At 37.7% G+C, this 144,179-nt stretch overlaps 2 protein-coding genes across 4 annotated transcripts; both read right to left on the bottom strand.

The window, feature by feature from the left end:
* Positions 1–58,133: 58,133 nt before the first annotated feature.
* Positions 58,134–66,327, bottom strand: LOC100494194 (syntaxin-3-like). Its single transcript, XM_002940432.5, has 2 exons — positions 66,165–66,327; positions 58,134–60,405 (listed from the first exon to the last, which is right to left on the bottom strand). Exon 2 carries the CDS (start codon positions 60,228–60,230, stop codon positions 59,280–59,282), a length of 951 nt encoding a protein of 316 aa, XP_002940478.3. The 5' UTR covers positions 60,231–60,405; positions 66,165–66,327; the 3' UTR covers positions 58,134–59,279.
* Positions 66,328–83,789: 17,462 nt separating this feature from the next.
* Positions 83,790–140,640, bottom strand: brwd3 (bromodomain and WD repeat domain containing 3). 3 transcript variants are annotated; one of them, XM_018096621.2, is made up of 40 exons: positions 140,296–140,640; positions 140,120–140,178; positions 139,989–140,018; positions 139,790–139,849; positions 130,733–130,883; positions 130,181–130,279; positions 129,784–129,944; positions 125,690–125,911; positions 124,253–124,353; positions 123,642–123,712; positions 123,200–123,300; positions 121,507–121,547; positions 120,265–120,369; positions 119,074–119,227; positions 117,765–117,899; positions 117,463–117,591; positions 115,481–115,706; positions 115,011–115,181; positions 114,044–114,227; positions 112,117–112,210; positions 111,136–111,282; positions 110,393–110,469; positions 108,843–109,008; positions 108,079–108,195; positions 107,214–107,321; positions 106,841–106,965; positions 103,804–103,886; positions 102,397–102,508; positions 101,444–101,505; positions 101,217–101,372; positions 99,243–99,363; positions 97,753–97,878; positions 97,580–97,658; positions 97,435–97,488; positions 96,018–96,158; positions 94,559–94,711; positions 93,078–93,304; positions 92,758–92,855; positions 91,599–91,721; positions 83,790–90,626 (listed from the first exon to the last, which is right to left on the bottom strand). In XM_018096621.2, exons 1-40 carry the CDS (start codon positions 140,303–140,305, stop codon positions 89,887–89,889), a joined length of 5,319 nt encoding a protein of 1,772 aa, XP_017952110.2. In that variant the 5' UTR covers positions 140,306–140,640; the 3' UTR covers positions 83,790–89,886. The 3 variants fall into 3 exon arrangements, with proteins under 3 accessions (XP_017952110.2, XP_002940482.3, XP_004916951.2); XM_002940436.5 differs by having other exon boundaries at positions 91,599–91,739; positions 140,296–140,639; XM_004916894.4 differs by having other exon boundaries at positions 91,599–91,739; positions 101,217–101,369; positions 140,296–140,639.
* Between the last annotated feature and the right edge of the window lie 3,539 nt (positions 140,641–144,179).

The raw sequence follows: 144,179 nt of genomic DNA, 5'->3' as shown, positions 1-144,179 counted from the left end.
ATTTCGACTTGTAACCTTGATGATGTACAGTATGTGCTTCTCTGTTTTACATTAGAGGAGCATACCTCCCAACTGTTATTGTTTGCATGGGGAAAAGGGGTGAAATCTGTTATCAAGGTTACAAGTTATGGAGCTTCATTTGCAAAGGTATGGCTGAAAATAACAGGTTTTTGTGGTACAACTGTATTACTAAGGAACAGAAGAGGATCAAACAGTATCTTTAAACTGCAATGTGGTTTATTTTAGCAGTGTATGCACACAACATGCTCTGGGCCCAAACATGTATTGTGCTTATAGAATAGAAGAAAGTCCGATATTTATTCAAATGTGAATATCGTTGCTTGCAGTTCTCACCCAATTAGTCCACCTTGCAGAACCATCAAACAATCTTTAAGATCAAACTCTGTGGGAAAGCGCAAAATAATTTTCCTGGTGCAGAATTTCTGAAGTAATGAATCTTTCATTTCAGTGCAAGTGACCATATGCCTTGTGTCAGTGATAGCGCAGAAATGTTACTGCGGAAGTTCAAGACTGACTAGACAGACACAGAAGACCTTGGCTGGGGGGATTATTCCATTTTTGGCATCTACTTCATTTTTGCGTAGCCACCAAAAAGATGTTTTTTGCAGTTTTGGCTTTGGATCACATCCTTTGTAAAAGTATAAAATATAATAATAATAATTATAATAATAAAAAAAGAAGAAAAATATATACTAAAAATAAATCCAGTCTTTTATTTTCAAGTCAGAACTTGAACTAGATTGGCAACTAACTACACAATGAAAGACATCTTTGTGCCATTTTGTGCGTTTATTCAAAAGTTACTATATAATTCTATTAAAATAAAATGTTAAATCATCAAATAAAGTTTAAAGGGATACTGTCATGATTTTTATGGTATACTTTTTATTTCTAAATTACACTGTTTACATAGCAAATAATTCACTCTACCATTTAAAATGTTATTCTACAACCATCAAATGTATTTTTTTTAGTTGTAATATTGGTGTGTAGGCGCCATCTCAGTGCATTGTGCTGGAGTCTGAGCTTTCAGAAAGAGCCAGCGTTACACATTTGAACTGCTTTCAGGTAACCTATTGTTTCTCCTACTCCCATGTAACTGGAGGAGTCCCAAGCCGGACTTGGATTTCTTACTATTGAGTGCTATTCTGATATCTACTGGGAGCTGCTATCTTGCTACCTTCCCACTGTTCTGTTGAATGGCTGCTGGGGGGGTGATATCACTCCAACTTGCAGCTCAGCAGTAAAGTGTGACTGAAGTTTATCAGAGTACAAGTCACATGTTTGTAGCACTCTGGGGAATGAAGAATATGGCTAGCCCCATGTGAAATTTAAAAATTAAATATAACAAAAAAATCTGTTGATGTTTTTGAAAAATAGATTTCAATGCAGGATTCTGCAGCATTGAAGCTTTATTGACTGATGTATTTTCCATGACAGTATTCCTTTAAAAATGTTAATCTTTGCTCCAGAGCAATAGCTAAATAACCTTCTTATACATTAATGCCTTTGCTTGTGTCCAAATGTAAATGTCTCGGTGAACACAGTTTAATCAATTTTTGTTAAAAATTACAAGTGCATGGAAAAGGCCTAATTTGAAATTAACTTGTTACAGTCTAAAAATAATTACAAAAGCTTCAAACCAATTAACAGCAGATTTTATAGTTTGTCCACACAGTTTCTTTAAATTTAGATCATGTATACTGTGATATAATTAGCAAATGAATGTGATCATTTCCAAATATAATTATCCATGAATGAGCTCAACCTGCTAAATGACTCAAATTTATTTCTGCAAGATAAGATAAAGTTAACCATGTGTAATTAGAGAAAGTTGTAGACTTATAGTACAGTATGTAACGATAGGACGTTAATGGATCTGTAGTTCATGTATGGTACACAGTATATTTTTGTGCAAACAAAAAATGATAGTGGTATTGATTAGATTAGGATTTTATGCATGTTCCAATTTTCGTATTTAGTAGCTGCAGGAGGTTCCAGATTACACATTTATGAAGGCATATTTCTGTGGTGTAGCTATAAATGTAGCAGACCCTATGGTCGGAGGGGGCCTGGACCACAAGTTCTGCTTCCTCTATAGTTGTAAAGATATCTCTCATTTCCCAACCACTCTCCTACCTGCAGGCAGGGGGCAGGAGTGGAGAGTGGGCTGGCAGGGGGTTGGGTAGGAGTTTTTGTGCGTTGGCCCCATCAAAGATTTTTTGCAGTGGTTCCAGCACCTGCTAGTTATGCCACAGTTTTGAAATATGGAATACTGCTAATGTCATATTATGCCATGTAAATTGCATGTAAACTGTAAATACCTTTATTCATGATCAGTGATATGATTTTACATGATTATTTTCACATTTTCAAATATTTTGCACAGCTTTATGAATATTAACCTTGCTAATATTTATTCCCTAGGCAAGGACAAGTTTGTTATCTATATCTTTAAACAGGATATATTATCCAGAATGCTTGGGACTTGGGGTTTTCTGGATAAGGGATCTTTCCATAGTTTGGATCTCCATATCTTATCTGCTAAAAATTAATTTAAACATTAAATAAACCCAATAGGATTGTCATTCCACCAATATGGATTTGTTCAGCTTAGTTAAGATCAAGTACAAGCAACTGTTTTATTATTCAAGAGAAAAGTGAAATATTTTTTAAATATTAGAATTATTTACTTAACATGGGCTCTATGGGAGATCGTCTTTTTGTTAAATTGGCAGGTAAAGGTCAGTAGCAAAAAACAGTGTAAGATGAAGGAAGAAGCTGCACTGGATGTTGAAAGACCATTTACACCATTCATTAAAAATAATGTATTTATATGTAAATGTTATATCTGTGTAGCACTTACAAGAGCAAAGGAATTAAGATATTTATCCCTGATGGCAGCAGTAGTAAAAGCACCCAATACCACCACAAACCAAAATTTTACTTTTTTACCCACAATGCAGACTTTTTCTTAAAATACTTTCATTGTAGATGCCTGCTAGTTTGCAGTGATTGCAACTTGAGCCACTAGCTGCTAAGGGGTCATTTATAGTCATTTATGGGTGTAAGTGCAGTGTGCATGGCTGCAATTATGCTGGAATTATTTAGGTGCAAAACATAGCAAACTGCCTTCGAAATAGTACTTTGCAAATAGCATTTGCAGTCTTAAATTGCCCTTAATGACATTCTCAGTAAGAAGCCTTATTACATACAATATGCAAAGGTGAACACTATAAAATACACAATCTTTTTTTCCTCTGGTGGAAGGGTCAGTAAATGCTTTTATGTGCTTGCAAACTACATTGCATATTTGATATTCAAAAACTGTCTGCACAAATGAAAAAATTGTATTGCGGACCTTTTTCAATTAACATTATTATTGCATTGTCCCATAATTGTCTGCTTTTGTTTTCTTTCTTGTTTACATTGTAACCTCTTACCTGTCAATGAAAATGTCAATTCTGGCTCACTTTAATTTTCTGTTTTTCCCAAATGCTCAGTAAAATATTTTAAATGTTTTGATTTCACAAACATTAACAATCCTATCAACAGATTTCCTTACTTTCAATTGTCATTAAGGAAAGAAGTGATCCTAGTAAATCACCAGGATCCTATAATAATCCCTCTTCTCTGTAGTGGGATGAGTATGCTTATCCAAAGCCTATGCCTTATGTTGTGGGTCATATATAAGGAGGGTTATCATTAAACTGATGTCTTCTACCAGGCTTATATTGATTTTTCCACTACCTCCTGAATGTGAAATGTATGCAGCATAGTTACACAATTTTCAGTTAATGTAATCTAAAAGATGTCCATCTATCAAGCTATCCCAAATTTTAAAAGTTAGAGTGAACAAATCCATTACATTTTGTATGCTAAGCCATATGGCAGAAAAGATTCCTTCCAGACCCCATAACATGAGTCAGATATATTCAGTGGTTCAGTTATCCTGTATGTAGAATGTGGTGTCGTTATTTAAAAAGGGATCCTGTTCTCAACCAGAAAACTATAGGCCTGTTAGTCTGACATCAGTAGTAGGAAAGCTTTTGGAAGGGGTAATAAGGGATAGGGTACTTGAATACATTGCAGTTCACAATACTATTAGTGCCAGCATGGTTTTATGCGTAACAGATCTTGCCAGACTAATTTAGTCGCCTTTTATGAGGAGGTGAGCAGGAACCTCGACGCTGGAATGGAAGTTAATGTCATCTACTTGGACTTTGCTAAAGCATTTGATACAGTACCTCACAGAAGGTTAATGATCAAATTGAGGAATATTGGCCTAGAACATAATATTTGTAATTGGATAGAGAACTGGCTGAAGGATAGATTACAAAGAGTTGTGGTGAATGGAACATTTTCTAATTGGGCCAATGTTGTTAGTGGTGTACCGCAGGGGTCAGTCCTTGGTTCTATTTTTGCTGACAACACTAAATTGTGCAAAACTATAATTTCCATGCAGGATGCTGCCGCTTTGCAGAGCGATTTGACAAAATTGGAAAACTGGGCAGCAAACTGAAAAATGAGGTTCAATGTAGACAAGTGCAAAGTTATGCATTTTGGTAGAAATAATATAAACGCAAGCTATCTACTTAATGGTAGTTTGTTGGGGGTATCCTTAATGGAGAATGCAAGTCAAAATTAAATTTATTATTAAATTAATAAAAAGCATACTGCCCAATAGTCCTCCACACTTTTTGCTCACCTAATCAAATATTTACTCAGTCACACTTACTTCACATTTTCTAGAACAGGCAGCCATCTCTAAAAAGGTATTCTCCCTTCCTTTCCCTCCTTACTTCATACTGCACATGTGTTTCATTCCCTCCCCCCCCCCCTCCCCTCTGCCAGATCCGCTTCTGTTTGGCTGGTGGGCATGTGTAGCTCAGAACAGCAGACAGGATCAAGTTACACACATGCTCATAGAATAGGAAGGACAGAGAGATTTCAGTGATGTCACTGTAGTCTTCACACTGCTGTAGGCTGCCAGCACCATATCTCAGAGAAGCAAGCAGGGATCTGGGTATTTAGATATGCAGTATGTACTTAAAAAGAATGCCTTTAGACTTACTTTTAATTTATATTAACCTTTCATTGTCCTTTAATGGAGAAGGATCTGGGTTTTTCTGTAGATAACAAGTTGTCTAATTCCAGGCAGTGTCATTCGTTCGGTGGCTACTAAAGCAAATAAAGTGCTGTCTTGTGTGTGAGTGTGTGTCTGTGTGAGTGTGTGTGTGTGTGTGTGTATGTGTGTGAGTGTGTATGTGTGTGAGTGTGTGTGTATGTGTGTGTATGTGTGTGAGTGTGTGTGTGTGTGTGTGAGAGTGTGTGTGTGTGTGTGTGAGTGTGTGTATGTGTGTGTGTGTGTGAGAGTGTGTGTGTGTGTGTGTGAGAGTGTGTGTGTGTGTGTGAGTGTGTGTATGTGTGTGTGTGTGTGTGAGTGTGTGTGGGAGGGGGGTGGATGACATATATGTGCAAATGAATGCACAAAAGTTTTAATTCATTAACCAGCAGATTTTGTTGGGTGATTTAAGGGATATCCAAACTTTGTATAATGTTGGACAGACTTGCTCATGGGCCGCTTACCTTCAATACAATATAAATATAATTAGTTATAAATGACATAAAATATTTTTCTTGCATCTTTTTAGAAGATAATTACACAGCGAGATTCTGTGGTGCACAAACTGAATCACAATGGCGCAGGAAGCACAACGATTTTGCATAAATTAACGGAATTAATGATTAATGCCATATATACTTTTATGTCTGTGAAAATAAATAGATTTTTTCTCTGTGATGGTTATGTGTGCTATGGAAGTAATTATTCTCATTGTACTATAATTTCATGTCTTAGAAAAATGAGCTTTAAAGGTTGCATTAGTATTCATTATGGGGATGATCAATCATTTTTCCCTATCTGTAATTGCATTAATAAAACTACATTTCTTTCATTTCATCATTATAAGGTTAAAGGGCAACAATACTCTCTCAGTAAAAATATATTATATATAATTTACACACTTTTAGTTGGTCCAAAGACATATATCTATAACTGAAGGGAAACATTTCATTTTTATAGTGCAATTCACCTTTAAATGCAGCTTTAAATGATGTAGATTCGGCTCTGCTGGTATTAAAAGATGTATTTCTTCCCTGCTTAGATTTTATTTGTAATAAGTATCTTGTGCAACAAGGTTATTCAGATCAATGAGCAGAATGAGACAGGTACCACATCCCCTTGAGAGTGACAGCAAACTAGGCAGTATTGTACACACAGCTCACATAGTACCTTAGGATACTGTACAGATACACTATGGGGGCAATATGATAAAAGGGGGAAAAAAATCACATAAATTAGAATACCAATTAGCATTTTCCACTATAACATTGTTCACTTGACGTTTATTATTATATTGACATTCCCCTATTTACCTTCATTCTTTTCCCTTTGTATTTGTATACTGAGGTATTAAAAGGAAAAAATTCTTATTATAATTTTGAAAGTATTCAAAAGGTTTTAGTCTTACTTGTCCTGCCATTGCCTAAAAGGGGTGGTTCACCTGTAAGTTAATTTTTAGTATGTTATAGAATGGCCTTCAATTTTTACAGTTTCCAAATCAATGTCACTGCCTCGGGCAGACAAACAACTTTTTGCTTTGTGGGGCTACAATTAATTAATGCTTATTACTTACCTTTCTTTTCAGGCCCTCTCCTATTCATCTTCCAGCCTTTTGATGAAACCACTGCCTGGTTGCTAGGGTGAACTGGATCCTAGAAAGCAGATAGCTGCTGAAATTCCAAGCTGGAGAGCTGCTGAACAACAAGTTTGAGCCAAATGTCATGTGCCAGAAGGAGATGGCCACTGGAGAACGCGCACTGCCCTGAAGTACTAACTAATTGTCGTGCTGACTACTTGCTATTGCTACTGACACACATCTAAACCAAATGTGTTGGATGGCTCAAAGCAACCTACAATACATCAGCCACTGTCTTTAATGTGCTGTATATAAATGCAAAATGTATATATGGTATCTTCAGTACACACAAGCATAGGCTGCATTGAAACCTTTACATGCTAAAGGACACATTTTATATATGTCCATTTTATATAAGAAAGCTCTTAAGCATATTTAGAACTATATTAGGTAATAGCAGAGTATAGAATGATAATTTCTATATTCTAAAATAAACCCTTGTGATCTCCACAAAAGCTATGGAAAACCATTTGTTCCTCTCAAAACAGAAACTACAAATTTGAGTCAATTGGTGAAAATTTCAGTTACATTGTGTTTTATAAATGACGTTACAATATATGGTTGCTTATGTTGTCTGGCCAAGATGTCACATACCTGGACATGATGCTGTTGTTTCCCGGGTTCTCGGTCTATACAGGTATCGGACCCCTTATCCTGAAACCCATTATCCAGAATAGTTCCAAATTACAGAAAGGCCATCTCCCATAGATTTTAATCAAATAATTCCCTTTTTTAAAAATGATTTCCTTTTTCTCTGTGATTATAAAACAGCACCTTGTACTTGATCCCAACTAAGATATAAACAATCCTATTGGGTTTAATTACTGTTTCAATAATGTTTTTAGCAGACTTTAGGTAGGAGATCCAAATTACAGAAATATCCCTTATTCTGTAAACCCCAGGTCCCAAGCATTCTGGATAATGGGTCCTATACCTGTACTGTCTTTTTAGTGTTCAGGTATGGGATCCTTTATGCAGAAACCTGTTATTACCCCATAGACTACATTATAAGCAAATAATTCTAATTTTTAAAAATGATTTTCTTTTTTCTCTGTAATAATAAAACGGTACCTTGTACTTGATCCCAACTAAGGCAAAGGCAAAACACGTTTATTGGGTTTATTCAACATTTAAATGATTTTTAACAAACTTAAGTTATGGAGATCCAAATTACATAAAGATCCCATATCCAGAATACCCCAGGTCCCGAGCATTCCGGATAACAGGTCCCATACCTGTATTAACAAATTCCAGCAAAACCACCATGTACAGATATTCCTTACAATAATTCTCTGTGGGGCAGAATCTATTAATGAATATCAACACTACTTTATATGTAATAGGGGTCATTGATTCATCCGTGTCCAATGATGTGTCTATGTATAGCTGCTAGCTGTCCCAAAATATCAGATCTATTTGCACAAATAGTGTGCAACAAAGTCATTCTCAAGGACATATATCTTAGACTTAATCCTGTATGTCTTTATAAAAATTAATATATAACTAATTCTAACATAACACTTAAATTAAAAATATATATATTAAGGTATTTAAATAAATAAAATGTCTTATAAAACTCTGCTTTTGAAGTTCACTGTCATTATTTCCCTTGTCTGCTGTATTTTTCTTTCATCCATGCACCTTGAATTCTTATGTAACCCCTAATATATAAGTGGTCAGTCAACATCTATTAACCTCTGGCAGAACATTTTCCCAATAGTGCCGCAATAATTTGCCTTTGTTTACCTTATCTGCTGAAAATGTATTGTGTGTGCTAATGAGACCATCACTACTTTCCAATAGTACTTAATAGTAAATTACTGCTCTGCTGAGGCATTACCATGTGATCAGGGATCTGTGCAGGTAACATAGTAACATAGTAAGTTGGGTTGAAAAAAGACGTACGTCCATCACGTTCAACCATAATGCCTATATATAACCTGCCTAACTACAAGTTGATCCAGAGGAAGGCAAAAAACCCCATCTGAAGCCTCTCTAATTTGCTACAGAGGGGAAAAAATTTCTTCCTGACTCCAAGATGGCAATCGGACTAGTCCCTGGATCAACTTGTACTAAGAGCTATCTCCCATAACCCTGTATTCCCTCATTTGCTAAGAAGCCATCCAGCCCCTTCTTAAAGCTATATAATGTATCAGCCAGTACGACTGGTTCAGGGAGGGAATTCCAGAACTTCACAGCTCTCACTGTAAAAAATCCTTTCCGAATATTTAAATGGAACCTCCCTTCTTCTAAACGGAGTGGGTGCCCTCGTGTCCGTTGGAAGGACCTACTGGTAAATAAAACATTAGAAAGGTTATTATATGATCCCCTTATATATTTATACATAGTTATCATGTCACCTCTTAAGCGCCTCTTCTCCAGTGTAAACAGACCCAACTTGGCCAGTCTTTCTTCATAACTGAGACTTTCCATACCCTTTACCAGCTTAGTTGCCCTTCTCTGGACCCTCTCTAACTCAATAATGTCCTGTTTGAGCACTGGAGACCAAAACTGAACAGCATATTCTAGATGGGGCCTTACCAGTGCTCTGTAAAGGGGAAGAATAACCCCCTCCTCCCGTGAATCTATACCCCTTTTAATACAGCTCAAAACCTTGTTTGCCCTTGCAGCTGCTGCCTGGCATTGCTTGCTACAGCCAAGTTTATTATCTACAAGGACTCCAAGGTCCTTCTCCATTATGGATTTGCCTAGTGCAGTCCCATTAAGGGTATACGGGGCTTGCATATTTTTACATCCCAGGTGCATGACCTTACATTTATCCACATTAAATCTCATCTGCCACTTAGCTGCCCAGATTGCCAGTTGGTCAAGATCCTGCTGCAGGGATGTCACATCCTGGATAGAATTGACTGGTCTGCAGAGTTTTGTGTCATCTGCAAACACTGATACATTACTTATAATACCCTCCCCTAAGTCATTTATGAACAAGTTAAACAAAAGTGGACCCAGTACAGAACCCTGAGGGACCCCACTGAGAACCTTATTCCAAGTAGAGAATGTACCATTAACAACCACCCTCTGTACCCGATCCTGTAGCCAGTTTTCTATCCATGTGGAAACGACTTCACTAAGACCAATAGACCTTAGTTTAGAAAGCAGTCGTTTGTGAGGAACGGTATCAAATGCTTTGGCAAAATCTAAATAGATTATATCTACTGCATCCCCACTGTCCAGCTTCTTACTTACCACATCATAAAAAGCAATTAAATTGGTCTGACATGACCTGTCCTTCATAAAGCCATGCTGATTACTGCTCATAATGCCATTCTCCACTACATAATTTTGTATGTGATCCCTTAACAAGCTTTCAAATAACTTGCCCACCACGGATGTCAAACTTACAGGCCTATAATTGCCAGGCTGAGATCTTACTCCCTTTTTAAATATGGGAATGACATTCGCCTTCTTCCAATCCCTAGGTACCATACCTGATGAAAGCGAGTCTGAGAATACCAGAAACAAGGGCCACTGCAATTCTGCCCCTAGCTCTCTCAGTACCCGAGGGTGTATTCCATCTGGCCCAGGTGCCTTGTTTACATTTATCGTGTGTAACCCTTTAAGCACCATATCCTGTGCCAACCACTGTGTAGTTGGAGCTGAGGCAACAGTGCAGCTATTGGGTGGGACTTGGCCCACTGGCTCCTCTACTGTATACACAGAAGAAAAGAACTGGTTAAGCACATCTGCCTTTTCTGTATCCGCTGTAACCATATTGTTATTATAACTCAATGGGGCCACACCCTCAACCTGCATCTTTTTACTATTAATATACTTAAAAGGCACCAAATTGGCACCAGGTCTAGTAACCCATAGCAACCAATATAATATTTACTTTCAAACTGGTGACCTGTGGATACTACCTGGTTGAAGATTGAGATAGTAGTCAGGGATGGCCAAAGGTCAAATAAGCCCATAGTACCATAGTTACATAGGGTTGAAAAAAGAGTCCATCAAGTTTAACCCTTCCAAGTAAGCCCGCCATGGAAATTAGCAATAGGTCTTGGTCAAAAGTTGTGGCCTTTTAAATGAGTATTGGTGCCAAATGTTGGGTGTCACAATAGAATGATTATATTGTGTACTTGAAAGCAGCAAGATAGTCAGTGCCATCAAGCCATGAACATTGTGTTGTGGTCTGATGACCTGACCATACAGGCACCATGGAAGAATTCCACCTAACTCAACCAAGAATAATTAATCTCCTTGCAAATCGTTAGCACCCAGGGTCATTTTAATAAATGGACAAAAGTGGCATTTGCCCAGGGCCCACCAGTATGAGGGGGTCACTCACACACTTTTCATCTGGGATAATTTTTGGCAGCAGCATCCTGCAGAGATGGCAGACCCCTCGTTTTAATCAACTTGAAGTGCTCCTCTCATTTATTTATGTTGTAATTTTTTTTCTTGTGATACCACCATTTTGTCATTTGTTTGCTCCGAGGGTGTTGGCCTGGGCAGCATACCCAGTGATCATGTCTACTTCTGCCTGCATAACTATATTGAACTTCACGTGCTTGAGGGTTATTCTATCACAAATTTCTCGGTGCAGTGGGGGCCCACTAATGAAATTTTGCCCAGGGCCAACTGGTACCTACATCTGATTTATTGATTGATCTTTAATGGCACTGATTACAAGTACAGGAACCAATAACTGCAATCAGCTTCATAATACTTTAGCTAATAGGGATATTGTATAAACACTATTTGTAATGGCAGGCAGTTTAGAAGTTAGAAAATCCTGCCTTTAAAAATGTCAAAAGCCACAAAGACACATCTCTACTGAATATAATTAATATACTTAAAACCTAACATAAATGTCACATTGTTAATGTTACTTATGATGCCGCAGTACATCTTTATATATGTGTTAGGAATTCTGAGGTACATGTATGGGATCTCTTATACAGAAACTCGTTATACTGAAATCTCCAAATCCATCTCCAGTAGGCTCCAATTTAATATTGTAATATTAAAACAGTGCCTTGTACTTGATCCCAATTAAGCTGCATGAATCCATATTGGTGGCAAAACAATTGGCTTATGTAATGTTTAAATAATTTTTAGCAGACTTAAGGTATCATGATCCAAATTATTGAAAGACCCCTTATCCAGAAAACTCCAGGCAGGCCTTGACTGGCAATCTGTGGGTTCTTTCAAATGCCAAAGGGATTGCTGTAAAATGCGACGGACAGTTAATATTTATTGGGCTAATGGGGGGCTGTTTGGGCCTTGTATTTGAAATGCCAGTCCTTGTTTTGAATCCCAGTCCTGACTCCAGGTCCATTCTGTATAGTAGATCCTATACCAGTAAAACTTTTGTGAAATGTTTAGAGCATAATTTGACATCGATTGACAAAGTCAGTGTAGATCTGAGTGCCCTGTGACTATGTATCTGACTATTCTGTGATGACTGATCTCACTATTCTGTGACTGAAGGGTCCAACGTTTCGAGCACCAACTGTGCTCTTCCTCAGGTTTGTCCCTGAGGAAGAGCACAGTTGGTGCTCAAAACGTTGGACCCTTTTTTTTTTCCACAATAAACGTGTGATTTTTGTGCAAAGTCCCTGTGTGTGCGGCTCACTGTCTGTATACTAATTTTTTGCCAGCACCCTGGGCGTTTGAACATTTATAGGGTGTGCTCTATCTGTTCTTATATATATATATATAACATATTAGGACAGATTCAATATAACGAGGACATAATTTCTATGTGATTTTGCATACAGCTCAGAAAATTGGAATTGTATATTTGATTTGTCCAGTTATACTCTGGAGTAACTGGATTGATCAGCCAAAAGCCATGGCATCCAACTTGCTGTGTTACTGATCATCTAGAACTGCACAATGATATTAGCTGAACTACTTCAGTATGACTATCCACGTGGCCAAACTGTACATACTGTATATTCACCTGAACATCTTGTAAGCTGATTGGTCAGATATTCAGAAAGTCAGTCAATGTATGGGCATCTATAGATACGATTGAGGCTATTACATTAAAAAAAAACAAGTTTACAGCATTTCATTTTATAGTTTATGTGGATGAAGGGGACATAAGAAACATAATTTTGATACCCGTAGAAATCTGTGTAATCTGTGTAACCTCCATGGAGTCTTTGCATCAAGCTAACTTTAAGCGACATATGACTCATTGTTGAGCTTCACCATCTGCCACATTTCATGTCCTTCATATTCTTTATTCATGCGTGACAAAATTTAAAAAAAACATGTGTATTGATGTGGTAAATACCAAGGTTTTCTACACACACCTCACCCACCTGGAGACACTCTGTTCTGTAAGGATTGCTCCCTGCTGCGTTCCAAATGACCATTTTATACTGTGAATGAAGCAAATGATATATATACCGTAGGCTGATGCACTTAGATGCAACATCTTCAATAAGCATTGAATTTTCCAAATTTCATTGATTTCTATGTAATGCTTATATTTATCTTTTCTGCATGAATTTGTGTAAATCATAGATCTGTTTACTACTATTTATGACATTTCTTTTTCTTTCCCAATATCATATATTCCTTTCATAGAGCAAGGAAGGGGAGATCAAAACAACATGAAAGGTTATTCCTAACAGGTATTTTGTGTGCAGCAAAAGATTATAAATTAATATTAACTCATTTAAAACAAGAAATGTATATATCGCATTTAAAGCAATTTCTCCCCAATAAAAAGAAATGTTGTAGAACTGCAGCAACTGGTTGTATTGAGAGGCCCATTGTACACCATTTAAAAGTTAATTAGTCACCTGTAATACCACCTCTACCCTAAGGTTCCAAACAGCCACTGGCTACAATTTGTGCTGTTGATAAAGTCCTTTTATCATCTCCCAAAAGGATTTCTTTTTGTAATTTAGTGGAATTGTTGCATGTACAGGTATGCCACCCCTAAATAAATATATTGCTACGTACTCAGCAATCCCTTTCCTACAGCTTCTTATATCCCACCATAAAGGATTTTTCTGTCATTTGGATCAAATTACTATACCTTAAATCTGCTAAATCATTAAAATATTAAAATAACCCACAATAGGATTGTTTTGCCACCAATATGAATTCATGCAGGTTATCCACCATCAAGTACAGCTACTGTTTTATTATTACAGAGAAAAAGGAAATCATTTTAAAACTTATAATTATTTAATTAAAATTGAGACTATGGGCTCAACTATTTGTTGCTTTCTGGATAACAGGTTTCCAAAAAAGGGATTTCATACCTGTACAGCCCTCCAGACAAGGTTAGGAGCTGTATAGCAGGAGATTTGGTGACTTTTCTTATTTTTAAAAATCTACTTTACATTTTCAAAGTAATGCTGCAGTAAATTTACAGGACCCAGGCAAACAGGCAAAGCTTGCTGGCAAGGTTTATTTCCTCAATAAATTAGAAAAGATTTAAGAAATAAGGAGTCATATGACCTGAGCTAATGGCCAAAGAACACCACTGCACCTTCTTCCAATATAAGAAACTGTAACACAAAACAATAAAATTGTTTTAAAGTAATTAAAATATAATGTGCTGTTGCCCTGCATTGGTGAAACTAGTGTGTTTGCTTCTAAAAGATTACTGTAGTTTATATAAATAAGTTGCTGTGTAGCCCTATTTCAGTTTAAATACCTACCCCCATGGCTACAGAGCAGCTTTGTCTATATAATCTATAGTCATGTAACAGTACACTAATACATAGAGTTTCCTGAAGTGAAAGGTGCAGACTTTCCCTGTGTTCATTATAATCTGTAGTTTGCTTATCAGAATGTTTGACATTTGAATGCCATGTGCTGTGATATAACTGCATGCTTCTGCTATACGGTGTCCATGCTGCTATGACAACAGTGTTCACAGTAAGTAAAGGATCTATGCAATTTCTCCTGTTCAATACAAATCAAGACGATAGCCTAGCCATGTAGCTTTCCCAATGTCTCAAGAGACGTAATAATGGTTCATTGATGACGCATTTTCTGATGTCGACACAAATGAATCTGCTGAAGGCATATTATGTCAATTTTATTAATGTTCTATGCATTCTAGAGTTTTGTGTTGCCATTAGAGCCTGGTGATGGATGGCAGAAAATAAAGTTCACACTAAATTAAATAAATGTTAACAGCTTAGGCAAGGATGTGCCTTAGCATAATAACCATGCAGTTAATGATCCTCAACAATAGTGACGAGAAGTAGCAATAACCACAAGCAAAATATACATTAGAGATGCATGTAGAAGATAAATCCATATAACTAATAGGTCATGTCAGAACTGACACAGTATTGCAGATCCTGCATCATTAGAATTATTGAAGAATATTTGTCAAAAGCTTAACACTATGCTAATGATACAATCGTAGTAAAACCTTAAAAGCAGATGACAAAATACTACATGCTGGCTAGTCTATTAAGTTTCTCTGAAATCCAAGGGTGGTTATATCAAATATGCAGCTATTTAAGGGGGAAATGAATAAATACGTTAAGGTTTCCCAACATTTTTAAACATTTAACTGCATGCAGAAAGTAAACATCAGTATCTCTACCCCCTAACTTTCAAAATGAAACATTTGTGACAATATGAAAGGATTGTTTTGAGCTGCTTTCTGTGTATTCCCTAAAGTCAAATAGTCTATGAGGGTTTATTTACGTAATTGTCTATATGAACATGAACTCTATTTAGGCTTGCCTTCTTCTTTGATATGTTCATGCTTTTGTCAGCCTGGCCTCCCTAGCGCAAAGGCATGATCATCATTTTTATACATAGATTTCAAATAATCAATAATCAGTATGAAAACTAGTGTGTTTAGTGTGTGTCTATAATAGAGATGCACCAAACCCATTTTTTGGGGTTCAGCTGAACCCCCAAACCCACCCAGAAGGATTTGGCTGAATCCTGAACCGAATCGGAATCCTAATTAGCATATGCTGTTTAGTATCGGAAGGGGTTAAAAATGGCTGTGTGTGTGTAGCGCACAGCAAAAAAAATTTCACTGCCCATTTAACCCTTTCTGCATTCTAATTAGCATATGCTAATTTATGCTAATTATGATTCCGATTCGGTTCGGCGGGGACCGTAGATTCAGTCGTAACCAAATCCTTAAAAAAAAGCCGGGATTCGGTGCATACCTAGTCTGTAATTATAAGTATCAGTTTATTGATTTACAAGATCAGTTTATTTAAGAGACAGTTAGCTGCCTCAGTTATTAGTTAGTATAATTTATTTTCTTCTTGGCCAAAGTTCCAATGGAAGACTCTTTGTAAAATATAATCATGGTTATCTTCCTAGGCATCATTGGGAATACATTATTTTCTGTGATAAATTGTACCCCAATAGGGCCAGTGATGGATATACTGGAGCTAGCCTTTATAATCTATTATTAAGAGGCAAAATATAACTTTATACCTGTAAGTGGTTAATAGAAAACTTTTCAGCAAGTACTACTTTGATTCTTCATTTCAACCTCTTGGCCCAGTTGTAAGCATCCATAGCTGGATGTTTATGAATTTAGGTGCCCAGTTTAAACACCAAAAGCCATCAGAAATGAGGAAGGACAAGGAAGGACCATGAAGGAGCTTTGGATTCAATCATTACACAGTAAGTATTTATAAGTATTAAAAGAAAGTAAAACCACTTAGTGAATACATTGGAACACAGAGACAGCTCAGTTTCACTGCTACCAGCTGTTCAGATGCACAGAACCAATGCTGCCATCTAACAAGGCTCTTAGGTTGTTTTAATACAAACAAGTCACTAAGGATTTTGTAATGGCGGGTTCATTTAGTTCCTTCTAGTCTAATTTCCACACCTGTTTTCTTACCAAAATGGATTTGAGAGCAAGAAGAATAGCACTCATTAAGATTTCCAGAAGGACAGAGATACTTACGATGTATATAACACCCTTTGAGCCTACAGTTTTATTTGCTTGACTTTTCACCAATATCATCTCATCCGACTTTATAGCTCTGTTGTCTGGTATGCAGAAAAAAAACCTAATCAGCCAAAGTTGAGATTACAGTTATATCTGTTTCAGAAGCATATTTACCATATAGGCACTCGAGGGCTTGTGCCTAATCAGCGCATTTAGGGGGGCAGCCCCCGGTTGCCTATATAGTAAATACAACTTTAAAAAAAAGACCCACTGTACGCAAGCATTAGGGAAAGGCCTGTCTTGGAGTGGCATAACAATAGATGAAGTAGACCCCGCGGGGATGGGGACAGGGGGGCCCCTCCATTTCTGCTTCCTCCATTTTACATGTAAATTACATGTAAATCCTCACTCCACATCATTTACGAGGTTTGCTACTCTGCGTTGGGCACCTTTGAAGATTTTTTGTTGCAGGGGAACCCAGAGCAGAGTAGTACTGCTATCTTGCTTTTAGGTGCAACTGATCAGTGCATGGGGCTCTATTAGCCACAATGTTGTGACCCTTAGACCTTTTTCACCTTGGACTTCGTAAATGGCCCCTTAAGGGTGTAATCTAAGCTCATTGCCATTCATATGTAAAAACCGGTAATATAATAAATGTATGTGTAAGAGAGAAACAGGTATGTACTAATATGTGGATTTGTAAAAAAAAAAACAACTTTAAATTACTTTTTTATCATAACTTGACTGTATGTATAAACAAACGAGTTTGACACCATTAATCTACACCAATGACAACAGCTTTAGCTAAAAACGTGACTCAGTCACAAACTGATCTTTTACAGCCTGACTGATGTACACCTGGGAATGTATACTGTAAACCAATTATGTATGGATGAAGTAATGCAACATGATTCAGATACACTGATTTAGATGGCTGCCCGCGTATGATTCAGGCAAGGTTTCTTTTTCTCAGACTGCTTCCATCTCTAATTGCAGTCCATAATCCTGTCTGGATTAAGATTTGATCACAGCACGTTGACTGTGTGCCTTTATGTCTATGCAACTGGCAGTGCAGAGTTTGAGCAAGGATTTCCTGCTATGTATTCATTTGTTTATTTATTAAAAAACAGAATTGCATTGCTTATGTCATACGCATTAAATTGGTTGTCTCCGAATCCCAAACAGAATACAATATTCCCAGTGCCTATATTGAATTGCCATTAGAAGCATAGAGTTTAGTTACCACATGGGCAAGATTTGCCTTGCTCCAGTAACCCATAGCAACAGTCAGACATTTGCTTTCATCATTCTAACTGAATTCATCTTGTCAAAGATTACTGCTGATTGGTAATTATTTTGCACCTTTAGGCAAGGCGAACAAAAGGCTAGTTTATTTGACTAATGCTGCTATATGTAAATACGGTACCATAGAACCTAAAGGTATATGGAATTCATAGTTCATTCTTTTATATAAACTTCTTTAATTCTGGGTATTCATATCTGACGTAAAACAATAAGAAGAAACACAGAGAATGTGATATCACATTATAAAAACACACACTAATCTGCCTGGCATTATCAAGGGCGGAGGGAATTTATAGTCCAACAGCCACAATTTCTTAAATAGCCTATGAAATTCTCAGGTGTTTGTATGCTGTCAAATAGTTTGCAAAACAACCTTACAATTTAATGTTGAAATGCCATCATTTCAGCCCCTGGCAATAAGTGTTGGTTTGTGACTCATAATTTCCTAACAGATGCTCGATTGTTACCAGTGGGACGGTAGGGCCGATTATAGCCAGCACTACTCGCAATTTAACCGAATACATTCAAGAGTTGTTTGATGACAAATGTCGTTGTGTTAATAAAACTATATATGTTTATATTCTTTTTATATCCATTTTGCATATATTTTTAGAGAACTGCATAAGAAAAAAAAGTATTTTAATGAGATTCATTGTTTTAAGTAAACAAGTTTATTCCTTGTAATTCTCCTTGTCATATTCAGAATGTATGGGCTGCCTAAAACAGTATAAAAATGAGGTCATAAGGCCTGTGAAACACTACCTTTATATTCATAACAAGAAACAACGTTCAGCAAGTATTCACCCTACTGCTTTAGGAGATTTCTCTCCTTGAGGAGCTTTAACTTTCAATAGACTGTTATTTCCATCTGCATTTTACATTTGGAGCTAGAAAGAACCTTAAAGGTCACCTATCACTTTTTTCCCCCACTGGGGAAACCTTTGGCTACCCCGCAAATGTGACACACAGTAGGTCAATAACCACAACAGACTTTCACCAAAAGAATCACATGATAATGGTATATTAATACTACACGCTGGAAGAGGCACAATCCCCTCTCTGGCATGGTTAGCTGCAACTGGCACCTAATTTGCAACAATGTCACACACACACATCTGTTCTTATTATTTGGGCATAATTGCAGCTGAGGCAACTCGGTACTCACCACCATGAAGAAAAGTTTGAGAAGAAATGCATTGTGGTAAAACAATAATATCCAAATTTACACTATGCCCACTGCACTGTGGTTGTGGGTATATGTCTAGGTAATCACAATGTTACTTATTGTTATCCTTAATGTTTATGTTTACATATATGTAGCACTTGCTTTTGGTGCCAATTCTCACTTCCATGGGTTACTTACTTGGCTTTGTATATCTTCAGACCAAAATACTGACATAAAATACACTTAAAATTATATTAACACTATATATATATATATATATATATATATAGAGAGAGAGAGAGAGAGAGAGAGATAGAGAGAGAGAGAGAGAGAGAGAGAGAGAGAAAGAGAAAGAGAAAGAGAGAGAGAGAGAAAGAGAAAGAGAAAGAGAAAGAGAAAGAGAGAGAGAGAGAGAGAGAGAGAGAGAGAGAGAGAGAAAGGAACAATGGGTTCTCTGCAGTCACTTATTATCAAAAAATATAGTCATCCCCTGTCTAGCCAGTCCTACATTTACTTTTTTTTATCTGATTCAATAAGAATACTACTGATTCATTATACATTTTATACAGACACTGAGTTTTACCTGCACCTTGTTTGCTATCAATGCTAAAAATGCAAATGGTTGCTCTTTTATTGGCCTACACCAAAACTGTGCTTACCACTAAATTTTAAACCATTAAGCAAAGGGACGATAGGGCCGTGACCACAGAATTCATCTGATTCATTATATATTTTTCACAGGGATTAAGTTTTCCAGCAACTTATTTGCTTTACCTTTTTTTCTATAGTTTATAGAGGAGCAGTGGACAGCTCCATGTTGTAGCTCCAATTATTGCCAACTACAGCCAGGTGATCCTAATAGTGGCCAATAAAAGGGAACCGTTTGAAAATCTTAAAGTAGTGTAGAAGGAAAGCTGAAAACTAATTAAGCTTTATCAGTAAGGTCTATGTAAATAGAGCCATAAGCACTCACAAAAATGCTGCACTGTTATCAAAAGAAACACAGAATTTCTATGCTTCTTTTGTGCACACATGTTCTTCTGTGTCAGACTTCCTACTCCCAGAAAAATTCTTCACGGCATGAGTATGCACAGCTTGCACCAATCTCCCCTTCCCAACTGTGCTGTAATCTGAGCTTCCAGCAGCCAAAGCTGCAGCATGAAAGCTACTGAGACGAAGCTAAAATGGCAGCTGTTATCTTAAACAAACAGAGGGATCTTCAAGGGCTATTTACTCAGGTATTACTCAGGTATCCTTGAAAGCAAGGAAGTTGCAGGTAAAATGCAGTCCCTGTATAAAATGTATAATGAAGCAGTAGAATTCTTAATGAATCAGATAAAAATGAGTGTAGGACTGACCAGACTGGGGATGACTTTGACGTAGTAGGTCAGTTTAAATACATTGCAGTACATGGACAAATAATCCTTGTTTTGTTTAAAGGGGAGGGCATTTTTTGGTGTGTGTATATATATATATATATTGAAAAAAAAGACCAGCAACACCGGATCTATTGCAAACAATTAATTATATATTGAAAAATACATGAACAGGCTGTTCATGTATTTTTCAATATATATTTAATTGCTTGCAATAGATCTGGTGTTGCTGGTCTTTTTTTCAATATTTAAACTCTTTTACCGTGCACCCGGGACAAGGATTGAAGCGGTGTGCCACCCCTGGCTCGATATATATATATATGTCGAGTTTCTTTAGAATAGGTCATGCCATATAGAGAGAAAAGCAGGTATGGTCTTTCTCCCCCCAAAGAAAATATATTCTCTTTTTTCGCTAGGTTAGGACTGATGCGTAACTAAACGTGTCTCTTTTTACTAAAATGCAGACATTTTTCCTTCAGTGTGTGCAAAATTGGTTTTTAATTTTCTCTTGAAGCTTTATAATGGAGTGCTGGGGTAATGTGTATAGTATATATATATATGTATATAGATATACATACATACTCTCACACACACACACACACACACACACACACATATAGCAAATCAGCTGCTAAGAAATCTATATAAACCTTTTAGATAGTGGGTTGACTGCATCAGTTATTATATAATTGGTTTGTTTTTGTTACATGACATCTAGAATTAGCTGCCTATTGTTTTACTCACTTAATTGCCAACAGCCTAAGATGCAGTATTTAATTAGCAGATTTTGCTAACTATAAACTCTACTTTTTCATTACCACATGTTTCTAACATAAAACAGAGAAAGCCAAAGTATATAGTAGATACGTTGTATTTGCTAACAATGTGTGGGAATATTCAGCAATTGAAAAACCACATTTGTATGGACCATATGCCACTGATATTTGCTTCTGGCACCTAGGGTACAAATCTTTGCACAAAGTGATGCACTAGACTAGTTCATGAGTGCAGAGCTGGCAAACACCTGCTGCTAAAGCAGGATAAATGAATGGTATGTTTGGATGTGGGCGTCCTTTTAACAGATACCTACCTTGTTTTTTATACAATACACACAAGACAAGAGTGGAAGACTCTAGGTGCAAAGCATCTCCAAAGTTTCCACCTTCCAAAAGCAGTCATTAGGTACAGGGCTCCATTGCTCCTGTGTGAGCTGCTCTATGCACCTTGCACCTATCATTTGTACAGGTGCAAGAGTTCCATGTATGAGGCCTAAGGAACACAATTTTGCCCCCCTTAGCTCTCCAGCCCTTGTGCTTACCCAGTGGTAAATGTGAGAAGGAATAAGGTAATTAGTGAGATTAACAATTCTCTTTCTATGTAACTACCTGGCTATTAAGAAGTACACAAAAGATCTCCCACCCAGCCACTAATAATAGCAGCACAGAAATGATTTTCAAAAGCATCATAAAGGGCATTTTACCCAATCATTTTAAACATAATGGCCACAACAACATTGCAGGAAAAATCTCTGAAGCAGTCAGTCAATGAAGGTTTAAAATGGCAAATGAAATGTGTTGTCATATTTCCCTGTGAATACAAATGTGAATGTTCTCTATAGGGGCTCTGGGGAATATTTAAAATATGAAAAGATACAATTTTGAGCCTTATTACATAATATTAAAAAAAAGTTACCGGCATACAGCAGGTACAAATGTGCCAGTCATAATGCATGAGAAATCGAGCGGAACAAGTTAAAGGTAAATGAAACGGTAAATGTGCAGTGTAGAGCTGTTTGCAATGGCTGTCATAACAAAAAAAGGAAAATAAAGCAAGTACAATGCTTCTCTAGCAGCTAGCTTCAGCAACTTTTATATTGAGAGCATTTGCATTCTCTGACTATAGGCTGGTCTATCCATTTGGATGTGCTAATGGTTTTATTAGCTACAAGATGTAATAGCCATGATTATTTGAATTTTTTTTAAACCATCCATACTGTAAATCATTCCCAGACCCCCAGAACTCTAAAGTAATTGGTCAGAACTTTAATCACAGATGCAAGATAATTCAGCAGTGCATCTAAAATAAATATGCCTATGTACTTTGTGGAACTGGAGAGGGACCAGACTAAGCAAGAAATAGAATCTGTGCTTGTGTGTTTAGACTGAAGCTTTTAAGAAAAGTCCCATTCCTACTCCTGTACCAAGACAGGATGACACTGGTGATACTGTGGGTGATTTTACAGCTATGGGGACCCATTATCCAGAATGCTCAGGGCCTGGAGCTTTCCATAATTTGGATCTCCATTCCATAAATCTAATAAAATAGACTGATAGACTTACTTCCAAGACCTTTGATTCAGGTGGGGAGTCTTATTATTGCCACTCAGCAAGACTCAGGGGAGTTGTATATTCCTGGGGAGCAGGTACTGGACCAATATCTAAAGCATACTACTAGAGACAGTTGGTGGTCAGATCTGAGGATTTTGAACTATGGGTATTGTGACATAACAAGTTGAAATCAGGGGAGGGTATCCTGCCACAGCGAGGTTACACCCCAGACAAAAGGCTCCTTGGAACTCTTGGCAGCCACCTTTGTAGCCAGAAAGGGAGCAGCCCCTGTCGTAAATGCAGAACAGGGTTTGATTCCTTCTGCCAACCCAAAGGCAGCTTCCAGAGGGGCCAATCATAACTAATCCCACTGGGCCTATGGGAAGCCACCTAGTGAGCATGCCCAGTTCAGTCTATTGTATTTACCAGACAGAGCACTGCTCTCACAAGGGGTAACTATGTGTATTGTGTCACTGTGGGGTGTGGCTCTGTGTGCCCTCACAGTAGGGGGCAATTACATTGGAAGGGCCAGACAGAGTCGGCTGGCTACACACAATACACACCTTGATCAAAGATTACCTACACAATGCATTTGCTACAACAGGCAAGAGGGGGCAGGGGGTACATTTAAGCATAACCAAAATATTTAATGTTTTCCCTCCAACTTATACAACTTGTTATGTCACAGGTATATGTAAGGGACTGCTAACATCTCAGTCTAGGAGTATGTTAAGTGAAAGCATGATGTCAAATTGGCAAAAATGTTATTGTGTACTAATTGTTCTTAACTATGTTCTTAAAAAATATGTATTATATTGTGTTGTTGTTATCTTTATTTGTATTGCCAAATATCTGTTACTGTAGCATTATTTAGGTATTGTGGTGACTAGACTGCTCACACTGCTCCTAGTTTCAGGTCATGAAGGTGGACTAAGAGAGGAAGGCCATGTGTGGGGGACATTTTGTTTGGCAAGGATTTAACCACAGAGAGGTAATTCTGAGCTTGGGGTGGGGGTTTGTAGGCCCAGCTAACTCATTTAAAGATGCTGCAATGATGCTAAAATCCCACCACTTCCTTGGCTGCTCATGAGCCTTCTCATCTGTGTGTGTGCAGGATGGCCGAAAAACTGAGATTTTTTTTAAAAGATGATTCTGGCCACAAGCATATATTGCTGATATATATATATAAGGTCAGGTATAGAACTTGCATGATAGCTAGCAAATGAATGGAATCTTTTCAATACCTTGGGAAAGACGAAAGTGGATGTATACTATATGTGCCAGCAAAGCTTGTTGCATATATTGTGATGCTGAGACAATTTAACCCAAAGCCCTTCATCCTTTGGGAGACTGTTGTAGTTTTATGTCTATAAGCTGTAGTTACAATGATGCCAGCCATGCATATGCTGTATAAGCGTACTATAGCATTAATATAGGACTCCTGTTATTCTTAATTCTTTCTTGTAACACTATGATTGTGCTGCAATACAAAATGCAAATGTGAGCTTAGTATTTCTTCTTTAGCACACTGATAAATTAGGGATTCAGTAACATATTTAGAAAGAATGTCTGATTTTGCTGGAATACTAAGTCTGGAATATATAAAGCTTCAGTCTTCCGTTTTACACTCAGCAAGTAATTAGAACTTTAATCAAAATGTTTTCTCCTATGGCATTGTTCCCAGAACTTTAGCGCATGAATCATTGCTTTGAACATCATATTGCTTAGTGGCTAATCACAGGGAATGGATGGAGAGATGGACACGGTATTGTCAATGGCAAGATTATTAACTGCTATTTCTAAAGGTAAAAACAATCCATATCATTGTGTTTCTTCTTCCAAAATATACATTACTTACAGTATATGAATTGTACAGACCTGCAAAGAGCAATAACATCAAAATTATGATTTCCAGTCCAGTGAACCCACCTGCATGAAACACACACTCAAATTATAAAAAGGGGACTGTAAAAGTGTGCAGCCCACTGCCCTGTGTAAAGTTATTAAGGATTTAAAATGTATAAAATGTGAATATATGTGTTATAAAGTGTTTCTCCATGCATCAGTGGCTGCACAAAGGCCAGGGATTTTGTAAGCCAAATTAAATTAATCAGCCATTCAGTTGCCTGGCTAAGCAACCTGTGCTAAAAACTGTGAACTCTCAGGGTGACTAGTGTACGAAGTACAGGTATAAAATCCATTATCCGGGAAACCCATTATGCAGAAAGCTCTGAATTACAGGAAGGACATCTCCCATAGACTCCATTATTAGCAAATAATTTAAATTTATAAAGCATATTTCCTTTTTCCCTGTTATAATAAAACAGTACCTTGTACCTAATCCCAAAAACATATAATTAATTCTTATTGGAAGCAAAACAGTTAATTTGTGTTTATTTTATGTTTAAATTATTTTTTAGCATACTTAAGGTATGATGATCCCAATTACAGAGATATCCCTTATCTGGAAAACCCCAGTTCCCAGGCATTCTGGATAATGGATCCCATACTTGCATATTACCTGATTGCCTCTAAGGCCTCTTTGGATTGCAGCTAGAAGAGCATACCACAGCTTATACAGTATATCCCACAGAAACCATTTGTTGTGATTCCCTTAGCCTTGGTTAATTTTCCCAATGCAACAACAATTTCACCCAATCCAGAGGCAACCCAACAACATTTTAGCAATCTGACTGTTAAAAGAAGACACAAAATACTACATGCAACCAGCAGATGGCGGATGTTCCATAGGCTATACCCAATAGGCCAGCTCTTCATAGATAATTGCAAGACAGAAGTGGTTCATATATTTTTGTGAATTAGTGTTTAAGTGTGTATGACCACTTAAATATCTAAATATTATCTTCTGACTGAACTTAAATGAACAGTTTAGAGATAACCCATTCACTCAGATTATGTTAGTACATGTAATATTGTGATCTGAATTGGTTGGTGTGTAATAGATTCAGGCTAATGCTGACCAGTCATCTCACCATCTCTTTATTTTTCTATAATGTTATTTAATAAATACAATTGAAATTGATATTAATGTTGGTAATAATAGACTATGTTGGACTGGGGTACCTGGGGCCCACCAGAGAACCTCACTTTATATATATAAGCACATCTGTTGCTGTGACCACCTCCACCATATCCACTATGTGCACAGATGAGCAGTGCTGTCTCAAGACAATATGGATGCTAAGGGGATATTTACACATGGGTCTCTAAAAAATTCACTGCACTTAGCTAGGGCCCTCATCTTTAGGCCCTTTGCCACACCTTTTATCCCTGGATATGTCAGAAAGATCACTGCAGTACATGAATTATGAGCACATTAACCCCAGACATGCCAGTAAGGTCATTGCAGAAAAAGACTGTGACTCAAAATAAATAATTTGTTCTGGCCAAAGATAATAGCTGCAGCGAAGTCTTTCTGACACTCAATTATGTGTAACCTCTTTAGTGACAAAAGCACTAACCTCAGACTTACATCTTGAATAATTCCCTGTATTCTTTACCAAGGTTTGGTTTGCAATTTTGATTGGGAAGGAGGTGAGAAAAATTAAAGATGGGCATGCATTCCACAGTAGAACACACTGCAATCTTTAATCTGGCTGTAGGGCCAGCAGAGGGGGTGATAGATAAGGTAGCCAGCAGCAGAACAATGGGCAGGTGTTGGGCCCAACACAGAGGCGCTTGATCAGTGGATGGTTGGGAGGCCAGATGGTATGGAGGCAGACAGAGGGGCCAGAAGGGCAATGACTGTGGCTTATCAGAATTGGAGCCCCCTGGGATATTTCCAGTATTCCTATAGGCCAATCCAACCCTGCATGCCATGTTCTATCACAGATTCAAAAGTTTTCCTCCTCGGTTTACACTTTAAGGGCCGTGGTAGACAGGGAGATTAGTTGTCCGCGACAGATCCTTCTTTTTATACCATACAGATCCTTCACAATGTGATACAAAGACAATAAATAATGCTATCCAGTGGTGATCCAGCTGGGCCATTAATAGACCATGTATAGAAATACAGTTAAACAGTGATTCTCTTTACTACTGCATCTCAAGTAAAATATAGAGCAGCTGACAGAGACACAAATACTTCTTGATTATTTACAGTTCAGACAAATGATAAACAACAAAACTTAACACTTAAAATGGGAAGGTTGGAGCATAAAAGCTGAAGGATGCTATAACAAGCATTCGCCCCCTCACTGGTGACCTCCAGGTAATAGGAGAAGCAGAACAGACTGAAGGTTTGTAGGCTATTAAATTCGGAACCTTGGTGCACGCCACATGATTTCATCATGAGGAACCTTCAGTAAGCTGACTGCCTGACGCATTTCATTGCATCAAAGTCTTTTCTCAAAGACATATGAACTGTGCAATAAAAACCCACGTTGTATTAACAGAAGTTAGTCAGCATATCAGATAAGCCTGAAGGTTTGTGCCTTTATATAAACTAACTAGCTCAATTAGATTGCTATGCAGTGCACAAAGTGCATAATAAAACAAAACTACTGGAAAGAAAATAAAAAGACCCAATGTCATTTGGTAGTGTATTTCAAAATGGAAATGAAAATAATATACTAATAGGCAAACATAACCAGAAAACCATTACATGAAGTTAAATGTATTTAAAATGCTGATGTTCCTAAAATGTTTTTTTAGAAAAAAGCACTTCTCTGGCCTCTAAGCTCACAAGAGAAGTGACAGTTTATCATAACTGTATGTGTACTTATTCCCTGGTGGAAACTGCACTTTTAGTAAGCTGCTCAAAGTAGCTACCTTGGTAAACTCAATTATGTGCAGTTTTACAATGATTACCTTGCTTTCTCTAGGCAGGCGTTTAGACTGCTGGGAGGGTCATTTGTATTCCGTTCATTTTGCTTGTTGCTGCATTCCTATTGTTTGTTAAATAATTTAAACTGAAATTAAGAATTAAAAAAAAAAAACATAAAAATACAAGATGCTAGTCAGCTAAAGAGATTTTCCTTTACCACCCCTTATTTAAGGGAAGGCAAGTATGGAAGGCATATCAGACATACTCAGTAGAAGTAATTGACCCTGTTCCCATTCTGATGAAATACTCTGTGTCCCATGAGAAGAGATAGAACTAATGTATAGACTAGCACTGCTGTGGGGGTAACTGATTGTTCAGCTACAATGTGTTGTTTGGTCTCCAAGGCTGGTGGGCTGATTTTCCAGGGTACTAGTGATCTGCGGGTTTGATCAAAACTAATGGGCTAGGTGGGTTAATTTTATATTTTGGGTGAACATTGCACGGTTTGGTACAAGTCTGTGTTCAAGACTGGGTAAGTACACTGCTCCTCTGCTACTGATGATTCTCTATATTTGAACCAGAGGTGCATGCAAAAGTAGCATATGGAGGGTGAAGTAGTGGGTATGGGCTGGGTGTGGGTCCTACAATAGCACCATTTTGTGACTTAGGGAAAGGTGTTGCTTCAGGTTTTACAGGTTAGGGTCGCGCGTGAGTTGGGTTTTTCCTTAACCATACATTGCTACTAGGGACTTGTTATTAGCAACTATCTTATTTTGGCCAACTGTGCCCAATTTGCAGTGCCTGCTCCTTTTTTTGGTGCCCAATTTGACGCACAACAAAATTTTTTTTTAAGTGCAGCAAATTTTACGCATGGAGTGCATGGTGTAGCAGAGATTTTGGGATATGGGCAGTACAAAGTATTATATGCCACACTTGCTGTATTTTTGAATGTCAATAAAGAATGTCAGTAAAGAACAAAGCAAAACAGTTACACAATTTATATTAGCAACCAATCGGCACCAGTGAGTGCTTTGTAAGTGAGTACAGGAATCTTGAACTGAATCCTGTATGTGACAGGTAGACAGTGCAAGGATTGGCAGAGAGGGGCGGCACTTGTGAGGTGTATGAGTCTGGCAGCACTGTTCATAATGATGATACTAGCTTATTTACAATTTTACACTGAATTGTTCCTTTAAGGTGGCCATCTTCAGGCTGGAGGTTACCTTTGCATGGTCCTCTTGTGTCTGTCTACTACAGTATATAAAATGCTATGCAATATTCCTCAGAGGTAAAGGGGGTGGGAAGATGCAGTCACTGCAGGACTGGGAGCAGAATGTGACATTAGGACCTAAAACCATCATATGAATAGTTGAAACTGGCAATGAAAAATGCTAAGCATTGGTCAATATTGAACATTTAGCCCTAGTTTACAGAGGCTATATGATAATTCTGATGGGGTTTAACAAAGATTTTGGCATATCCCCTCAGTTATGTCCCTCATCATGTATACCAGGGATTCCCAACCTTTTATACCCGTGAGCCACATTCAAATGGGAAAAGTGTTGGGGAGCAACACAAGCATGGAAAAAATTCCTGGAGGTGCCAATAAGAGCTATAATTGGCTATTTGATAGCCCCTATGTGGATTGGCAGCCTACAGAAGGCTCTGTTTGGATTTACACTTGGTTTTATGCAATCAACACTTGCCTCCAAGCCAGTAATTTAAAAATAAGCAACATCCAAGTGGTTGGTGAGCAACATGTTGCTCATGAACCACTGGTTGGGGATCACTGATGTATACTGTTACAGGTGCAGCTAAATGCTGCCTCTTGTTAAAGGCCCCATATGAAATGATTTGGAATCTATTATACATACATGCACTTGTAATGGTATCAGGTGTTTCATTATTCCTATAGTAAAAGCAAAGAATGTGTTTGAATTGAGGTTGTCTCTTATGATAGAGTAAAACCAATTTGGCTTCATTGATACTCCATGAATATTTCATAGTATATCTCTTGATCAGAGAATTCAGGTCACTGTGACTGCTGGCTCTTTGTTCTTAACAGGCTGAATACTCATATATTTTATTTTTCAGATCTCCCTGAGTTTAGAAATAAAAATCACTTTAGGGTCCATTTAAAGAGGTTGAAATTCTTGGTCAGTTTAGCGCCTTCAGCATTTATTTTGTTTATTCTAGGTGCACCTGCTGCATTACATAATACAAATAGAATTTTTTTTTTGTCTTGCATCATGGATTAATCAACATTTGACACAAAAGTACATTTAATAAAATGGTTTAAAATCTGTAGCAAAGAATACATATGTATTTGAGCTGAGATAGTGGATCACTTGCTACTTTCCATAAACATGGCCTGTGCAGCTGCAGTTGCAGGGGGTGGGGCTTTATGATGTCAAAGATGACATTTAAAATTGGCACAGTCAACTAATTTGTGCCAGGAATAATGATAAGAAAATGATTTATGCTTTTTCATTGAATCTGCTTTCTGTGCACTATTGGGAATCAGGGGGAACATGGATAAACCAAAAAGAAGGTGCAACATATAATGATCCCTCTTTCTTCCTGAAGTAACAAACTAGCCATCAACAGGCAGTAATTATAAAGTTCTGTAGGACCCATAGCGTTAAACTGCCCCTATGGTTTTTAACCCTACTGCTTCCTTATTTCTGCTGTTACTGGGCAAAACCCATGTATCTAGTTCACCCTTTTCCTATGCCTTATTAGTTATTTGGGTTGACCACACCTCTTGCACTCTCATATAGTGTTTAGCAGGAGGGTGTGTCTTCCTCTTTGGCTGCCTCTGTGTCTCAGATGAAGGTCCACCGAGTCTGGGATCAGGACAAGGCCCCAGTAAAGCAATTATTGCCCTAGAGTCACAATCTTATACTCTAGAGAAGTCAGGAACAGGGACCCCCTGAACGAGGACCAGTTAGATAGTTACTCTTGTTGAGCACTTTCTAGGAAAGTGTGATAGAGAGGGAAGGAAGCAAGAGCAGTTTCGGCTCCACCAAGGAATGTAGCTGGAAGTACCCTTGCATACAGGCATTGTTGCCTCAGCATAGGGCCATGGTTAAGACATAGGAGACAGTATATAAACCCTGATCCACAGTTGGCTGTAGGACTCTTAAAGCTAGATGTTATCAACCTGAGGACTGAGGTATCTATCCTGACTGCTTCCAAAGGGGTGCCAAGCTGACCAGGTGCATTTACCCTGCCCATACTCTAAAGGAGGTGGGATAAACCGGTGTGCATCCTCTCTTGTTGTCCTCAGAGTACTACTATCATATTACATCTGTATCTGCATTGAATTAACCCTGCACATTGATTGTCTTTAACAATAAATCAGTTCTATCCTTAAACTGCAAGAACCTTCTGGCATCCATCTTTGCTAATCTGCACTGCACACAGCTACAGTGAGTTGTAGTTACACTACATCCCAGCTCCACAGGTCTCTTCCATCTAGCGAAGGCCCATCATGTCTAAGAGATTTGCATGTACCCCATGCTCTAAAACCTATGCTAGCCTGGGTTTTATAGCCAAATAGGGGTTACAGTTCATGCTGATAGTAACTTATAAGGGAGGCGTAGGCCAAATATGAAAAAAGCAGCATTACCGTATACTCACCCAAGCCATAGGTAATACAGTTGTGTGGTGTATTACATCCTATAGTTGATTGTGGGATATACACTTTGGGGCCTATTAATTATGCAGTTTAAAAAACATCAACAAAATTCGCCAAAGTGGCATAATTTTTTAAGGTTTTTTTCTTTCACCAGAACTTAAAGTAATACAAAGTAACGGAGTAAAATCTTGAATTAAATTCATCATTTATTTTACACAGCTTTTTAAACCATATTTTTGGCAAATTTTGTTTTACACAGCCTCTTTGTCTCCTAAAGGATTTCATGGTGAGGCTAATCTACACCCTATTTAGGGTAACTATTATCTGTGATTTTAGATGCCGTGGTTTCAGCTTTTTTTAATATAAAATATCTAAAAAATATAAAATTATACTAAGCATGTATATTCATTCTTATATTTTTTTTTAGAAATAAGCTCTAAACTTTTCAATGTGTTGCCTAAGCAAACATGATGTGTAATTATACAACATTTTCAATTGCCAATGGCTTTTTCAGTAGGGGCTTCCACCTAATAGATTTTATTAATTGACCTAGTAGATTTTATTGATTACACAAAGCAGATCTATGCCTCAGGGCCTTTAATTATGACTATGCCATGACAATGGAGTCAAATGATATCTACATCAGCAACAGTTTTGGTTAACGATGAATGGAAGGGAAGTGAGCCCTTGCAATATTAATGATGTTGCAGGAGAACTACAGTATTTGGCAGCTTCACTAAGTAGTCAAGTCAAGTTTGTTTCATCTCCAATGATTACTATGGGCCACAACTGTACTGCTTGACAGTGCCCCACCTATAACCAGCAATTGTCACCCAGAAAGTGCTGCCTGCAGTTACCTACAGAATGCTTCAACTTGCACTTCCCAATCTAACAATGGCATAGCTGCAGCCATAAGGCAACACTGTAGGTAGGACATATGTGATAGCCTCATTCCTCCATTCCCGCTTTAATCTCTCCATAATTAGACTGTTTTATTGGTAATAAATGACTGTAAGAAAATAGAATTCAATGACTATTTTGTTCTTCCTTAAAGGTGATTTTGGATAAATGTATGAGGATAAATCAATAAAATCGACTAGTTCATTAGGCAGAAATGAATACAAATTATTATAATTACTATTATGAAGAAGTATTTAAAAAGCTTTAACAGATTCCTTAGCGCTAGTAATGTATAAATAAGAAAAAAATGGGAAAGAAAATGCGGAATAGGGGGATAGTAAGTGTATGAAAATATTTATCTTATCACAGAGTTGGTGCTTGGATGAGATATTTTGTGCTATTCCAAGAAGTGGTTCTTTTAAGGGGGAAACTACAAGGTGTCATAAATTGCCTGTGGGGACATAGACCAAAGTGATTTTCCCATGGCATAGAGCAAAAAGAGTGTCTCCTGACTGTGACTGGATTTTGCTAAAACATCGAGCATTTACCAAAATCATTATCAAATCCAAAATCGTTCCAGTGTATTTAGCTCTGCATTGATCTCATCCAGAGAGAGTGAAGTTGAAAATGTGACATAAAACAGCTGCAGACAGATTTATATATGGAATAAAAGTCTCATATCTATATCAACTCTTTTTATTATTAATAGGTAGAGTTACCCCTTGCTTACTCTGCTGCACTTCTAGTTCTATTAGTAATCACTAATTATAACTGATTGTGATGCTGTATACAGATAAAGATAGTTAATAAAGCAATTAAACACATGCAAATGCTGATTGGCTATTACCAGTCATAACAATATCAATTTGTGCAACTAAGTAAAGGTTTGTGGTACAGGATATTCATAATTCAATTAACAATTAATGCATGGATTGGAATGTGTTTTAGCTTTTATAGTGCCGATGTATTTTTGTGTGGAAGTTCATGGCTGCATGATGCACTGCCCTAGTATTGCTGATATGACTGTTACAAATGAGTTACTGTGTGGTTTAAAAAATGCCCAAAAAAGGTGGAAAAATGTCGATTAATAAATAATTTCCCATATCTTACTGCTGTATCTTATCTATCAATACTTTTATTGCGGTTTCATATGACCTGTCTTTCACTTTACGTATTAAATTATAACATATTTATGATGTTACCGCTACCTAGGCAGAGGGGGATACTGTTTCAGATTCCAACAACACAGTAAATTAATAACCATGAATATCTTTATGAAGCCAGCAAATTTCATTATCAATTATCTATATTATTACTTACAGATGATGCAGTGGGTACGTCGAAAGTGACCATGGAAAGAAAGCAGACATATAAGAGCTCCACTTTAATGATCTGACAGCACAGTAAATTTGCTCAAGTCATTGAGAGCAAATATGGAATCTGAAAAGAACTACATACATTTTTAGTGACTAAAATGAAAACATTAGACTTCGGTAGCCTGCCTTCAGTGAGAACTAGATAGAATGATTTCTGTGGACAAATCAATAATATATTTTAGGCCTAGTGGAGCAGTTTCAATGTAAAACCCTTAGCTCAGTCATGCAATTATTTACTCCACATCACTGGAAAAAATATTTATTCCCAAGCAAAATAGCATCTTTATTGAGTGCATTAATGATGTTGCAGTATCAGGAGAAAATGAAGTCTGCTGTTCATGTAAGTATATGGCAAATAATATAGAAGGCTCTTCAAAATCCTCTAGTGCGCTGAAATGGATTTTTAGGATTGCAATGCTCGTTTTTTATAGATTTTAGGTTTTTTTCCTGTTAGATAGTTAGCACTGGAAAAATACTAAATATTATCTGCTCATATTGAATTACAAACAGCCAAGGAGTACAATATATATGTACCAAGGTGCTGTAGGAAAGTAGGTTAATTTGAAGGACCTAACTAAAGACCACTAATTGTAATAAAGCAATGGAAAGGGCTGAGCATTAGGCTAATGCCACACGAGGCGTAGGGCTGAAATTTTCGGCAAGCGGAAAGCGCTTGCCGAAAATTCAGCCCTACGCCTGCTACTAGCAGGCGTAGGGCTGATTTTTCGGCAAGCGTTTTTCCGCTTGCCGAAAAAATCAGCCCTACGCCGCGTGTGGCATCAACCTTAAAGCAAAAGGACTCATGGGATTGTTGTGGCCAAATAAGTGTCAGGTGGTTTATAAGTGGGCAGGTGTGAGTGGCTGCTGGTGTGGAAGGTGAGAGCCGGTGGGAAAAATGTTTCTGCTATAAAAATTAACCATCAAATTAATAAATCTGCTTTGTGTTTTAGATAATTGTTTTGACCTGGACTTTTAGGCTGATGTCACACGTGGCGTTTTTCCGCTGCGTTTTTTCTCGGCCTAAAAACGCCCACAAGCCACACATGGTATTTTTCAGCCTAGTACTGGTGACATAAGCAAATCCCGTTTCCATGGTGCTAATAGTGCGAAATAGCAAAAAACGCTGTGTATTTCCGCTAGGTCTGCCAGCTGCCTTTCTGTATACATAGGAATAGCTTGCTTTGCAAATACTGGCGTATTTCGGCCTACGCTTGAAAAATCCGTGCTAAGGTGTTTTCTAGCGTATTTACGCATTGTGTGGTTTGCTTCGAGTCTTTTCAAGCTATTTCTATGGATGATGATATCGGGTGTTTTTCAGCCGCCGAGAGAATTAGAAAATACGCAGCGGAAAAACGCCACGTGTGGCATCAGCCTTAAGCAGCAATTGCAGTTTATCATCCAAACAAAAACACTTGACCAACCCCATCTGTTGCATATTGGTAGGGACAATTGATAGATAAAATAAGGCCATCATTAACATTAGATACTTTTAATGCAAGTAAGGGAATACAGCAACATTCATTATTAGAATACATTTTGAATTTGCTTAAAAAAATCCAGCATGTTGCATTATGTAACAGTGTGCACTGATCTGATTGTTTGTGGGTATAAGCAGGCACAATACATACAGTATAAATCATTTAGCACATGCACTTAATGCTCAAACCTGCATCTTGAATGCACTTGTGTTATGAGGTCCAGGTTTGCATACATTTCTTCTCTCTGTGTGGAATCACATTCATTTGCAGATCATTCTGGTACTTGTGCATAGCTGTAAAGGACATTTAAGTGGTATGGTAACAAAAACTTAAGGGAAAACAAGTCATTTTCAAGTCCATACTCTACAGATGCTGCAGGTTCTGCAAATTTTATTTGCTTTATGGTAATATACAACGATATTGTATTCCAGATCATGAATACTATAATTATGCAAAAAGAATAAGGCTAAATATATTTTTGATTGGATCTGGCATCATTGTACTGCATGCAATTTTGTTATAAGCTCATTTTATTCACTTACAGCCTAGTGAATTGTCAGCTAATTTTATACCAGACGACATGTTTATGCAATACTCTTTCCTATTAGTGAGGAACCATGGACACTGAAAAACAGCACGTGTTGTATTTGTCTTCCCAGCATCACACAAAGGATACTAATACATATAATTGAAACAAATCCACATAGCGGAATTGATATATGACGAAAATTTTAAGGTTTAAATAAATTATGGTTTGACAATGCCGTAGTCCTAAAGGGGTTCCTGTAGCTGAAATATGAGATAATATATAAGCTACTCATTCTTAATTAAGGAAAATCAGTTCACGCACAGTTCTCAAACCATGTGTATTTGAAGGGCAGGCAAATAATAAGGAATAAATGAGAACATAATAAACTGACACACAAAACTTTGTGTTAAAAGTATGGCAATCCTGGGCCCAGAATTGAACAGCTGCTAATAATGCTTTAATTCAGAGGGGCATAAGTATATTGTATATCCATTATCTATAAGAAATGTATATACACCCTGGGTCAAGAATAGAATTGGGAACTGCCTATATGCAATAATTTAATTTGACCAAATTAGCTTATTGACCAGCATATTGGTGAAAATAATGACCCCCTAACCAATACCTGATTGGGATTTGTCAAATACTGATTGGGGAGGTTGGAAAATCCTATGAGCTGTCCTCACCATCTATGTGAGCTGATCATTGGCCCTGGAACAAACAATTGGATCAGTTTTATTTGGCCTACAGCCACTTATTTTGTGACCTCGCCAAACAAGGAGGCCTAGACGATACTGCATACATGCGTTTATAATCTAAACTTTTGGAAACGGTATAACCTCAAACAGGTAAGATCTTGCTCTTCTTTAGCATTGATTTTTATCTCAGGCTTTGAAAACTATCTTTTAAAAAACTACTTTCACATCATCCTTTCATCATTTTAAACAAATACACCAAGAATTGGATTGCTCAAAACACCTTCCAGGACCCTGTTATTAATTTAATTAATAACTGACTCTTTCCAAGGGCATACATATTGAAAAACAAGGGTTTTACACTTTTAGTAGCTTTAGTTGACTTATATCTGGTTTGATGAATTTGTCATGAAATTACATTGTAATCCTTTTGGATTTCCCAGTTCAACCTTTATTAAATCTGCCCCCGTGTTTTACATTTTCATATTGCTCTGATTAAAAAATAACATAGCTTGAAAGAAGGATTGCCAGAGATAATGGCCAGTTTATTACTAAGGTGACCCAGCAATTACAATGTTTACTCAGGCACTATAGGCACCCAATAGGCAAGTACTAAGCTGTAGTTGCCATGTAGCGGCTCTGTAGCTGCCTCCCATTTAATAAATGAGGTAGTTCAACAACTTAGAAGGTGATAGACAAAGAGAGGAATTTATTAGACTGAATTCTGAGATGCACATTAAATAAATCCCAGTTTATTTATATACTGTATATATATATATCTATAAATATATTGAAACAAGGACAATCTGATCTCAAAGCTGAGAAAGCTAACATTAAACAAAATACTGAAATATTTCAATTACAATAAGAATGCAATACTCTGCTAAAGCAGCTAGGGTGGCTTTAAACCAAAATCTAATTTGGAGGAATATAAATGTTTCTTTCTGTTCATCCTTGCTTTGAGAGGAATCTTATAATTCATTTTAGTAAGGAGCCGAGCTGCTTTTGTCTGTACTTCTTTCTGTCTCTCCATCCCAGGCAGCTCCAGTGAGTCACACACTAGTCACCAGTCAGCTATGATAGTTTCATAATGAAGAATGGCAAAAACTATGCTGTCTTTGGAATTGCCTTGAAGTTTCAGAAATGGATTGAAATTGCCCCTTGAAAAGCTATTCTCAACAATGCAACTAATCTGATGCTAATGTGAGATTCTGAAATACGCCTGCAGCAAAAATCTGTCGTTTTCTTGTCAAGAAGGGGAAAGAAAATGATGTGAGGGAGAACAGAACAATTGGATTTTTTATTTTTTCACTCACCTGCAGGAAGCATCATACCAAACCACTCTATACCTTTAGTACCATAGAAGGCAGATAAAGGCCTCACCGGGATGCAGTTGTGTTGGTGCTTAGTTCATGTGTTATTGTTACATATGTTTTCAGCGTAATTCCTTTAATGAAAGGTTTGCCATGCAGCAAACAGAAAGTCTAGTATTACATATGTAATTGATTTCACAGACATAGAAAAGCAGGAAAAGCGAACAATCATTCTGCTTTCCATAGGGCACATAAACCTACAGTGATATCTGAAATTATTCTATTTTGATTGAATGCAGGTGAACAACTGCAGGTGAAAAAAGCCTTGCTTCTTTCCTATAAAAAAGTAGATATGGGGTAGAAAGGGAATGCTCTCATAATTAGCCAGTGTTGAACATTCCGCAAAAGGCAATATAGAACATACCACTATAGGACTATTATTGGACAGGGGTATACATATATTATAGATTGGAAACTTAAGGTTGGTCCTTATTTTTTATTGTTTGGATTGTATGGGTTATTTGCCTTCCTTTTATTCCACCCTTCAGCTTAGAATTTAAAATGATATCTGCTTGGTGGTTGAGGGGCGGGGGTCACTGACTGTGGCTACATTTTTATTATTGTGTTATATCTAACTTATATTATTGATACCTCCTCCTATTTGTATTCAATTCTATCAATCAATCAATCCACAGCTTGGATGCTAGTAGTAGTAAGCCCTAGCACGCGGCCACTTTAGATTCCAAACTGGAGAACAAAAGAACAAAGACTATAATAACTACCATTGGTAATCTGCCATTTTGAAGATCACACCAAAAACACTGGACCTGTAAGCATTTAAACATGTTGAAGTTTTATGTGCTCATTTGTACCAACAAGAGGGCAGACAATTTAATGAAATTTCTGTTTAAAAGTTGACTCATTTGGGGTAGAAGTATACAGTCAAATACAGTCACAGATAGAGCTTAGCAATGTGACACCATGATCGCTGTGAGATGCTTGGTAGATTTATGATACACCTTTTTAAGACTACTAGCTAGTGTTCCAGATCCCTCCATTGGAATTGTTCAGGGAGTGATACACTGAGCTAGAACCCATTCTGGCTCCCTTCACTTTAGGCAAGTTACGAGTAAGGGAGAGCTATCTCCAGCTATCAATCCTTAGGCAGAGCACAAGGTGTAAGGACTCTTACTATGCCAGTTATCTCTGTTGCACAAACCTGATCCCCTTAGCAGTGTTTCATTGTGCACCAGTGTGCCTCTTGGTTCTTAGGTGCACACTGTTGCCAACTTTGTCGTACTCAGCAGTAAGTTCTGACACCAGTGCACCAATATTAACACACATTCTTTTGCCTCTGTAAAATGATGCCAGAGACAGTCTGCCATTGCTTGGTTATCAAGTTTCCCCATGGTTTCTCAGCATTGTTCCCTGCTTACTTGACTCCTGATTTTAACCCTTGCCTGAATACTGACCTTGACACTCTGCTGCCTGCCCTGACTCGGACCTGTTGACCTTGCTTTCAAATGAACCCCTTGGTACTTTGTTTTTGGCTGCCTAGCTAATCACTACTGCTGCGCATCTTGTAACCATCCTCAGGTAAGCCTCCAAATAATTTGAGGTGATTGTGGGCCTACTTTCTCCACAACTGCTGTTTTAGTTTGACACAAGGCTACTTATTCTAGCTTGCCTTACTATCTTAAATTGCTAGAACATACTCTTACAGAGCTATTCCTACAACCTCCTTCACAGGGTCCCTGTTCCTTGACTTTCTCTAGAAGGGTTGTCTGTCAAGGGCAGAACCCTTTACTTGTTGACACCAGGCTCACCAGCACACATCCACCTGGGTCAGAAGATGGAGGTCAAAGAGGAAGAACCATCCCTTTCCAGGAAGAGGTCACTAACTCTATGGACCAATAACAAAGATATGTAAATAAGAACACTTGGATATAATGGCTTCTGCCTAGCAACCAGGGGAATTGAGCTTGTAGCAGATTTCTATCTAGTCCCTACACAGGCGTACCTATTAGGTTGCACTGAGTATGCATGTGGAATTAAGCAGCTAGGGATGCCAACTGCAGTGCTGGACTGGGGCATCTGGGGCCCACCAAAGGACCTGACACCAAGGGCCCATGCATACTCATGTAAGCCCCCTTGGCTGCTCAGCAATGCTGCAGCAGAATGCAGATTATAAAGTGCAGTAGATTGTGGCTGTGGGCAGGGCCACCTGAACTAAATATGGGGCAGAAGGGGTGCCATAATAACTGCACAACAAAGACATACCAGTAAGATTAGTGCAGCAAATAATTTTGGAATATTGCATTTACCCCCTATATGCCAGTAAAATCATTGCAGAAAGTAGATTTAGGGGGTTATATAATAAAATACACTCAGTTTGCCCAGGAGCAGTAAACGATATCAACCAATCAGCTGGTAGAATTTTCTGGTCACCTGTTTAAAAGTAAGCATTTTATTGGTAGCTATGGCTTTCTGCTACTGGGCAAATTTAGTGTCTTTTATTAGATATGGGGGAAAGAGTAACCCTATACTTGCCAAATTCTTCACTTTTCTTTTGCCTTTGTTCTTTAACCATTTCATATATCATTTCACATATCAGCTTTTTCCCCTTCTGCTCTTCCCGACCATTCCCTTTCATTTTACATACTGTACTGTCATTCTCATGTTCTATATACCAGTACTTCCCCACCCACCATCCTTCATTTGCTCAGCCAAATCACTAAATAAATATTTGTTAGCTTCCAACTTGACTTTAATGGACCCCTGTTTATTTCCTCCCTTTCTTTATGCAGTGTATGACTGTGCTTCCCTCCCATGCATGGTAGATTAGAATATTTGCTCTCTTTTTTTTGTTTGTCTTCTTTATGGAACAACAATGCAGAAATCTGCTTAAAAACACTGGGAGTCAGCTAACACACACACTGGGTTTGGTTAAGAAGCAAATTTAAAAGTCCTTGTCCAGACCTGGTGTGACTTATCTGATCACCTGTATTCTGAAGCAGCTATTTGCATTACCTTGTTATGAGGAAGACAAACAAACAAACAAAGAAATAAGCTAATATTTTTGCACACACCTGAGAAATTCTTACACAGCATAAGATAGGGTAAATAACAGGAGCAAAAAAAGGCACAAATAGAACAGCCTGCTCTCCACTAGACTCCACAACTAGAACCGTATACTTCACCAAGGTACCTTCTAATGATTTCTGACAAATAACAATGAAAAAGTGCCATCTGGTTAAACACTACATAAATATTGCTGGGGCCCATCATGACCAGGACCCACCTGGATTTAATATGGTATCCTGGTGGGCCAGTCTGACACTGGCCTGGCTGGTAAAAATGATGCTTGATGCCAATGTAAAAGATAAAAATATAGAAACACCAGTACTTTTTCTAAAAACCAAATGTGCCCACTGTGGAAGCAATGTTTCTCCAATTGGTCCATGTTTTTGTGACCAGTTCCTGTCTATAGTTCCCTAAAACAGATGTGCTACCTTTGCCCCACTTTCTAAAGGAAACACACCAGTATTACCAGTGCAGGGCAACAGCACATTATATTTTAATTACTTTGAACACTTGTTCATGTTTAGGTGTTACTGTTCCTTTAAACAAACACATAAGAATAACAAACAAGATATGTCCAGAGGCATCCACAGTTGAATGTAATTTTCAACAACTGCTTGCCTGCCCAGCTCCATGGCATTAGTACTTAACAATATGTGCAAAGTATCCTATCCTACTTACAGTAGTGTGACATTAACCTTAGACAAATGAAAACCTGCCTCACGTGCACTAGGGAGAAAATGAATGTTCATTTAGATTTAATAAGGGAAACTAAACACCATTTTAATCTGAGAAACATGGGGAACTAATCACACGGTGGAAAGATTTTTAATCATTAAAAACCCCATGAAATGCTATCTGTTATTAATTTCTTTTTTTCTAATCATTCCTCATTTCAACTCAAAACAGAAAGACAACAAAAAAGAGAGACGTTTTACATTCCTCACACATTTCATGCTTTCCCCATAAGGTAAACTCTCAGTTTAGACTGCGTATTTCTAGAATAATGTACAGGACCGCTGCTGGCCAAATGGGTGCCCTAAGCAGAAATTTACTTTTGTGCCCCCTCCCCCAAATATTACGGAAGTGCCCCCAATAGAAAGTGCCCCCATACACAGTGCCCCAATTGCCCCCATAAACAGTGCCCCCATACACAGTGCCCCAATTGCCCCCAATAGAAAGTGCCCCCATACACAGTGCCCCAATTGCCCCCATAAACAGTGCCCCCAATTGCCTCATACACAGTACCCCCCATAGACAGTAGTCCCCAAACACAGTGCCCCCAATTGCCCCCATAGAAAGTACCCCCAACAGACCAAGTCATCGTCGGCTCCTTCTCTCTTATGCCGCGGCAACAGGCACTTCTATAAGGTTGCGCCTCGTCGCTGACGTGTGACGTCATACACACGGGCGCAACCTTATAAAAGGTCCTGCTGCATACGAGAGAAGGAGCTCCTGACGATGATTTGGTATGTTGGTGCGCAGACTGTGTACTCTGCATAGGGAGTGACGGTACTGGGTGCCCCCCTGGTAGTTGGTGACCTACGCAGAGTGCGTACTCTGCGTATAGGGAGAGGCGGTACTGATAATGTAGAACATTGTGATATCCAGTAATTATTCTACATTATATGTTATTATATGTTTATTTTAATTCCGTAACTTAATATTAAAAGCTGGTCCACCTGCAATAAAGAGATAATTAGTATAAACACTGTAAAATCTTACGCCTTAGGGCCGTGGCAGACGGGGAGATAAGTCGCTGCCAGTGTCGGACTTGAACCCCAGGGGCCCACCAGAAAACCTTAGACCAGGGATCCCCAACCTTTTACCACATTTAAATAGAATAGCCACATTTAAATGGAAAAAGTGTTGGGGAGCAACACAAGCAAGAGAAATGTTCCTGGGGGTGCCAATAGCTGTAATTGGTTAATTAATAGCCCCTATGTGGACTGGCAGCCTACAGAAGGCTCTGTTTGGCATTATACTTGGTTTTTATGCAACCAAAACCTGCCTCCTTACCAGAAGTTCAAAAATAAGCACCTGCTTTGAGGCCACTGGGAGCAACATCCAAGGGATTGGTGAGCAACATGTTACTTCTGAGCCACTGGTTGGGGAACACTGCCTTAGACCATGGGCCCACTCTCCAAAATATTTTTCCTCCTTTCCTCACTCAACTTTATTCTTATTATTTTTAATTACATGATAGCATCTATCCTTCTATCTATTTTCCCTGCTCCCATTCAGAAATAGCAAATGACCATGAAGAAGGCCAAATGGGCAGGCAAATCGCCGCGCCACATATGCCATCCCACCGACCGGTGCCCGCGACAAGGGAGATCTGTCGCGGGCGACTAATCTCCCATCTGTCACGGGCCTTAATGCCCTTTTTTCAATTAAAGTGAGTACTTTAACCATTTGCCTGCCAAGAATGTAACTAATATGTGCTGGCAGTAACAATTTCTTGTCACAAAAATGGCTCTCTCTGACCCTGGGATGTGTCTACAAGGGGTTACACACAGACACACAAGTTAGACTAACATCAGATGCCCCAAATATACCAACACCCAGAAAATCTATTTACTACCACCATTTAAAATTAAAAGGCAATAGAGGCCTAATATGGCTATCCCCCTGCTCTCTATAACAGGTCATTTTTCCCAATGCACAAAATGTATCAAACACTCTCTCTCTCTGTAGCCATCTTAAGTCAAGGTTAGTTTCTACTAAAGTACTCCAGGAGCCATCTTGGATTTGTTAAAATCAGCGCTGGATTTCTAATCTGGGCACCCAAGGCCGCCCCCATTTGTCGCCACCCCCTGCATGAGTGCACATGTGCACCACCCCTTCCCCCCTGCGATTGTGCATGCGCAGAAGCCTACATTCGTATATGGAGCAGTGGGGTGAGGTCCCCATTGCTCCGTATGGGAGCAAAATTTTAACATTTTGGTGCGGCATGCCGCCCCTAAATTTGTGCTGCCCTAGGCCTGGGCCTTTGTGGCCCCTCCACAAATACTGGCCTGGTTAGAATGTGTTCATTACAAAAATGTATGATTTCCAGGGGTAAACCTACTTTTAGTGGAATTTATGGCCTTGAAGTATGCAGATTTCTTGAGTGGTGCTCTGGTAGTGTAGTGCTCGGGTTTTTGACATAGAAATCAGAAGTCAGAAATCTCCATAGTACGTTCTTTCTTGGTGCATTTGGCAGACACAGTCTTTACAAATCAGTTAAAACATTGCGCTTCTAATATATATCAATATATTAAGAAAAATATAATTTTTACAATTTTATTTAGACTTTTAGAAGCCCACATCTTGTTACAGATGTGGAATGACATAAAAAAACTTATTTTGAAAGCTTAGATTGCCCTGAAAAAAAACAATATATTGTTATCCTCCCAATAAAAGTGGTACTGTATCAAACGTTTTAACAATTCTAAGTAGACCACCCCAAGATTTCCATTTCTGTTCACCTCCTAATAGAAGGCAATAACATTATTTACATCTAGGCAGACATTTATGCATAAAACTAAGCAACCTGAGCTGTCCCCATTACTATAGCCAGACTTACAGTGGTGTGAAAAACTATTTGCCCCCTTCCTGATTTCTTATTCTTTTGCATGTTTGTCACACTTAAATGTTTCTGCTCATCAAAAACCATTAACTATTAGTCAAAGATAACATAATTGAACACAAAATGCAGTTTTTAAATGAAGGTTTACGTTATTAAGGGAGAAAAAAAACTCCAAATCTACATGGCCCTGTGTGAAAAAGTGATTGCCCCCCTTGTAAAAAATAACTTAACTGTGGTTTATCAATTTCAATTTTCAAATTCAATATCAATTTCTGTAGTCACCCCCAGGCCTGATTACTGCCACACCTGTGCCAATCAAGAAATCACTTAAATAGGAGCTACCTGACACAGAGAAGTAGACCAAAAGCACCTCAAAAGCTAGACATCATGCCAAGATCCAAAGAAATTCAGGAACAAATGAGAGCAAAAGTAATTGAGATCTATCAGTCTGGTAAAGGTTATAAAGCCATTTCTAAAGCTTTGAGACTCCAGCGAACCACAGTGAGAGCCATTATCCACAAATGGCAAAAACATGGAACAGTGGTGAACCTTCCCAGGAGTGGCCGACCGACCAAAATTACCCCAAGAGCGCAGAGACAACTCATCCGAGAGGCCACAAAAGACCCCAGGACAACATCTAAAGAAAGAAAGAGACTGGGCAAAAACGGCCTGCATGGCAGATTTCCAAGGTGCAAACCACTTTTAAGCAAAAAGAACATTAAGGCTTGTCTCAATTTTGCTAAAAAACATCTCAATGATTGCCAAGACTTTTGGGAAAATACCTTGTGGACCGACGAGACAAAAGTTGAACTTTTTGGAAGGTGCGTGTCCCGTTACATCTGGCGTAAAAGTAACACAGCATTTCAGAAAAAGAACATCATACCAACAGTATAATATGGTGGTGGTAGTGTGATGGTCTGGGGTTGTTTTGCTGCTTCAGGACCTGGAAGGCTTGCTGTGATAGATGGAACCATGAATTCTACTGTCTACCAAAAAATCCTGAAGGAGAATGTCCGGCCATCTGTTCGTCAACTCAAGCTGAAGCGATCTTGGGTGCTGCAGCAGGACAATGACCCAAAACACACCAGCAAATCCACCTCTGAATGGCTAAAGAAAAACAAAATGAAGACTTTGGAGTGGCCTAGTCAAAGTCCTGACCTGAATCCTATTGAGATGTTGTGGCATGACCTTAAAAAGGCAGTTCATGCTAGAAAACCCTCAAATAAAGCTGAATTACAATAATTCTGCAAAGATGAGTGGGCCAAAATTCCTCCAGAGCGCTGTAAAAGACTTGTTGCAAGTTATCGCAAACGCTTGATTGCAGTTATTGCTGCTAAGGGTGGCCCAACCAGTTATTAGGTTCAGGGGGCAATTACTTTTTCACACAGGGCCATGTAGGTTTGGATTTTTTTTTCTCCCTTAATAATAAAAACCCTCATTTAAAAACTGCATTTTGTGTTTATTTTGGTTATCTTTGACTAATAGTTAAATGTGTTTGATGATCAGAAACATTTTGTGTGACAAACATGCAAAAGAATAAGAAATCAGGAAGGGGGCAAATAGTTTTTCACAGCACTGTATATAAGTAAACAAGGAGGGTAATCACAGTTTATATTCAAATTTCAAATTCCATTGAACCAAATGGTGCTTCATAGTTATTAAAAGCTACCATCAGCCTAAACGGCAATATACTAGTGATATGCAAATCAAATTTTAGTCATAACATACCCAAGGGCAGTGCTACCACAATTACATCTGTTGAAAAAAGTTCCAGTGAAAGTTTAATTTTGCCCATGTAAGTGGATTCCCACATTATGTCTGGCCTGCTGGGGCCCACCGGGTGTTTCAGACAATATCTACCTAGTCTAACAGTAGCTACATGCCAAACACATACTTGTAAAAGCAAACTTCTGAATGAGAGCTATGTGGTGGCCTCCTTTCCTTTCTACATGGAACATAAATTGTCAGTGCTAGAAACATCTGCATAGGTCAGCATAAAGGGCAATGTCAAAATCTCCATGCTCATGTATACCATGTCTCTTACTTGAGTACATATTTGAATAAGCATAAGCCCATGCAAGTGTTCCTTTCTCCTCTCCTTTACTCCTTATGTCAGTGAAACACTCTTATGAATGAAATTGTACCTAGAATTATCCCAATTGCATGGCAAATGATGTACCCTAGTTCGAAACATGTCTATGAGTCACTTCCATTAGTGACATTTCACAGGAATTGTGTTTAAAAAAGTATATTGTAATCTTTCTGCCTGACATTCTGACAAAATAACTTTTTCAATTTATTTTTAAATCACACAGAATTACATTTTTTGTAGCCCTACATTTTTTTTTCTCCTTCCCACTCCAAAAATATATTGTAACATTATTTCCCTCTGCTTTACACTGAGCCTTTTTGTTTCTTTTGAATACACCCATTTACTACCTATGTAGTTCTGTTAGGTCTGTGTCTGTGGTCATCTTCCCTGCTCCATTTTGCAGTTCTTCCCAGAACCATATTTGCCCTGGTTTCTACAGCAGGTTTTTCTTCAACAAAGTTAATTTTGAGAATGTTTCATGGTTTATGCTGCTATAGTCACTTAAATGCTTCTCTGTATTTGTGTGAAGACTAAATAACTGCTAAATAACTAATATAAGAGATTGGCTCGAACTGGAACAGCACCACGATAATTAAACATGCTTTTTATTGCACACTTAGGGCATTACAGCAATATTTCAGGCATAATAGGCCAAGCATGTCTGCAAGTAGGTTTATTTGTTTGTACTCCTTAAAAACTGTGTTCACACAAACTTTTCTGCACACTAAAACAAAATAAACTCGTTTCCACAAATATCTTACGTTTACTATAAAATCTGAAGTGAAAATGTCCATGTGGGAAAAGTTGCAGAAAAGTCATGTAAATTTGGAATTTTTTGACTTGATGCATGAAAACTGTGACTTTTTCAAATCCAAAACCTCTAACCTCTAAGTTTCAAAGCAAAGGGAGGATCCTCCAGGGAAGGGAAGGTACATCTGCCATTGATTTCTACTGACCTCGAGTCGCAACTTTTTTTCTGCGAATTTTAGTGTTAAATATCCGACAATTAGTACTGTATATGGCCCCCTTAGTGTGCAGGTATAAGAGCACATAACTTGAAAGTAACATTGCTAATCTGTTATCTTCATGGAAGCATGAAAAGGATGAAATTATGTATAGTGCAAATACATTTACAAAATCTTTCAAAATACATTGAAATTATATGGAAATTTATCAATACAGTATCAGTGTAAAAAGCAGAATTCTGCATTGGTCTGGCATTTAGAACACTCTGTTGCATCAAAAGCTCACCAGTATTGCAGTGAAGGTCTCCCAAAAGGCTGCCAGTACAGGTAAAGAATCTGTTATCTGGAAACCCGTTTTAAGCTCTGAAGGCCATCTCCCATAGAGTCCATTTTAAGCAAATAATTCTAATTTTTAAAAATGATTTCCTTTCCTGTAATAATAAAACAGTACCTTGTACTTGGGTGGTAACTAAGCTGCATGAATCCTTATTGGTGGCAAAAGAATCCTACAAGGTTTATTTAATGTTTAAATTATTTTTAGCAGACCTCCAGTATGGAGATCCAAATTACAAATAGATCACTTATCTGGAAAACCACATGTCCTGAGCATTCTGGATAATAGATCCTATACTTGTATAAATGTTGTACTTTATAACCTCACATTGCATGAAGGAGACATTGATCCCATCAGAAAAGGACAAAAGCAGCCTGTTTTACTGGAATTACTTTTCATTCTGCCTAAAAATGCATTAAGTACCCTTAGCATATTCATTATCCCCATGCTTCATTCCAAATTATAGTTCATTATTTGCATATTTAACTGTCAGTTGTGGTTAGAGTTCCAAACATTTCATTTATCTCTCCCTATTAATTTGTTGAAATGGTATCAGAGCATGTTTCAGCGTGTACCTTGATACGAGGGGGAAAGAGATTTATTTCATTCTTCGGTAACGCAAGTGACATTTTCCAAAAAGCTAAATGAGCCTATAAAGCAAAATGTGATTGGATGACTCACCGGCGCCAACTGAATTGCTTTGCATCTCTTCCACATCCCATTACAGAATGTACTTTATTTGCCATTCACACCAATGCACAGTGAAACAACCATGTTGCACTTAGAATCAGAGGCAATGAGGCATATCTAGAATTAAAAGTGTAGAAAACCAACGATGCTGTATTTTAGACAAATTCACTTATAAATATATTTTGAAATGGGAATCATAGGCTTTAAAATGAATAAATCCCACCTGTGAATAAGGGACACAGGTGACGGGTTTCAGCCAGGATTTCCCAGATTTTATTTATTCATGTAAGTTACATTTTTATTAGGTAAAGATTTTTTTTTTTTTTTTTAAAGCAGGCAAATGCAATGACAGACTTGATGTTATTTGTCTTTGACAACACTATACAAACAGTGATTATATTATATAGAGTTAACATGAGATTAAGGGCTCTGGCACACGGGGAGATTAGTCGCCCGCGACAAAACTCCCTGTTCGCGGGCGACTAATCTCCCCGAGTTGCCTTCCCCTGCCATCCCCCAAGTCGCCGGTGGGATGGTACACGCGGCGGCGCGATTTCGCGCAAATCGCCGGAAAAGCCTCGCGAGGCAACTTCGCCGATATGTGCGAAATCGCGCCGCCGTGTGTGCCATCCCACCAGCGACTTACATTTTCGCCGGTGGGATGGCAGGGGAAGGCAACTCGGGGAGATTAGTCGCCCGCGAACAGGGAGCCCTAAGTGGGTAGTAACTATTCAGTTGAAGGTAAGTGGGTACATACAGTAGTAGTTCCCATTGTAGAGAAGGTGGGGGGAGGGGATACATTTTGCTTTACCTTGAGTTCACTGTACCCTTCAGTATACGGTTGTTATACAAATATTTGAAATTATATATATATCAATGCATTGATTGGTAGTCTTAGGAATGCTATGATATGTTAGGGTATAAAAGAAAGAGCTGGGTATGCTCAATGTCTTCCCTGGGACTTCACCTCACTCTCAGGTGGCTACAGGACTTAGTTCAGGTTAGTTAGCATAGTTAATGTTTGGCATAGTCGCTAGTGATGGGCGAAATTTTTCAGCAGACATTTTTCAGCCCATTTCGCTGCTGGCGGATTTTTTCGCAAAACAGGCAGCATGCCAAAAAATTGTTGCTAGTGTCAAAAAAATTGTTGTGCACCAAAAAAATTACACGCTTCAAAAAAAACTATGGTGGGCCCGGGGTACAGAGGTACAGAGGTGCCCAAACTGTGGGGTCTGCTGTATGGCAGTCCCTCTCCCCAGCCCCCACTGCAGTTAAGTGAGACTTTGTGAGGGTGTGTGACCGCACTAGTTTTAAGTCAGCCTTATAATTACTTTTCTTTGCAGAGATACCATTGCAAAAACTATTGTATGGTTTATATTCCAGTTTCGCCCTCATAAACAGACAGTAAATTATGTGAGAATAGATTACTACAGAACATTGCTCTCTTACAGCTGCTATAAAGCTTATTTCAGGTGAAAAATTATCCTGGGCTACAATAACCTTGTCACCCCTAATTATCATAAATGGACTATGCTTTTACCGTTGATGAATATGAAAAAGAATAGGTCCAAAATAATACCCATCTCTTATGTACTGAGGCAAATAGTCATAAAAGAAATGTTTTGCATGTACTATAAACCCTTATGTTTAAATATGTACTTAAGTACAGACCCATGAAATGTAATCCTTACTTACAAATAAGAATTCAGAATTTTAACTGAACGGAATTCAATTATCTTGTTATTTTGTGAAACAAAGGAACTTGCTGTGTAGATAGCAGATATGGAAATTCAATCCTCGGTTTCAGACAAAACAAGGACAGCAGTTTATTGGCCGTGCATAGAGGCTGATACAGAGATATTGGAGCAGAAACTGGTTGATTTAAAATAACAGAAGCACTGGAGTGTCTGAAAGAAATAGTAATGAATAGCTGCTAACAACCAAAGAAACAGTCACTGTCAATTTAAGCACTACTGTAACGAACTGAGAACCAAACAGATAAACACACACACTCCATAGTCCCGACTACATACAAATGAGTGTATGAGTGACAGAAAGGGGAAGCATGGCCTGACTGATCCCAGTTAAAAACTCTAATTTTAAACAAATCTAGGTGACCAGGTGTAACCTTGTAATACTAAGAGGCACATTTACTAATCCACGAATCCGAATCACGAATGGGAAAAAATCGTATTGGAAACTAAAATTTCGGAAGATCGCATATATCACGAAAATGCTTACGAAAAAATCGTATTAGTCACGATAATATCGTATTGGCGATCCGAAAGTCCCGGAATTTTCGTACCGAACAATTGTAAACAGCGGTAAAACCTTTCCGATTTTTTCGTGCAAACGTCCGAAAAAGTCGTGCGCTGTACGAAAAAGTCGCGCGGACGCCCGAAAAAATCGTCGAAAATACGCTCGGAGCGTTTGCATGAAAGCTCGACCGTTTGTGCTTTTGTAAATGTGCCCCTAAGTCTACTACTTCTTCATGAAACACAAGATTGCTCTTGCTAGCTGGTGTGACTTATTTGCACCCTTGGTGGGGACAAGACACCCCTAGGCTGCCAGTATCTGATCCTAGCTAATGGGGTCCCTGTACCCCAACTTCACTAAGGGCTAGTTACCTTAAGACAGATCTTGGGCTCCTATACTAAGGCCTACCTCCATCTCAGTTCTTTTGACAGATTTGCCTGCTGCCAGGATAGGAAGAGAGAATGAGTTTTCCCATTATATTAAGTAGCAACAGGAAATTGTCATTAAATCCCTGGGCCTATAAGAAATGCCTCCCTTCCTTAGGTGACAGAATGGAACTTCCTAAGCCAAGCCAGCAGGGAAATAAACCCCATGGGTCCCCTACATTATTTTTGGTAAAGCAGTCTGTTTCCCCAAGTTCCTTTATTGGTAAAGCACTAGACCAGGGGTCCCCAACCTTTCTTACTCGTGAGCCACAGTCAAATGTAAAAAGACTTGGAGAGCAACACAAGCACCATAAAAGTTCATGGAGGAGCCAAATAAGGGCTGTGATTGGCTATCAGGGGCCTCTATGCACACTATCAGCTTACAGGGGCTTTATTTGGTAGGAAATCTTGTTTTTATTCAACCAAAACTTGCCCCCAAGTCAGGAATTCAAAAATAACTCCCTGGTTTGGGGGCACTGGGAGCAACATCCAAGGGGTTGGGGAGCAACATGTTGCCCCTGAGCCACTGGTTGGGGATCCCTGCACTAGACCTACATAACATTCTACAGAGGAAGACTTTAATATTTGTTAAACTTTTTAGATGTTTGATTTTTTTTCTAAAATAGTTTCATGGCACAAGCATGATCTATCCTCTATCGCAGCACTCAATGTATGTGCAGCAAATATGCTTTCTATTCCCCTATGGGCACTTAAATCGTTGTTAAATGTTCTTTCTGTTCTTATTTAAGGCCTAACCCTTTTGGCCCAGTTTCTCTCTTAAACTGTAAAACTTGTTAGAATGCTAGAAGTAGGTCATCATTTTACAGATTTTACAGATATTACCAAAGACCAAGACTGATAATTCATATGCATATGTATTTATTTAGCAATATTATACATTTAAAATCTGATATTGGTGACAAACAGTTTGGGATGTTTGGCAAGTTTTTTTTTCTTAAAGGAGAGCTAAAGCCTAACTACTAAGACGTAGGCTAGAAATGTTGTACATTATGGGGCTGATTTACTAATCCATGAATTCGAATCCGAATGGGAAAAATTCGGATTGGAAACAAATATTTTGCGACTTTTTCGTATTTTTTGCGATTTTTTCGTCGCCGTTACGACTTTATCGTAAATTGTCGCAACTTTTTCGTAGCTGTTACGACTTGCATGAAAAGTCACAACTTTTTCGTAGCCGTTACGATTTGCTCGTACATTGTCGCAACTTTTTCGTATTGAGCGCTCGTAAATGGCGGGCAAAACTTTCAGACTTTGCATGATTTTGGAAGCCTCCCATAGGACTCAATGGCACTCTGCAGCTCCAATCTGGCCCAAGGCAAGTCACGATACTGAAGCTTGAATGAATCCAAACTTTCGTACTCGGCGCGAAGGCTACGAAAAAGTTGCGACAATTCGCGCAAGTCGTAACGCTACGAAAAAGTCGCAACATTTTGCGAAACAGTCGTAACGGCTACGAAAAAGTCGCGACAATTTACAAAAAAATCGAAAAATACCGATCATTACGAAAAAAACGCATTCGGACGCCTTCGGACCATTCGTGGATTAGTAAATCAGCCCCTATGTGTTGGGCTTCTGCAGCAGCCCAAAGCAACCACAGTATGGAGATCCAAATTACAGAAAGACCCCTTATCCGGAATACCCTTGGTCCCGAGCATTCTGGATAATGGGTCCTATACCTGAATATGGCTGAATTTATGGATGCCTAACCATCCATATTTAGCGTGGACAGAAACCGTTGATTTTGCTGTAGCTCTGAGGCAGATAGAATTGAATAACCACATGCTAATCACTGGAATGAAAAAAAAATTTTTGGCCACTATCAAGTAAATGAGGATTTTAAAATGTACTATACTGAGTGGATATCCTATGTTTGCATGCTCATTGAATGATATCTAGAGGTTTTATAAAATGTTTCCTGCGGTAACTGAGGCACCTCTGCTTGTGCTGGCTCCCCAAAAACTCAACAGGCTATCAGTACCAAGCATGTGTATATAAAATGTGTCTTTTGATACATGTCCTGTACATGTCATTTGTAAATGATATGGTTTACATTTTTTGTCTCTATCAAAACGTTATTCCAAGGGTATAAAAGCGGGTTTTCCACCTAACAATGAGTGCAAGCAAGCTGTATTTATTATTTTACACGCCATTACAAATTAAGAAATAGAAATGGCTGGCTCCCAGTAATTGCCTGCTGTACAATATAAAGCATTATGTAAAATGAAATGAGATGCAATCACCTCAACTATTGTCACTGTGGCCCCTCCTTTAACAAACAGCCTGAAGCTCATTTTATATAATTGTGCATTCTATCATTTTTTTCATTGCTTTCATTCATGGGAACATATAGATAAGTTATGCAAGCAGACAAACAATGAGTACTTTATAAAGGAATTACAAGGCCAGCAGCATTTCTTAAAGGGGACCTGTCACCTTAAGAAATAATTCCAAATTGTTTTCTATTGTGTTTGCCAAGCAAAATAGGCTTCACTTACACTATATAAATGATTTTAATCTTATTTTCTTCAGCCCTGGAATTCACAATTGCAGCAAGTAGGCAGGCACCATTTTGTGGACACTGTTATCAAAGCAGGCATTGCATCCTGCCAAAATCTTGTTTCTGTGCCAGTATGGGGGGACCTGATACAAATGCCAATGCACTGGTTACAAAATGACATGGTGAGGAGGGAGGGGGAATATGAGGAGGGCAGCAACATCTAAGGAGTTCTGAATTGAAAGTGAAAGTAACTCTCTGCCCCACCTCTATGCCTAAGGCAAGGCAATATATGATTGACAGCTGGGATTTTTAAATGCATTTATAATGGGTATGAATGTGGTAATAAAAAATTAATTTGGGTGTCTTGTTTAATTTGAAAAGGGCTTTTATTATACAGATTTTTATGTCTGAGTGACAGGTCCACTTTAACATGTGTTTGTTGCGTCCCCTCATCTCTTAAAATATATCAGAGCAGAGGGTTATTACAGAAGGGTTAAAATATGGCCCAGTGAACAAGGGCTAAACATCAAGCTTTATTATGGGCTCTGTGAGTGTAAATGGTCACCAATTTACACTTACACTGCCCCTGATGAAGCCTAAAAAGGAGAAATGTGAATTTGGGCAATCTACCTTGGGACTTATGGGCTCCTGTTTACTTACCAATGGCAACTGTGAGAATTTATTTAGGGTTTATATCCAGACATCTCTGGGCTATTTGTACACATTTGTGGTGAATGGTGTCACTCATATATGAGGATTATGCATATTTTTGGTAGCAATATGCTCTTGATGGTGCAAGTGTAACTTTAACATGGCTACCATGGGCATATTTATTATGTATCAGAGTACTTTAAACTGTGCTGTATGTGTGTTTTTGTCTGATGTTTTGTATCAGGATTCAATTAAGGCTTTTTGTTTTTCCCCTTGTTTCTCTGGGTGTAGCTCATTCAGTACAGGGGATATTTTTCCTCTTCGCTTCAACTGCTTAGAAGGAACAAACCTGTCATGCTACCACTTCTTCACTCTTACCACATAGCACTGCCACTTTACATCTGTATGGGTCATGTGCCCTGCTCAGCCATTTCCAAAATCCCTACAATCATTAACTAAAGTGAAGTGAGCTCTATTAGTCTAGTGACAAATACATATCTTATATTTTACTCAAGAAATCCTCATATCTCTATGAGGAAATAAATAATGGAGCCAAACATGTTTTCTCCATGTACAAAAGAATGCTTGCCTCAACACACAACAGAAAAACAGGTTTGTACATTCCAGAAAAAGAACGAATACCAATGCTATCCTGTGTTGGGTTTTTACACTTTGCCCTAGTGCAGAAAATTCTCTGTTTCCTACACCATTCAAGGACCACCTGTTTATAGAGTGCCAAGATGAAACTACAGCAGGCATTTTAGCTCTTTCCATTTGTGACACTCTGTACCTCTTGTAAAAAAGCAGTAAATCAAGCCAAGTCAATTGCTTTCCAGTTATAGGGATCTACAAATCCCAGTCTCCCCCAAGAGCAATGCTAGCTGATGTACTCATCCAGAAGGCCATGATTTTGACATTGCTGATGCTGTGCATTGCAATGTGGCCTAAAGCACCCCTGTAGTACACAAAATGCCACAACAAGCTAAATGTTTCTCATATCCATGTCAGTTTATCTAAATAATTTCTTCATAATAAAGCACAAGGGTATAAAACACATCAAAATAGAGTCTTTCTTTGGTGTGTATGTGTGTGTTGAATCACACTTCCGTCTACAACATTCATCAGGTTCAGTGGCCAACAATGGCAGAAGATGAGGATCAGTATTTGCAAAGAATCAGTAATGCGTGACATTATAAAAGGAGTTGAAATGAAGCATATCACTGGGATTCTTGCACTGACAGAGGTGTACCACAGCTAATCCATTGGTAGATCATAGTTTTATAAACACATTTTCAGCAGGCTGCCAAACGCATAATTGCTTTTGCACTATTTCCTTCCCAGTAAGAATGTTATCTTTTATTGTGGCAGGACATTGCTTGAAGTGGTGAGATTGCTTGCTAGAAGTACCTGAAATATTATACAACTTGGGACATTTTCAAAGGCTCAGAATATTTACTTTTGTTCTCCCCCTGCCTTTGGCTTTCTTTGCCTTTGCTTTGCAAGTGAAACCAACAAAAAAGAAATTGTGCCTTTCTCCTGTAGATACTGACCTTATAATCCATTAATAATATACCAGCAACTGACTTGCAAAACCACCCCGACTGCATTCCTAGATTTCTATCAAACAAGGGGGGCTAGGTGAATAGAGAAGAAGAAAAAACCCAACAGTCTTTTCATTTGGTTCTAAATAATTAGGACTGCAATTTAACTGGTTTAGGATAACAAGCAATAATAACAAAATATCAATACAAATATGTCAACTTTTAATTTTTTAAATTATAGGTTAGTTTTGGAAGGAAAAATATCTGTATGTATGTCTCTTTGGGAGTAAATCCCTAAAAATGAAAGCAATACAGACAGACGATACGGGTCATTTACTAAGACCCTTGATGCAAAATTAAAAATTTGCTGTGAAGGGCAGAGCACAGAGCTGGCGGGTGGGGGGCAGTCTTTCCATAGGATGGGCAGTAAGTCCAGGGCTCCATTGCACCCTGCACCCAATAGCATTCTCTAGGTACCTCCTCCATCCTGCCCCTTATGCATACTTTGCTGCTGAGTATTCTGGAGGGCAAGGACCTGTGCCCAGAGGTGCTGATGGCGTGGCGGCATGTAAAGTGGAAGAAAACATGGCTTGCTTCTGTTTTTCTCACTTTGCACCATACTTAAATTGCAAGCTTTTGTCTTTTTAACAGCACTTAAAGTTAATTTAAAGGTGAACAACCACTTTAAGTATTATGTAGAGAGTGATATTCTAAAAAAAATGTACAATTGGTCTTGGTATTTTTTTATTATGGGTGGGGTTTTTTTTTTAAATTATTCAGCAGCTCTCCAGTTTGGAATTTTAGCAGCTATCTGGTTGCTAGGGTTCAAATTACCCTAGCAATCAAGCAGCAGTGTGAGTGAGACATTGGAATATGAATAGGAAAGGGCCTCAATGGAAAGAAAAATAATAGAAATATAACAATAACAATAAAATTGTAGCCTCACAGAACACTAGTTTTTTGTCTTCTGGGATAAGTGACCCCAATTGGAAAGCTAGAAAAAGTTGCAAGAACAGGGTAAATAACTCAGAAACTATAAAAAATGAAGACCAAAGTTGGTAAGAAATGCCCATACTATAATATACTTAAAGTTAATTTGAAGGTGAACCACCCCACACCTCAGGCAGCAGCGCAACTGAGGGGGACGGCATCAGAGGAACCCCCTCAGGTGCCAGAAACGCATCGGCACCCATTTAGACTTGAATATAACTATATTTTATATTTTCTTTGCTTTACTATTGTACTGACCCCTGTCTATTCTGTTAACATAATGTTCTACTGTACAGTGCTGTGTGCACAAGTAGCACTTTATTCATAAAAATACAAATACATTCCCCACCATCTGTAAATGAGGCCCCAGAAATAAAAATGTTGGCTACATCAGAAGTGGAATAAAGGCAGTTTTGTCTGAATCCTATGAAGAGTGCTGGTTTTGATTGAAGATACTACTGACGTATCCACCTTCTATATTTTATGCTGCTGTGTGTGCCCTACTAAGAAGTCTCTACAGGGTCCAGAAAAGAAGCAGAAAGAACGTTCCTGATGAACGGATGAATACATCACCATTCAGATTCCGTAATGCCAGAGAGAGAGCAATTCAATCTGTTCTTAATATTATCACCTTCCGAGATGAAAGCATTGATTTGAGCACCATAGTGCATTCCACTGATGCATGAAGATGTTTTGACAGTGTATGAAAACAGTTACAATACTAAAAAAGGGATTTTTTTTTATATTTAGTTTATACCCTTATAGTCTATTTGTTTCTACAACAGAGGAGCAGCCAGTTAGGAAAGTACAAATCTGGGTATTCAATCACTTCTGTGAATGGTGGAATCCCTTTGAGGAATATGCCTACATATGTAAAGCAGAACTTGATTATTGTTATTGTACATGGCTTTCACAAGATCTAGGTACATGGACCTTCATGTGCACTAAATACAGAGCTGGTGCATGTGGAAGTAAAGGAGACACATGGAATGCTGTACATATACAACTTGTGGCAGGTTGATTTTCACCCTTGTGATAATGTATTTACTATTAGCACCCACAGCGCACACACATGTATAACACAGAAAGCAATAAACACCAGTTATACATTATCTTCAATCAAATCAAATACAGAAAATCTGAAATGTGTGAAAGAACATAGTGTGCTATCAGACATGCATATAATTCACTAGACTTGCCTCTCAAGGTTTTTCTTTCTTTATACTAAAAACAATTTCATGTTATGAAGGTTATCTTAGCTGCAAATATATTTTCATAGTCTTCAGCAAACAGTGATAGATTTCAGAGGAAAAGCTAGCATTTATGTATAATTACAGACAGCCACCAATGTATGTGTGTGGGGTGGTACATATTACATATACATAAATATAATACATATACTGCACATGCACAAAAATGACTGTTTTGTGTTTTGTTTTGTATTAAATGAGGGTGGCTACACAAATAAAGATTTAATACAACATGTTTTGTTTATTACTTTTCTCAAGACAGAAAAGGACTCATTGATTAAGGACACGTTTTAAATATGCACCCAAATATAAATATATATTACATACACAGTATAATAAGTATTACAGCAACTGGCTTTACACCACTGTGTCAGAAAGTCCTTGTGTTATATACAGCATGCATTGTTATATACTGTATATATCTACACTATTAAAATTCAATTTACACTGGTGCTTTAAACTGAGAATTTCCATAGGAATAAAATATAAGCATAATATTATATCATAAAACATGCACTATAAAGTTCCTGTCTATTCTACAAATAAGTTATGTTATCAAAATATCTTATTTAAGGGATACCTCAGCCTTACACTTGTTAGGCCTCTCCTTTCATGTAAACATAAACAGAGATAAAAGACATAACGAATCAGTGTAACCTAGTAACCTAGTAAGAGGGAGGTTATTTAACAGCCATGACTGTGGAAGAGGTAGACACCTCTGTTTACAAAGTAATAGTCCCTGTTTTACCCCTTGGCGCCTCATTAGACCTATGTTAACTCATGCAGTTCTGCGTCAGATATAATTACTGCTACTTCTCTACTTCAGCATTGCATTCGGGCTCACTCTGGTAACCTCATTATGTGTCTTTAATAAAAAGCAGAGTTGGCATATGTATCTTGTGTAACTGTTTCTATCACCGTAACCATGGTAACTTGAAATACTCTAATCATATTGCCAAACTGCATCATACTGAACATATTTTACTCTTTTGTTGGCACATCACAAATTGTTACACTATAGCTGGACTAACATAGGAAGGATCATATTGTATTTGTCCCTTAATAGATAATAGATCTGTAACTAAGATATAAATAATCCTTACTGGAGGCAAACCAATCCTATTGGGTTTATTTCACGTTTAAATGATTTTTTAGAGACTTCAGGCATGGTGATCCAAATTACAGAAAGATCCCTTATCCACAAAATTCCAGGTCCTAAGCAATCTGGATAGTCCCATTCCAAGGCTAAAGAAGTGAAATAGCTTCATACAGGTAGAAACCACCTTGTTGGAGTCATACATCTCACTTTTAAGTGAATAAACAGCTAAAAGACCAACATTATTTGGACTGTTTATGATTGGTTTTACTTTGAGACTCCAGGCAGACAAGCAAGACAGGTGCAACAAGCACAAAGGCCCAGCAGTGCTGAGACGGCAGCAGCTACACGTGATTGTTTCTGGTATTTGATCGCTTTCTTGACTTCTTCATTAGACTGAGATATGTATTCCTGAGTGTGTATCACGTTGAACTCGATGTTATTGATAATATCCTGCTGCTCTGAGACTAACATTTCCAGCTGCATAAAAATCAAGTGAAGTTCAGTAATCTGGACTTCAAGGTCCATAAGCTGTTTATGTCTCTGTTGGGCCATGGCAAGGTGTTGTTTGGCTTTGAGGATTTCTAAATCTTTTCCAACAATTTGTGGAGCCATTTGGCTGCCTATTAATTGATTGATGTCATCCTCCTGAAGATCCAATCCAGCCAGTTCTGCCTGCCTCATAATCTGTTCTTTCAGCATCCCCACGTACTTTGTCTCGTTGATGTAATGTTGAGTCATAACTCCTTGGTATCGATTTGCTAAGGCGCTGAACTGGCTTTGACGGATGCGGTACTCTGCCATCCAGTTTTTACTGTCCTCAGCCAAAGCTGCCTTCATTTTGCTAAGCTGAGACTGAATTGCTGTAGCATCAGAAATGAAGGTAGTTTTCATTTTACTTAACTCTTTCTTTCCTTCATAAATGTCTGTCTCCGTGGTGCTGCAAAGGACATCCCCCTGTTTTTTCTCAATGAGTCTGGCAAGATCTGTCAGACCCTTTAGTGAAACTGAAAGCCCAGATACCTCCTGAAAAAACTTGTCCATTTCATGATTCTCTGTTTCTTGATAGACAGGATTGTCAAATACCAAGTTCTCTTCAAAGTCGAGTAACTCATCTTCTTTCACTCTAGTTCTAAACTCTTCCAGTCTGTCCTTCATTTTCAGATACAGATGCCAGAAACATCTGTCATGCAAAGACAATGGAAATAAAAGGAGCATCAGGTTCTTCTGATGTTATTAGCGGCATTACGTCAAATAAAGCAGTTAAAGTTTTCCTCCCAGACCTTGCAAATATTGACTGAGTTACTTGGCTTGCAGATAAAATGTCCTGATGGTCACATGTCTCACTACAGGCTGGGCTGCTCCACATGCCAGAAGTGGGTGTTGCATGCTTCTAGAAAGGAAATGAAGATAGAGATTTTAGCTCAGGCAATTAAGAGCAAATCCTCTGGCAATTAACATTGTTGTGCTTGAAGGATTAGATTTAGGATGATCTGCTTCAAAAGAGGATTGGACTTTTTTTTTAAAGTAAATGTGGAAGAAAGATATCATGCAAATAAAGTCTTTATATATAAGCAATTAAGGGCTCTGGCACACGGGGAGATTAGTCGCCTGTGACAAATCTCCCTGTTCGCAGGCGACTTCAGTGATTTGCCAAAATCGCCTGCGCAGTGTGTGCCATCCCACCGGCGACTTACATTTTCGCCGGTGGGATGGTAGTTCAGGGAGATTAGTCGCCCGTGACAAGGGAGATTTGTCACGGGCGACTAATCTCAACGTGTGCCAGAGCCCTAAGGAGGCGAGGAGAAAGAGTAGATTTCATGGAAATATTTTTATTTGGCAATGGATTAACAGGAGTTTAGGAGAGCAGTGACATAGCGAGATGTGTATGATGGGAATTTGATTCAAGGAGCGCATGAAAAGGCTCAAACTAAAAAAAAATTTAATCATGGCTCAGATTTAAGGGGGGCAGTTCCTAATGCTCTTTTTTTTCTATTTGTGTTTGTTTTTTTTTCTCCAAAATACGAAAAAGAGGTTTTCTGGATTTGTGCACGTGTTTTGTCATGTCTTTTTTTCATTTGTGCTTTTTAATTTAGATCTTTTAATAAATAACTGGTATTTGTGGAAATGAGTTTAGTTGTAGTTTTAAAAAACTCTAAAACCATGAAAATTTGAATGTTAATAAATGCCCCCTTAAGTGTATTGGCTCACAAGGCGTTTCCATCACTGCTGCCCTTTGGTGAAGAACAGTGAAGGTCAAATTCCCCTCTGTGTCACTGCTCCTAGTGTTACATAAGCCAAATGGTGACTCTGTACAGTGATCAGTGCAATTCACTACCCATGTGACCTCATAAATCCAATACGTATTCCTTTATATAAGAAGCATACCTGCCTGACATTATTTGTCATCTGCAAATCAAAGCTCTTTCCAATGGAGACAAATTGAGTAACATGCTAGCTACGTTTCTCATAGTACCAAGAGTTTCTCCTAGCAACTTAGAATTTCTTTAGTAATAATCAATGTAATTGCTCATTCAGTGGTATCTTAAAGGGGTTGTTTGCCTTCAAGTTAATTTTTGGTATGTTACAGAATGGCTAATTCTAAGCAACTCTTCAACTGGCCTTAATTTTTTTATTATTTTTTTTATAGTTTTTTAACTATTAGCCACCATCTTTTGACATATTTTTCCAGCTTTTAAATGAGGGTCACTGACCCCCAACACCAAATAAACACCTAATAAACATCTAATAAATATTATGTAAGGCTACAGTTACATTGTTATTGCTAGTTTTTATTACTTATCTTTCTTTCTTTTTCTCTCCTCTGTGAATATTCCATTCTCATTCAAACTAGGGTACAAAGTAGTTGCTAGGGTACTTTGCACCCCTAACAACCAGATAGCTTTTGAAATTCTCAACTTGAGAGCTGCTGAATAAGTAATTAAATAACTTAAAAACCATAAATAAAAAATGAAAATCCAATGCAATTTATCTCGGAATCTCACTCTCTACATCTTACTACAAGTTAATTTTAAGGTGAACCACCCTTTTAAGAATTTGCAGTTTAGCATGTTCCCTGTAATGTATGGGTGTCACAGAATTACAGCATACATCATGTGCTGGGAATAGTAATGCACAATGAACCTATATATATTTTTAACTAGTTTATTCTACACAGATTTATTGTTAAAATTATGTTTTTGGACTACCACAACAGTTGTGCATAACAGGTAAAGGTCAACTGTGAAAATCAGTAAAGTGTGGAAATAATGAACATCTAGGTACAGCTAACAAACAGAATGCCAGCACATTTCCAATCTGGAATTGTCTAGTCATTGCCTTGAGCCCCAGGCTTACTGCGTGTTTGTCAGTAAAGCTCTAGTCTCATTTGGAAAAGTGGATGATAAAATTCAGGGAATTACTTTTTACAAGCATTCATGGGACAGGCAGGTGCACTTTCCATTGCAATGATGAATACAAAATGCATTGGGCAAGGTTACCCTATTTAATACGCATTTACTATGTAGCCAACTTCCACCCCACATATAAAGGGCAGGCCTGCTATTGGGCAGTTGTTTAAGATAGGACTAAATTCAGATGTAATTTGATGTTTCCTCAGTGAATAGGTTCTAAAGGGGTAACTCCCCCAGCATTGTTCAGCAGTGGGTGTAACACTAACACGTCTTCTGTGGGTGCAACCATAGGGGTGAAGAATATACCTTAATTTTATAATTTATTTATTTAATCTTTAACAGACACCAAAGGGGAATGTATGAGGCAGAACAGAAGAGTATGCAATTGGTTGTACAGAACATTTATTCACTAAGTATTATATTGTTGTTAATATTAATTAGAGCCGCATACGGATTACCTGAATTGGGGTGGGAAAGGAAATTTGTATGGTCTTTATAGAGTATTTTTGTATTCTTATCACTGCAAAGGTAAGAAGTATGGCAGTCCCACTTACAGTATACAGTAAGCATTTTTTTCTAATAATATTTCTACAGACTCCTCTGTCCTGGAGCCACATCATGTCTTCTTATAGATTAAAGAGAACAAACAAGTGTCAGTCATACAGATACCTCAGTGACATTATCACTTTCCTATGAAATTTTTTCCACATTGTGTGAATATTCCATGACCCAAATGGTCAGGTTTCTCTGCTGGCAATATAACCTATGGGACAGGGACCTACTTCCTCCTGTCTCTCTTAATACATTACACAGGAATGAAAGTCTCAATCACTAAGGGGCTGATTTACTAAGACACGAATTCGAATCCGAATTGGAAAAATTCCAATTGGAAAACGAACATTTTGCGACTTTTTCGTATTTTTTGCGATTTTTTCTGCGCCTTTACGACTTTTTGGAAATTATCGCAACTTTTTGGTGTCCAATACGATTTGCGCGAAAAAACGCAAGTTTTTTGTAGCCATTACGACTTGCGCAAAAAAACGCGAGTTTTTCGTAGCCATTCTGAAAGTTGAGCAAAATCTGGCGATTTTTTCGTAGCGTTAAAACTTGCGCGAAAAGTCGCGCCTTTTTTGTAGCGTTAAAACTTAAAAGGTGCGACGTTTCGCGCAAGTTTTAACTCTACGAAAAAATCGCAACTTTTAGCGCAAGTTTTAACGCTACGAAAAAATCGCCAGATTTTGCGCAACTTTCGGAATGGCTACGAAAAACTCGCGTTTTTTCGCGCAAATCGTATTGGTAACGAAAAAAATCGCGAAATACCGATCATTACGAAAAAAACGCAATCGGACGCATTCGGCCCGTTCGTGGGTTAGTAAATGTGCCCCTAAGGGTTGCCAAATTTTAGGCACCCCCAGTGATTTTACCCTGGGTCGGTGCTCCTTTTAGCAGCAAATTGCACCAACCAGGGTTACTCTCCAGCAAGCACTGTGGAGCGATCATCTTCCTGTTTCGTCTTTCTTCGCATGGGTGCACACATGTAGAAGAGTACAAAAAGATTGAAGAGTGGCTTTTTCACTCTACTATGCATGTATAGGCCCCCCCGGGGGACTGAAGAAAGAAACATAGGGAGAAGTGATAGCGCCCTATGCTCACTGAGAAGTACCCCAGGCCGGGCAGTTTTCTGCTAAAAGGAGCACCAGGCTGTGGTACCATGTAAGTGATTATAATCGCTGGGGGTGCCTAACATTTGGCACCTACCAGTTATTGAGACTTTCCTTCTCCTTTAATCTCTGCAATAATGTATGATAAAGTCTATATTTATACATATTTATTGCTAAATTTGTTCCCACAATACATGCATCCCAACTAGAATCCATCCTACACGGACCAGTATTTCAATAAATCAGGGCTGCCAATTTCAGTGAATTTATGTGGATATAGACCCTAACAAGATGAGTTGCCAAAAACCTAAAAGAGAACTCATTTAATTTATAAATATATTTAAAAATTTTAAAACATATTTTTAGGGCCAACAAAAATACAAAAGTGGATTACATACATTCATTTTAAGCTATTGATACTGATCTTAAAATTGTCTGAATAGTGAGACAAGAAAACCTGATTTTCCAGAGTGAATACCTGGAATTTCAAATAAACAATCTAGGAAGATTTAAGTACCTGTTTTTGTCATGCTAACTCCTCCCAAATATGGGAAATCACTTTGGTAATTATGGCAAGCAAAATCAATTATGTCCTGACATCACAGACATCATAAGGGGTAATTTAAAATTCCCCCAGGCACTGCTCATTTAGGCAGCACTTCTGCCTGGGGGAATGCCTGCACGAGTAGGAGACAGGAGAGCGGACACATTGTGCCCTGTGAAATAGAGCACTGCCAAATGCATCCAGTATTCTGTTTAAGGGGGTTATCTGCAGGCCTCTGTGCATCAATACAGTGATCAGGTAACCTGCAAGAGGCAAAGGCAGTGTGCAAAGTGCATTTTGAGGTGGGTCAGAGGAACATTAGCATGGGCTTGCAGAACCTAATCTAGCCCCTCTCTAACAATTTTCTTGTGTTAATCACACAGACTGCAAAGCACAGCAGTTTCCCAGTGTCAAACAGCCATATAAAGTTCCAGAGCTGGCATACATGAGAGAGGCAGCTATTGATTCTCTGAAGAACACCTGTGTATAATCCATGGCTTTATGGATAAGCAGTATGCTGAGCCATACCCTGTTAGCCAAGAGGATATGTTCTTACTCTGCTTACTGTGCTCTTTGTATTCATTTTATAACTCTTACTAAACAAGAAGATGCATCACGCATACTATGGTATACTGTTTTTTTCCCCAAACCAAACACTTATGTATCTAATTCAGTTTGGCACTGTCACATGACAATGTAGTAACAAGGAACCTCAGCGGGTTTAGATGAGCCCAGCCTTCCTTAAAATTGTTTGTGCTTGCCAACTGTGCATAAGAGGCCTGGAGGATGTACAAACCAGCTACCTCTGCCTGGGGCAAAATACTTTGCCATTTGACACACAGTAACATCCAAGAATTTGCCCATGGACGAATATAAATAAGTGCACTATTATTTGGGGTAAAAAAACAAAACCAAGCTATATTGTTTGCATTAAAAGGTCAAATATAAAAGCTTGTTAACAAAGACTAATGTTAAAATATTACAGATTTATTAGGCAGTTGTGTGTGTGTGTATACACATATTATATATACACACACATATACAATACACGGAGGGCTACCCACTAACAGAAATAGCTATAATTCTATCAATGGACTGTATGCACTTGAAAGTGATAGAAGTGTTTTTAACTTCACATCTCATTTACTGACCATAAACCACCCTTTTCTTTATGTCAGGAGAGTACGGAGTCTCTTCTGTATGAAATATAAATGAAGGCACTTAGGACAATGAAAATGTTTTTTGTGTGTGCGCGCGTACCCATGTGTGTTAGTGGATTATTACCACTTACAAGGATAAGAACCTGCTCTTGACAAGGCATACATTAAAATGAAGATGAGCTGTAAAAAGTAAGTACATGTGTACTAGAATAAGAGGAGAGACAAACCATAATAACAATACATATAGCAATCCTTTAAGTGTACAAGAAATATGTGAAAGAAGCAAGCCATTAATCTGAGTGGGAAAACCTGAAACACAATTAAGAAGCTAAAACAAATAAGAACGGTATAATTAAAGCTGAGGAACCATTTACCTGCAGGCATTAAAAATCTGTCGTAGCAGAGTGGTTAATCAAAGCTCTGTTAAAGTGAAAATGCTTTTTGCGTGGAGCTATCGGTGTGCGCTCACTGGACAGCTGAAAAGAAGTTTCTGTGCTGGGATTTTCTACCAGTGGCTCCCACAGCTTATCTGAACTAAACTTGGTGGCTGTTCAACCCCTCCCATGTACCAAACCTGAGGAACTGGGGCCATGATGTCACAAGGAAATACCTGGCAGGAAGATTTAGACAGAGTTGGAGAGGAGCACAGAAGTAAGGTCATTAGGTGAGCAGTGTTTACAGGGCTGTTTATAGAGATGGGAATTTGTTTTGGAATTTCCACTCAGCTATTATTTTTACAAATATTAAGGAGTTATAAAGCATTTCAGGGTGAGTAAAAGATGGGTGTTTGTATGTGCAATTCTGTACTTCTACATTATTGATACTGGGTCTTTAGATCTAGAAGTAGTGGGTCTGGTAATTTGACCGTTGATAAATCTCTCCATGATGGAAGTAGGCATCCCAACAGCCGAGAGCCCGAAAACTGGAATGTAAAAATGCGGCAAAGTTTGCAAGTTTCTATAGAAGTCAATGGGAGTCTTCCTAGGTAAAGTCCATCCATATTTGAGAAAAAATTTGAGGCATTTGATATTTTTATTCAAACAAGTTTGCCTTAATAATAAATGAGCGAGCATTCAATATGCGAATTTATTCAATTTAGAAAAACAAACTCAAAATTCACAAACTCAAAAATTGATAAATAAACCCACTACTGTCGCATTAGTAAATACTATAGTTAGTAATGTATCTAAAATAGCCTACTATCTATCTTAGAAATTGTATAGCATAGCAAATTGTTATGAGTAATACAAATAGTCATGGTATCGCCAAAGCAATATCAGATCCATATATATTGTGCCTAATAAATAAAGGTGTTGGGGTAAAAAACATGATAGGTCAGCATTCATGAAGTCTCTTATGGACATAGGCAGTCCAACACATCCACATTGATGCATCAGTCCAACACCTACAATCCCATTAGTAAATAATAATGCTCTCAACATATTGTTGATGATAAGAAAACAGAAGTGTAAATGATAAAGTTCTGCCCCAACCAATATAAGAGAGGTAATGGAGATTCCCCGCATAGTAGAAAGCTGTAGTTCAGCTAATTCCTTTCTCATGTTATTTACAGCTCATAAGAACCATGAGTATAGGACAAATAGCGGTTGGTGCAAATTTTAGCCCTAAATATAATTAGAATTTCATGAACAAATCATGAGCATTTAGGTGAAAATCTTGCAGTGATTCTGGGGTGCCAGTCTCAAACAAACATAGAGGATCTAACATCTATCCATTTGTAAATGGTTATGCCTTTCCCTATATGTGGAAGGATATGCTGTTGCGCACTGTTATACATGAAAAACTAAGCAACAGAAAAAGCAATATACAGGTATGACACTTATGGCCTTAAGCATACTCCCCTTTTGTGTCTACTTCTGTTGCTACAATAGGGATGTCATTCATGTTCCCACAGGTACAAAAATTCAGACTAACCATTTTCTTACTTTCCCAAGTGCCCCATTCATGTGACTTGTGCTCTAATAAACTTCAGTCACTCTTTACTGCTGTGCTGCAAGTTAGAGTGGTCATTCCCCTTCACTTGACCCACCCCCCTGCAGCCTGTCAGCAGAACAATGGGCAGATAACAGCTCCCTGACCCCTCTGCTGAATTGGGCTAATAGTACTGCTAGTAGAGAAACTGTCCTGTGGAGAAATGAACAAAACTGCCAGTACTGCCTCCTATTCATGTTACGATGATGGCACATGGGAGATTTGTTGTTCGCAGGAAATATGTGCCAACATTGGGCAACACATCTCCAGAAAATTCCTTTGTATAGGTGCCAGTGTGACTCTATTACATTAGAAAGTGGCATGGGTGGCTGAAGTTGTTTCTCTGGCAGCTAAAAACCACTATGGAAAAACTGCCCCATGTGCCATTAGCCTCAATTAGCTTATACAGTAAAGGATTTATACACATACACACACACATACACACACATGTAAATAATGGTACATTACATTCCAAGAAAAATGACTTCAGATCCTAAATACATTATTCAGTGAGAGGCAGTGGGACCTTTAGCCCCAGATACATTATATACAATGAGAGGCAGTGGAAATTTTAGCCCCAGACACATTAAATACAAGGAGAGGCAGTGGGAACTTTAGTCACCTGAAGCCTGGAGAAGATTTCAACATTTTATAGATCAAAATTATGTCAAAATTGTTTGCATTGCTACAAATGTTCCCATGCTCCAACTAGTGGCAGATATGAGAACAGCACCCACGTAGGGGAAAAATCCATGTCATAACAAGTCTCCTCCAGTGACACTGAGCAGCAGAAACAATAGTTTATTTGAAAGCATTTCTAATGTTTAGCACTGGCTCTTTCTAAAAGCTCAGACTCCGGTACAATGCCCAGAGATGGCACCTACATACCAATATTACAACTAAAAATACATTTATTGGTAGAATGATTTGCAATGTACACAGTGCAATTTAGTAATAAAAACTACTCATCTTCTTAGTGGTAGCTATTCCTATATGTCTACCTTTTATCTGATGTCACTATATGGTCACACTACCTCATATGGATCCACAGTATTACATGAGTACCTCATCCACATCCAGTTCTTGGCAAACAACCACTGGTGCTCTTTACTTCTTCAAAACCATATGCAGGCTGTAAATCAACACCACCATCCCTTTCTCCAGCACCATTGTGAGGGCCCAGCCCCTCCCCTTCTACCTGCTACAAATCTCTGCAAATGCAGTTCTTTTTTACTTATGAAAGTCTGTACTTTTTGAACTTTTGTGCTTTGTCACTTGAGAAACAGGCTATATTATGAATATATAAAATATACTATTGAATTATTGTATTCCTCAATGAGAGCAATGTGAGAGAGAAAAGTTAAATGCCACAATCTCTCTCAATAAAAACAGATGAAAATAGATTTAAGCAGATTAAAATACATTACTATTCTGAGGACATCCATATTCCAGTACAAAAAGACTGAGCTATGGTATTAGGAAAAACTGAATTCTATTCAAAGGCTTATAATACTGTAATAATAATAATAATAATAATGGTATATTAATCTCTGGAGCCCTACAATTAATAAGAGAAATGGAAACTTTAGCTACTATGAAAGCTGACAAATTAAACTATTACTATCTGCTTCAGAGAATCATGTTAGGGTGTGAGCTTGGTAAGGTTTCTAATATTCACTGATAATAAGCTGAGCGTGTAATGATTGGCTAAGCATTATATATAACCATAACAATTTGATGTATTTTTTTCCAGGGTAAGCCTACCTGACTCAACAAGAAAGTCCTGATGAACGCTAGACATTACATATAGTTGTATAATTGTTCAAAATAAGGAAGATAAATAGCAAATACATTTTTTACAGACTACATATTTCCTCAGTTGTTTTTTTCAGTCCCAGTGCTTTATAAGTACAGTACAACTGGTGTGTTTTCTTTTTTTTTTTTTTTTATAGTTTTTGAATTATTTGCCTTCTCTTTTTGCCTCTTTCCAGCTATCAAATTGGATGGGGGGGGGGGTCACAGTTAATAGAGTTTCTTCAGCAGAATCCTGCATTGAAATCCATTTTTCAAAAATTCAGATTTTTTTTATATTCAATTTTGAAATTTTACATGGGGCTAGCCATATTCTCCATTTTCCCAGGGTGCCACAGCCATGTGACCTGTGCTCTGATAAACCTCAGTCATACTTTACTGCTGAGCTGCAAGTTGGAGCTATATCAACCCCCCCTCCCCCCAGCAGCTCAATGCACTGAGATGGCTGCCTACACACCAATATTACAACAACAAAAATAATTTGTTGGTTCAAGAATACAATTTTAAATGAAAGAGTGAATTATTTGCTATGTTAACAGTGTAATTTAGAAATAAAATATATACCATAAGGATCATGGCAGTATCCCTTTAAAGTTGAAATACTCTTCCCCCTAATGTGATTTGCACTCGGGAGTAAGGAGTGTTAGTGCTCAGTGCTGCTACTCAGCTGTGTTGTGCAAAGCTGTTGAATACCTTCTACTTTGATATAAGTGTCAATTTTTTTACATGTTCCTGACAGTCAAGAATGCTTTAAAGGAGAAGAAAGGTAAAAACTAAATAAGCTTTATCAGAAAGGTCTATGTAAATACAGCCATAAGCACTCACAGAATCTGTCAAAATTTGTTGTCTTTGTTTTCCTGTGCCAGAGACACGCAGATCTCTCCTCTCTCCTGCTCCCCCCCCCCTTAGGAAAGTGGATCTGAGCCAATCAGCAGGAAGCTTCCTCATAGTGTTACAAACTGAGCATGTACTCTGATCTTGGTGCAGGAGCAAGGCATTATGGGAATGTTCTTTACATAGCTCAGTGTTTTTTTTTTTCCTATGAGGCTTCTGATCATCTGAACAGGAGAAATATGGGGAGACTTAAGGGCACTATTGAAAGGACTGAAGGTATGCCTGCAGCTCGAGATTAACTCTTAATTAGCCTTTCCTTCTCCTTTAATAGATCAGAAATGATTGACCTGTTGGGAATCCTTCTAGATTATCCACGTTACTAAATACAACAGTCCCGGTGACAATAAATGGTTCATTTACAAAGAATATATTGCATGTTACATTTAAACAGAAACTGACAATACATTTTAAAGTAATAAACACAAAGAATAATAAGACAAAAGATTTTGCAGAATATTCATAAAGCATCAAGAGCATTTAGAATAAGAGAGATGCTGTTTAAACTTATTACAAGATGGTATTATGTTCCAGAGAAAATGCATGTAATGTTTCCAACCTCATCAGAGTTATGCTGGAGGTGTAAAAAGGAAACAGGCTCTTTTAAGCATATCTGGTTCACTTGTATAGAAATGAAAGGATTTTGGTCCAAGATCTGTACTACAATTGGTAAAGTTACGGGTACTAGAATATTAAGCACTGATCTAATGTGTTTGTTATTTTATTTTGATGATAAGGAAAATAGTGTATTAACAGATAAACTAACTTTACATCTTTTGAATGCGGCTAAAGCTTTGATTCCCAGAGCCTGGAAAAATACTAAACCACCTTCATATTCGGAGTGGATAAATTTAGTAGAGGAATCTAGAAAACTGGAAGAAATAACTCATTTAATACAAAATAAAGTTGCACAGTATAAGGCAACGTGGTCACCTTGGTTGAAATTGAACAATATACTGTTTTAAACTAAGCATTTGTGTTCTGTGATGAGGCTGTATACGATGTTATGTATAATATATATTGGTTGAGAGGTTTATAAACTGTAATGTAACTTGATGTAAGCCCTTGGACATATATATTTTGGTGTAATATGAATGTTCTACCTTTGCTTTGCTTAGCCCTATTTTCTTTTCCCTTCCCTTTTCTTTTTTCTGTATCCTTATTTTCTTTGGGAAAAATGATAAATAAAGATTGATAAAAAAAAAAAAACCAAAGAATCATGAAGCACATGAAATGCCAAGGAGCCCATAATGAAACTTGCTAATCATAATGAAAAGCCTAGAATATATTGTTTTATTAGAGGTAACTCAGTCAAGCTAATATAGTTACTGAGCCAATTTCAGTTTCAACAATAGAGTGTTTGTCAGCAGGAAAGAAATCTTAGGCTTCATCCGATTCTGTGAGCAATATGTGAACTGGATCACTTCCAGCTAATAATCAGCAGAACATCTGAACTTAGCCCGGGAAAGAAAAAAAAAAAAAAAAAAGAGAGAGTTGATGAAAAGATAATTGAATTGTTTTCTTGGGGTTTTATGCCTGGAATTTTGTTAAAGAGGATTGCTCTTTCTGAGAGATACAAAAATCTGAAAACTGCTGGAATATCTGTTTCAGTGGATGTAGAATAATAGTCATTTATTACGTTAAGTGTCTGAGTCGGCATTACCCACTGTAGCTACATACAGGAAATTGGTTTTCACTGCAGGGTGAGCAAAATGACCGTCCCTAAATCTATGGTTATAAGAAAAGAGTCAGATCAAAGTGGCACCTGCTAGAAGGCAAATATGCACAACCTGCACAGTTTATTTGTGCCAGCAGCGAGAGCAGGAACATTACATCTTCCCATCCTTGGCCGTTAGCAGTTGTGAATTAGGCATGGTTTCTCTCTGGCAAGGAATAAGCTTGTTGCTGCTTAATATAAAATAACCCCTAGGGGCCCATTCATTAAACCACAATTTTTTGCCAATTAAAAGGACGATTGGAAAAAATTTGGAGTAACCACGATAATTTCTGATGTGCTAAAATTGCGCAAAAATTATTTTCTTGGTCATACGAAAATATTATGGTTGCCAACCGAAAGTCTCAAAATTTTCGTATCCGAACGATCGGAAACGGCGTGAAATCCTTTTTGGCTTTGGAACAAAATGTATGATGTTGGAAGCCTTCCATAGGACTCAATGGCACTCTACAGAAATTTTCATAGTCGTTACAAAAAGTACAATAATAACAAACGTACCACGAAAAAATCATGAAATTTTAACGATATTATCGTGGATATTAAAAAATGTTCTGTAAGTTAGAAAAATTAGATTTTTTCTTAATCGTGGTCAATCGTGCTTTAGTGAATGGGCCCCCTAGTGTAAAATATAAGGATATTAGAAGTCACAGAGGTATCCTCATATTTTGCAACAGGGAATACTTTATTTATTATAACACAAGTTTAAGTAAGACGTGGCATAAATATATATATTTGCAAGAATTGTGCGCATGCCAATCCTCTCAGTTATGGTTTATTCATCGACTTTTATTATCATCAACTTTTCAGTTCTGGTCTAGAACCTTTATCAGGATGTTAAAGCCAAACCTTTACACATAAAATTACACCATAAAAAAGACACGTAGCCCGAGCCACCAGACACACCATCCAGTGTAATGACTTCACTTCCCCCAGGACACAAGTATACTGTTACCATGGAAACCAAGCAACCCATGACGTTGGGGGGAAAAAAAAAAAACTAAAAAAAAAACTACTACTTTTATGTACTATGGGTTAACAACAAGTGCATACATCATTATGCCAAAATATCTGAATAATTACACATGATTATAGTCACACAAAATATGCAGCCAAATCATCAAATGTCAAGAAAATAGTTAAAAGAACAATATTCATTGAAGAGCCAATGTGTCAAGCTTTTTAATCCAATATGTATCATGCTGCAACAACAGATTAGATCTCCGCTATGTTTAGGCACTGGCACTTGATCAATAGCAATATACTGTATTTAAAGGTTGGTAACCTATGACAAACTGGTCCGTGAGAGCAGGGAAAAAGCGAGATTTTGAACAGTTTTTTTGAGGCACCAACTAATAAAGACTTCTTAATAATGTAACTAGTGATGTTTCGGTTAATCAAAGAATGTTTAAAATAGACTTGAACATGTGAAAGAAACCAAGGGTCCAGGACCTGATGGTGTGAACCCCACAGTATTAAAAGAGCTCAGCTCTGTGATTGCCAAACCACTTTACCTATTTTTCCAGGATCCTTTGATGTCTGGCATGGTGCAGAGAAATTGAGAAATTGTTGTTTTATGAGCAGTAGATATTGACAAACAAATATAATTGCCTATTAAATTATCAATCCTTAAAGGAAGTGAGCAGAAACTCAGAAGATTAAATTAAGGAATATTGGCCCAAAAATAATAGAACTGAAGGATAGATTTCTTAGAGTGGGGGTAACCTGGAACGTTTTCTAATTTGATCTGTGTTGTTAGTGAGAACAGCAAGGGTTTGTCCTTGGCTTTTTAATTTGTTTATTAATGACTTTGAGATGGAAATTGTAAATACAATCTCTATTTTTGCTTTTGATACTGAATTGTACAAAACAAAAAGTTGTTGTGGCTGTGGATTATTATATTATTATTATTATATATATATATATTATTATTATATAATAAGTGGCTGTGGATTGCGGGCCTTCAGTCACTCAGTGGCTACTAAAGCTTACGTGTATCAAAAAGGGCATTACCTTGAAGGATGAAAACATAATTTTTTCACTTTATAGGTCCCGGTAAGGCCTCACCTTGAGTATGTGGTGCAGTTTTGGGTTCCAGTCCTTAAGAGGGATATTAATGTGCTAGATATTAGTGTGTAGAGGTGTGCAACTAAACTGGTAAAAAGAATGGAAGGATTCAACCATGAGGAAAGATTATCAAGGTTGGGATTGTTTTCTCTGTAGAAAAGGCTCTTGTGAGGGGACATGATTACTCTGTACATTAGAGTACATTATAGACAGAAAGGGATCTTTTTCACGTTTGAGGAACTGAACTTCCATTTGAAGCAGGGTAGGTGGTTTTTCATAGTGAGGGCAGTGAGGTTGTGGAATTTCCTTTTTGAGTGACGTTAGATTCTGTTAATGCCTTTAAGAGTGGTTTGGATGATTTTTTGGACAAGTGTAGTATCCAAGGCTATTGTGATTTCAAGGTCTAGAGTTAGCAAATATTGGTATATATGTTAGTGTATTGATAGGTTTGTATAGCTATGTATATATTTGGGGGGTTGAACTTGATAGATTGTCTTTTTTCCTTGCACATTATTTATTCAAGTTACCGACAGCTGGCTGACAGGATCCTGCACCCTAGGATAACAGAGGGCCTTGTATGGGTGCTGACGATGTATCCGTTTAGTGGTCAAACGACTACTTTTTCCCCATGTATTTTAGAATAGAGGTCACTAATAAGATTTTGAACTGGGCCTGGTATTTTCTAGCTCTGCACCTTTAGTTATACTTCCTGAGAATTACACAGTGATCTTTGATGTCACACTTAAAACATAGTGATAGTTTTGCAAAATTCTCACACTCTAAGGTTACCAGATACCGAATAAAAAGCAGTATCTGCCATTTAAGGGGAATGCACAATCAGCCCATTTTAATGCCTATCCAAGAAACTTGCTAACTACAAAGCTGCTCTGCAGCACTGAGTGCAAAGCACAAATACACAAAATATGGCACTCTAGGGACCCAATTTCAAAACACCCATAATATAGTAGGCCCTTACCCATAGCAACCAGTTTATTGAATTGTGGGTTTGAGTTTCTGTTTACTGTTGTCAACATGCTATTGAAAATGGACATATAGCATTTAATAAGCTGACAATGCTGCTAATCTTATAATTAAAGGGGGCTTATAATATTTGATTGACATATACTGTAAATTATTTTAAATACAAATCTTAGCTATTTTCTAATATACTTATTTCTATTTGGTTTTCTTTGTTCAAGTACATTAAGCACCCTCTTCTGCATACCTGCCATAAAGCATTTACCAATGCCAGTAGCTTCATTTAAATAAATAATGCTTTTATGAAAATCTTGCTTCTCTGCGTGCAGTTCATTATCAGCCACGTCAGGGTTTGACTCTGGTTGATAATGCCTGGCATTTTGTCACTACCCACAACAGTATACTTTTGTGTTTGTTTTGGACCTGCTACAGCTGAGGGTGTGGGCAGGATGACGTGCTGCCATGTGTTTCCCTTGGGAGGTGGTAAAAAGTCAGAGGGAATCCCTACAAAAGAAAAATGGTTGCTGACAAGGTTAGAGTTTACTTGTTCCCTGTGAAAAAAGGCACACCAACCCATCATATTTTATTTTATATTTACTGCAAGATTATTTAGTTGACTAGAATCTAGATCTAGAATAGTTAGTGCCAGGTGGAGACTGGTTTAATTATAGTTGTTGCTGTCCTTCCATGAGAGTTATAGTTATAGGCAATTATGTTTGGATGAGCTCATAAGCCAAACCAATGGTTGGGATGTCCCTAAGTACTTTATTTATGAGCCAGTCCTAAATCTAAAGCTAACCTACTAGGGGTTATAGCACAGCCAGGGCAGTATACAACTACAGACCGGTTTCACCTCCACCCCCCCCCCTTTCTTTTTTTTTTTTTTTTAGAGGGAATTATTGACTAATTTGCTATTGTTTAAAATAAGAACACTTCCTCAACTATACATCTACCATATGTTATCCAAACAGAAGACCAGGTAAAGCAGGTAAACTGGGCACCTGTGCGCAGTTCAGAAAGAATGTTTTGTCCACTGTGTCTCTGGCACAGATCAGTATGACTCAGTTATGCTTGTGCGTCAGCACTGAATAAACATGTTGCTGCAGACTTTCCAAGTGCTTCTGCAGGAATTCTGGGATAAGAAATGAACTGTAAGTCTATACAACATATTTCTAGAATTGTCTGATGGAAAACCAGTGCCATAGATACACTGAGACAGGTGTACTTGCTTGGCTTATGAATTCCACTAAAAGTGCCTTAAATGTTTACTCACTTAGCTTTTCATGTGACAGATATGCGCGGTAAGAGCCAGGTCCTTGTTCAACTGGCATTTTCATTATCCTGTTATTTGCTTTTTGGATTGAACTATTGCAGGGTTTAAAAAGGTCTCCGGAGATTAAATCATTTCACTTATCTGCAATGATGGGGATTATTACTTGACTTAAATACCATTAGAAGGTGAATTTAATTAAAAAGCAAGCTTGTGCGAGTAACCCAAAACCATATTTGTCATTTTTATATGTTTTAGAAGGCAAATGCATGTCGCTGAGGGAAATTATAGGCTAGGTGAAAGAGCGAGATAAGATATGCAAATATCAATATTAATTTTGTAGGTGAAGCAGCAGATCTCCTAAAAGTTATTGCTAGGAGCACCAAAAATTGAAAGTTAAGTTTTAATCTGACTGATATAGTTAGACAATCTCTATAACAATATAAATATTTATATCATACAACAATTTTGTACTGTAAGGAGTTTTGGTCAGTAGTTTTTGCTCTCTGGTATAACTCACTTAACTGTTGTCAGGTGTCAACATAATGAACTATAACTCTGGGCCCTGGAGTATTAGGTTGCACCACAAGCAGTTGTAACGATGGGTCTTTGAGTCTTAAAATGTATCCTAGGATGATGGTACTTTTTGAGCCCTTGAATGTTACTTGTATCCTGACATGCTTGAGCAGAATGGGACCTGAGCTTTCAGGGTTGCCTGGGCCTTAAAGTTTCATAGCTAATGGCTGCATCTGTTGAAGTTGCAGTAACACCAACTCTGTTTGGCTCCATTTCACTACTACTTTTCAGTGCATAGATACATTCAAATCATTGGCACTCTGGGATGTGGGATGATGGTTTGCAGAGTCCAGGTGGGAGCAGCATGCCTCTTCATTAAGTGGAACAATCTGTGATGCCAACTATGGAACTAAAGGTTGGCTATCTATATGCATGAATGACCTTAAAGGGGACCTGTCACACAGACATAAAAAGCTGTATAATAAAAGTTTCTCTTTTTATTAATACATTTGCCTCAGGCATAGAGGCAGGGCAGATCATTTCTTTCACTTTCCATTCAGAACTTTCTAGATGTCACTGCGCTCCTTGCTTTCCCCCACCTCCTAACCATCTAATTGTGTAGCCAGTGCATGGGCACCTGGCCCCCTATTTTGTCACATAAGGCAAGCTTTACATCATCCTAAAATCTTGTTTTATAACAGTACCCACAAAATGGTGCCTGCCTGCTTGCTCCAATTGTTTAATTCCTAGACTGAAGGAAACAAGATTTAGATTATTTATATAGTGTATGTGAAAATTTATTTAGCTGGAAAACCACAATAGAAATAAATTTAAATTTGAATCGCCAGCTAAAATTTGCCAAGATCATGTAGAAATCAATGGCATATGTCCCTTCCCTTGAGGATCCTTCTTTTGCTTTGAAAGTTTAGAGGTTGGGGTTTTTTGCCTTCCTCTGAATCAACAGTTAGGTAGGTTATATATAGGCATTATGGTTGAATGTGATGGACGTATGTCTTTTTTCAACCTAACTTACTATGTTACTATGGTGTACTGAGCCCCTGCAAGTTGCTAAGGAGTATGACTAGATGCAAGTACAAACACTTTTTCTATTTGAATGTGGCTCAAGTGCATAAAAGGTTGGGGACCCCTGTTCTAAAGGAATATTTCAAAGAGATAAACAAATAGGTTTCAGTTCCATTTAAAGATTTGTCAGTGCAGGAGAAACTGGTTTAAGCAGGCAAAACAATTTAAAAATCTATAACTAAGCTGAAATTATCCACACTGAAATGCTGAACTGATGCTGAAATTAGTACCTGGAAGCAGAGTCAACACATTTTCCATCAAGTTTCTCTTAATAACACAGCAAAGTTTTACAGCAAACAATCCATGAGGTCAGAAGTGACATCACTGCCAGTTATTGCCTGGATACCTGCGTGTGGGAGATTAGTGTACAGTTCCTGTCAACATATCAGATGTAACAGGGAATGTTAAAAACAATTTGGCAGGATTAAGCAGTCACTGACAGGCTGATGAAAATAAGGGCTGGAATGATTGTATTTTAATAGGACAGGGCAGGAAATCAAAGCAAATCCTAGCTTTAGATATTAATTGTATTACAATAATGCATTGGTTCCAAGTAAAAGGAAATTCTATTTATACCCAAAAATACACACATTGCATCCACTTCATTTAAAAACGGATTAGATGACTTTAATGTTCTCTTCTGTACACGTGAAAGGGAACTATAACAATTCTCTATAGAAAATTGCACATGATTTAGTCATTTATTGAATACATTTCCATATTTAAAAAATACATGTTTTTAGAGTCATCGTACCTACCATTTTCAGTTGCTTTGGAGCAGTTGGGTGACTCGGTTAGCCATCTATATACAGAGGCCTGTACTACCAGCAAGTGACCAATAAGAACATCAACTCATCTACAAAGTATGCTTGCATCTCACTTATTACATTCGTTATTACAGCATGGCCGCGCAAGTTTTAATTGAGCTCTGTCTGTGGGTCTGGGCCCATGAGAGATCCCTACTGAACACAGGAATAAAAATGGTTATATTTGCATTGAGTAGTGTCACATGAGATTACATATTTTGACTAACGTGTGATACAGACACAATTTTTTTGTAAAATTTATTTATATCAGTTCTGATGGCTATACCCACAGTAAAGAATAAATAATATTAATGCTTCTTTTGCACATATAAATATACCCTATGGTAAATACATTTACACCCATGTGGGATTGTACCCTACATGTGTCAGTCACCAGAATCCTGTGCTGTATTTTAGTTTCTAATTTTAAAAACATTGTGACACGCTTTAAGATAATCCAGAATGTGCCATAACCCTGCCAGCTTTTGCCAAGACCTTTTGTCATTTCTAAAATATAGTATCAACTATTTAAAGTACTACTTAAGTAGGCATACATTCCTAAATTTGGTTGGGCAGTTTAGCCAGTTTTGACTGTGCTGCCCAACTGCGTATGCATGTATGCTACTTCATCGGGGAAGTTTCAATAGACCATTTGTGGATCCTATTGGACAGGTGAAAAATTTGAAACTCTTATCCATTGGTGCCTGTTTCCAGCAGGCAACTGGGGCACTTACAGATGAAAAGTGAGAGTGGCTGCAATTCCCTACTCTCTTTTCCATCAGTGTCAGTGTTTAAATTTGGACCACTGGCTCAAAGAACAATTCAAATGCTATTTGGCCATGCGTGACAATAGCCAAATTGTACAATATGTGACTGATGGGGCCTTAGAGAGAGATTATAAATTCTTAAAGCTCTGTTATTAACTCTAATGAATGGCACGTCTGTACAGTTCCTATAGTTGCTGTAGGTCTCTATAAAAATATATTGCATAAACAAATGTAAAATCCTGCTTCATCTAAACAAACCTTTTTTTTTTAATGAAAAAATTTATAAAAAAAAAATATATAGTTTAGTAGTACAGTTATAGGACCCCTTATCCGGAAACCTGTTCCAAATTACGGGAAGGCCATCTCCCATTTTAAACATATAATTCTAATTTTTAAAAATGATTTCCTTTTTCTCTGTAATAATAAAACAGTACCTTGTACTTGATCCCAACTAAGATATAATTACTCTTATTGGAGGCAAAACCATCCTATTGGGTTTATTTAATGTTTAAATTATTTTTTAGCAGACTTAAGGTATGGAGATCCAAATTACGGAAAGATAACTTTCTGGAGAACAGATCCCATAACTGTGCTATTGGGTAATCCTAAATAGAAAATTGCCATTTTAAGAATTAAGGGCCAACTCCTGGGATCACAGGACTCACACCGCACACAAACAAGCCAAGGCACACATACATTCTAGGCCCCATCAGCCAATTAATGGACAAAGTTCTGCCTTTTACTCCCACACATCTTCCTGTTACAGTTAGAGCTGTATTATTTCTGGTCATGTGATCTCTGGGGAAGCACAGAGCCTATCAACTAAATGGTGGATCAAGGGAAAGGATGACAAAGAGCAATATCTACTGAGATATTTTTATATCTCTAATATATTTATATATATATATATATATATATATATATATATATATATATATATATATATATATATATATATATGTTATATACATATTCCAGTTTGGCAAGGTCACTTGATATAAACTATATATTCATTCTGGGGGCATTGTTTTTGACTTTCTACGGAATCTTTGCACCCTTGCTTTCCATAGCAAGAAGAGCTTGCTCCCGCCCGTCACGTACTTGATCCCTATGTAGTAGAAATCACTCCGGCAAAGTATACCCGAAGAAAGCTACCTTTCTGCGGGTATACTTTGCCGGAGTGATTTCTACTACATAGGGATCAAGTACGTGACGGGCGGCTGCACTAAGTAAGTTTGATTCCTGCGCAAATTGACCTATGGTATATCTTCTGTTTTATCCATACACTTGATCTTCTGCTATATTCTATGTTCGCTTTTGATTTACCCTATGTTTATCTTTATTTCCACTTTATTTTTGGTTTAATTTTATGACCACAGCTGTCTTGCTCCAGCGTTACTATGCATAAGCTTCCGTGGTTACTACGGTATACTGAATGAGTTCACTATAAGCACTGTTTGTGTCTTTGTTGCCTTGTTTCCCTGATTTAATAAAAGATACATGATCTGGACCCTTCCCCACATAATCATAAATTAACTATCACACGGACTATGTTGCACGCATGACGTGGTGCGTTATACTCCTTCATTTTGCTCAGGTATGATGCCCTATTTTCCAATGTGTTTGTACATATCAGTTAAATGTTTGTTAGGTTTGTCCCACTGACTGAGTTGTAACTTTGAGAAAGGCTGGGATACCAGCCGAAACGTCAGTCGTTATAATCTGGAAATAAATGTTGTTATTTTTCGTAAGTCCTGTGTGGAGCGGTCCTTCTGTTTGAGGTTTTTGCACATATTAATGAGGACTGCACCTAGGCAATTTATTTCTCTTTATCAAGAGGGCCTTTCCTATACTGTATATCCACCTCTACCATTTGCAAATGGTACAGCACACAATGTATAACACTACATACCCTCAAGGAGATTTCTTATTATCTCCCACTTTTCACTTGGTTGCAATAACCTCCACCAAGCTGGGTCCCAACCCTCGCTGGGTTCCTCACTGATACAAAACATGGATGGAAAAAGGAACAAAGGATCTGCAACTTTCAAAGCACTGTATTGTACAGAAAACCATGCTGTAGCTGCTATAGTTACCTTAACCTGTTCAGTTCAGAAGGTATTTTGCTTGAACAATGCCAGATATATTATAGTAGAATACATACCTACAAAAAAAATTGATTCACAGAATGGTGTACAGAGACATGACATTTTCAACAAATTTTCCTTTTATTTAAAGTGAATATGAAGACTGTCTCCAAGGTTAACAACTGATTTAGAAATCAAACTAGATTCATTTAAACATTGTAAATAAACATACAGAATAAGCAACGGTCTTTATAAAAATGGGAGTTCTATAAAATAAATATTAAAATAATATTCACAGAGCATGTGGCAAAGAGAACAAAATTAACCCATGGAAGGTTACCAGTCACATTGCTTAGATCTCAAACAGTATAACACAAAAACGTCATGGAAGATTTTACACAAATAACAGATAAGAAAATAAAAACCAAATACAGGACTAGGTAGCAAATGTTTATTATGGGAGCAATTGAACAATATCCTCACACCCCTCTGTTTTTAGGTCACATTGTAGCTACACACAAACCAAAACATTAGCTGGGTCTTCTTTAATGCTCATAATATTGCAAGTTTTTAAAATTCAAGGAGGTACATGGTCCAATCAGTTGTTAAAGGGTGACTCTATAGTAGGGGCTTATCCCCTTAACAATAGAAAAGTTACATATTTGAGGATTTATTCCCTGCAAATTAGCTAGAAACTGGCATTGGTCTTGCATATGCTAAGGTAAACTTCACAGGCTTTAGACCAACACCACCAAGCTGAGGCAAGGCATTATGTGAGTGGTCCAACTGAGCATGCACATGGTCCTGGGCAGCTGGAAGAGACCATTGTGAAGCTGCTGAATATGGCTGCATGAGCAATTTATAGCAAACAGGAGCACCAACCCAGCATCTGGTTAGTGAGGTTGGTGATCGGAATCAATGGGAAGGTGTCTGCCAAACAGGCACTCTCAGAATGATTTTCACTTTCCTTGAAAAGGACACCTCACTATTTTTCAGGTTATAAAAAACAAACAAAAAAAAAAAAAAAAAACACAATTTAAGACATATTAAATGCAAACTTACTTAAAACACTGGGCTTCAGAATGTATGGTTCCATTGTTTTGTTAATGTATAAATCAAATAACGGAATCTTGTAAAATATTAAAAATATGCACACTAGAATGTGCCCAACTAGCAATACAAATAGATAATTACATGTTTTTGTGGTTTATTAAGTAATTAGTACAAGAAAAAAATATATATATTATTGAATCAATAGTTTCTTTTCTACCATTCCTATTAGAGCCTCGGAATGCATGGGCGCCTCTGGCAAAGGACACAATGTGCTTCTGGAAGATTAGGAGAGCAAACCACAGGACAATCTGAACCTAATTAACTTGCGTTGATACAACTTTGGCACATGCAGGGAAAACCTTGGACACGGATTCTTTTGGCATAAGGCCACCTTGGGAAGAGCATGTGATAACAAGCACCGTATATTGAAACTGTCAGCCCCCACAGTTTAGCACCTAATCACCAGTGTGTGTTTGATTCCCCCAAACCCCACTCTATTTACATTAAGAAAAATCTGTACCCTGGTAATAGAATCTATGTACACGTTACTGCACCTTTTTTGTCCTCCAGAAACAGAAATTGAACAGTCACAACAAAGTTCCAACACAAATGCTTTATAAACAATATTTTACATGAATATTCCAGCAATTAAAAGGAGGAATAATTTTTAGGCTAAACATTTTAACATTTATTAAAAATAAGCTATTCAATTAATTAGACACATAAAATCAAACCAAGAACACTCAGATAAGATTTTTTTTTGTCCTTACTTTATTTAAAAGTCTTATATTAAAAAAAATACATAAAAGCAAATAGAGCAAAACAAATCTAGAAAAAACAAGTTTTTTTGTGTTTTTGTTTTTACAAATGTACATTTTTACAAAAAAAAAAAACCCTACAGCTCATTGCATATAAATACTACATTTGGTTTGCCATGTCACCATGGCAATAAAAAAATCCCTGAATTATTTCATAAGACCTGAGACATCAGACGTTCAGTAAAAACTTGACAAAGCATCTTAATAAAATTGTAATGCATAAGTCCAACCCATGTGATGAGGCCATTTAATGCATTTGTGGAATGAGTTTATACAATGTGGCGCTAATACCAAACCAGAAGCAGAGAAATACTTGGCAAACCTTAAAAATCCTAAACCTATTTTATCTATAAACCTATTTAATAAAGCACCAAAGATTGTAACCCACCATGCAATGGGAAGTTATTAACAGATTTTCAAGATGGCAGTCTCTGGATTTTGATTGGTCACAGTAGGCATTAAGTTAAATTCCATGAGATGGCAGAATGATCATGAATGTACTTGCTCTACTGCTCATGGCTAATGTAGAGAGAAGCCATATATTGAACCCTGCCTTTATATTGTGTCACATGGCTTTTAAAGCTCAATTAAATATAGTCAAATTAAAATGAAAGAATGACATTGAGGGTGGAAAGGTTATAAATCAAGAACTAATGAGAATGCATATAAGTAAAATGGGAGACTATTTTGTTATTAACAATTTCCAAGCAGAATTTTTTTTTTTTTAAATTCACAGATAAGCTACATGTTCACATAAGAATGTACATTAACTAAAACTAATGGTCCGTAAGCTCCATCATAGCAGCAAAATTAACGAGACCCTACAGCTGTTAAACTACAAGGGTGTTGGCCACAGGCAGGGAAGTTTTATCTATAAAAACAGGTTGCTTTGGCATTGACGCCACTGTAATACATGCAATAATCAACAAACCATATTGTTCCTTCCAAGGATCTTACATGCAGGGAGATATTTAAAAAAAAAAAAAAAAGAGACTATCATATAGTATTTAATAAACCTATGGGATGCAATGCCTTTAGAGGAGCAGAATAAGATAACTAAAATAAAAGTAAAAGAGATAGATTGTTTATCAATCTTAAATTTACATGATTTAGATGTTAATTTCTTCAAATTAACACTGGGCAACTCTACATACATGTAAAAATCAACTTTGAATATGCTGTTCCAGGGCACAAGCAATATATCGTCACATAACAGTTTTTCTGAAATTAGTTTAAATCAAAGAAAAATGTCTAAACATGATATTTCGAAATGGATATATGCCTTTCAGAAGTCAAGGTGGAAACATGTTGGAAAAAGGAATACTCAAGAAGTGAGGCTGAAGTTAAGTTCTCTGTAGAGGAAAGCAATGGAGTCATGTTTCTATCTCCTTTTTAACGGTTTGTAGCTGCTTTCCTAAAAGTGTAGTGTGCCCCAAAATGCTCGGGGTTGATGCTGCTATCTGCTTTGCAACTCCCAGCACACCCTGTTAGGTTTTGGACTTTACCAGTGTCAGACTAAGACCTCCTTGGGCCCCCAGAAAACCTGAAATCTAGACACTATGCTCACACCCATCAAACAATAAATATTATGGGTGTTACATAGGCCTGCGGTGAAAAAGGAGAAAAATCCTCTGGTTCTGTGGCAGGCCAGTCTGACCTTAGTAACCACTTTATAATACATTGTACATAGCACCAGGAGATAATTTAAAGCCATAAAATGCTTTGCTTGAATGTTCAACACAGGGCAATTTTAAGTAAAAAAAAAAAAAAAAGGCTTTTTTTTTTTTTTTTAAATTCTGACTCTTAAAACATTGTGGTGATTGGTAATAAACCTGCTAATACAACAATCACTGTTTCTAAGTAATATATATTACCCCAGTGTTGACCATTCATGCAATGATCCCATCACTTTCTGGGTTTATTTAATCTATTCCCTATAAGTGAGGTTTTTATTGTGTACATTTTCCTGCCTATGATAAAAAAGCCTGAAGAATATATTTCTCATGAGCATTTCTTAGAATTATTTCACCCTTAATTTTTTTTTTTTTTAACAAGGTCACTTATTTGGCAGTTTACGTTTTAGTAAATTTAACATTTGATATTGGTACAGAAGAATCCTGCTTGGATTTGCAACACAGAAGGTTGCTTACAATAGCACAAGCAGACAGCATGATACAATCACATTTGCCATGATTTCAGAGAATGGTGGTATTCTGCTGTCTTTACTAAGCTATCAGTGAGTGACAAAAACAGGGTATGGCGAAAGGAAACATCAGCACTACAACTGCATTAGTGCATTAGCATAAACTAATTACAATTTTAGGGTGCATTAGGGAGAATAACTCAGATATATCAGCCCTAATGCCAAATGTCATAGTTAATAGTCTACAGGAAGTTTTTGGAGGACCATTACACCTCAAGAAGTTTTCTATAGTATTACGTTGTAAGGAATCAAACCTGTGATTACTAATAGATAGTCGAGGCCTGGATTGGCAATCTGTAAATTTTGGCAAATGCCATAGATACTGCTGTAAGTTGCCTGTGGGCAGCTATTTGTCCCACTTTGTATTTGTAACGGCAGGGCCTATTTTGAATCTCAGTCCCTAAGAGACCATATTTGCTATGGTACAGGCAAACTGAAGAGTAGTGAGAGGCTAGCTAACAAACATTCTCTATTGAAAAATCCATTCCCTACAACTGCATAGATACAAAACCCTACTTAGCAGGCTGGACCTCCTTTAGGGCTGTATCATAGGTAATTAATGAAGCTTTGTCCTTGCAGTAATTAAGACCTCCACGAGCAAGGGTCAAAAACATCCCCCCTCCATAGACTTATACGTTCAAATGACTTCCTGCAAGCTTCGATGGACTTTATCTAGCAACTGTACTTTAGAAATGCAGTGATTGTCAGCTTTTTTAACCCATGTATCTACCCTTGCAGCCATACAAGTGAACAGAGTCATCAAAGCTACTAATCGCCTGGGTGGTAGAATGGTTGTGTGGCTACCACACATATTGGATGCATTCTACCAATTCTAAGGTGTTGAAGGTTAAGTTAGATTTACATTTGGCAATAAATTAAAAAAAAAAATGGTTTATTTAAAAATTACAATACTGGGTTATGATTTCATGATCCCAGAGCTTATTACATTTTAGAAAATAAAACTCATGACATTCAATAACAGCGGTTTGGTAAAGATTAAAATAGGGAGCAATCTGAAGCCAAGAAACCCAACCTAGCAGAGCAAATCAAAAATACATAAGAGATGAAGGAGAAGTGAAGCCCTTTTAATCCAAATATGTGAAAGAATGCAGTAAGCACCAAATGCTGCTGGTAATTCATCTGTGCACCAAAGAGAAGAATAAAATATACATATACATACATCTAGTCTGGAGTACAAAACAACAAGGCTTTAGAATTGGCTATGTAGTTCAAAGTGAGTCATTTACAGACAGTTACATATCTGAACACATATGGCCCTCACATAGGTCACTTTACTTAAGTAATGTACAACAATATAGTAACCATGTTGCACTGCTCCAGTTTCATAAATACTGTTATATGATGTATTTAATTCCCATTGCTTATAATGTGCTATAAACAAGGACTAGCATGGCTAGATGTGTACAACAAAGTCCCTATAGTACACATTATCATATAAATAACTGAAACACAGGCTAGATAACATGCGATTACCCTGCAAGAAGCATTATTAAAGGGATACTGGTTTGTCTGTGTTTTTATTGAACATGTTAGTATCCATTTAATAAAATTCTTGGCCTAAAATACCCTTTTTTAACTAAAACCTTGGCAACCCCAGACATTTCTTCAGCCATTATTGCTGCAGCAACCATGTCAGGCTTGGGGATAGGACAAAGCTCCAGCAGCATGCAGACACTGTTTACATTAATGATCCACACCATAGGTCCTTCATCTATCCCCAAACACAGTGTCACCGATGCAGCAGCAATGGCTGAACTGACGGAGAGTTTTTTCAAATAAATAACTTGCAAATAAAATACAGACCACATACTGTGCATGAAGTATTCTGAAATGTAAAACAAATTTATGGGACAATCAAAAGAATTGCTTTGCATGACACTGTATACATATTTATCGTGTGGTAAAATATTACATTACTTACTAAATTTCTGCTTAAAGAAGATGCTCATTTTGCATGTTTAGGATTTTAGTTCTCTTATGGAATGGTGGCTTCTCACTCCAGATGTTAAAAGACCCATAGAGGTTGCAAAAGACCATACAAGGGATAAGCCTAAATGAATATTATTAGATGGGCGGGAATGATCCAAAATATAAACAAAAGCTAAACAAGGAAGACTATAGTAGTCAAATAAAAAATATTATGCAAATACAATAATAAAACAACAACATAAAGTCTTTGAAACAGTAAATAGGTTTTTAAAGCTTCCCTTTATGGCTAACTTTACACTTCTGCCATGAAATAAATAAATATTTACATATGCTAGCTAGAAAAATAATAAGCCTTGTGTAAAAGTGACACTTTTTCTTTGTAAATCTGGGGTTGCTTTTAGGGAAGTAGCACAAGATGATTGACAGTTTTCAGTTGCAAGCACTGGTGCAATCACTTGTTGGGCCATGGAAATACAGACTTCAAAGTTTCCAAAGCAACAATCATCTAACAAGCAACTACACCTCTGCCTGTATGCAACTGCCATAGAAATAAATAGATGGCGGTCTCTTTCAAAATTTCCCATGTGTCATAGCCTTTAGAGTCCAAAACGCTGCTTAATAAAAGAACTTACAGGCGGATTTGGATTTGGACAATGCTTAAAGTAATGGAGTACACAACCTGAACAAGGTAGGAATTTATAGCATTAATTTTTACATTAAAATACACAACCTAATGACAATGCACTTTTATAGTGCCCAAAGTCAGCCATACCCTAGCTCCCTTTTCATACAATATCATTGGTACATGTATGAAAAGGTTTAACTGCTTTTCTTGGATACAGTGTTTAAGATTTTTTAACAAATATAAGCATTTATATAGTATGGATGTTTAGCAAGGCAACAACAAAAGAATGTGACATTCAATATTTAGGAATTAATGAAACTTATTTTTCTTCATTAGCAATACAAATATAGCATTCTACTAATCTGGTGCTGCAATTAAGCGGAATTGTTAAACAAATACACAACCCATTCTAACGCCTTCATTATATCATAATAGATTCTTCAGTGTTTAATGAGATGTGATAGGCTCCTCATCATAACAAACAAAACAAAAACATCATCTATTTAAAATTGTTCACCAGCTTGCCTCATCATGTTAAATTTGAACCACAAGTTTTGGATACTTGTAAATACAGGAAAACAAAAATGTTTCCTCTTTAATGCAAAAGTATTGCTTCATAGTAGAATCACAGACTAAACAAGCTTACCCATGATTTGGTGCTATAGAATCACAATGGGAGCTAAATCCTAGCCATTAAAGTAACAGTCTGTCAATTGTTTACATTAAACGCTCCCCATACCAACAGATATGAATTTCTGTTGAAGTTACCAAGTGCAGATTTGTCATGTAATATTTCATAATGCACATTTTGACATGAAACACTAATTCATCCATCCATATTTACAAAGGCACAAACACGATATTACTCCTACACAAAAAGAAAACGCTATGAAGTAGACTGTAATACATATGTTGTTCAGCGTAACTCAGAAAATAAGCATTTGGCATCGGAAGATTACTATAATGGAGCTCCACAGAAAGGTTTATAAACTGTAAACATTTTCTAGCTGCCCTCAGGGTTGGTATCTTGTGCAAAAAAATATTTTGTATTTGAAGCATAAAGTCACAAAACATATAAAAATCTCTGTAAAAAGGTGCTGAATCACACACACACACACAAAAGCTAGAATTAGGATTTTAAAAAAATGAAAATGAAAACCATTTCATGCCACTCTTACTGAGCCAAAAGTTGCACCCTTAAAAATGTAGTGTTGGATTTTTTTTTGTGGCTTAAGACCTAATAAATAAGGCTGGCCTTAATATGTGAATGATTTACACATACACAATTGCATGGAAAAAGCACCACCGGAAAAATTTAACAGGCCGACAAATATTCTCCATGGAATTTGTTCTGATAGAATCCCTGCAGTAGAAGACCCCTCTGTGTACATTTTAAAATAAAATCTATTTGTATATATAGATATCTTTTTAAGTTGCCAGTACTTATCACCCATTCCATCCCATCAGATGACTCACTCTGGCCTTTTCCGTCATTTTTCTCACTCTTCCAGACCTGGATGTTCCCAGGTTTAAGGGATCATCATATTGCCCCGCACCATCATGCTCATTATCAGACTCATCATTATATAACACAGTTCTTCTGCCCTGGTTCCTGGTGTTTATCCTAGGTTTTTTTCTTCGTTGCTCTACACAATCACTTTCTTCATCATCCACATTGTCATCATCTTCATCATCTGTCAATTGCGCACGTTTTAATGCCGGTGTCCTTGAAGGTTCTTTTTTCCATGCTCCTCTTCCTCTTCCTCTGCCCCGGCCCCTACCTTTTTTTAACTCTTCCTCCACACCACGATTATAACCTTTTGCACGTCCTCTTCCTCTGCCTCTTCCTCGACCCCTTCCTCTCGTTTTAGCCTCTCCAGATTTACAAAATTTTCTCTTAAACTTTGTACGGGGCTCTTTGCTATAATGATGGTCGCCATCAATATAATCCTGATCTGACTTAATGGATTCAGAATCAGAACTGCTCTCTGATTCTGACTCACTCTTCGAACTTAAACTTGATTCAGAGTCTCTTTCACGAGAACATGCTGGACTTTTATCAGGCTTTTCTTCCATTTGCTCTCCATCTTCTGGACTTTCATCCTCAGAAGAACTTAGCAACTTTCTCTTGGTTTTTGGTGTGTTTCCTCCATCGCCATTTGTTAGAGGGCCATTTGTATGTTCCTCTAAAACAGTAACATTTATTAAAAATGAATCAGGAGGGAAAAAATAAAATTAATGCATATTAATGCATGCATTAAGACAGTGATCCCCAACCAGTAGCTTGTGAGCAACGTGTTGTCACCAGCCCCTTGGATGTTGCTCCCAGTGGCCTCAAAGCAGGCGATTATTTTCAAATTTTTGGTTAGGAGTCAAGTTTTGGTTGCATAAAAACCCAGTGTAAAGCCAAACTGAACCTTTTGTGGGCTGCCACTCCATATAGGGGCTATCCAATAGCCAATTATAGCTCTCATTGGCACCCCCAGCAACTTTTTTTTTTCATGCTTGTGTTGCTCCCCAACACATTTTCCATTTGAATGTGGATCACGGGTATAAAAAGGTTGGGGATCCCTGCCTTAAGACAAGTTTAACAATGGTTGCTCCATGGCAAAAGAAAGGAAAGCCCCTTAAGTAATTTAAGTAATATCAAACCAGAAATGCTGTGGGATGACATAGCCCAACCCACCAGGGGAAAGAAAAAAAAAATAAAGCAGCGCAACCAAGCAGGGTTTTTCTTTATTACACTGCCAGTTTCTATTCTCATCTATATAGATTGTAAGCTCTACGGGGCAGGGACCTCCATCCTCTTGTGTCTTTGACTCTTAACTTATTGCAACTGTAACTGTATCTTGTATTTATTTGTATTTATTGTTATACTTTGTATTTATCTATTATCTTATTAACCTCCTGTTTGTATTAATGTATTCTACTGTACAGCGCTGCGTACATAAGTAGCGCTTTATAAATAAAAATATACATACATACATATTTTGGTATGTGTGTGCAAGTTTGGGGGTCACATGTATGCATGAAAAAAAAAGCGCAGCACTCTGTAGGACACTAATAGATAGGATTCAAGAGGAGTTTTAAGGACAATAATTTTCTGTAAACCCAATCTACTGTAATTCTACTGTAATTTATTATACAAAAAAAATTACCTTTCACAGGAGAATTTTTGCTCTTGGTCACATTCTCCTGTTCTTTGTGTGTTTCAGGTTTGCTGCATCCAGATGAAGATGGCTCTTGATCCATATCTTCAGAAAAAGGCTTTCCATCAGGCTCTACATCAGTATCAGACACTACAAATTAGACAATGATTAATTTTTTCGTCATGTCAAAAAAGGCACCGCAGGTAGATTTTATTGCACTGGCAAATGTTTCTTATTTAAAATAGCTTTACCGTACACAATACACTGGCTGACTTCAGAGTTCCCCGTCAATCCCAACCACTGACTGTCAGGATAATTCCCATGCCCTTGAAATTCTCTCTTATTCTATGGAGAAGCTTACCTCAGTTTTAGATCTGTCTGTCACCACAAAGAGGTTTTCAGTTAACAATTCTAATTTCTTGTCATGAGTATGTCCTGTACCCAGTATATGGAACAGTGGGCCAAAAAGTTTACTTGTAACAGGGGCCCCAGTGTTCATGGCACTAAGTAAGCATTTTGAAAGTGTAAGACCGCATATACTCGAGTATAAGCAGAGTTTTTCAGCACCACAAATGTGCTGAAAAAGTCACCCTCGGCTTATACTTGAGGCAGGTAATATCGGCAGCACTGGCATTCACTGAACGCAACAAAGAAGTTCTAGAAGAACGCAACGAAGAAGTTCTAGGCATCGGGCACAGGCTTCCAGCTGGGGGTGAGTAAAATGATTGAAACTTAGCAGTAGCTGCTGCATTTCCCACCCTAGGCTTATACTCGAGTCAATGTTTTTCCAGTTTTCTTAGGTAAAATTAGGTACCTTGGCTTATATTCGGATTGGCTGATACTCGAGTATATATGGTAATATTAATGCATTACATTGTGCTTTTACAATTTCTCAGAGTACACATTTTCATTAGAAAGTCATGTTCGAGAGGTGAAAGAAATTCAGGGGTTACATATTACATGTTTGTATCTTTGTATGTCTTTTAGCATGCTGCATAATATGTAATACCTAGCTGAACATTTGTCAGCTTGGAAGTCATTCTTGTCCCTGAACTTTTATTTTCTGCAGTAGCTAATTTTAAGCATTTGACAAAATCTCTAGTTTGTACTGTAATCAGAATATGATGCTGGCATAAAACTGGTTGGGAAATGTTCTATCACTTCTTACTTTGAGAAGTGGATGAAGAGCTGCTCCTAGGAAGAGGATGTGGAGGGTTCTGATTAAGTTTCGGTTGAAGCTTCATTTTCCGAGGTTTTGTGTCTGGGCTACATGATGCAAAAAACATGTAATACATTACGTGTCCATTTATCAAAAGTACTAGCGTGTCTTGCAGAGCTGTACAATCAGAAAACACTACATTTAAAAAGTATTAGGTATAGTAACTCCAGTATAGAAGTTCTCGCCTTTAAAAACCCAACGAATACAACAGTACATATACAACCAAAAAACAATCATCATTTGCATAAATGTTTCAGCTTCATCTTTACCTGGATGCTCTGCTGGATGCTGAACTAGAACTACTACTACTACTACTACTTCTTCTTCTATTACTACTGCTGCTGCTGCTGCTGCTGCTGCTGCTGCTGCTCCTAATTCGCCTTCTGTATTTCCGCCTTGTTCTCTGTTGGAGTTGCATGGCTAGTTTGTAGTCAGAGATGATATCCTTTATGTAGGTTTCACATAGTGCAGAGAGTCGAAGAGTCATACTGTAGATCTGAGAAAAGCCCACATTTATCAGGCAATAATTAATAGACAGCATGGAAGAACTGTGTGTACTGGCATGTACCACAAGCAATAAAGTTTGCCATCTTGACATTTCATAAATAAACATTTTCAGATGACCTGCAAGTATTCCAGTGTTATAATATAGATGGTAGTAATGGTTTAGAAAAAAGCAAAGTCACATTACAGCAACAGCAGGGATCATTTATAAAATTTGCACAGTGCACAATTATTCGCAGTGTGAACATATTTGCCCTGCCCATGTTTATATTTATAAAGCTAGACAAGACTGGTGCATTTAATATGCAAACATAATCACATATTTCTATTTGCAGTGCAAAAGCTTTTTAAATATTGCATATATAACAATATATATATAATTATATAATAAATTTATTCGCACAGGCAACCCAACTGTAGCTCCTCAATCTGTCAAAAGGACTACGTCATAAACGGTGAGGATTCAGCTTGCCGTTTGCTTCAAAGAGTCCCCCCCCCCTCGCATTTTGAACTAGATAGCAGGCAGGCTTGATCTTTCCATTGCCTGTCTGCTACAAAGGGCTGCCCCCTCCCCCACTTTCTGCTCTTCGCACGAAGAATTTAAATAGCTTTCCCGTGCCTGCCTGCTTCTAAGGGCTCTCCCTTCCCCCTCCCCATTACACAATGGAGCTGAGCTTGTCACACCAGCTGAAAGCAGAAGGGGCATTGCAGGTTTGTGATTGGGCATATTTATTCACTTGGGAGGCATTTAAATTAAAACCCGGAAGAGGGGAACAAACATAGCTGCTCCGTGGGTCTGTAATTCGTGCTACCATAATTATGAAGCGAAAAAAATTTGCATATTTAGTTTCTAAGGAGTTTAAAAACACAACAGCAGGTGTAAAAAATTTTTTTAATTGGCTGTCAGTATCACTTTAAATGCAGCTCTCAGAACTTGGACATGCAGAAAAAGCAATCCTTAATTACAGATGTTTAAGTCAAATCTAACATTTGATCCAAACTCTTTCCATCTCTCTGAGCAGACTGCTTTATATGGTATCCACAAATAAAAAAAACAAAAAACAAAACAAAACTTTTTTTACCATGTTTCAGCAACAGTGGGTTTATTCTCCTTTGTGAAAAAGATCTGCCTCATTAAACAAGCAGGAAAGTAATCAAGCACAACTCAAGGTCCACCATTGCACTGCAGTAAATGTTCGCACATTTCAAGAACATCTTTTGAAAGAATAAAACAGATGGAACTTACTCTAGATTTTTTGTTTGGAGTGTATGCTTTGGAGTTACTGAAGATTAGTCGAACATCTGCAGCAAATTCCAACGGGTCACTATAATTTCCAGCTTCTAACGTTGTTTTCACGGTGCTAAAATCCATTGGTGTTTCAATAATATCCTGATAATCCTAAAGAACCATTCATATTCATTATCTGCAATACACTTATTAAACTCCAATGTAACCTATGAAATAAATTTATTTATCAGTGTTCCTCATATTGCTTAAATAATTTTGTGCGTTTAGTGAACTTGTAGCAGCAGAAGAGCCAAAAGGCCTATTAATTTAGGTAGTGAATACGGAGTTTACTAAACTCTAGTAAAAACAAGAAATACATTAACAAAGCCTCTTTAGGTTATAGTTTTCTCAAGGTATTGTCTGATTTACTATTGTCTAGCTCCTCTCAAATTAAGAGTGATTAAATGGTTTCCAAAGTTTAAGTTTTTTGACCACCTTAGGAAAAACAGGTTTAACAGCCATATTAGCATTTAAAACATAGCATCCAAAAATAGGGATGCAACGAATCCACTTTTTTCAGATTTGCCTATAAACGAACCAAATCCTAATTTGCATATGCAAAAATAATGTCAAGTTCTGTGTTTATGTGACAAAAAGTCACGTGATTTTAAAGATTCGGATTGGCCAGGAGCATGGATTTGACGAATCCTGCTGAAAAGCCTGAATATTGGCCGAATCCTGAATTCGGTGCATCCCTAAAAAGTTTATTTTATACCATATATATACACCTAAAAATCAGCTATTCAAATATGTGATAAAAACATTATAATTACTAGCATTAAATTCTCTGTGGTATCTAATATGCACATAGATGGAATTAATTAGTGGCCATACAGAGTGGATACTGCATACATGACCATACTCATGCTATATTTGTTAGTGCTCACTGAAACTGCAAGAAGAAACTTATTCTATCATGTGCCTTGCCCTGCTGACATGGTGCATCTTCACTACCAGACCAAAACCGGGAATGCATGGACATGCTATGCTAATTGGATAACACAGATGGCACACAAGTGGTACAGGCAAGATGCTGTTAACAGTGGTAGTACTGAAGAAAGAATGCTGATCTAAATCTAAATCTGTATATGTAAATGTATATACACCCATATATATCAGAGTATACAAAATAATCAAAAACGTGATACATTTCAAAAGAAAAAAAAAAAAAATATATATATATATATGTGGGAAATGTATACCAGCCAATGAATCCAGCTAGACTAGTCAAAAAAGTACAGTTTTACAGAGACATTTGGATGCTATGCTGAAGAGCAATTTTAATATGCATCAATGTATGAATATAACAAGGCAAACATGTATTTATCACTATGAATGCTTCTAGTATGGATACAATAATTCATCAAGGTTTGTTTTTCTACTCAAGCTACAAGAAAAAACCCACAGCTATACTTACAGGATATGAGACTTGATTGACTGGTTGCCTAAAGGGTTCAGAATCTTCCCGCTCATATATTAAATCTAGTAGTTCTTTGCATTTATCTTTCCATGAATCAGGATTGGAACGAAGTAGATCTCTTTTAGTGCGACGGGTAACCTAAGTAGGGAAGCAGTGTAAAAAATAAAAAACAAAAATGTATCCATGAGACAATTTGGAGGTAGGATAATAAACAAAAAAGGGTAAACTTAAGACCCATCCTATAAATAGGGTTTTAGGCTTAATTTATTTGTGTTGTTTATAGTTTATAAAATTAAAGGCGAGGTTAAACTTTAAATTAATGTTTAGAAGTAGAAAATAACAGAGCAAATACTCCTGTGCCAATATCCACAGTAGTCAAACCAATGAAAGAAAATATACAGGTAAGGATTGTAGGTACTAGTTGATCTGCAATTCCCTTTTTTCTTAATGTAGCGGTGATCATGACCCTAATAAAAAGGTAATTGCAGTTCAACTACTACCTACAGTCCTTTCCTGTCTTCTTTCATCAGTGTTGTTTTTGGCTAAATAGGACAGGGTCTGAAAAGAAGGATAACAAATACAAAATATTTATAGCAATAAAAATCCAGACTACTTAAAATGATATAGATGTTTACAGATGAGAATCAAGCATTTAATTAAAAGCACAGAAAACTTTTTATCATTATAATCTTGCTCCTAAGAGCATTTATCAGGAAGCAGAAATGAAGCAAACAGTCACAGATGTGAGTGGCTGGGTTATTAGAAGAAGACTACTGCTTTCATTAAGCTACCAGGCTAGGGCTTGCGGTGTGACTGCTCTCTCAGTGAAACCACACATATACACTAGCATACAGTGCGTGTATAAGCAGCTGGCTACTTTACACTCCTTGGCATCTTATGAGTTAAGAAGGAAGAGCATTGGTAGCTATAAACAAACTATCTGCTTTTATTACTGTCAGAAACTGTAAACGCTGACACAGTGAGTATACTCTAGCATGAAATGCAAGCCGTCAGATTCCGGAGCCTCATTTCACACATTTATAACTGAAAGGCATATACACGTAAGGAGTGCTTCTAGGAGTTAGAAATAACATTCAGCATCAGTTTTATTTCCTTGAGAAATGTTCTATAGATCCAGATACCAAGAAAATACGTATAATACCAGGAATACATATATAGATTTGTTGAGATGATTATATTCATATAGATAAGTTGAAAATGTAGCCTCCAAGGGCAGGAATGATGCACCCAGACTACATTCATAAATTTGTTTACGGATATTAAAGGATCAGACCACTTTATGAAGCTATGTAACTGTGTGCAAATATGTGAAGGAATCATGACTTTAAAAATGAATGCCTATCAACCGACTATTATCAGAAATAAATGAATTCAAGAATTTAAGTTTACTCACAGCCCGACCAGATGATGTCCCTGGGGCATCTGATTCCATATCAACTGCTCCACCCTACACACAGGAAAATAAAATTGTTGCTAGTCTAGGGAATAGTTTATACAACCCTAAATATTACAGTCAAATCAAGGTACATATAGCATACCTCCTCATCTTCTGTATTGCCAGTATCTTCAGTCTTTACTTGATTGTAGATCTCTAATATATCATTACAATTCTCATCCCTATTCAGTTTAGCGAACAAAAATGTAAATTAAAAAAAAAAACACAAAAACCACACACAAAATGAAAGGACAACAAATGTTGACAGAAACTTACCCAATATAACGCAACAGCACATCTGTCACAATTTTGGCAGTTCTAACAATTGGAGTGTCAGGCTCATTGAATGTTCTTGCATTGTGTTCAATATAGCGGACCTCCCATATTAGGGCAGAAAGCCTCCTAAATATTAAACGTATTTTGTGTCAGTGACTTAAATTATGCTTTTAAAAGGATACTCAGAAGTGTCAACTACAGGAATCCCAGAAATATAATACAACAAAGGATGCATAAATTTTTTTTTTACAGTTTATACTTTTTTGGTTTAAAAGGAATTGCTTTTATTTCAGATGCTTTATGTTGATAATTTTAGCATATTTTATACCAAATAGAATAGTTATTGTGCTTACACCTACAGCTCTTTACCTAACTCTCACTGCACTATGGAATTAAGTATTTGTGTGTAGAGAAGGGGACTGATTATAAAGCACTATACGATAATACAAACTAGTTATTAAAACAATTACTGCCACGGATCGGAAAACCTTGCTTTTTCTCTAGAAGAAAGGCCTGTGTCCCACGGAAAAATCAAAACAACATGTCTGCTTACAAGAGAATTAACTAAGGTCAAGGCTACACATAGTAAAGCATTTTCACCAACACAGCTGCCTACAATAACAGCTTTGAAAGAGGTCAGAGTACTCATCTGCGAATCATGCAGATACTGAATTGTGTCAATTCAATCAGAAACTGTATCCCTTGGGTAGAGACAAAAGCAGACAGACAATTTACCTGGGAGAGGGAAGGAAGTGACTTTGATCACAAGACCATTTAGGTAAGATCAAATAAGAACCCTTGGCCTTGCATGTGATTAGATTAGCTAATGACCTTAGTGAAGATTTGGTGCCAAGTATACACCAAAAATCAGGTTGCCATATTTAAAAAAATAAATACATATCAGTGTATGATTGGGTGTTCTGGGATCTGTATAAAACGGTTCTTAATTTCTACTGTTTTTAGAAATATATATTCTGTTATAAAATGGAACATCAAAATGAAGATTATGTTGGAATTAAGAGCCAGACTTTTTGTAGCAAGGCTGGCTGAGGAAGCAGGCAGGACAGAATGCATTAAGGAAGCATCAGAAAAGTAGTATTATGTAACAAAATTCAGTTTCATTAGCAAAACATGCCGAGAGCAATGGGTCCAATAAGAATTCAGTCCTACAGTGATTCACTTGATCATCATGTATTTATCATGGATATGGTGTGGGCAGTAGGGCCACAAGATATTAGAAGAATGAAGGAGGTAGCAATGATTCAGACATCAAACATGTTATTTCAAAAATCTGCACTAACAAAATGCCATGTTGCTGCGTTTGTCAAAAAAGGACATCCTTTGAAATATACTATAATAACATGAACCTCTCAGTGATGCAGAACTTGAATATCCAGCAAGACGATGACGCTGGGATTCTGGTTCAGCACGCTTAAATAAAACATATAAGAGTTACATTAATGCTGTATATCTAATGATGTATAGCCTACCTATAGTAGTGGCTCTCCAGTCTCTTCCTTGTGGTGCTTAGATCTGTTGGGTATGCTACCACAGTGCAGTATAAGGGGTAGGCACTGAGATCCACAGGAGCACTGAATGGGCTGGCAAAATCTGCAAATAATTACATTGTCAATTTAAAGACTTTTACACCAAGGAATTAATGTAGATTTTCTACATAACTGTGGTATGTTTCTATCACAGCTTGACTTGCTAGTAGTTACACGATAGAGCAAAAATCAGGAGCACCTTTGGCGGAATACTAAAACAATGGAGCTAAACTCAGAACTTTAAGACTAAGAGAAAGAGTTTTCTATGTGGTGGATGCTGGTCTCCAACACAGATATATGACCTATGGGTGACAAAAGTTTGGCTGAAGGAAATCTGCTAAAGAGCATTATATAATTTGGAAAGAGTGCTAACTGCTCAGCATAAAGAATCAGAACCCATATTGTTACATCACTTTATACCTCTAGACCAGTGATCCCAACCAGTGGCTCAGGAACATGTTGCTCACCACCCCCTTTGATGTTGCTCCCAGTGGCTGGAGGCAAGTTATGGAAGCACAGAAACATAAGTTTTACTCCAAGCAGAGCCTCCTGCAGCAGTCCACATGGAGCTAACAATAACAATGGAGCCAATCACAGTGCATATTTGACATCCCCAAAGGATTGTGGCTCTCGAATAAAAAAAAAGATTGGGGATCCATGCTCTAGACAACGAACATATAGAGTCAATAATAAAATTTTATTCATCTACAATTAGAACATGCAATTCAAATTTCCAGTATGGTTTGTTATTGAGCTAATACTTTCTAGAGAACTTATCCTCAACTGAATCCTAAAATGTCTGATTCCATGCATTCCTAATCTCCGAGATTAGATTTTTTTTTATTCTTAAAGGGCAGCAAATTTTGCAGCACTGCTAGGAATTTGTGATTTTCACACATTACTACCACTGATCTATGCATGTGCTAAAACTGTACTGTACTGTTAATTCTTTTCCACTTTTTTTTTTGTATACAGAATGGTTGGGACCTGGGATTGCCCCATATTTGGATCACCACACCAGCTTAATTAAGGTCAAATATAAGGTGCTTTTTTTTTTTTTTACAGAGAAAAATTAAATAATTTTTAAAAATCAGAATTATAGACTTTATGGGAGATGGTCTTCCTGTAATTTGTAGCTTTCTGGATAATGGGTGTCCGGATAAGGGATTCAATAAATTGCTGGCCTAAAATACTCAGGGCAGGAGAAATTTGGTTGAAGTCAGAAAAAAAAAAAAGTTAGATTGAGCACCTCACAAATAAATTAACAACTGAAAGTAAACTATAAACAAATAAATAAAAAAATATTTATATTTGCAAAATTGATTTATCTACATCCTCTACAGTTTAGTGGATTTATGATGTTTTGGGTGGAAAAGACTCCCTTCATTAGAAAACTCCCAATTAATTGGTGGTGAGAAAAAACAGTTTCCCAAAGTCTCTGCCCTTTTGCGACAAAAGTGAAATAAGTGAACATACGGAAATATAACAGAAATGAGGACAAAAGGAAACATGGATTTCCTATTTTCACATTCAGTGGTCTTAAAAATGTCAGAAACACTTTTTCAAAGGCAATTTGAACGTGTGTCTTATCTTGTGTTCCTAAAGGGAAAGTTCTCCTTTAAATTTTTGCAACCAAGGGTTCCGGTCATGTATAGCTTACTATTTCTGCTAAGCCACTGAACCCACTAGTGAGCGGTCCAAAAATATTTTACGAACTTGCACTATATATGAATAGATACAGTTAGGGTTTATTGGCAATAAATGATTTGCGTGGTTATACTACCACTACTCATTAATGTAATTTAAAAAAAAAAAGCAAGAAAACCAGCAGCCTGAAACTGCTAAATGTAAAGCTGAGAAGAAAATTACACAGATCTTCAGATGTGTCTTAATGCAGTGAACGTGAATATTACACACCAAGAGTAAGTAGCTGATCAATTCCTTGGATAACTCTTTCGCAAACCTCATCTCTTGAGTACAATCCCCACTCTCCCTCCTCCGGTTTATACTGCAAAGACTTCAGTTCATCGGAAGTAACGGGAACACCAGCACCCATTTCATCAGGCAAAGCTGCTGCAAACATATCAGTGTAAGTCATTGCCTTACTGCATTTAGTAAAAGGTGCAAAACAAAACCATACTTACTGCCATCTGGAATTGGTTCCATGTCCCAAGGACTCATGTTTTCTCTTTCATTATTATCCCAGCTAAAATATATAATTCAAAACAGTCAGTGTTTCCTACTTTTAATAATACTCAACCAACTAGAAAAGAGCCATTTATTCCCTTTAATTAAAAATAGCCCCTTATGCATTTAAGGTCCTATACAAAGGCATAACAACGCACAAGCAGATCTAGTATGTAGGACTACTTTGAGATTATTATTATTATATTATTTTCAACACAAAAGTATGCATTTTTGCACTGAAATCTGCTTTGTGTGTCTGCACTATAAAAAGGACACTAAGATGTTTGCAAGGTAAAAACCATAAAGCAACCAACTGCAAGAGAAAACAGCACCAACCACCTTACTGTGGGAAAGGAATTGTGCTAACACCAAAACAATATGTAAAACAAAATATGCAGTGGTGATCTAGACAAAATACACAACACAGATTATTTAAATATTTTAGTATTTTATTAGGCTGATGAAACATGCTGGCATCAGCCTCCTACATTGCCTGCACCTGGAACCATTGTGTCGGCCTGGGTGCAGACACACATGGCAATATTGGCAACGAAACATGACAGTTTACATTTCAGAACCAATATCAGCCATGTGTGCCTGCACCTGGGTCAACACAATGGTTCCAGGTGCAGGCAAGGTAGGAGGCGGATGTCTGAATAGGGGCCAATTCTCGTCTTTTTCTGCAGGCTAAGAATCAGCCCCATGTGGTATCAGCCTTAATATGCTGTAATGAATGTTTTAAGCTCTGCAACTATGCTACTTGGTGCTCTCCTTAAAAATATGCTTGGTGTTATTTTAATTACCTTTTTTAGGACACTTTCTGTTTCCTGTCAGCATCTCTCTTTGTAAATCCAAGTGCCCAAATATAACAAGATATTTAAATGGTTTGTGTTTATTACATGTTACTTACTGTACACTGTAGCACTGGAATAAACTGTCAGGATACTCAGTCTGGAATGGCTGCTGACTTTCCACTGTGCCAAACCACCATGCATCATCAATAATGCTTCGAAACCGGTCTCCTGTGGCACAAAAGACAGAAAATGTTATCCAAATTTTAAATTTACATGCAAAAAACTTTGCGATTGTTTAATGGTGAACTACCACATTTTTTGGAGAAATTCAGTTTAGCATTAATATGTTCCTTGAACTTTTTTCCGTCTTAAAATGCATAAAGCTCTCAACATATAGATCACATTGATCCCTCTGAGATTTCATAACTATGTTCTTAGAACAGTGATTCCTCTCTCTGCACCATTGCCACTCCTATCTCCATACCCAAAATATGTGCTGGTTTAGAAAAGACTCATTAAAATTCCTACACACACTACAAGATAATACAGAAAATGCTAAGGCAAGGCAGTCACGAAATGTTATCCTGTATCTTGAATGGGTCCTCAAAAGAAATCTTCTTTCTGAGGAATTGGTAAATCGTCTGTGTGCTCAAGCTACTCAGTGCTACAGCAATAAGGTTTTTATAGGCTGGTACACATATTACATTCACTTGTACCAAGATTAAACTATTTATACACAGAAAATGTATAGGAGAACCACCATATGAGTTTTTAGATTTTGGAAACAAGTTTTCAAATTCGCAGGCCAAAAGGACCTCATCAGACCTCAAATTCAAAAGTTCATTTAAATTAATGCCCTTGTTTATTATCAAGCATCAGAGTGGTGTGTTAGAGTTTATAGAGTTTTTCAACCAGTTGGAGCAGCATGGGGTACCAGTAACCAATGAAACATACTGCAATATGTCTGCTACCAGTATGCACTTCCTCTCCCTGTATAAACTACTGTGTGCGCGAGTACCAACTTCCTCTCACTATATAATATGCTTGGACTGTCCACAGTACCCTCTACCTCTAAATATAAATAATACAGACTACTCAGTGTATAACTTACTTATTCCCCCTATTGGTAATGTTAATATGACTTATTTACCGCTCTCACAGATTAATGAGTTTGAGAGTCCTTTGCCCAGTGATCTCACTGACTGACGTACTGGGGATGCCATTACCCATTTCTATCACTGTGTTACAAGATGTGAAAGTCAGAAAACAATGTTCTTACTTTATAATGTGCTAGGATTACACCACCATTGACCTTGCTCGTAATGAACAGTGTCCTAAAATGTTAGTAGCTGCTAGACAAAGGACTACTCACTGATGAGTTTTTATAGCTAAAGAAAATATTTCTTGCATTTCGACTCTATGCAAAAAGAAACCATGACACATTCTCTTGTAAAAGTACAAAAAGTTATACTTTTGCCATAATTTTCCATCGGAAGCCATGGAAGCTCAAAAGAACAACTCACCTATCTGCCAGTTTCTCTCTTTCGCCTCCTTATAAAACTGGTAAAGGACAAGGAAGTCAATAACATCAGGCATGTCATGGTATCTAAAATAAAAAAAAAATGTATTCTCAAAAAGATAATATATCATTAGTGTGAAATTCCATAGAGAAGGCAGATGGCAGGGGATACAGTTACAGTAAGAAATCGAGTTGACTTAAGGAAGCAGAGCTTTTCTCTGCCGATACAAACAGGTAAAATTTTTTTTTTGTTTGTTTTTTTCATAAATTAGGAATCTGGCATATCAGCATCAGGAAATATATGGCACAAACTGGAAGATTCTAATTACACAAACAACTTGTGGTTCCCATGTTCCTCTATTGCTAATATTAAGGAAGCACATGCAGCTGACTGGTCACAAAACATCAGGATTTAATACATCACTAGTGCACCAAAACTCAGGACTTAAAGGGGACCTGTCACAACAGAAAATAATTCTAAATTATTTTTATATTGCGTCGGTCAAGTAAAATAATTTTTATAGTGTAAGTGAAGTTTATTTAAATATTGTTTCCTTCAGTCTTAGAATTACAAAATCACAGCAAGAAGGCAGGTGCAATTTTGTGGGCACTGTTAAGACAAGCTTTGCATCACCCCAAAATCTTGTTTAATGTGCCAGAATAAGGGAACCTGATGCACATGCACAGGCTACACAATTAGATGGTGAGGAGTGAGGAGGAAAGTGAGGACTACAGTGACATCTTGGAAAATGCTGAATTGAAAGTAAAAGTAATTGTTGCCTAAGGCATAGATGTGGGGAAGGCACTATATGATTAACAGCTGCAATTTTTAAATAGCTTTATAACGGGTATGGATGTGTTCATAAAAAAAAATGGAATTTGGGTTTCATACTTAATGTTAAAAGGACTTTCATTATACAGCTTTTTGTGTCTGGGTGATACACACATCTAGAATATCTAAAGAACCGGCAGAGGCAGTCCAACTTTTTCAAGCAAACCCCAGTGGTATATAAAAAAAACTATATATACACCAACATCAATACTAATTGTAGATTTTAGTATCACAAAAGCCTTGAATACTATGCTTGTTCAAGAGGCCATCCAAGCCCCTCTTGAAGGCATTAACAGAATCTGCCATCACTACATCACTAGGAAGGGCATTCCACAACCTCACTGTCCTCACTGTGAAAAAACACTTATGCTGCTTCAATTGAAAGTTACCTTCCTCTAATGTAAATGGGTGGTCTCTGGTGCACAAATCGATTTAATGGGGAAAAAAAAAGAACATGCCCTATTTGTTTATAGGCCCCTCTAATGTACTTGTACATATAAATCATGTCAAATATTAGGGTGTGAGACCTTCCTGAAGTCCAACAATAGGAAGACTAAAAAGGAAATTTTGCAAAACATACATACATACATATTAACATACAAACTGCTGAATAGACACCTGATTATCTAATAAAAATGGATCAGGCACACCAAGTTCTGAAGTCAAAAAATTTAGACAGCGCCGTCCTCAGACATTATTCGCAAAGCCCATGACTATGCCATATAGGTTAAAATTATGATCAAAGCAAAAACTGTATCACTCTTTATACACGATGAAAGCTAAATCCAATTCTACCTGCACCTTGCCCAAGAAACTCTCCAAAACAGAAGGCTACTTAAACCTTTTACAGAACAACTACAGTAAAAACTCTCTGGGGATAACCTTTCCAGCTGATTGGTAAGGTTCAGGGAAAACAGCCATAGTAAAACATCTACAAAACTTTGTCCATATCTAGGACATTCCCAACATGACACTCCCAGTATGGCAAGATCCTTAGCAGTGAGAATGTCTACCACAAAACCCAAATGGCAGGATTGCTGTAAGAGATTAGACAACTAACAAGTCGGCCTGTCCTGGGTGTTGCCATAACATTTCATAAAATTGTACCATTCTCCACAATTATTACTAGCAACCAAAAATTAAAAAATTGAATTAAAGGAATTATAGATGGGTCTGAGATTGTATTGGTGAATGTTTACTTTCCCAAACAAATGTTATCAAAGCACCTTCCCATTTGCTACTGATATTAACAAGAGACTTTAATATGACGCATTGTACCTTAGGGGGCAGATCAAAAATAGCCCACACCTGAAAACCAGGCTAGGACAACATTTATGCAAATCCAGACAATATGACAGCCAGGGAATACAACACCCCAGAGAGCAGGCACTTTAGCATGGTTATGTAACATAAATACAATAAAAACGAGTGTTCTTCCATGCTTATTGCACCCGTTTGTGACACTTTGTCTCTGTTCCAGGCAAACTACTAGCCGTTATCCAATTAATGCTCATTTACTTTATATTGGCTAACTCTAAACTACAAATAGCAAAAGGTGTCCTGTTGCAAAAAATGTTGCAAAGGGGTCCCGTCCATACCGGATATACTATATTATTTGGCAGCCTTACTGATACATTGCCTGTTGGACCACTTATAACCCTTTTAGTAAATGGGCATTGCTCAAGTACCTGGAAGCATACCCCCTACACTTGAATAATAGGATATGGGGCACATCTCTGTTTAAATACGTAGGGGAGCCATTAAGCAATACCCGTTTCATTCACAAATTAGCTTACCGAGTTATCACTGGTAACCTTCCCACCACGCAAATCCCTTCAAAAGCATACGTTAAAAACAAGGCACCTTCCACATATGGGGTGCTAAACCTGATGCAGTTATAGTTAACATGCTCCCTCAATTACAAATTACTGTACCATACTATCAATTCATTTAAGTATCAAATTATATAAAAAGTGATAACGGTAAAGGCAAATTTGATGCTTCAACCCTTAAACATAAATGGTATTATACTTCAGACAGACTCCATTGAATCTCCCCAAACACAACAGATAGGTGTTGGAGTGGGTGTAGGCAACTGGGCACACTGACACATTTGATGTGGCATCAAATCCACATTCCTTTCTTGATACATATTTTAAATCAACCAAATCAAATGTATGACTCAAACATACATTTTTTCAGTACTTACTTAACAGAGAAAGAGTCTGCAGTTATTTTGCCTGAAGTAGGATCCAGTAAGGCAAGTTTTAAGCAGCATAATGTAGGCGGCCCCACCTCATACTTAATTCCTACAATCTTAGCAAATTCTTGATCCTGATGAATGAAACAGCATTTAAGTGGCAATACAATGAATTTTAAAAACAGATTTTTTTTTTTTTTTTAAATAATAAATGTTGCGGGCTAAGCTAAAAAGACCTCTTATATCAAACTATTACAGTTTTGCCATATAATATCAAAGTTTGAAAAGACCACCAAAAAAAAAAAAAAAAAAAAAAGCATTACAAAAAAGTATTACAAACATAGGAATACTATGGACACATGCAATAAAACCATTTATTTACCCTGAGATCCGTTTTGTTCCATGGCTCCTTTTGTGGATTAATATTATATATTTTAGCCTTCCTTACTGCTCGTACATAAGCTTCATGGCCTTGTCTGAAATAAATAACCTATGTAGAAAAAAAAAAAAAAGATCAAAGAATCTGCATTTTAATATAGACCATAAAAGGGCAGTAGTTTATGTTAATTACATATGTTAATTTCTTTAAAGAGGTGGTTCCCCTAAAGTATTATTATTATCCTTTATTAATTTTATCATGTGCCTGTCTACTCTGCCTCTTCACAGCTTGCAATTTAAAACGTTATCTGCAGGTCACTGACCATGCCAAATAGGAAACGGTTGCTCTATGTTGCTTTAAAATTTATTAAAACTTATCTTACTGTTCAGGTCCTCTCCTACTCATCTTCCAGTCTACCAATGACATTACTGCCTAGTGCCAAAGATAGTGCCACATAGGGCTGATTCTCGGCCTGTATATAAACACAGGCTAAGAATCAGCTGTTCCGCTGGCCTTTGCAAACTCTTGTGCATGGGTGAAGACATGGAGCAGATTTTGCACTGAAATTCAATTTGTGTGCCTGTGAGAGAAGACACATGAGTAATTGGAGGACAACAGATCTCAGATTCTAGGACTGTGATTATATGCACGTCGAGAATGATATCAAAGTCGCACTAGCAAAAGGTAAGTGGGAACCAAGCAATCGGCTACAGAAATTCCAAACTACAGTGCTGCCAAAAAATTTTTTTTTAAATGGCTTTACAATAAATATTTTGATAGTCAATATAGATTAGATTTCTGACAAAATAGAAAGTAGCTAAAATTTGGCATTTGATAACATCCTATACTGATGCCTCATACATCTTACCTCATCTCCCATCTGGGGAACAAAAGGAGAACGACGTGGGATGGTGTCCAAGATCCACTGGGGGGGAATCCATTCTTCACTTGGCTCTCCTTCCATAGAAAGACGCTCACTTTGTTTCTTAAACAGAAGAAATTTTTTTTTTTTTTATGTCATTCCACATGCTAGGTATTTATGTTGCACATCCATGTCATTGGAATCTTTGTTGAATCTACACTTTGGCCAGAAAATGAATAAATATTATGAAATATGGGTCTGTTTGTGGCCAGATTTATTGTATTCCTGTAGCTAACCTTGTGAAACCACATACACTATCTGAAGTTATACATTCATTCCTCATCTTGATTTACATTTCTTTGCATGCAGGTTAACAAGGGGGTCACACCAAAATACTTAGATGATATTGGATTTTTTTTTTCCAATACACACACGACCAAATACAACAAAGTTTAATTTGTTTAACTAGGTTATCATCATCTACTTTTAGGGCTTGTTTGAAAATCAAATTATGTTTTAGGTCACATTCATATAAAAATAATGAAAATTTTTGTTCAAACTTTTGAGCACAACTGTATATATTGTTTTGCATGTAAGATACAACAGTTTTTCTGCATTCTGCATCTATTATACCAAATATATTCAGCCAGCTGGGTCAGAGGTCATCAAATATAATCCAATCTGTAATGCTAAATGACATGCTTTATATTTTAAGTTGCCAAAGAACACTGGGTTTCATTGCCACATAAGCTTGAAATACACAAACCAACCTTCCGTCTGGTCAGTTTGTGTTTCCTCGGCTTCTCTTCCTCTTTAGCGTTCTCATCCTCTGAACTGCTGCACATTTTCCTTGTTGTTTGCCGTGTCTGTCTTTTGGGAGGCTGGAGATTGATTCCTGCATCTGCAGTCCAGTCGGAATATTCACTAGATGAATTACTTAAAAACAATATAAACTGATGTGGGAGATGCTCAGATCATGACATACCAGCCTTTTAATTAACATGATTAATTCTTTATAACTGATGATTTGCACGAATCATGATGCATGACGTTAAATTTCTTTGTACAAGTGAGCTTTTATAAATGCCATTTATTTTACAGTACTTTACCCTTTTTTGTGTACATAGTTTTATTATTACAGGTTTATATGTGCCCCTTAATGTAAAAATGTAAAGAAAAGGAAGGAACTGAAGAAATTTAACAGAAGAATGATATCTGCTGCCACAAGGCTGAATGAAGGTGCTATTTCTATGGCATAATCAAGGGTGGAAGGCAATATCCGTTTCAGAGAAATTTCTCTGGAAGATGAATTAAACCTGTCCTTTTTAAATAAATGTGGTAGATTTAAAATTATATTACAGGAAGTAGAACCGTCATCAGCATTTTATGTGTACTATATTCAGAGCTACATACACAGTGTATACAGTAAAAAATTGCCCCATAGACCATACAGTCAGAGTAAGGGACCAGCACAAAGATGACAAGTAGTTAACTACAGAGCCTACAGAGAAAAATATATAAAATTACACTGGTCTAGCTTTGCTTTAGCATATTCCATGTTGCATATCAAAGGCAGCAGCATTTTCCATCTATTTGCTACAAGTGACAATGATAGACGAGATGAAATATATTTAATGCTGTTTTGATAAACCTTCTTAACAGATCAGTTGTAAACTATAATTCCAATTGTTATATGCAAAATACTTTGACCTTATGCTTTTCTCAAACAGGATATGACCAAAACAATTAAAGGTGGACATATTTTCACATAGCCACCCCCTAGCTCACATTCAGAAAAAATTGTAATTCATAAAAGGAAGACCAGCTTACTTACGCACCTTTAGACTGTAAGCTCTAGCTGCACTGCCCTCTAGTGAGCAGGATTCTCTTTATCTCGTTTTGTCAATATTTGTATGTAATATGCATCGATGCTTACACCATTCTGCTGTAAATCACTGCAGCATATGTTGGCACTTTAGGGTGAAGACACACAGAGCTACTAGTAGCAGCTACTTGTCGTGGCTACTAAAATAGACTCTGTGTGTGTTTTTGCAGAGGTAATTCTCAGTATTGTATATGGCAGGGTATTTTTTTTTGGAGTTTAGTAGCCCAGAAAAAGTAGCTGCTACTAGTAGCCCAGTGTGTCTTCACCCATATAAATACTTGTTTCAAATTATTTTTTTTCACCACATAAAATATGGAATGGTTGGGTTAAGCCTCGTAGAAATGAAAACACATTAATTTAACAACTGGCACACCTATATTCTTAGTAAACTTACGTAATCTAAAGTTTTGCTTTAAATCTATGGGAACCTGATACCTGGAAGAGGTTTCTGATTGCCACTGAGCTGCAGCTTCATCTCCTGAAGCCTCTGTTGAATGTTGGGACTCCTCCTCCTAAAATATCAAAATTACAGCTTTAACCACACACACAACAATTTAAAGCATATATTTATGCCTTTTCATTGGTCAATAAAAATATTTTATTACAATATTTTTTTTTTCCCTCTATAAACTCATTTCAGTTTGGGATTTCTAATCTCACAACAGTTCCCCTTTAAAAGTTGACAATTGATAAACACAATTTCAAAATTTGTGATGCACCGAATCCTGGTTCTGGATTTCCCCAAATCTTTTTTTCACACCTGGCCAAACTAAATGTGAACCAATAAAATTGCATGGCATTAGACCATATGACAACAGGAGGTGCAAATTGTTTTCTCGGAATGCAACATATGCATTTACATATGCAAAATTAGGGTTCAGATTTGGTTCTGGATTCAACCACATCCTTTGTAGAGGATGCAATATTCAGCCACATGCAAAATAAATAAATAAATAAAAGGGGATGCACAGATTCAGTTCAGGATATGTTTGAGTCTGAAAAGAGGGGGAATATGTGGAATCCCTTCTTAAAATGCATTTAAGCAAACCTCACATGCAAATCAGGGCCTCTCAATATATGCTGCAGTTAAAAACAAACTTCATAAAACATACGTATCTGTCAACAATTATCATCCGGTCTCTTGAAAAACAAAAGGGGAAAAACACCTAGCACCATACCTCGGGGGAACTCTGCGAATCTTCCCCATTTGTACTTGGAACTTTAGCTCTTGCATCATGTTCAATGGTTGAACGTGTCTGGTAGGCATGCTGGCGCTTCCGCTGTATTCGTCTAAGTGATCGCCCACCAAAAGCTTGATAATCATTCTGCAAAAATTAAACCCAAATACTGAACAAGTGAAAGAATTTAACAAAACAGGTATCTCTAAAAACACGCATCTCTTGTTCAGTGTGCATCTATGCATTCTCACAATTTCCATCCTAGTTTTCCATAAAGATCTTTCTAAAACAATTTTTTTTTCTTTTTATGATTTCTCTTTTCTCTGTAATAAAAAGTATGGCAGCATAAACCCCATGTCAGTGGCAAAAAAAATCCTATTATTTAAAAAATAAACACTTAAATGTTTTAGGTAGCCTTGAGATATGGCGATACCAATTAATTAAAAGTTATTTACCTTCTTTGGTAAAACTCAGGACCCAAGCAGATCAGAAAACAAAACCCATACCTGTACAAGTAACATTGGTTAAAAGGCATGGAAAACATTTTTGTAAAAAATTGCTACAGCTGACCTAAGCCTTCCAGCAACACAGCCAGTTGCCTGAAACAATACCCTCCCAACCAACCCCCAATACATTGCCTGATAATCACCAGGGCTGTGGAATTTGCACATAAACCCTTCTTCTCCAACTCTCTAGATCACTAGTTTGAGCAAAAATCCCTACTATACTGTTAACTCAATATTCATTGTTTTAGAAGTTACTTTATCACAAGAGAATGCTCAGTTTTTTTATCCATGGGAACTTGCCAATGTTGTACCTCACAGCCTAGTTTGTTAAGATACAAAGTTGATGTAGGTTGTAAATCCCAGAAAGTTGTTTTATACACCATTCTGGATGTCTCATGGTTTTTCACATACCCACCCGCCCATCCATTATTTTAACAAATACATAAGGACAAAAGCAACAAAGCTCAATTCTTACCCTCTGAGCAGGGTTAGTTGGTTTCCTCTTTTTCTCTGTGTTGTACAAACTGATTTCCATTTCGCCTTTAGAAATTCTGCATTCTTCCTGGACCCTGTAAAGGGAAATAACATAGCATCTTTCTTTTATAATTCAAAAAATCTATACCCCCAAACAATGTAGGTCTCTATAAAAATATATTGCATATACAAGCTCATATGTAAAACCCTGCTTCATCTAAATAAACCATTTTCATAAAAATATACATTTTTTGTAGTATGTGCCATTGGGTAATCCTAAATAGAAAACTGACATTTTAGGAATTAAGGGCCACCTCCTGGGATCATAGGATTCACAGTGCACACAAACAAGCCAAGGCACACATACATGATAGGCCTCCTCAGCCAATGAATGGATTTCTGTCTTTTGCTCCACACTACTTCCTGTTACAGTAAGAACTGCATTATTTCTAGTCATGTGATCTCTCAGGGAGCACACAGGCTATCACTAAATGGTGGATCTAGGGAAAGGATGTAAAAGGGCAATGTTTACTGATTATATATATTCCAGTTTGGAGAGATTCTTTAATAGGTCACTTAACATAATATAAACTATTGGTTAAGTATTCATTCTGGGGGTCCAGTTTTCCTTTAACAGGCCATATTTAAATCACTGTTTCATAAATAAAATTCCATGAAAAATATATTATTTTAATAGTATTTGCTGCCATTTTAAAAGGACAAGTAAAGTGCTATTCGCTGTGTAGGCAATGCGTTACTTAACCCCCCTGTTGAACACATTTAACTAACCCTGTGATAGGTCCTCTAAAAAAAAAAAAAAAATGCACAAGCTACCACTCTTCTAGTGTTTACCAAGGATCACTTGCCGCTATAGACAACGTTTGCATGTCTGGAATAGTATCCTTGCAAGTTGGTGCATTTGCAGTAAAGTAACAGGAAATTTGATCTAACAGTCCCAGGCCGCAAAAGATGGTGGTGTGGCAGTCAAGTTAAAGGACATGTAAAGCCTACATTTGCCTACAATGTATATCAGTTGGGCATGTCTCCCCAACCAAAATAGCATCATTTGTACTGCATATATCCCCTACGCTTGCCAGCACCATCACATTTTCCTAAAGCAAATAGTAGCTATCACCCGGAGGCCATTTTTCCTCTGATACATAATTGTATACATTTAAATCTGCAAACAGCCTACACACACAGACCCTTATTCAGCATACATTTAATCAAGAATACTGTCTCACACAGGCATAACTGTCTCTGATAAAAGTTCTGCTTTGTTTGAGTTGAGCTCAGGAGAGTTGTTTGGGAGAAAAAAATTGAAGCAGACAGCTAGAGCTGAGTTTCTACGGGAACTAACAATGCCATCTCTTCACTGGCTGCTAGACTGGGAGTCGTGTATAGCAATCTGAGCTTAGAACAACTGAGCATGCCCACAAGCCAACAGCCAAAGCAAATTCCTGAGGGAGGGGGATGAGTGGGTTACAGGAGGAGAAGCAAACTTAAGTGATTAAGGGGATGTTGCAGCCTTACTATTAACCTATGGACAACCAGTGTGGCAGGTATTGAAAGATTTCAAAGAGGTTGTTCACTGATTAAATTTTGTGTGTGGGGGGTTTACATGTCCTTTAAGGGCATGCATACATGCTATGTTACACAAGCCATTAAATTAACAAGAATTTGTCAGTGAAGGAGCACACAGCATAATGGTGGCTCAAGGTATAAGATCTGACAAAAAAAATTAAATATTTACTGATGTGTGCCTATTTAAAAAAAAATTATAGGTCATTTATTATAATAAATTATGTTCAGATTGTATAAATATACATTTTAGTAAATAATTTAACATAATCGTGCGGTTTTGGGGGTCAGCTTCAGATTAAAAACACAAACCCCCTTCATTCCAAAGAACTATACATTTTTTTTACCTGATAACACCAGGATGCAGTTCATTTACTACCACTCTTCTGCTCCAGGCCATTAGGTCTCTTTCTGTTGCAATTTGACTCCGAGGTGCATTACTATGCATTTGGCGAACACCCTCAATTTGGCCACTCCGGCGAAGGCCAACATTAGGTGGAGATGATAAATCCAAGCTAATACTTCTTAATACTATAAGAGGGACATCAGTGAGATACAATTAAACCGCACATAACAAAAAAGAAAAAAAATGGCAATCCTGGAAAAATAAATGCAATGACCTGAAATGTGTAGGGACACTGAACTGCGCTGAGCGCAATGTATCTTGCAATTGACAGTGTGACCTCAAGTGCATTGATACAGGTAATAAAATATGAGTCTTTCTGCCAAAAGATGTGCATGCTACAGTACCTGGTCAAAAACTAAGCAATAAAAATAAGAATGCGGTTTTATTTTCAATGCCCTCTCACACTACAGAAAGACAAGGATGGCGTTCTAGATTTGACTTAGTTTAGTGTCTGGTCCCTACATGATATTGAGGCAAACCGTAAATACCGTTTAATATAACCTTTACTGCAGGGGTACCCAAACTCTGTCACCCTGTGATCTACTCTTGCCACCTGCCCTCCATTCATGAGATCTACTTTAATAAAAAATAGTGCAATGTCTATCATTTAGAAAAAGTATCACTCCTGATGTTTAATACCTAAATACACATTGGAATATTGTGGCAAATTCACATTCAATGCCCGCAAAACATTATACCAAGCGCCAACACAGCAGTTTGGCTGCAGACAAAAGCTCCAGTATGTTGGGGGGGGGGGGGGGAATGGTAGGTTAGCATCCCACCTTGTAGTCTACAAAAAACTTTAAAGTGATCTACTGGTAGACCTTTTGGGCACCCCTGTTTTAATGTATTACTATATAAAACAGATTATATAATCAAAGATAAACAAAACAGAATAAACTGCATGCCTCCATTTCTCGAGTCTGTTCTGTTATATCTGGGTGTATCCACATCCTCGGCTTCATTTGTATGCCTCTCATCCTGTTCCCTCTGGAGTTCTCGGATTATCCCATCAAGAATACTTTCCTCCTGGTTTCCTGTTTGCTGGCCAATGACCTGCTCCACCACATCGCCATTGCCTTATTTCACAAAATACAATAATCACGGTTTCGATTTATATTTATACACAAAAGGATGCATAAATAGACTTTTTGCTGTCTTGTAGATACTCATTAACCAGCAAAAAAGAAAATACATTACTGCTCCCACCCACACTATTTTATTACAGAAAACAGATCAAATTGCGCTAATACATACTGTTCCAATTTTACCCATCATCATATTTTGTCCTACATAATGTAACTTATGTTGCCCATTTAGTTATTTCAAACACTCTAACCCAATATGTATTGCCAACATCACCAAATGAGAAAAATACCATTTGACATGTATCCCAGCTGAGGTATGAGCTGCTCATCTTTACAATTCTCACGTCCTGGCACCAAGCGCTGAAAACGGGTAGGATGTGGGTTGCCATCAACGTCTACTAGGAATGGAGGGGGCATTAGGTGTGGGGCTTGTTGAGTTTGTTCATCCAAAACATAGCTGTTGGAGTCTCTTATTAGAGGTCTAAAGTCTGTATGGAAGAACATCTGTTCTGGAATCTGTTCAAAGAAATAAATACGTCTGTATTTGTTTAGTAGATTAACATTTGAAATTATAAAACCACCAAATATAAGACTCATTTTAAGGATGTAAGATTTTTGTTAGTGAATAAGTGAGGCTTGCTTTAAAGTTATATTTTAAATGAAACATAAGACCATCCCCTCTTTAAGCATCTGGCATTTGAATTTCTTTTGTTAAGAAGAGGGTGGCAGATAAAGCAGCAAAGAGTGTGGAATTTTGGGCTGACAATCGTCCTGCCTATCTCTGGCTCTCAGAAGGCTGGGAATTTCCATGCTCCTAAACAGAGCAAGAGCCACCAGGCAGAACATCAAGTTAGGATGTCTAAACACTAGTTAGCAGCACCATGATTCCCCATATGTTTATAGTCCCATAATAAACTCTTTATGCTTTTATTTGGTCTAACTCCCCCCCTAATGTTTAGAGCAAGAGAAATATTTTGCAATAGGTTGCTCATACAGTGTTCTGACTGAGGATTCAGAACGGAGGCATTTAAATGCAACTATTGATTTAAAAAACATAATCACTCAGGAACTGCAGAAATAAACGTTTTTACTGTACTATGAAAGTGGTATACTGAGATTTCATCTTATTCTTATGTGCAAGCTAGCACAAAGACAGCATCTCTGCATTATAGTACAGGTATAGGATCCCTTATCCAGAAATCCATTATCCAGAAAGTTCCGAATTACGGGAAGGCCATCTCCCATAGACTCAATTATAAGCAAATATTTTTAATTTTTAAAATTTTTAAAATTTTTAAAAATTTAAAATTTTTTTCTCTGTAATAATAAAACAGTACCCTGTACTTGATCCCAACTAAGATACACTTAATCCTTATTGGAAGCAAAACACTCCTATTGGGTTTATTTAATGTTTAAATAATCTTTTAGTAGATTTAAGGTATGGAGATCCAAATTATGGAAAGATCTCTTATGCGGAAAACCTCAGGTCCTGAGCATTCTGAATAATGGGTCCCATACCTGTATATGACTATAGAAAACTTTCTACATGTAGTATTTGTATAACTGGGTTAGATTCTCCTAGTGGAGATTAAGGGGCACATTTACTAACCCACGAACGGGCCGAATGCGTCCGATTGCGTTTTTTCGTAATGATCGGTATTTTGCGATTTTTTCGGAAATTATCGCGACTTTTTCGTTACCAATACGATTTGCGCGAAAAAACGTGAGTTTTTCGTAGCCATTCTGAAAGTTGCGCAAAATCTGGCGATTTTTTCGTAGCGCTAAAACTTGCGCGAAAAGTCGCGCCTTTTTCGTAGCGTTAAAACTTAAAAGGCGCAACGTTTAGCGCAAGTTTTAACGCTACGAAAAAATCGCGACTTTCGCGCAAGTTTTAGCGCTACGAAAAAATCGCGACTTTTCGCGCAAGTTTTAACGCTGCGAAAAAATCGCCAGATTTTGCGCAACTTTCGGAATGGCTACGAAAAACTCACGTTTTTTCGCGCAAATCGTATTGGTAACGAAAAACTCGCGACAATTCCAGAAAAGTCGTAAAGGCGCCGAAAAAATCGCAAAAAATACGAAAAAGTCGCAAAATGTTCGTTTTCCAATCGGAATTTTTCCAATTCGGATTCGAATTCGTGTCTTAGTAAATCAGCCCCTAAGTGTTGTTACACTTTACAGAAGTCTACATTCTCAGGAATCTAGGTACAAACTCCAGTGAAAAAATGTGTTTTCCAATAAGTCTTCCACTGCAGACTGCATCAGAACTTACCTTTTCATATGGTTTACTGCAACCAAAACCAAAGAGTAAAAGATGTCCATGAGAATCTGTACAGGCAAAGTTTTGACCATCAGGCGAGAACTTACAGTCAAACACGGCTCCATGACCCTGACCTTCAATCTGTAAAACAGTGGTTATTAAACGCTTGTATTTACCTGTGGTTTATAAAGATACCAGCAGCATTTTCACAAGTAGTCAAAAGCAATAAAAAAAAGTATGGATTTTATCACAGGAATAGACCTTTCAACACAAAAAAGTCTGCTGTAAAATAACTGCATTGCACAGTCTCTTACCATGTTAAAGTAATTACGAATTTTGGTTCCTGTTTCGAGGTCCCACACAAATATGTTTCCATCATGCCCAGCAGAGATTAAAATCCTTGGATCAAAAGGATGAGGTTCCAAAACAAAAACTTCATCATCATGGCCCTGATGGAAAACAGTTTAGTAAATAAATATTATTAAAAACACCCATCCTGTTACTGCTTTCATGTTAAGACATACTAACCAGTGCCTAATTTTTAAAATATGTAGCACTGCCTGTAAGGGATTAAAACATGACAAAACCAGTTTCTTTTATAGCTCTAGGAAATGTTTAATTTTGAATTTCCTGAATACAGTGTGGGTTAGGATTAACATACAGAAGAATGCATGCATGTATATTAAGTACAATGTGTCAATTTGAACTTTGCAACTTTAGGTTGGGTAAATATGTATGCCTCACACCAGAGCTGTGGAGTCGGAAGCAATTTTGGGTACCTGGAGTCGGTACTGACTCCTAATAAATTTTAAATTGTAATGGAAAAAAAAAATGAAATCTGTTACAATGTCCTACTTACAGACAATAGTCACAATAAAGTACTTCTCAGAGCTACTATAACAGATTTTCATTTTTTGTCTTTTGTTTAAACTTTAGGTTCAAGGAAGGTGTGTAGTTTCTTTAATAAGCAAAAGAAAAGTCACAATAACATAGGCTTAGTTACAGATTTAGACCCAAACTTGAACAGTATCCTCATTCTTGGTGGCAGTGACAGGCTTGGATGAGTCAGCTTCCTAGCCCGTAGTTCAGTCGGAGGATTTTTGTACCGACTCCACAGCCCTGCATCACACTACAGCATATTTCTGTGGTGCAAACGGAGGCTTGCAACAAACCTGCCCTGGAGGTAGACAAGTGCATTTAGACCCTACACAGCAACACAAACTGGATGGCCAAACTGACTGAACTCAATAGTACCATTAAGTTGAAAGCAGGACATATCTGCAGACAGGAAAGAAGGATAGGTAGGCACAACTGTCTGGTGCTCTTAATGCTACTAATTTTGTTCATCTTTAACAATTAGAGAGGATAACATTTTAACTTAATTTTTAACTACAGATTAAATTCTCTTTTCTTTTAAGACCATTCAAATTAGATGCAAACGCTCCAGCATCAGTTTTAACGGATTTGCAGTTCCGAGATTTAATGAAACAGAATACGAATGCTTCATGGACATATTTTCCCCTACAATTGGTTGAGTCCGCTCAGCTCTATATATTTTACCTAGGGCAAAAAGTAGCTATAATACCATATCCTTGTAAACAACAGAATCAATGACCTACTCACAGACAATATATGAAGAAGTTCGCCAGTATGAGAGTTCCAAACTTTCAGAAAGAAATTGTTTACAGCAGTAATAACCGAAGAATCAGATCGGTCCCATGCTACCATAGTGACTTTAAGCTTGGTCACTTTGTCTTCTGTATTTATAACACTGCTTCTGTAAAGTAAGAGTAAGTTACTCAGAAGTGCATGATTTTCAGATATGTCACAGAAAAAATTGAGCAACCACAGCTAACATTGGGTATACAATAAAACAGACAAAAAGTGAACACTGTATATGTTAAATGTTTAAAATCATCTCCATTGGTAGCGGTTTATAGAAAAATTGGTTTCATTTGTGATCCAGGGCACCTCTGATATATTTACTTATGAGGTTTCCCTGTGGGAGAGACTACAATGAAAAATGGACCCTCTATTAAAGGCACACTGATGATTTTAAAAAATATTTTGCCTTTATTAAAAAAAAAAAAAAAAAAAAAAAAAAGGAGAAATCATTGTGTACGTTCTCCACATTTATCTCCCTTGTCACCTCTAGTAAGTTCTGTTGTAAACAGGGCTTGTGCTAACATTACTTTTAGTGCCCATTTAGTGTCCTTTAATTAATAAATATATTAGGAAATATTTATATTTATTTGTTTTAAAAAAACAGGAAAAAAAACAAAAACTGAAAGTAAAGCCAGTCTACTTCCTGTTCTTCCAAGCATAATAAAACAAATCACTGGTCCATGGAGAAGCCCTCTGTATAATGGGTTTGCTCCTTAGCTAAATTCCAGCTGCAGCTGCATAGGTAGAAAACATCTAATAAAATGATGTCCACTACCCCAGGCATAATTCAGAAAAGACATGAAAATTCATGACGGTGAGGTGTTTGACTAAAAATACATTGGTAAAGTAAATATTTAATGAAGGATGTAAATCATTTTGATAAGCCAGTACACAAAAAAATGCAATAATCGTCTGTGATCAACAATTATTCTTAAAAAAAGCAACTACTGCAGAGTAAATCTCCTCCCTATGTTCTCACAATGAAGGGGACGGAATAATATTTTTCTCAAGAACATGTGAAATGACAGAATGACTCAGACCAGTGATACAGGCAAAGTTAATATATGTACACTTATATAATGTTAATTAAGGGACCAACTGAGGAAAAGCAATAGGTCCTGGGCCCTACAAACAACAAGAATCACCTACCCAGCCATCTTGGCAGTCATATCCAGAACAGTCATTTTCCACTCTTGCTGCTGATATTGCCAAATCCGAGCAGTGCCATCTCTGCTTCCACTGACAAAGCACAATCTAAAAAACCAAAAGAATCATCATTAGAGAAAACCTTACAAAATGTTTAACATTTTATCAAAACTATTCTGTTCTATTACACTCATTTTGCAGCTGTGTCACAGGTGGGATTACATGACTTAGTACCTTTACCCACCAAAATGAAGTTAGGAACATGGAAAAAAAAAATGGTTCAAAAATGTTAAACCAGAAAATAGAGAGTAGGTGATACCTTTTATTGGCTAAGTAGATTAAAAAATGCTACTTGGGTACCTACAATGCCTGAAGCAGAGACCTTAGTAGTTTCAAAAGCTTGCATTTTTAATATGCTTAGATAGCCATTAAAATATATCACCTACTCTATATTTTCTGGTTTCAACCTACGATCTAACAGTACAACACTCTGCTGCTATAAAAATGTTAAGACAAACATGGTAGAATAGTCAAAATACATTCCATTTGCTGTTTACAGATCAGAGCTCATATCATTAAATTAAATTTGGATATCAGTCAGATTCTTGCTTTCATTGCTACTGCAATTTTACTTTCTGCTGTTTGAAATCACTAATTTGTTTTTATGGTTTACTGTAAAGTAAAAACTTTCCTATTGCTGCTAAATGATCTCATTCTTTAAAAATCTACAACAATTATATATTACTGCACAGAATTTACAAAAGCCAGCTGTATAGGTCCAGAGATGTCAAGTGTCCCAGATTAACTGGGAGTCTTATGGAAATCCCACCCTCCCAGTCTCTAGATACCTTTAAGTTCCATGACGTCACAAGCATCGGCACTTAGTTTAAGTTTTTTAAAATATTGTCATCCCCATTGAATTCAGTTTGTAGATGATGCAGTTGTTACACCAATGGCACTTCTGCCATGAGGCAGGTTGAATAGAGCCATCTTACTAGGGTCATCCACAGTAATAAGTTTTTTTTTTAATACAGTACAGTGCAGAACAATGTGTATATTTGCTACATGATATGGCATATAAATCTGGCCAACGCTTGAAATATTACAATTGTTTTCTCATCTGTGAGATTTGTTATTAAATTGTAAAATTTACAATTGATTAAAAACAAAAAAAGCTGGATAACACATCATAATTCAAGGATAGAATATACAGTACATCTCTTTAAAATCTAAAATGCTACCCACCGATCTGAATTGTTGCAGAACTGAATAGCGACCACTTTGTCCTGGAATAAAATAAATTATTGGAGAGTGTAGATTTAGGGAGGAGATCCTCATAACAATGGTAACATAATTCTTTACATCAATCCATCAAAACAGAGTTGTCAAAAAAAAAAAAAAAAAAGACATCACTATGGATATGGTTATTGCTATTTATTATGAAAACCCAGCAGACACAAAGGATAACAGCTCCCACTCATAGCAGTCATATACCAAGGTTTACAGAACAACTAAATTCAGTGACAACAGGTTTCATTTACAAATGCAAGTGCACATCCCAGTGCCCTAAATGCAATGCCCCAGAGGCAAATTATATACATCTCCTCTGGCAATGCCAGGTCATTCAGTCCTACTGGGCGCAAGTAACAAAGTATATCCAGGAAAAAACCTTGCTCCCCAACCTCTTAACACCCAAGGTTTGCCTACTGGGAGTAGTTGATGACCTTCCCCCGACAGCCCATATGAGAACCCTCTACCATAGCCTATTGTTCTATGCCAGAAAATGTATACTTCTGCACTGGATGGCCCAGTCCCCCCCCACAATAGATAGATGGCTAAACCTTATCAAAACCCTGTTACCACTGTTCCAAATTACGTATACTGCAAGGGGATGTCCTCAGAAATACAAAATAAATCTGCAGAAGCTGGATAGATGCTACCACGTGAACTGTCCCCACCCTCAATGCCTCAGGAACCATCCTTACTAGTAGATCCACCAACCTAGACTATATCAAACGTGAACACTGTTTTATATGCTATCTTGTATAAATAAAAACCAAGACAAAGAGTTGTAAAACCACATGATGCTTTATTAGTTTTACATGTATGTATGTTTTCTATGTTTAAAAATACAAAATAAAAACCTTTAAAAAACAAATGCAAGTGCAGAGAGCAAAGTGCAATTTTGAGCACAATCACCATGTTTTTTTTTCCCACAATGAAAAGTTTTGGTTTTTTTTCAAGAATTCTAGTTTTGTTGCGGTCACAAGGAAGGGCTTTGAGCCAGACAAAGAGGTTGATTAATCAGTTTTAATATGCAACTATACGGAAATGCAAAGAGCTCATTCTGACATATGTACCTTTGATGAATGGGGTTTAATGTGCAACTGACACACTGGCAACAGGAACACAACCACAGCAGCAGACATGACATGCATTTACTGGTCACCTGTTTTAGAGCAAACATCTTATCGGTTGCTATGGGTTACTGCTCCTGGCAAACATAGTGCCTTTTATTACATATGGGAAAGCTGTTTTTGCAGTCAACTGAATGCCTCCTTGATGAAAAGTTCACTATTAAAGTTCTTTATTTTTCTATTTAAAACGAGAACTAAACCCTATAAATGAATATGGATCCTGTTAGAAGTGTCTGCGACAATCACAAGCTCAGTGTGCTCTAAGCAGCTGTTGAGAAGCTTAGTTTAGGGGTTGCGCCTTGGGCTGGTAAAGAAGCCCAAAACATAATTGACATTTCTAGTCTACTTCTTTAATTAAGCTTTAGTTCTCCTTTAAGTAAGCTTACGTTAGACATCATGTCTTCTCTACAAAGGTGAAGCATCCAAATACCTATGCTATCAATCGAGAACTTAAGAAGGCAACCAAAAGCTATAGGAAAAGATGTCCACCCTAGCTATCCTACGTAATTGTTAGCACTTACCAAATGTGCTTCCAATTCAGCTATCTTCTCTGGTGAACCAGATCCCAGGTAGTATATTCTTATCACATGATCAGTACTTCCTGTGGCTATAAACATACCACCTTTAAAACAAAAACAAAAAAACAGAATGAGGTCCCAGTGGTTATGGCATGGCATTACTACTTACCTATTGTATTAAATCTTTTTTTGAAGGCCTTTATAATTGTACATAATAAAGCATTAAAGTGAAATGCAGTATATGTATATCTGACTATTTTGTTGTCAGAGGAATGGCAAATTAAATGTTTTCAGGGACATTGTGTGACTACGTTACTTATAAACCTTGGACAGAATTTCCCTTTAAGGATTTAAAAAGGACCCCTTTACAGATTGATTTATATTGTGCCTCTGTAATAAGTATATTAGACATCTTAAACACTTGCCATTACAAATACATGCTTACCTGAACTAAAGGATGAGCAGGAGATCTGAACCCCAGGCCTGGACCTCTCTGCAAATTTCACAGGGCGATCACTGCAGAAACAAAAGTGCAATAAAAAATTATAAAAAAAAATATCCAAATTTCAGCGCTGTGTTCCACCTTCATATAATGAAGAAAACCCCTAAAACTAATGTTTGTATATAATTTTAATATCAGGAAGATTATCAATGGCTTGCAATAGCTTCTAAGAGCTAAAAACAAAAATAAAAATCACAGTTCTCCACATTTCAAAAGTTTATTGGCATGCACAGTTCGCCACATAATGGGGTGGGGGTGAACAAAAATTTCATAATTTTATTTACCATTAAATTACCATTAAATGTCCTCTGGCATGGTCAATTTCTACAGCTTGAAAAAAAATGGTACAATGTGTATTTACAAACTACAGGCACTTTCTGTGGTGCATATATCAGTAATGCTGATAAAAGGCTGCATGTGCCATAGCCCCTGAAATGTTTTGTCTGCTGTATGGTACATATAGTGGCTACATGCTTAGCATTTGATGTCTCCCAATTCCCCCAATCACTTGCCTTCCTAATGCAATGTACTTCCCTATTCAATCACACACTTACTTAAATGTCATGGTATCTGCATGCCACTCCCAGAAGCAGATTGTCCCATCAGCACCAGTAGATGTGAGGTATCTTGTTTTTTCTTTTGTTCCTGGGCAAAACTAGAAAGAAAATTTTAATTGTGGAAAAAAAAAATTATGTGCAACCCACAACATTCAATGTCATATAAATAAACAGGACAATGTTTTTTATTCACACCAGAATTTAGTATACCACCATCCAGTTCTGTGTTATGTAGAACAGTAAAGCTAAAAGCATATGTTAAGCCAGCCAGGAGTTTCTGACAGGAAAAAACAGGGATATCTAAAAAGCGAGCAACTTCTAACTTAAGGGACACAAAACAGTGATTTTAAAAACATTTACATAGGAAGGATGGCATTTTACAACAACTGTAATGAGAATGAAAAAGAGTTGCAGCCAAAAATAGCAACAAAAAAAAAAAGCAGGAAATGTGGTAAATTTTCACCTCCCTATATTCTTCCTGAGCACAGCAGCCTGTGCTATAGGCTAAATTATATATTCCTGCTGGAATTATCTTTCATACCTATCTTTTCATCCCTATAACAATACAGCTGCCTCACTATGCATTCAGTGAACAATGGATAACACAGCATGGGGGCAAGCTCCTTTTAGATTTTGGATGAGCACTTAGTAATTCCTGGAATCGTAGTACTGGGACACAACCTTGTATTATTTATATTATTCCTATATAAATAATTATAAACTAATCAGGACCCTGACCAAAAGCACCCAACAACAAATGATGACAATATTTCTCCGAGTCTCTCGCCCCAGGAAAGTGGACTTGTGCCACTGATAAACTATTTAATATGATCATTAAAATACAAAGAAGACAGAAGTATTAAGTTACTAGCTAAGTTGAGTAATATATTGTTATAGAAACCCAAACTAGAATTGCAGTAAAAGCCATGAAAGGTGCTATATTTCTCTTCTACTTCTCCATTATTCACAAAGAAGCATATAGGGAGGCACATTAAACCAGCAATGACATGCAATGAGAGTCAGTGGTTGAATAGTCATTTAAACCATAAAGATGCATTATTAATAAAGAAATTAAATTTGCAATAGGCAAAAAACCAGCAGCCATTCATTTTGCCCATAAACTATGTTAAAAAGATTTCAGATCTTCAAGCAAGAAACATGAATGGTTAATTACTGTTACTAAATACTGCAACTAAAATATTGTTTTATGATAAAAATCATCACTTTCCAAAAGAAACATACTTCTGCCGAAATCAATTAAAACTAGTAACACAAAAAATAATTATTTTACGACAAAATGTAGATATACTGATGCATACCTTTCTTTCAGGTTTTAACTAGTAATTAATATATGTAGATAATGTTAAGAGACATGGCTTAATAGGGAGGCACATGTTAAAGTTAAGCAAACCACAAAATACATCAATCACTTACCTGTATGGAAGTGATAGAAGCTGTATGACCCTGCAGCACAGCTATTGGTGCACATGTACGAAGGCACCACACACGCACCACCTTATCACAGCTGCCAGCAGCAATCAATGTATTCTCATGATTCACAGCCAGATCAGAGATTTCAGCTGAATGGCCACGTAGTGTGGAAAGAAGACGTCCATCATCACTTGCCCATATTTTGACTAGACAGTCATCTGAACCCTGTTCATTTGGAAGACAATTATATACCCTGCTTGATATGATAGCAATCAAAAACATAGTCCAGAGGTCACCCTAGTGATATTATATTTACAGTTGACATGTTTATCCTAACATATATACATATATTATATACATATACATATACACACACACACACACACACAACCCAGATTCCAAAAAAGTTGGGACACTAAACAAATTGTGAATAAAAACTGAACGCAATGATGTGGAGGTGCCAACTTCTAATATTTTATTCAGAATATAACATAAATCACGGAACAAAAGTTTAAACTGAGAAAATTTACCATTTTAAAGGGAAAAATATGTTGATTCAGAATTTCATGGTGTCAACAAATCCCAAAAAAGTTGGGACAAGGCCATTTTCACCACTGTGTGGCATCTCCCCTTCTTCTTACAACACTCAACAGACGTCTGGGGACCGAGGAGACCAGTTTCTCAAGTTTAGGAATAGGAATGCTCTCCCATTTTTGTCTAATACAGGCCTCTAACTGTTCAATCGTCTTGGGCCTTCTTTGTCGCACCTTTCTCTTTATGATGCGCCAAATGTTCTCTATAGGTGAAAGATCTGGACTGCAGACTGGCCATTTCAGTACCCGGATCCTTCTCCTATGCAGCCATGATGTTGTGATGCAGAATGTGGTCTGGCATTATCTTGTTGAAAAATGCAGGGTCTTCCCTGAAAGAGATGACGTCTGGATGGGAGCATATGTTGTTCTAGAACCTAAATATATTTTTCTGCATTGATGCTGCCTTTCCAGACATGCAAGCTGCCACACGCACTCATGCAACCCCATACCATCAGAGATGCAGGCTTCTGAACGGAGCGTTGATAACAACTTGGGTTGTCCTTGTCCTCTTTGGTCCGGATGACATGGTGTCCCAGATTTCCAAAAAGAACTTTGAATCGTGACTCATCTGACCACAGAACAGTCTTCCATTTTGCCACACCCCATTTTAAATGATCCCTGGCCCAGTGAAAATGCCTGAGCTTGTGGATCTTGCTTAGAAATGGCTTCTTCTTTGCACTGTAGAGTTTCAGCTGGCAAAGGCGGATGGCACGGTGGATTGTGTTCACTGACAATGGTTTCTGAAAGTATTCCTGAGCCCATTCTGTGATTTCCTTTACAGTAGCATTCCTGTTTGTGGTGCAGTATCGTTTAAGGGCCCGGAGATCACGGGCATCCAGTATGGTTTTACGGCCTTGACCCTTACGCACAGAGATTGTTCCAGATTCTCTGAACCTTCGGATGATGTTATGCACAGTTGATGATGATAGATGCAAAATCTTTGCAATTTTTCGCTGGGTAACACCTTTCTGATATTGCTCCACTATCTTTCTGCGCAACATTGTGGGAATTGGTGATCCTCTACCCATCTTGGCTTCTGGGAGACACTGCCATTCTGAGAAGCTCTTTTTATACCCAATCATGTTGCCAATTGAACTAATTAGTGTTATTTGGTCTTCCAGCTCAAATTTACTTTTTCCAGCCTCTTATTGCTACTTGTCCCAACTTTTTTGGGATTTGTTGACACCATGAAATTCTGAATCAACATATTTTTCCCTTAAAATGGTACATTTTTTCAGTTTAAACTTTTGTTCCATGATTTATGTTCTATTCTGAATAAAAAATTAGAAGTTGGCACCTCCACATCATTGCGTTCAGTTTTTATTCACAATTTGTTTAGTGTCCCAACTTTTTTGGAATCCGGTTTGTATATTGCACAAAAATAATGTGTTTATTCAGAAAAAAAGCAGGGCTGTGGAGTCGGTAGATAAATTCTCCGACTCCTCAGTTTCTGATACTTCCGACTCCGACTCCTCTGTTTTTAATATGCTAATGTATTTTATACATTCATACAGTCAATGAAAAGCATGCTTCGTGGTCACTCAACGTGTTTGTTTATGCACTGCGTGCATTGGGCTTTATTTCTTATATCAGAGAAGTAATTAATTATGACTGTTTGTGAATTGGGACATTTAAACTTGCTTTGTTTTTTTTTTTTTATTCCCATTTAAATTTAGTAGGAGTCGGTTCATTTTTTGCCGACTCCAGGTACCCAAAATTGCCTCCGACTCCACAGCCCTGAAAAAAAGGTCCAACGTTTTGAGCACCAACTGTGCTCTTCCTTCCTGGTTTGTCCCTGAGGAAGAGCACAGTTGGTGCTCGAAACGTTGGACCTTTTTTTCTAAATAAACATTATTTTTGTGCTATAATATTATAATTAGTCCACAGGTATAGCGGTGCACACTGGGAATCCTTTAAAAATTAGCTTTTATTGAAATATATATATATTATATATATATTATATATATATATATATATATATATATAAAAAACAAAAACACCATACCTTGCGCAGGTTTCCAAAATAAAAGCACACTTTAGCATCACATTGAATTCCTCAAAACTAAAAACCTTTGTTAAGCTTTTTCCAAAGTATGGTTTGAGCACTTTTCATGCCAATTAAAGACATGGTTTACCTGGGTGATTATTACATGTAGGTAAAAAGATATTGAGGGTTTTAATATACAAACTGAAATTACTTTAAACTAACTGCAACTGTAGCCACTGCTAAAAATTGAAGAAACAGATTAAGAGAAGTGAAAATGGACATCAGTACAGTAAACTGTGCCAGACTTTGCCACAGGAAATTATAGTACCTAAACAGCATAGTGATATGTAAACTTGTAAGACAGTCAATTGGAAATGTTCTAACAGAAGGATGGACTAGGGGCTTAATTTTGGAAAGCTCTGCCTGTTTTCATTATAACAGTGTTACTTTGGGCTATTTCAAGCTACACATTTTTAAATAACCTAAAAATGTGGTGCTAAACCATAGAAACAGCCCTCCACCATATTGACACTAAAATTGCTTGATAAGCAACTGTGCCAGTGCTTCTCAGAAAACCACCTGAAAAATTGTTCATATGCTTGCAGGTTGTTTTGAGATATTTAGCACTTCATTTCTGGTCTACTGGGACCTAAAAACTCTCAAAACATTTGACATTGCCCATAAGGCCTAACTTGCTCAGAAGCAAATGTGCTCAGTAACTGTGCGGATTTCAATTCAGCTTAGAAAAAAGTTCTTAGAATACCTTAAAATAGTCACATTTACTGTAATGTAACATATTTTACATTCAATGTCATCCCTGGTTTGTCAGTGTTACATAAACTCTGTGCCATTACTGTGAAGTTCTCAACTCACTTTATAGTGATGTGGACCATGCTTTAAGTCATGTCTGCCACAATGCTTGAAGGGAAATATTACACAGTTTGCTAATATGGCTAGCCCTGTTTCAAAAGTACTGTATCAGGTTTCGCGAACATCGTGTGCAGAAATAAAAAATGTGGCGTTAGAGAAACCACAGCACCAGACATAGCTAGGTCCTGGACATGAACTTGAGGGTTTTGTTTGTGGGAATGCGCAAGCTTTTGTACCATCTAGAAAGCTGACTATAACCAATGTTCCTTCTTAATTTTTGTAAAAAAAAAAATAAAAAAAAAATGATGCATTGTATGCATTGATTTTGAACGGTGTGCAGCACAGAGTGTGGAAGATGGCTGCTAGCTGCAGTGTCTTTGGAATGTGGCAGTAAAGCTAAGACCGCAGTTTCATGCTGACTATGCTATGCTAGTGCTGACAACTGGCAGAAGATTTTGTGGCACCAACTGAATGGCCCTTTTGGATGCTGAACAGTGCAAGCATCCAGAAATCTGACCTTTTCCATCTTGTCTACTAGTAAGACCAAGAGAAACTTTGCTGAATACAAGAAAAACAAAACTGACAATTCCACCTTTTTATACTTTTTTGTGGCAGTCGTATACCAAAAAGTTTTACTGCAGCCTTACAGTGAAAATACGTCTTCCAGTGCGATCAAAAGCCACACAGTATACAGATGAAAGATGGCCCAAAATCCTCTTGTGCATTTTCATCTGCTGATAAGTTGAAGATGGAAATATGCGATGGTAATGTGCATATCCAGTCTGATATCTGGCGCAAGTGATATTTACTAGAAAAAAAGTACAACGGTAAGTTTGGCAAAAACAATGACATTCAGTGCTATCAATGTGGAGATAATGCACAAATTGATATTTATAGATTTGCACAATAAGGTGTAGACCAAAATAGGACACTCTGAAGTCACTAATTCAAAGTAAAATACAAGTCCTTTTGCTCTCTGAAGTCCAAGCCCAGTGACACTGTTTATAAATAGGCTGTCTACAAACCAATGCAAAATAAACTTACCAACGTTGAGGGGCTTGCCATAGTTGACTGGAAGTTCTGGTGGTCTCCCTCTGTGCAAAGCTGCAAAAGCTGTCCCTTTCCATGGTGTATTCTTGCAGTCTACAGCAGAAGTCACAGGAATTGAAAATATACGTTTTGGCATTTAATTTAAACTTAATTTGCATTATAGGACATAGAATGGGTCATTTCAACGCCTCAATATGGTAGCTTAGCCTTTAGGAGCCACTCCACTTTTGTGGACATAATAGTTAAATGAATGGAACAATATAGCAAAAGTAGGCCCTGCTACTATGTGCAATATCTATAAATAGAAACAAGCCAATCATTTTAAAGAACTTAAATATAAATATATATATATATATATATATATATATATATATATATATATATATACACACACACACACACACACACACACACACACACACACACACACACACCACACACACCACACATACACACAAATCAGAAAAAGCGCAGTAGAACCCTTTTGATTGAAGAAGCACTTCAAAGAGAGAAAAGTCAAAGTAAACAATATAATATTGGAAATACCTTTTTTACTTCTGAGCAGTGACTGTTTTCCAAGTCCCAACAGACTATGCAACCCAGGAACACTCTGCGGGATTTCTTGATCTAGGATAGGTCCAAAACGCTCGCAGATTTTAAGCAGGTAGTCTGATGGGATGTGTTTATTGGCTGCCACCTAAATATAACCAATGTTGACAAGCTTAGTGTCAGCTGACACTAACAGAAATGTACCTGATTTTTAAAACGTTGTAGGATGTCTTTGTACTTGTATAGAATGAAACACTTCACAGAAACATAACACTAATGTCTCTAAAATAAACTTTAGATATCAATTTGGTAGCAAGCTAAAAACATTGTTTCTTTTATAAGAAAATGTAGCATAAGATCATTTTTACACTACACCCCTCAAGTACTAATTTAGATATCATTTAGTGCAGGCTTACTTACTGGGGGGCCCTGGGCCAGATGCAAAGGTATTTACCCGAAAGGCAACAAAATTTCTCAGCAGCATTTCACAACTGGGTCAGAAATGTATAGACTTTCATGTTAAGAATAGGCAACCAAGCCACAAAACCCACCATAACAGATGGCTTGTGTTACTAACGTTCAGTGGTGAACAGAACTAAACTAAATCCATCAAGTCACCAGAAAGATGATATGAATGAAGACGTTTGAAAACATTAAAAAAAGCAAAGTACCAGAATATATGCAAGAACAAAAAAGTAGTGAATATTAGGAACAAAAAGGACCAAAGTTGAGAGTTTCTTCAACTTGCTGCATATTAAAATATAGCAAGCAATATTATAATAATATCAAAACCCAAAGTTGGATTGACTATTAACACATCTACAGATCAATACACACTGAAAGAGACTATATCCAGGATATCTACAGCTAATAACACACAAAGAAACAGCTACTGTATATTCCAATTCACAGGACAATGTTGATGCAGATACACAAAAAGGCTTTGGCCCTCTGCAACTGTATAAAATACTGTACATTGCATTACATGTTCTCATCATGCTAACCAATTTCAAATGCTCAGCAGTACACAAAACCATACACAGGATTTCTAAGGTTGAGGGCACACAAAGTATTGGCTCCGGTGCTCTCAACCTGGGTTTTTTTTAGCAGGCTGAGAAGCTGATCCACTCTTTTACACACCTCAGTAAAACTGCACTGACAAGTACAGCTGCTGCCTCCACTCGGGTACACGAAGCGGAGCCTAAACAGCCCAAAACGACCTACTTTTGCATTTTCAGGCTCATGCCCACTCAGCTCTGCTTTGTGTAGCCGAACAGAGGCGGAAGCTGTACATGGCAATGCAGTTTTACTAAGGTGCATAAGGGAGCAGGTCACTTCACTCAGCCTTCAAAAAAAATAAATAAAATAGGCTGAGAGCAGCGGAGTAAATGCTCTGTGTGCCCTCAGCTTCAAGCAGAATCCACTTTGCTTCAGATGTAATATAATAATATATATATATAATATATATATATATATATATATATATATATATATATATATATATATATATATATATACAGTGGAGGAAATAATTATTTGACCCCTCACTGATTTTGTAAGTTTGTCCAATGACAAAGAAATGAAAAGTCTCAGAACAGTATCATTTCAATGGTAGGTTTATTTTAACAGTGGCAGATAGCACATCAAAAGGAAAATCGAAAAAATAACTTTAAATAAAAGATAGCAACTGATTTGCATTTCATTGAGTGAAATAAGTTTTTGAACCCCTACCAACCATTAAGAGTTCTGGCTCCCACAGAGTGGTTAGACACTTCTACTCAATTAGTCAACCTCATTAAGGACACCTGTCTTAACTAGTCACCTGTATAAAAGACACCTGTCCACAGAATCAATCAATCAAGCAGACTCCAAACTCTCCAACATGGGAAAGACCAAAGAGCTGTCCAAGGATGTCAGAGACAAAATTGTAGACCTGCACAAGGCTGGAATGGGCTACAAAACCATTAGCAAGAAGCTGGGAGAGAAGGTGACAACTGTTGGTGCGATTGTTCGAAAATGGAAAGAGCACAAAATGACCATCAATCGACTTCGCTCTGGGGCTCCACGCAAGATCTCACCTCGTGGGGTGTCAATGATTCTGAGAAAGGTGAAAAAGCATCCTAGAACTACACGGGAGGAGTTAGTTAATGACCTCAAATTAGCAGGGACCACAGTCACCAAGAAAACCATTGGAAACACATTACACCGCAAAGGATTAAAATCCTGCAGGGCTCGCAAGGTCCCCCTGCTCAAGAAGGCACATGTGCAGGCCCGTCTGAAGTTTGCCAATGAACACCTGAATGATTCTGTGAGTGACTGGGAGAAGGTGCTGTGGTCTGATGAGACCAAAATAGAGCTCTTTGGCATTAACTCAACTCGCTGTGTTTGGAGGAAGAAAAATGCTGCCTATGACCCCCAAAACACCGTCCCCACCGTCAAGCATGGGGGTGGAAACATTTTGCTTTGGGGGTGTTTTTCTGCTAAGGGCAAAGGACAACTTATTCGCATTAACGGGAAAATGGACGGAGCCATATATCGTGAAATCCTGAACGACAACCTCCTTCCCTCTGCCAGGAAACTGAAAATGGGTCGTGGATGGGTGTTCCAGCACGACAATGACCCAAAACATACAGCAAAGGCAACAAAGGAGTGGCTCAAGAAGAAGCACATTAAGGTCATGGAGTGGCCTAGTCAGTCTCCGGACCTTGATCCAATAGAAAACCTATGGAGGGAGCTCAAGCTCAGAGTTGCACAGAGACAGCCTCAAAACCTTAGGGATTTAGAGATGATCTGCAAAGAGGAGTGGACCAACATTTCTCCTAAAATGTGCGCAAACTTGGTCATCAATTACAAGAAACGTTTGACCTCTGTGCTTGCAAACAAGGGTTTTTCACTATTAAGTCTTTTTTTGTTAGAAGGTTCAAAAACTTATTTCACTCAATGAAATGCAAATCAGTTGCTATCTTTTATTTAAAGTTATTTTTTCGATTTTCCTTTTGATGTGCTATCTGCCATTATAATAATAATAAACCTACCATTGAAATGATACTGTTCTGAGACTTTTCATTTCTTTGTCATTGGACAAACTTACAAAATCAGTGAGGGGTCAAATAATTATTTCCTCCACTGTATATATATATATATATATATATATATATATATATATATATATATATATATAATATATAATATATATATATATATATATATATATATATATATAATATATACATATATATATTACACATATACATATATATCAGAAATTATGGATTTTACCATAAAAATGTAAAGTTGCTCAAAACATGAAAAAAATACATGAAACAAAAAAATAGCAACATTTATAGTTGCATTGAAAACTGCACTGTCAAGCTGCACAGCTGCAAACAGTAGCAGGTCACATAAAACACACATTTTAGTGTTCACCAACACACAAAGACATGCACACTCTGTTTTGGTGCTCGCTACATCTGGCACTGTCTCTAATCGAGCAACTGATTTGAAAGAGCAAATGACAGATGTCCTACAGGCATTAGATCAGCCTTCTGGCTGTGCCTTTTTTCTAGATTAACAGAAAAATAAGAATTATTTCAACTAAAATACAGTGCCCCGGATATGTTATACATGCCCCGATGGAGCACAGAGGTTATAAAATCAGCCACCTTTGACTTTACCAAAAATAATCTGAATTACACTTTACACTGTATTAAGCTGCATATCATGTCACACTTTCTAGTATTACTGGTATTTTTAAGGCTGATGGCAAAAAGAAAAACCTTATGTACCTTGCAAGGTTCAAAAATACAGATACCTATAAATGCAGTTATGTTTTTGAATCACAACTTCGTATTAGTGGCAAAGGCAGACCCAATAATGTCCTCTTTCTTAATGAGCTTTATGATTTCTATGCTCGCTTTGAGAAAGACAATAAGGAAAATGTCACAAAGATTATCTCCTCACCTGTAGTGCTGGGCGGTATACCGGTAAAAACCGATCACCGGTGTTTTTTTTTGAAACCGATATGTATTTTCTACATACCCCCATACCGGTGGGCTTGAATACTTCCGGGTGCGCACGTGACGTCAGCGCGCACGTGACGTCAGCGCGCACGTGACGTCAGCGCGCACGTGACGTCAGCGCGCACGTGACGTCAGCGCGCACACTCTACAAAAGCACCATCGCATTCAGAGTCGGATACCAATGTGAGCTGTCGGGGGTGGGGGTGCCTGGCAAGTAATTATATTTTATGTGAAGGGGATGGGGGGGGTTATACTTATGTGAAGGGGATGGGGTTGTGTTTGGGGGGGTTGTGATGGGGTGGGGTGTTATATTTATGTGAAGGGGGTGGGGGGTTATATTTATGTGAAGGGGATGGGGGGGGTGTGCGGATGGGGGGGTGTGTGCGGATGGGGGGTGTTTGGGGTGGGTTGGGGGTGAGTGTGCGGATGGGGGGGTGTTTGGGGTGGGGTGGGGGTGTGTGTGCGGATGGGGGGGTGTTTGGGGTGGGGTGGGGGTGTGTGTGCGGATGGGGGGGTGTTTGGGGTGGGGGGGTGCGTGCGGATGGGGGGGTGTGTGGGGTGGGGACGTGCGTGCGGATGGGGGGGTGGGGGGGCTGCGTGCGGATGGGGGGGTGTTTGGGGTGGGGTGGGGACGTGCGTGCGGATGGGGGGGTGTTTGGGGTGGTGGGGGGGTGCGGGTGGCGGGTGTTTGGGGTGGTCACCTAATCATGCATGGGGAAAAAAAAATACCGTCAAATACCGTGATACCGATATAATTTTGAAAAATACCGTGATATAAATTTTTGGTCATACCGCCCAGCACTACTCACCTGAACACTCACCCATAACACTTACCTTATCTGACATCTATAATGTACTGAGCAGGATTAACGTGCACAAGGCTGCTGGACCAAACGGTATACCTGGGCGCGTACTGAGGGCATGTGCGGAGCAGCTTGCTGAGGTATTTACAGACATTTTTAACATGTCCCTTGCCCAAGCAACTGTACCAGAGTGCTTTAAATCTACCTCGATTGTACCAGTGCCGAAACACTCTAGTCCAAAGTGCCTGAATGACTACCGCCCTGTAGCACTTACACCTATCATTATGAAGTGCTTTGAGCGTTTGGTCTTGACACACCTAAAGGACTCTTTCCAATCCTCACTAGACCCACACCAGTTTGCTTACCGTGCCAACAGGAGCACAGATGATGCAATCTCTATAGCGCTGCACTCTGTACTCACACATTTGGACAACACAAACACTTATGCACGACTATTGTTTGTCGACTTTAGCTCAGCTTTTAATACTGTGCTACCCTCTAAGTTAATCACCAAACTGAAAGATCTGGATATTAACATCTCGCTTTGTAATTGGATTATGGACTTTTTGACCAACAGACCCCAGCATGTTAGGTCAGGCCACATTTGCTCCACTACGGTCATGCTCAATACTGGTGTACCACAGGGCTGTGTGCTAAGTCCCTTCCTTTACTACCTCTTCACCCACGACTGCGGGCCTGTGTATGGATCTAACAACATCATCAAATTTGCAGACGATACTACAGTAATTGGCCTCATCAGCAACAACGATGAGTCTGCCTACAGAGAGGAGATCAAGCACTTGGCGCACAGACAATAATCTGCTCCTTAACATCAATAAGACCAAGGAGCTTATTGTGGACTTCAGGAAGGGAAGAAGAGGTTCACATGAACCCATTCATATCAACGGGATGGTTGTTGAACCTGTCTCATCCTTTAAGTTCCTGGGGACCCACATTACGGAGAACTTATCCTGGTCCATTAACACCTCTAGCCTGGTAAAGAAGGCTCACCAGCGCCTATTCTTCTTGAGAACACTTAAGAAGAACCAGTTGTCCCCAACTATTCTGGTGAACTTCTATCGTTGTACAATAGAAAGCATCCTAACCAACTGTGTCACAGTTTGGTACGGAAGTTGCTCTGTTGCTGATCGCAAGGCACTGCAGCGGGTGATAAAAACTGCCCAGCGTATTATAGGGATGCCACTTCCAACCATTGAGGACATTCAAAAGAAACACTGTGCGTCGAGCGCGCAGTATTCTTAAGGATCACTCCCATCCTGCCCATAGATTGTTTTCTCTTTTGCCCTCTGGTCGGCGTTTCAGATGTCTCAGGTCAAGAACTGGCAGACTAAGGAATAGCTTCTTTCCTAGAGCTATCTCCTTATTGAACTCTGCCCCCCACTGACACTTGCCTCTATAATATACTCTCTTATTACACTATTTACACTTTATATTACTTAATATGGACTGCACTATGATGTATATACCTGTTTGTAAATACAAAATATTCATGCATAGTACATTTGTAAACTTCTATAGGTTTACCTGTAAGTTCCTGTACATTATGTTTACATCTACCTGTACATGTCTACATGTAAATTCCTGTCTACAAAAACAGTAACATGTACTTTATGCTTATATTTATTAGCAACTAGTATATATTGTTTTTAACAGAATACACTGTAAACTTAAGGTGGCCATACACGAGCAGATCCGCTCGCTTGGCGATGTCGCATTTAGGTAAAAAAAAAAAATAATCCGATCGTTTGGCCCTGGGGCCAAACGATCGGATTATGTGGGCGGCAATGGGGCAGTCGGATCGGAGACCGCATCAACGAGCCGATGCGGTCCCCGATCCGACCGGATTTTCTAACCTGGCCGATCGAGATCTGGCCAATTTTAGGCCAGATATCGGTCGGCCAGGCCGTTCTGCTCTCCCCATACACGGGCCGATTAGCTGCTGAATCGGTCCAAGGGACAGATATCGGCAGCTATAGTCGGCCCGTGTATGGGGACCTTTAGAATCATAGCTACTTGTCTCATACCTTTATCCTGCACTTTCTGCTAATTGCACTTCTGGTTAGACCTAAAACTGCATTTCGTTGCCTTGTACTTGTACATGTGTAATGACAATAAAGTTGAATCTAATCTAAAGTGAAGAAGCCCTAAAGAGGTGACCAACTGAAGGGTGTAAACGTATGCTAGGAAAGATCCCAAGAAGAGTACTAATGAATGGTTTAGCAAACTCTAAGGGCTCTGGCACACGGGGAGATTAGTCGCCCGCGGCAAAACTCCCTGTTCACGGGCGACTAATCTCCCCGAGTTGCCTCGGGATGGCAGATGCGGCGAGGCGATTTGCACGAAATCGCGCCGCCGTTTGTGCCATCCCGCCGGCGACTTACATGTTCGCCGGTGGGATGGCAGGGGGAAGGCAACTCGGGGAGATTAGTCGCCCGCGAACAGGGAGTTTTGCCACGGGCGACTAATCTCCCCGTGTGCCAGAGCCCTTAAGAGCATAATCTGATTACCAAGCTATGCAACTTGTGGATTTCACATAAAACTTTAAAAGGCATGGTGCTGACAGAGGTTGGACAAGAGAACAAAACAACAAATACACTGCACAGCTTTAGTGAGGGTGAGCAAATTATGAAAAATTATTAAAATAAGAGGAAAAAAATATACTAGAAAAGTTTTATCAAGCTATACATTTGAAACAGAACATGTACAGCTCCCATCCTGCATGAAAAAATTAGGAGCTACTTTTGAGGGACAAAATGAAGTGCAGCACACATCTAACTAAATTACTAAAGCCATGCAGTATGAGGATTTTTTGTATACGTGTTAATTTTAAAACGAGGAGAGATCTGATTATACAACTTCTTACAAGTTACGGTGTTAAGTGAAGCTATTTAATAGCTGCATAGCAATATATAGTAACTCTTGCAGCAACAGTCTAACCAGTATTGGAGGGGACGGAATTACAATAGAGCCTTTTGGTCAGGATAGCATTACAGTCTAACACCCTGTAAGGTTGCAATCAAATATTACATAAAATAAATAAACATGAAAAAGCAAGAGCACCCTACAGCCAACAATGCTGTTCTTAAAAAGCAAATTAGATGTAAAACAAAAATGCTACAGAACAGCCGGCAAATTCTTTTGATGTGTTCTACAAGGGTTATTGATATAAAGCTCTAGAATACTGCCTACCGTTATAACTTAAGAAGAGGAAAATACAAGCAAATCAAGATATAAACATGAGAAGGTCCTGTCTGCAAGGGTTACAATCTACAGAATTGCAGAAACCACTTCTAAACGCAACAAAACATACCCCTATGTCAACTAAATACCAACTAAGCAAATCTTTATACAGCTTTTAGGATTCAAATAATGCACTGAAGAGAAAAAAAACTGCATGTATGTTAGTTTAATGTGGGCCCTGGCAAATGCACTCATTTCAGCCATAATACTGAAAACCCGGATACATTTTGCTTTTAATACATCGAGAAATGGTAGAGAATGGTATGTTGAAAATGTATTTTTCTAAACACGATCAAAGTACGACGTCTCGCTGCACTGTGTTATTGTTTTAAAATGCTGGCGAAACAAGGAAAACGCTAGTTCCTGTATTATGAAGGCGAGGGGCCAATCACAAGCAAGTACACACAGTTAAACAATCACATAGGCGAAGTTAGCTGCGCGCCTATTGGTCGGGCGATGCCGGTGACATCACCCCTTGTACGTGCCCTCAGATAACCCCCCCATTTTTCACAATAGACGTTTCCCTTGTGGCGAAAATGTAATAATAATAATAACAACAACAATAAAAACAATCAGAATAAGAAACAAGACTAATAAGTCGGGCGCAACAATCAGCTCCTCACAAGGTCACTGAGGAAATCCGACTGCTTGCGGGTCTAAGGTCCCGCGGACCGGAGTCCCCCGAATCACTAAATGAAGGATTAGACTAGCTGTACCTCATGGATGTAATATCTGGGAGATGACAGTCTTTAGGACGAACTGCAGCTGCTGCAGAACTACAATCCCATCACCCCCTGCGCACATTTACGATCCCGCCGATCCACAGCAAACTGGGAACTGATGGATTCTAGTGTTTTAATACGAGTCCTAGTGTCGCCTAAGTGACAGTCACAGTCAAGGATGCTGGGAAGTGTAGTTTAATGCCGTGTGGGAAGCAGCGGGTTACACTGTGGGAAGTTTGTCCTACTCACCAAATCCTGATAAGTTCTGCGGTGTTCCTTCCCTTCCCAGTCTAAGCGCGGTGGGATGAGCTAAGGAGACACAGAGAGAAAGAGGATGAGGAGTGTGTGTATGAGTGTAGGTACATGCAGCAATACACGATCCGCTAAAGCTCTCGCACACTGGGCCACTCTCGCACACACTGCCCCCATGGAGTCCGCCCAGCCTTACCCGGTACTCCTCCAGTTCCTCCGCCAGAACCTGTAGGGATAGAGAGAGCACAGTCAGTGTGGAACCGGCTGGATGGAATGTGGTGATGGTACGGGGAACCGGGGACGGATGGTGTAGGGGAAGCCACTCACCTGTGCGGATCTCCGGCAGGGGCCAGACTGTAGGAAGCGGGCGATCAGGAAGTAAAGCTCTGCGGGTAAGAAAGAGAGAGGGCAAGCCTGTAAGTGACTGTCAAGAAAGAGGGGAGTCGTAGAACGCCGGCCGGTAAAATGCCGGCAGCGCTGGCTACAATCTGTTCTTTACTCACCGGCTTCCATGGCGCTAGCGGCCCTCAGGACACGTCCGACTTTGGTTAGCAGAGCTAGACTTGGCTGGCTTCGGGTTTATTGTGTTGGAGCCCCCATAGCGGCTGCTTCCCTGCTCGGATTCACCGCATCGCTCTCACCCCCATTAGATGGAGCCAATATCCCCCCTCCGGCCTGAGAAGAACTGAGAGACAAGGCAAAAGCTAGCAGCGATGCGCTCCTCCGGCCGCTTGTGGCGCTATAGCGACTAGGGAAACTGCGCAGGCGCATGCGTTTGTCTTTCTGGTTTTGAACACCGTGGGAAGCCTGCGCTTCCAGAGTGACGGGGCGAAGGGGAGGGGCGGGATGGTTTATCCTAATTTAGTGCTCATTTGTAGAGGTTTCGGTGTCCGGTTCCGGTGCGAAACGCTCACAATAACACCAAAATATAGTTTCCGTCCAACGTGATACGGCGCTGTCTGTGGGGCATAATGAAAATGATAGGTAGCTCCGACTGCTTTATGTTTTGGGAATAAGCTTTCATTAGCATTACAGCGCTTAAAAGTATTACTAAGGGCATCTCGCTTATTCAATTTTCACATAAGCAACTTAAATAGTTTTGTTGTGAGTTTTATTCTTTATGTTGTGGCACTCACTGAAAGATGCCATTTAAAATAAAAGTGTCTTAATTGTGATCTCTGAGCATTATATGAATAATTTAAACTCTGAATTATAGGGGCAATATACCAAAGAATAGCTTATGTGCTGGACATTCATTTGTCTATTATTTTAAATAAGAAATAAGTATGGTTTTAGTTTTTTCATTACTGCAAAATCTAAATTTATGTTTTACTTTCTGTTTACCCAAGCGCAATCAAAACAAATACACAGTTTAATTAGCCCTCTGTATAAACAAAGTTTTTAGGCTTTTAGATTATGGTCAGCCTTAATCATTATATAGAGCCTTTTTAGTGGACCTATCAGAAGAACAGGAAGTGGAGTGTATTGTGGTTGTGTTTGAACTTTAAATTTTACAGTGTTACCAGATTTGAATTGATTTGTTAAATAAAATTTCTTTTGTGAATTAAGATCTGCTTTCATCCACTATACTTACTCTGCACATATGGGACAAATTAAAGAATAAACATAACCTGGCACAACAATAGCCTTTAACCATAAGCTACCATTGAAACCCTAATTTCCTCCCAGGCATGGCCCAAACAGGCTTCTTTTAAATGGGAGATTGCTGTACCCAAAAATACACTCTCCTTTTCTTGTTTTAGCCCGGGGTCCCCAGCTTTTCTTACATGTGAGCCACAGTCAAAAATAAAAAGACTTGGAGAGCAACACAAGCATCATAAAGTTCATGGAGGTGCCAAATAAGGGCTAAGATTGGCTATTAGGGAGCCTCTATGCACACTATCAGCATACAGGAAGCTTTATTTGGTAGTAAATCTTGTTTTTATTCAAAAAACTTGCCACCAAGTCAGGAATTCAAAAATAACTTGGGGCATTAGGAGCATCCAAGGCGTTGGTAAGCAACATGTTGCCCCCGAGCCACTGGTTGGTGATCACTGGTTTTAGCTAATAGATCAATAGATTCTAAAGTCCATGAAGGAAACATAGCGTTTGATTAAGTAAGTCGTGACAATTCACGAAAGTCATAATGGCTATGAAAAAGTCGCGACAATTCGCGCAAGTCGCAACGGCTACGAAAAAGTCGCAAAATGTTCATTTTCCAATCTGAATTTTTCCCATTCGGATTCGTGGATTAGTAAATCAGCCCCTAGATTTTTGACGAGCAGACCCTTCTGTTCCTAGTGAGTGGTGGAGACACATACCATAGTTTACCCAAGGTGGGAAAAAGTTTACCTAATGTACCCACATTCGTTGGTAAATTATCTTCATCTGCAATTTTGGTTTCTTAGAAACAAGAGTTGGGGGCAATGCCTTACAGAAAATTTCTGAACGACAGTTCATTTAAAGGAGACTTGATTAGTAGACAGAAAAACCTGTATATGAAACATTAAACTTATTTTTTTAATTAAAAATAAAAACCATAACTGTTATTAACTTATTTAAAATTCTCACTGTTTTTTATATAAAATGTTAACACCTCTATGCCTCAGGCACAGCAATAACTTTCACTTCCTATTCTACACTTCCCTGATGTCACTGCACCCCTCACATTCCTCCTCACTACATACTGTCTATACAGCACCGGATTTCTTATCCAGGCTCCTCGGGGGCCGCCCCCATTTGCCCCCCCCCCCCGTGCGCATGCGCAAACACCAAAGCCACCCCCCACACGCATGCACGTTCGCGACTGTGTACTTTTGAACTGACATATGGAGCAGTGGGGGAGGTCCCCAATGGAGCAGAATTTCGGTGCGGCGGGGCATGCTGCCCTAGTGTCTATAATTGTGTAGTGATTTCAAGGGTATGGGCATCAGGTCAGCTTGCCTTAGTAACAGTGCCCACAAAACAGTTCCCCGAAAAGTTGATGTTTGTGGTTTCACTGGCATAATAAATGGGGTGAGCTCCCCAGCATAACTTTTCCATGCGTGTGGTCTCTACTTTGCATGCAATTTGGGATGTCATCACATGTCTTGGGGACCAGGCACCACAGTAATATTTACTTAAGTGTTAGTGCAGTTGTGAACATTTTTGATGACACAAAATAGATCCTGCTTTTTGTCATTGTGAATTCCAAGACTAAAAGAAAGAAGATTAAAATAATTTATATAGTATTATTATATATTATTACTATTATATAGCAAAATTTATTTTGCTCAAGTAATTTGATAGAAAAGGATTTAGATGATTTCTTAGGATGACACGTCCCCTTTAAGAACCCATAGACTGAGAATATAATTTAACAAATCTGACATCTCTGTGTTGATCAAATCATTTATATATCTATAAACCCAGATTCTAAATAAGACATCCCATACTTGTATTGTATTTACACATTCAGGTTAAGTCATTTCACATTTACTATATTTGATGTAGATGCTTGCTGTACTCTTTTTATCCTACATTCTGTTGTGTATTACAATTTTTTTTTTTTAAAAAAAGAACAAAACATCTTGTTTACTCTTTTCCTTGCCTGAAGTCACGTTAAGAAAGTGCAATTACATTTTGAACACTGACATTTACAGTAACAAATGTAGTACTTGCACCTTTTTCAAAGACCCACTCTAAAGAAAAAAATAAAGCTATATCAGCTTTACATGAAATCCTCGCTAATATTACAATAAGGCAGAGCTGTAAGGTACAATATTATGAGAAATCTATATAATACAGATCCAGAGACAAGACATACCATCACATGGAATTCTCACATTATAACTGGTTATAGAAAATGGCATACAGTATGTCCATTATATCAAATAGTGCTTTCACATCTTGTTTTTCCTATTTTTTTTTTTTCGTTTTAGGGTTTCTGTTAACTGAATCATGTAGTCTTACAAAAATGTATATAACTGAGAGCAACCTTTTTTATCAGTGTTGATGTATATTGGTACAACTATTAATATTTAGTGCTTTAAGTAGACAGTTCATTCACTAATTTAGCATGTATTTAAAAATGAAAAAAATATTCAAATAACTTCTCTAACACATTAACTTATTCTCAGACTAATCATATACAGGTATATGATCTGGAAACCCATTATCTAGAAAGTTCTGAATTATAGGAAGGCCATTTCCCATAGACTCCATTTTAATCATATAATTCTAATTTTAGAAAATGATTTGCTGTTTCTCTGTAATAATAAAACAGTGCTAAAAAAGTATTTAAACCTTACTGAAGGCATACCAATCCTATTGGGTTTATTTAAAGTTTAAATTATTTGTTGTAGACCTAAAGCATGGTGATCCAACTTACAGAAAGACCCCTTATCCG

Source organism: Xenopus tropicalis, chromosome 8 (genome assembly GCF_000004195.4).
Source record: "Xenopus tropicalis strain Nigerian chromosome 8, UCB_Xtro_10.0, whole genome shotgun sequence".
NCBI lineage: Eukaryota > Metazoa > Chordata > Amphibia > Anura > Pipidae > Xenopus > Xenopus tropicalis.
This window is presented reverse-complemented; position numbering and strand designations above follow the sequence as displayed.

Coding starts and splice junctions, on each gene's coding strand:
- LOC100494194 (XM_002940432.5), bottom strand. CDS start 60,230: ATGCTCCTTTTATTTCCATTGTCTTTGCATGACAGATGTTTCTGGCAT.
- brwd3 (XM_002940436.5), bottom strand. Junction 119,228..120,264: donor ATGACTGCCAAGATGGCTGG/GTAGGTGATTCT, acceptor CTTACTTTACAG/AAGCAGTGTTATAAATACAG. Junction 107,322..108,078: donor TTCCCCAGATGGGAGATGAG/GTAAGATGTATG, acceptor TTTTCTACATAG/GTTATTTATTTCAGACAAGG.